At 49.8% G+C, this 142421-nt stretch overlaps 1 protein-coding gene across 2 annotated transcripts; it reads left to right on the top strand.

Moving 5' to 3' along the window:
• Positions 1-28509: 28509 nt before the first annotated feature.
• Positions 28510-119724, top strand: ZNF831 (zinc finger protein 831). Of its 2 annotated transcripts, XR_005529231.1 has the most exons (7): positions 28510-28850; positions 54020-57641; positions 58642-58781; positions 73352-73503; positions 113739-113887; positions 114627-115844; positions 119403-119724. XR_005529231.1 is itself a non-coding variant. In XM_039236882.1 (6 exons), the coding sequence occupies exons 2-6, from the start codon at positions 54057-54059 to the stop codon at positions 115437-115439; spliced, it is 4839 nt and encodes a 1612-aa protein (XP_039092813.1). In that variant the 5' UTR covers positions 28510-28850; positions 54020-54056; the 3' UTR covers positions 115440-119724. The 2 variants fall into 2 exon arrangements, 1 of the variants encoding a protein (XP_039092813.1); XM_039236882.1 differs by having other exon boundaries at positions 114627-119724.
• The last annotated feature ends 22697 nt before the right edge of the window (positions 119725-142421 follow it).

Genomic DNA, 142421 nt, shown 5'->3' with positions numbered 1-142421 from the left:
GGATGAGTGAAGGAGCACATCTTGGGGACCGGCGGCTGGACGAGACTTGACAGCTCATCTCTCTTTGCTCGTTCATCTAAAGCTTGGAAAATGGGGCGTGGAGGGGGAGGCAGCCCAGGGGCCAGGGCCGGCCGGACAGAGACCTCATTCCTCCCACTCCTCCGTTAGGTTCTGCTTGACTTCCACTGTGTTCGTTCTCAGGTTCCAGAATTTGGGCTGTTGCTACTGTTAAGTGTGGGCCACTGACCGGCATCAGGGAATATCAGAGCCCTGATATGGGGACAGGTCACAGCCCAGACTCTCCTCCTTGGTCCCAGGGGATGCCTTGGGTATGTCTCGTCTCTGCGTTAACTCTATGCCAGCTTCTCTATCCTGGGGCCACCCCGACTCTTCCAACATGTACAGTGATGCCCAGCATCTTATTGAACTGTGGATGAGGGTAGTGGCACCAGCGTTCAACAGAGGCCTGAAGGGCCCTCTCTGTCCACCACGATCAAATGTGCTCATTTGGTTATTTACTTGCTTCTTGTCTTAATCTCCGTGGAGGAAGTGTGCTCAGCTTGCTCAGTGATAAACCCAGCACTGAGAACAGTACTGGCGTGGCACCCAGAAGGAGCCCAATGATAGCTGAATCATGGAGGAAGCCCACTGGGCTTTTTGTCTACTTTCTCCCTTTTGGCCTTCTCTGCAGGCAGACTGCTCTTGGACGCAGAGCAGAAAGACCCCAGGCTTCCCTTCAAGCCAGGAAAGATGAGAGAAAACCGCTAGCTCCACTGCGGGCCAGGTCTGCAAGGCAGGGGGTCATCTGCGTTTCAACCCAAGGCCTACTGTTCTTGTGGAGGTTGGCTCCCTGCAGACGGGCTTTCAGCCTCTCTTTGCTCATCTGCACAAGGGGGCCAGGCTGGGAGCATCTGGCTCCCTCCTCTCAGAGCTCTAGAGCCCCAGGGCTTGGGGGGAATCTCAGCTGTGTTTATAGCTGTTTCACCTTGAGAAAATCACTAAATCTCTTCGTGCTTCAGTTTCATCTTCTGCAAATGGGGTCAATAAATGTAACTGCCTTGTAGGGTTGGGTAGGACTGTGCATGCAGAGTGCCCACTTCCATATGTGTGTCGATGGGATCTCCGAGGTGGGAATGACAACCATCGTGTTATAGCAGGAGCACGTGTTGACCATCTCTTGTATCCCAGCCATCTGAGTTGCCTTCTTCTAGCCTTGTACCAGCCGTCAGGGGTGACTGCTATTCTTGTTGGCCCAAGAGGAAAACGGGCTACAGAGAAGGGATTTACCTGAGGTCACTGGCCTTGTCTCCTTCTGCTGCTGTCGCAAATGATGACATGTTTATCAGCTTAAAGTGGCCTCCAGCTATTGCCTCATCGTCTCTTGGGCTCTGCTGATCTCAGGACGCTAAATTCCAGGCAAGGGTGAGCAGGGCTGCATTCTTGTCTGGGGAAGATCCCACTGTTAAGCTCGTTCAGGCTGTTGGCAGAATTCAGTTCCACGTAGGTGTAGGGCTGAGGTCCTGTTCTTACTCACTGGGGCTTGAGGAACATTCCGGCTTTGGGAGGCCACCCACACCCTCTGGTTCATGGCCCCCTTCATGCCAGCAGTCGTGGTGGGGCCCTTCTCCTGCTTCAAACCTCTTTTCCCTTCCTGCTGCCCTATCGCCGCCTGCCTTCTTCTCTCCCCTGCACCTCTGCCTTCCTCTTCTGCTTTGAAGGGCTCCTGCGGCTACATTGGTCTCACCTGGACAATCCACACTACTCTCCCTATCTTTAAAATCTCCGCTGACCTAGGTATCTTAATGCCATCTGCCAAGGCCATTTGCAGTTGTACCTAGTCTTGTGTTTGATTGAATAATCGGTGGCTGGGAATCTTGGGAGAGATCTTTAGAATTCTGCCTTGGCTGTCACCCAGAAAGTAAGTGGTGGGGCAGGGCTCAGGACTGTGGACCCCATGCTGTCTTCTACCACCCAGCCTGTCTCTGCAGCCAGCTTGAGTTCGTGTTAAGCCCATAACCATCCTTTGCGGTAGATACTGTAGCTCCCTCTTGAGTTTGGTCCCTAAACTACCCCCTCCTGTGAGTTTCCATCCTAATAGGTGTTTGGCCCATTCTAGGATGAAATGTTGGAATTGTGCCATATGCTTTTCTTCCCCCAGGGGACTCCAAACCCCCAGAGGGCAACATGCCAAGGCTTGCAAGTTGTCCACTACATCACTTTTCCTTTCTGTCTTACAGTGAACACCTGGTGACCCAGATAAAAATAAGACTTTCCCTCTTCTCTTGCAGCTAGAAGTGGCTTTTTGACTAACTTCTGGCCCAAGGGCTGTGAAGGAAAATGAGTTATACACTTTCCATGTCAAGCCCATGCAGGGGAGGGGGGTGCCCATGTCCCAGTCCTTTGCCCATTGTGAAAAGAGGTGGTGCACCATCTTGGATTGTGTGAGCAGGGCATCTGCAAGGGGGTGGACCGACCTGTTAGAAGAAGCGTGGGTCTGGGGCGCCCAGGTGGCTCAGTCGGTTGGGCATCTGACTTCAGCTCAGGTCATTATCTCACGGTTTGTGGGTTCGAGCTCCTCATCAGGCTCTGTGCTGACAGCTAGCTCAGAGCCTGAAGCCTGTTTCAGATTCTGTGTCTCCCTCTCTCTCTGACCCTCCCCTGTTCATGCTCTCTCTCTCTCAGAAATAAATAAAGCAAAAAAAAAAAAAAAAAAAAGAAGAAGAAGCATGGGTCTTTGACTCTGTGGGTCTGCCATCCATCCCTGGGCTGCTGGTGTCAGGTCTGTTGCATAGTGGAAAAATAAACCTTTATCTTGATTATGCCACCGTACTTTTTGGTTCCCTAGTACAAAAGTGAAAACTTTCACTCTCAAACAGCAATATCCAGATTGTTGACATGTTATACATGCTAATATGCCTTTCAGATGCTCCTGATAACGCCTCTTCTGGAGTGAAGCAATGAAGCACAGTATACAAGGTAAAAATATCCTGCATATTCTACTACATTTTTCTGTTGTTGGATGTGATAGTCCCCTCTTTATTTGTGTACGCTGGTGAAGCTAGGGTGAACAGCTGGGAGAGAAGGGATCTTCCTTGACGTCTCTGGTCCGTAAGGGGTGGTCAACTTCAAACTCAGGTTCTCTTGGTGGCTCAGACTTTATGGAGATATCAAAGCTGGTACCCCTCTCAGCTCTCGGTCCCCCTTGACATTTCCTTTAGCTCTCAGCAGTCAGGCGGGGGCTGGGCAGTGTTCTTGTGTTGAGTGGGGTTGTGAGGATACAGTCCACCTGGGGTTTTCAACCTTTGGTTTTTGACAGCATCACCAACATGGCCACATCCTGGCAAAGTCCCCAGGCGGATGGGAGCAGTGTCTACAGAGCATTTGCAGGCCCCCAGCGCTGCGTGGAGGGGCCAGGCCAGGCCCGTCAGTACCTCTGGGTGCCGCTTTGTTCATCTAAGATAAGCTGTGACACGCACCAAGCCCTAAGCCCTTCGTTTTATTTTATTTTATTTTTTAATTCATACTTTTTAAAAATATAGTTTATTGTCAAGTTGGTTTCCATATAACACCCAGTGCTTATCCTAACAAGTGCCCTCTGTCATGCCGATCACCTGCCTTCCGCTCCACCCCCCCCACCCCCGCCCACCATCAACCCTCAGTTTGTTCTCAGTATTTAAGAGTCTCTTATGGTTTGCCTCCCTCCCTCTCCTTAACTATTTTTTCTCCACTTCCCCTCCCCTATGGTCTTCTGTTAAGTTTCTCAAGATGCACATATGAGTGACAACATATGGTATCTGTCTTTCTCTGCCTGACTTACTTATTTCACTCAGCATAACACCCTCGAGTTTCATCCACGTTGCTACACATGGCCAGATTTCATTCTTTCTCATTGCCATGTAGTATTCCATTGCACAGATAAACCACATCTTCTTGAGCCATTCATCCGTTGATGGACATTTAGGCTCTTTCCATAATTTGGTTATTGTGGAGAGTGCTGCTGTGAACATTGGGGTCCATGTGCCCCTGGGCATCAGCACCCCTGTATCCCTTGGGTAAAGTCCTAGCAGTGCTATTGTTGGGTCCTAGGGGAGTTCTATTGTTCATTTTTTGAGGAACCTCCACACTGTTTTCCAGAGGGGCTGCACCCGTTTACATTCCCACCAACAGTGTAAGGGGGTGCCCATTTCTCCACATCCTTGCCAGAAAATATAGTCTCCTGATTTGCTCATTTTAGCCACTCTGACCAGCCTGAGGTGGCATGTAGTTTTGATTTGTATTTCCTTGATGATGAGTGATGTTGAGCATCATTTCCTGTGTCTGTTGCCAAGCCCCCTTTTTTTTATTGCTTGCCTCATCTCTGCACACACACCGCAGCTCTAAGAGCCAGGCCCCTCCATCCCTGGTCATCCCAAAGAAAATTGCTAAGGCCCCTTGGGCTTTCCGCATTGGCTACCTGCTTTCAGAAATGTGTTATTTTAAAAATTCCAAGTGCCAGGTGTTAAATATGTATCAATTACTCAACGTATTTAATTGCAGGATTAATACTGAGACACACTAAAGTATTTAAGGACACATTAAAGGTATTATTTTAAAACTGTGATTAACACCAATTTTGGAGCATTTTGGAAGACTAATTAAATGATTGAAAACCACATTCTGGTATTACAGTGTTTGTTCAACAAAAGCATTTGTGGAAATTAGGTGTAATTCAACCACCTCATTATACAATTGGTTGTTTAATCCTGTCTATGGGCATTTGAGGCCATAGGATGAAATAGTGATTTCTAGAACATGGTTGGGCTCCAGGACAGGCCTCTCCATTCTACAGCGTGCTGTCTTCTGTCACTTGTTCCCCCTTCTGTCCTTCTCCAGTCACAATGACCTTCTACCTCTCTCCCCCACTCCCCTAACCATGCTTCTTTGGACCTCAGTGCATTTGTGCTTGCTCTTCTCTCTGCCTGTGTGATCATCACTACCACTGGTCCCTAAATCTGATTCTTCTCACAGAACACGGTAGATTGCACTCCCCTGCCCATCCTCTCGAAGTTAGGCAGCCCTGGAAACTTGCTTTCACTAATGTAACGTGGGCAGACGGACATGTGTCGCTTGTGGGTAGATTTCACAACCTGTGTGGAATTTACCCCCTTTCTTTCTCTTTGCCATGGCAACTGGAGATTTCCAGCCAGTGGTTTCTCCATCCACTGTGGGTCTTGAAGTGAGAAACATACCTCAGTCTACTCGCTGATGCACAAGAAGTATAAATGAGAAACAAATTTTTATTGTTTTATGCCGCCGAGGCGTGAGGGTCTTGTTTTGCAGCATAATCTAATGTCTTGGGCAGATACTGTCAGGGACACTTCCTTCTGATTTTCCTTTGGCTGAAGACTTCTGACTTTTCAGACTCTTCTTGAGTATCCTGTCCTCAGAAAGGTTCTCTTTGCCCACCTCCCCCACAACCACTCTTGATCATATTTCCCTGATATTATTTTATCTACGTATTGCATTTCGTTATTTCTGAGATGAACATTTTTTCACACGAACATTATTTCTGAAATTAGAATGGATCTTATGGTCCACAGTGTGTCATGAGGGCCATGACGTGGTCAAATTGTCCGTGCATGCATGAGCCTCAAAATGGCTAGTATTGCTTTCTGTGGTGAACACCTGTAACTGATATGGAACTGACCAGGGTCAGCAGACTGGAAGATCCTGGATTGGACAGTGAGCCTTATTATAACCTCTCTGAATATCATGGTTGTAGGAGTGGAGCAAATCATTCCTGTTTAGTAACACTGCGGAAGTGGGGACTGAGGCAGAAAACCTGTATATACCTCTAAAGTCTGCTGAGAGCCCTCTGCTCATGACTTTTAATCCTCTTATGAGCTCTTTAAAGAAATGCTACATCATCAGCACTGTGGATGACTGCACAGAGGATGAGAGAGTGTGGAAAAAACCCAGACATTGATGAGTCTGAGTTGAAAAGTGATTCAGAAGAGTTGGACTCGGTATAAAGAAGTTTGAGGAATAACAACCAATTTATTTCCCTTGTGTTTTCATTTTTATGTATGCACAATAGTAATATGTGATAAAAATCTGTCTAATTAAGTCTCAAAGAACCCTTTCAATAAGTAAAATTAAAAATTCTAAGCGATAAGAAAGCATTGTGTCATGGTTTAATTGGCAGCTTATTTTTCTTTCATAGCGGAACAAAAAATAATGGTGCTTCTTGCAATTGTGTGCCTTAAAGTTGATGAAATGTGGTATTTCTGTCTGAGGCTGCTCTTATCACAAAGACATCTGCTGTGTCATTCAATTCAATTTCAGCTGAGTTTAAAGAAGGCCTCTGGCCACTTCGAAAGTTGGCTCATTTGGACTCAGAGGCCCCTGTGATTTTAAATTTGCCCAGCCCTGAGTGGGGAAGAGCGGGTCTTGCTTCTGACCTCCCCTGGGTGCCTGCCCCTGGGTGGGACCAGGCCTCTCACACCAGAGGAACGCCCACTCCCGAAACTTGGGATGTTTGTGTCACCAGACAATTTTTCTGCTGGATTCGTGAATTACCTGTACTTTTATTTAATTAATATTTTTCTTTTGAAACCTTTTTTTCCAATAATTATAGACTCAAAAGTAGAGGTGCTGTTGACCCTTTATCCAGTTTCAATGGCAACATCTTAATAACTCTGTATAATATTAGAAGTAGGAAACTGACATTTTACCATGCAATTAATTATGCTGCAGACCTCATTCAGATTCCACCAGCATTCGCATGCCCCCGTGTGTGTGTGTGTGTGTGTGTGTGTGTGTGTGTGTAGGTCTGTGTAATTTTATCCTCTGTGGACACTGCCTGTGCTGCCGTTTACAATCTCACTTCACTCTTTTCCCCTAACCTACCCCCTGCCCCCGGCAACCATGTTCTCCATCTCTATAATTTTGTCATTTTGAGAGTATTACATAAAAATGGAATCATATGGTACATAGTATTGGCTTTTTGTCCTCAGCACAATGCTGAGATTCATTCAAGTTGTGGGAATCAGGTTGTTTTTTTTTTCTTAATAGTATTGCATGGTGTAGATGCACCAGAGTTTATTGAATCACTCACCTGTTGAAGGACATTTGGGTTGTTGCCAGTTGTTGGCTGTTGCAGATAAGGCCCTTATAAACATGCATATACAGGGTTGTATGTGAAAATAAGTTTTCATTTCTCAGAAAGAAACTGCTAAATGTGCAATTGCCAAGTTGTCTAATAAATGTATGTTTAATTTCATAGAAAGCTGCCAGAATGTTTTTCAGAGTGTGCAGTTTCTCATATGGGTGATCGCGTGTGGGTGACCTAGTTTGTCTACATCTCTGCCAGGATTTGGTATTGTTGGTATTTTTAATTTTAGCTACTCTGATAGGTATGCAGTGATGGTTTTAGTCTGTATTCCTAACGGTGTTGAGCGTCTTCTCAATGTCTTTTCAACAGGTGGTGGAGCACCTGTTCATGTCTGTTGCCCATTTTCTAATTGGATTTTTTTGAACCATTCAATTTTGAGCGTTCTTTATATGTTCTAGTTACTATTTTATTCAACATATGATTTGCAAATATTTTTCCAATTTTTAAAAAATAGATAATTTGGAGTAGTTTAAGGTTCACATCAAAATCGAAAAGTACAAAGATTTTCCATATACTCCTGGCCCCCACATCTGCATGACCTTCCCCACTATCAATTCTCCCCACCAGAAGGGGACATTCGTTACAACTGATGAGCCCTCACTGATACATCATCATCACTTAAAGTCTATTGTTTAAAATAAGGTCACTCTTGGCATTGTCCATTCTATTGGTTTGGGCAAATGTCTAATAATATGTATCCATCAATATAGAATCATAAAGAGTATTTTCCCTAACTTAAAACTCCTCTGTGCTCCACCTGTTCTTCCCTCCCCTCTAACCCTTAGCAATCTCTACAGTTTTTTTTTTTTTTTACTGACTCTATAGTTCTAACATTTCCAGGGTGTCATATAGTTGGAATCATACAGGGGGTAGCCTTTTCAGATTGGCTTCTTTCACTTGGTAACATGTGTTTCAGTTTCCTCCATGTCTTTTCATGGCTTGAAGTTCATTTCTTATTAGCACTGAATAATATTCCATTGTCTGGGTGTACCATGGGTTATTTATTCATTCACTTACCGAAGGACATGTTGGTTTCTTCCAAGTTTTAGCAATTATGAATAAAGCTGCTACAAATATCTGTGTGCAGGTTTTTTTGTGGGCATAAGTTTTCAGCTCCTTTGGGTAAATACTAAGGAGCATGATTACTGGATTATTTGTAAGAGTATGTTTAATATCATAAGAAACTGGCAAAGTATCTTACACAGTAGCTGTACCTGTTTGAATTCCCACCAGCAATCAGAGTTCCTCTTGCTCCACATCCTTGCTGGCCTTTGGTGTTGGAAGCGTCCCACGTTTTGGCCATTCTAATACGTGTATAGTTGCCTCTTGTTACTTTAACTTGCAGTTACCTATTGGCATATGATGTTGAGCATCTTTCAATATGCCTATTTGCCACCTGTATATCTTCTTTGATGAGGTGTGTCTTAAGGTCTTTAGCTCACTTTTTAACTGGGTTGTTTGTTTTCTTATTGTTGAATTCTAAGAGCTCTTTGTATGTTTTGGATAATAGTCTTTATCAGATGTCTTTCACAAATATTTTCTCCCCATGTGTAGCTTGTTTCTTCATTCCCTTGACATTGTCTTTCACAGAGCAAAAGTTTTTTTTAATTAAAATGCTTTTAATTTTAACGAAGTCTAGATGATCGGTTATCTCTATCATGGATGGTGCTTTTGGTATTTTATCTACAAAGTCATTGCCAAACTTAAGGTCATCTAGGTGTTCTGCTATGTTATCTTTCTGGAGTTTTATAGTTTTGCATTTTGCATTTAGGTCAATGATTCATTTTTAGTTAATTTTTGTGAAGGGTGTAAGGTCCGTGTTTAGATTCATTAAAAATTTTTTTTCCATGTGGATGTCCCATTGTTCCAACACCATTTGTTCAATAAAGCTTCTTTTTCATTTTCTTAAGAGTCTTCTGCAGAGCAGAATAGTTAATTTTAATAAAGTCTAATTTATTCATTTTTTCTTTTATGAATTGTATTTTTGGTGTCATATCTAAGAACTTTTTGCCTTCACCTTTTGTCCCAAGGCTTTTCTCCCATATTCTAAAATTTTTTATTTTTTAAAGTTTATTTATTTTGAGAAAGAGAGTGATTGAGTGGGGGAAGGGCAGAGAGAGAGAGAGAGAGAGAGAGAGAGAGAGAGAGGGAGGGAGAGAATCCCAAGCAGGCTCTGTGTAGTCAGCACAGAACCTGACACAGGGCTCAAACCCCACGAACCATGAGATTATGTATGACCTGAGCCAAGATCAAGAGTTGGTTGCTTAACTGACTGAGCCATTCAGGTGCCCCTCTTCTAGAAGCTTTATGGTTTTACATTTGACATTTAAATCTATGATCCATTCCAAGTTACTTTTTGTATAAGGTGTGAGGTTTAGCATAGATTTTTTTTTTCTTTTTGCCTAAGACATCCAATTGCTCCAGCATCATTTGTTGAAAAGATTATCTTTCCTTCATTAAATTGCTTTTGCACCTTTGCCAGAATCAGTCAAGCATATTTATGTGGGTCTATTTCTGGGTTCTTTATTCGTTCTATTGATCTATGTGTTTATCTCCATCAATACCACACTGTCTTGATTACTGTAGCTATATAATAAGTCTCAAAATTAGATAGTATGATTCCTCTGACTTTATTCTTTTTCAAAGTCATTTTAGATATTCTGGTTCATTTAGATTTCCATAGATGACTTTGAATAAAATTAATATTTCTAAATTGGCTATTAAATCTGTTGAAAAGGGAAACATGAGTTTAATCTTTCAGCTATAGCTGTACTAAGTCACATTAGAATAAAAATATAACTACAACAATTTAAAATATTCATTTGTAAGTCATGTGAAATGATCTCTTGGACCACCAGATTGGTCCAGACCTTCACCTCCTAGCACTACTGCATTGGGAGGGAGGCTCTCCACGGAATGCTGGCTGTGCCCTTGTCTAGGGCTGGCTCAGCGGTGGCTAACTGGCTGCATAGCAGCCATCTGTAAGATGGTTTGCAGCTTCTGGGTTAACCCAAAGGTCAAGCTCAGACCAGCTGTGAGGCCCTGTATAGACTAACTGAACCAGTTCCTCCCTTGGCCTATTGAGTGCCAGGTGGAAAGAATCAGGAATTGGCAGTGGGATTAGGGTGAAAGCCATGAAAAAGCAGAGACACGGGGGAGCGAGGCACATAGAATCTTCACCGTGTGAAGATTACCCTGTTCCCCATGGTGGGGAGCACTGGTGTGCCTCCTCTGGCCTGGCAGTGCCCAGGGAAGGTGGGCAACTAGACAACCAGGCATTCCAGAGCTGTCCTAGGTTCTGAACAGTCCTCTTCCCTTGGCAAGACCTCAAGTCCACGGTTGGGATGGTCTGGGTCCTCTTCTTCTTCAACAATGGCTCCATGTTTAAGGAAGTGTTTCCAAAGCCTGGGGTTGATAGAAACTGTGGAGTGCAAGATGACTTTGGGTGGCTCAGAACCTGGAGTTGAATAACGATGCATCTCCAAAATGAGAAGCTATCCCAGCCTAGACTGGTAGGTCCTTAACACTTGGCCCCTTACCCCGTTTTATTTTTTTATTATTTTTTTTTAAATTTTTTTTAATGTTTTATTTATTTCTAGGAGAGAGAGAGACAGTGTGAGCAGGGGAGGGTCAGAGAGAGAGGGAGTCACAGACTGAAACAGGCTCCAGGCTCCGAGCTGGCAGTCAGCACAGAGCCCGACGTGGGGCTCGAACCCACGAACCGCGAGATCATGACCTGAGCGAAAGTCGGACGCTCAACCGACTAAGCCACCCAGGCGCCCCCCCTTACCCCGTTTTAACAAAGAGCGGCGGCCTTGGCTTTAGAGCTCCTGATACTCTCTTTTCAGGTAGTTTTTCATTACATTGTTGTCTTTATTGTACTTTTTGATAGTAATTTGCTCACCCATTTTTTTTCCTTGAACACTGCCTAGCGTAAAGTACAGGTTCAAATTCTTAGCCAATGACTGAATGAATTTGACGTGTTTTCTTCCCCATAATTCTTTTGATTTTTGGTGGTCTTTTTACCCCCTCTAACTCTGAGCCCCATGAAGGCAGGGACAGACTGTGCTCTTTATTCCCTCACCATTTTGTTCCTAGGGCCAAGCAAAGTGCTGGCGCAGGAAGTCCTTGAACGCGTGACTATCGCTTGTCTTGGTTAGTGAGCAGATAGGTGAATGAGGAAGGCATGGGGAAGTCAAAACTAACAGCCTGGCCCTGCTCTCTGTGTTGGCTCCTGTAGGAAGCTGATGTAACTGGCTAGTGTGGGCCCAGTGCACTGTCCACGTCAGAAACTTGGCTGGTCACTCCTTCCTCGAAAGCCTCTTTGCGAGGGCGCTGGCCTCTGTGCCGATAGCCTCGCACACACCCGGTCTTCTTCCTTCACTCCCATCACAGCCGGCCTGGCCCTACCTGCCTCTCCTGATTTCACACCCACCTGGGACTTCGCCGCTGGCCGGGAGAAAACCATTTCCAGGGTCTGGACCCTGAGTCTTGCCTCAGGATCTCACTGAATGGGGGCCCAGAGTGAGGCCTGGTCAGCTTTTCCTTCTGACTCTGGGACGTCAGCTGGAACAAGAGTCTGAGTCTGAACTTTAATTTCACTTTCTCATTTTGCTGGTCCTTAGTAATCTGCCATGTGTCGAGGACCGTACTGCAAGCCTGGTTGAAGATTTCATGAAAAGAAAACCCCCAACCAGGCCGGACACATTAGTGTTGTCAGCATGACTGTTACCCTCTTTCAGAAGAAAGGTCAACGAATAATTTCAGCTTTGTTTAAAGCCTCTTTAATGGATTCTATAAAACGCTCTAATTACCAATGATTATCCGTCGAAGTGCTTGCAAGCTTTTTAAAGCCTTTCTACACCCATTTCACTTTGTTCACACAGAGTTCAAGTTCTCTGGCATACTTAAGCAAGAGGAGGCATTTCTTTTCTTATTATTTTTTTTTCTTAAATCGTGTAATTTGGAGTGTTTATAAGGCAGGCAGGCTCTCTCTCATCTTGGTCTGAAGCAGAGAGCTTTTACTCTACTTTTTGTCTTTTTGCCCAATAAGAAATGAACTACCATCTACATGATACGGAAGTTCTTCTTATCAAACCATAATTGCCTTCTGGTTTAGTCCGCATACCATGCGGGGTCTCATTTGAGCCTCATCGCAGGGGACTGGATTCCCAGCTTCGGCTGCACTGCCGGTTTGGGCTGGATCACTCTCTTTTGATGCGTATTAGCAGTATCCCTGGATGCCACCCACTGGATGCCAGTAGCACCTTACTCCCTCCCCCCAGTTGTGACAACCAAAAATGTCCTCAGACATTGCCAAGTGTCCCCTGGGGGTCAAAATCATCCCTGGTTAAAAACTGATTTTTAGAAGAGGAGGCTGAGGCTCAAAGGCCTGGCCCAAGGCCCATCGACGGGGGGCATCTCCTGGCACGAGTGCGCCACCTTTTCCTCTCGTGTCCGCGGCTCCGCGTCCCCGCCTGCCCTGCTGGCCACTTCCAACACGAACGCCTCTACTCGGCAAAGCTGCCTCCGGAGATTAAGTGCTTCCTGCTCTGTCCTTCGGCCTGCGAAGCCTCAAGCTCTCCAGGACCACACAACGCACCGTCTGCTTTCTGCACCGCCCAGCAGAGGATGGCGGGCAGGGGGTACTCAAGCCGCTGGGGGGCATCGCCCCCTCCTACCCCCCCACGCCCCCGGCGGGCGCCCTGAGACCTCGCGGGGGTGTGGCCCTGGGCGGGAGGGGCCCCACCGGGCTGGGGGCGAAACCGCCGACGGCCCCCGTGGCCCCCGGGAGCGTTCTGCACGACTCGTGTGCTCCCTGTCTCGCTGGAACCGCGGCCTTACGCTCACAGCGTGGGGCGCGAGCCCACCTGGGCACCATGACGCGCCCCGCCCAACCCCCCGCGTCTCCCTCCGCCGGCCTCCTTGCGCGTGCGTGCGGGCGGCGGAATCGAATGACGGCTGCACGGGTAGGCGGGCGGGCAGGAGTGCGCATGCGCGGTGTGTGTGAGGTGCGCACGCGCGCGCATGCGTAGCGCATGACTTTGTGTGCGTGCGTGTAGGGGTGCGGGCGCATGCGCGTGTTGTGATGGCTGATGCAGGTGGTCAGGGCGGAGGTGTTTCGAGGCCGTGCACGCTCTGGGAATGCTGGATTGAACAAGGAGAACAGGTTCCTTAATTGCAGGCCTTCTCAGAACCTTTAGCTGCTAACGTGTTCTGTGACTCTCACAGAACAATACCAGATGCAACAGTTGCCAAAGCCATTTGACCACAGGACCGTTTTTCTTCTCATGAGGTATTTCATGTCGCCGCTCACACGATATTCCTTGGGGAAAGTGTCGTCCAGCTAGGAAGGCGCACCTGATTCTCCTTCGTTGGCCAGTTCTAAGGGAGCTTTGGGACTAGGAGGGTTAAGAAGGGACCCAATAGGGAGACCCCAACGTCCTTTGGGTTTGAGGGCTCCCAGGTGGCTGGATTCTGAGCAAGATCCTGGAGAAGAGAAAGTCTTGCCAAAGGTGTGGTAAGTTTGGACGGGCTGACGCGCCTGTCTGTGTCGGTGGCCGGGGCGGTGAGCGGTGTGGCCGCAAGAGACGGGGCCGGGGTGGGGGTGGGGTGGGGGGAAGCCCAGCGGGCGACGCGCCCTCCCCCACCCTCCTCCTCCGATACTCGGGAGGAGAGGTGAAAGTGGCCGGAGCGCAGGAAGAGAAGGGAAAACAGAAGTTTCCATTTGTACCGGATGGTTTTGTTTTTTTATCTGTTTGCAAATGTTCAGTGTAATGGCTTGAAACCCAGCCGTGTAGCTGCCGCCGCCCACACACACAGAGCTGCAGTGGCGCTGAGTGGAGCAGGCGAACCGTTATCACCGGCGTCGGCCATTAAACCCGAACCCACACCAGGGCAGGCTGCACACCTACCCCCCGGTGTCCCTCTGCCACCCCCTCCCCCCCACCGCCCCGGCACCCCCGACACCCACCGCCCTCCACACACACGATTTTTTTTTTCACATTTCCAGCACTCGGTTTTCTCTAGAGAAGGCATAGAGAGAAGCAAGGCAGAGATGGCACGAGCAGGGAGAATACTCCTGCCTCATCGGAGCCACCGGTTTTCGGGAGAGCGCGGCAGCCCCCACCTGCCTGTGGACTGAGCACGTGAAGGTGAGAGAGGTCTTTGTGATTTCTTTATGCACCTGGAGGTCTGGGATGCAAGTCCAGGTGAAGGGACCTTAATCATTGAGCCTTGTCTGTTGCCTTCCGAGTGATTATATCAGGCAAGCATGATGGATGCTTCCTTCCAAGCACACGTTGTTCTCTCCGACACAAGCCCCCACTCAGGTCCCTGTGAGAGCTTTTGAACCAGGGGGCTTCTGATCCCCCCTCCTCCACCTTCCAGCAAGCCTCCCAAGCCTGAGATGTGGAGTAAGGTCTGAACCTGCCTTTGGCTTGACCTGTTGATTTCCAACTGAGGCTGCTCAGCCTTCCTCCCTGAAGTGAGCACTGACCCCACTCTTCCGGGGCCGTACGGATTGGGGCTCCATCCGAGGGGCTTTGGGAAACCTGTTTCCCCGGTGGCCCCAAGCCCAGTCATCAGAAGCAATCAGACCCAGCTGTCCAGCTAATCTGTACGAAATAGGCTTCCTTCCCAATAGAAATCAACAAAAGTTTAAAATAGAAGGGACTGTAATCGGAAATGAAGCTATAGAGTTCTGTGTGTGATGCAACAGGGCAGAAACATCCGCATGGAAAATATTAAGTACAAATTACATAGCTCCCAGCCATGTGAGCCAGGAAAAGAAATGATTTCCTTGCTTATTAAGCATGTTTGTGGGCCGGAGGGTAGCCAAGCGGGGACATCTCTTCTGGAAGGTTTAAACCTCACGACGAGAAGGAGAGAAGTGCAAGAAGAACAACAAAGATGGAGGGAGAGAAGAGAGGCCATGATCTAACGTACATGTAGGAGAGAAACAGATAAAAAAAACCTCCGAATTCTGTGCAGTCAGGGGATGAATCAGTTGGAATAGATCTATTTTTAGTTTCCAAGATCTGCTGTTGCATTTTGCCTGGCATTAATTAGTGTCACAGGCATGTTTCACCCACTGGCTCAGAAGGGCCTTAGCGTGTCATTCAAACTGGGAGGCGCCGACCCTCATGTATGGGTGCTCTCTGGTCCCTACGAGTCTGTCTCTGGCACACACGTGTCCAGAATGTTCTGCTCTCTGACCCTGCCCTCTCTGGGCGTGCCCATTAATCTCCTGGCTCTAGCCCTTGGATGCCTGGCCACGGGCCAAGGGAGAGTTGTGATTTTGCCATGCTTTGTTTTTCCAAAAGGAAAGGCTATATGAGTTGAAATGGGGGAAAAAAAAAGATGTTGGATCATAGCTTAGATAAACAAACCTGGCTCTGGGAGCATCCCTACCACCACAGAGAAGAAGAGGGAGGCCCCGATCTCCAAACAAGGCTGAGTTTGATAAAGTAGATTTCATAACCGAGGAACATCTCCCTGTGTAGTTCGGACCCGGTGTAATGTTTTAGCGGGCACTGATAATGTTTAGCGGGCTAGGTTGGTCGCACGTTGGCATGATCGCATGTGTGTGAAGCTAATCGCCCTGAAAAAGCCTGTTTGTGTTTCCGAGCCGAGGCTGTAACCCCGAAGAGTGGTTTAAGTGTAGGACTTAGCGTGAGTGTGGCACTTCGCTTTCTGAGGCGACGACGGGACAGTGGGCAGCTTGAGTACGAAGCAGGAACGAGAGGTGGGGGCCAAATGGCAGTGGAGCGGTTGGGACCGCTGTTTCCGTACGCCGGCAACAATTCTTAGGTCAGGGAGAAAGTGAACACCTCGGGGGCCTGCCTTCCGCTCTCTTGCACGATTCACACCGTTTTTCCTGCTGTGTTAGAGTCAGACCAAGTCTCCAGCCACTGGTGGCTCAGTGCCGTTTGTCAAGGCCTACGAGGGTCTTCATTTAGTTTACAGGTCACTTCTGGTTGGCCCGTCCAAGACGGGAGCATGGACGACGTCTTCCGAGCGGGCTGGGAGAGTTCCTAGGGCACAGGGCTGCCTCTCTGTGGAGTGGAGGAACAGTGTCGATGAGCCTTGGCCAGGACCGTTGTAGTCCTGAAGACGCAGTACCAACTGAATTTCTGGAGTTGTTAAGAACGAGGGTCAGAGGGTGTGAAGAAGCAGGGCAGTGACCTTGGGTGTCATGCCATGAGGCCCCACCCCTTCCATCCCTCCACCCGGACTGCCGTTCAAGGGTCCTGGGCCCACCAGTGTCTGTTACGTGCCTCTGCCCTCCTGACCACCCCATGCCCCTTGAAGGCTGCTGACCACACACTTCACCAGGGTGCCGCTGGCCTGGTGTCCGCAGTGGGCCCCGCTGGATTATTCTGGGCTGGGAACCCCTGCGTTCAGCCACGGCAAGAGGTCACGAAGGGGGAGCCAAAGAATGGTCTCTCTACTGGCAATAAGGCTCTCTGGCCCCTTCCAGGCCAGCCATGGCCGTGGCCACGGATGGACGAGCCGAGGGCCATCTCAGCGTGTCAGATAGGTCAGGTGGCTTTCAGACTTTTGACACCTGATGTGAGGATGCCATTAGAAAATTAAAGGAAATCTTCCGCTGGTGTCCAAAGCCTATAGAGTGCTTTGATTGCCTTGTGGTGTCTTTACGCCCAGGGAGGACTGACACACTGGGTCAGGTGCAGAGGTCTTCGTCATTGAGCCCTGTCTCGGTGGTCGGCAGAGTCCCCGTCAGAGAAGGTCCCACTCCTGCCTGGTGCCGTGTCAGGGAAAGGCTGTACCTGCGTTTCTCCCTCCGTCTTCGCAGTGGCCCGTGGGGCTGCTGCGCTCTCTGTCGCTGCTCTAGGGAGGAGGAAACTGAAACGTTCCCATTGTATTTTTAGCACTTTATCTTAAAAATATGAAAAATTTGCATTGCGCTCCCTAGTATATCCATTGATCCTACTGTAAAATCACACTTGCCTCTTCAAAAAAACAATCTGGAAGGAAAATTCTCACTCTCAAGTATGGCGTGTGTTCACGTGTGTCAGTAGGTGGTGCTTCCGTGGCGCTCTGCCCCTTCTAGAACAGGTGCCCCGCTGGAGAAGCCTGAGCTGAGCCCACTGGGGAGTCAGCCTGCAAAGCCCACGGTAGAGCAGATGCTTCCTGCACATGCCGTGCTTGCGCCGTCTGTGTTTGGTGGTGACTCCCAGTTGGAGGTGGGGCTCCCCGAGCTGGGTCCCTTCCCTGCTAAGCGCCCCCTCCCCGCTCCCCCCCAGCGTGAATCAGGAATTGGACACATTATCACCTTTGTGCTCTGCAAACGGTCCCAGTCAACTGGTGTGTGATGGGGAAGCTGGGCCAAGGGATCAGGGGAGGAGGCTCTTATCCCATGTGTGGGGGCCTCTCCTGGGAGCCTCCCTCCCCTGCGCCCCTGCCCACAGGCCCTCCCTCTTCCTCTGCGACCTGCCGCGGGCCTCACATCCTGAGAGGAACCCTAGAAACGGGCCCTGTTGATGCAAACACACGTACCCTTCGCCACAGGAAACGTGGCCTCACGTTCTCAGCGACAACCACCCGGCTCCTCATAGAAACCAAAGAGGAACAGATTTTAGATTTTTAACTAAATTAGGAAACACATGTCCCTCCCTCCCATTCTCCCTCAGCAGTTTTCATTTCACCTCACGTGTAACCTCTGCTCTCCCTGTCCCGCCCTGGGAGGCTGGGCCTTTAGGAAATAAAGTCTGTGTTCTCTGGGCGTAGGTGGAAGTGGTGAGAAGACAGTGGAGGCCAGTGAGTGTCAAGTCCCGGGCGGGGTGGTTGGTCACATGAAACACCAGGACCCCTGGGTACAGTGTGAATTCCAGGTGTGTAACCGCATAATGTTGTTGTGTTTTTTTTTTTTTTTTTTCGGATATAAATGTGTCCCCAGGACTGCACAGGATGTGCTTATACTGACATCTTGTTCACCGTTGCTTTGAAATTCAGATTTAACTCGGTACCTGCGTTTGTATGTATTTGCTACAACTTGTAACCATAGCACAGGGGACCCGGCATTCGAGAGCCACACACTGTACCTGAGGAGGGCGTCGGGCCAGCTGCTCCATCCAGGCTCGCTCCCTGGCCCTCTGGCAGGTGCTTGGCGCCAGGCAGATGCCCACATTTTCTGTGCGGGAAGGTCCCGGGGGCCTGCCTGGTGGAGGGGTGCCACTTTATCAGCTGTTTGGGGGAGAGACTGAGGCCAAGGAGGCAGGTGCGGCTTGCTGGGCGCTCAGAGTCAGCTCTTGGCCCGCCTCGCCACATAGTGCTTTCTGGTGGTGGGTGGTAAGCAGCACGAATCGCTGAGAAAAACCAGGCTTCAGAGAAACAGTAATAACAGGTTAGCTTGGGAGCGCTCTGTGCGAGCCTGGAAGGCTGTGTCAACACATGCAAATTATATGCAAATACACTTTGCCCCCTCGCAGGCTCACCTTCCTGGTGGGACCCCCTCCCCTGCCACCAACAAGCGCAGCCCCTGGCGCCCTGGGTTTCCGGCAGGGCAGGTGTACCCGGCCGAGCCCTACTGGGCCCCTGGCGAGGTCCGTGTTCCCGGGTGCACGTGGGCTGGGACGGGAGGCGTGTGTGTGCGTGAGCGAGTGCACACACGTGCTCCCTCTGCGCGGATGGAGATGCGAGGGGGCTGGTGTGGAGGTGGATGCGTGAGGCTGCAGGAGCATGTTGACGTGTGCGTGACTTGCCACCTTGAGCTGTGCACGCAGGCTGCGTGGCTCCTGTCTCCTGGGGTGACCTCTCCTGGGGCGGGAGCCCGCCCCTTTCTCTGGGCACCCTTCTGCTGCGACGGCCGGCCCTGGATGGTCCTGAGGACGGTCATGCTAGCGTGGCACTCCCGTGACATGTGCCGGCGAGCGTCTCGTACCTGATTCTCCCGGGTGCCTGTGTGGTGGTTGTCCCTGCTCGACGGGCAGGTGGACGCACCGAGGCTTTGACAGATAAAGTGCCTTGCCCACAAGCGGTGAGATGCCCGGCCGAGCTCACCCCCAAATGCCTGCCCCCCTGCCAGCTGCATCAGAGACAGTATTCAGACCTTGACCCTGGGCACGGACTTTCTGAAGAGGGAGCGGGGCTTGAAAAGTTCTCTGTGGGAAGTTGCATCAGTTGAACTGAGACGGTGTGGGATTTGGGCTCTCAGAGTGAAGAGGGCTGGCCTCAGACATCGGGGGCGCAGGGAGGGGTTCCCCAGGACAGGCTTTGAGCACAGGGGCCACCAGTGGGGCGGGGGTTGCCCCCTCTCCTGTTAGCTGAAGGAGGAAGCTCCGTGTCATGGCTACACATGCTAGTGGGGCTGGTGGCCCAGGTCTGAATGGCCTCTCTGCTGGCGACAGGCTGAGCGGTTGGCTCCCAGGAGCCTCACCTGCATGAGCCTCCTTCTCCTCTTCTGTGAAGCGAGTGTATAGTGACCGCCTGCCTCCCATTGTGCCTCGGAGGTGTGGCTGGTCTGTCGCCCGACCAATTTTGGCTGTTTTCAGCCATTGCTGGGTGCGGGGGGCTGGAAGACGTCCGGCAGTAGAACACGTGTGGCTCTCGCCTTTGAAGGTCCCAGAATCCAGAGAACCAAGCTAAGTTCATTACAGTGTGAGGTGGGTAAGGACTCGCCCCAAAAGTCCTGCAGAGAATGTGCTGCTGAGGGGGTGGCTTCCCGTGGGGTGACCCCCAGAGGCCCTTGTCGGGGAGGCAACGTTTGGCTCTGTTGTGACGAACAGGAAGCTTTGGGAACGCCAGGCTGAGGGAGCACTGCGAACGAGAGCATGGGGTGGGAAGGGGGGGTGTCTGAGCTGTTCGGTTTAGGGGGAGGGTTCATCCACTCGCTCGTGCCGGGGGGGCAGCCTCAGAGCTGGTGACAAGGTAGAAGGGTCCCCGGCCTGTGGGGTTCGCGTCATTGGCGAGTCACGACACACGTAACGTTTCATTACAACCGTGGTGAGTACGGGGGTCCGCTGGCCATGGGCAGGCATCTCAGGAGGCCGCCCGGGGACTGGGGACTGGCTGACAGACGGCGGCGGGGACGGCGAGGCAAGGAGGAGAGGAAGGAGTTCTCCCGGCCGCGGGGGCGGCCCCGACGTGGGCTGGGGTGTGAGGCGCGGCGAGGCCAGTGCAACTGGGAAGCAGAAAGAGGATGAGGGGCTTGGGGAGGACTCCAGAGGTGATGGAGGCCGGTGACCCCCGGTTCGAAGAGCAGGCGGGGCAGGTCATGGGGTTCCGGGAGGAGTGGGACCACGAGGGTGTCACCATGGTGAGGCCGTGGGTGTGGCTGTGCGTTTGGGGACTGTCCTTCTGGCTGTGGAGTGGAGAGCAGGTCTGTGGGGGACAAGGGGCCAGGTGGGCAATGGCGTTCGCCAGCTGTGGCCCTAAGATGGGACCAGAATCCTGCTCGGCTACCTCGTCATCCCTGACCCGCTCAGCGCCCGGAGCGGCGTCTCTGCCACCCTGTTCTTGAGCTCACCCCTCCCCTGGCCTCCCCACCACATCCTTGGAGGACTCGTGTGTTGGCTGCCGGCCTACTTGCTCCGAGACCTTCTCCCACCAAGCCAGGTTCCGTGCAGCCACCCCAGGGAGAGCAGGAAGGAGTCAGCACGATATTGAGCGCGCTCAGGACTCCGGGATGACTCTGGAGGAGGTCAGGGCCCATTTCCACTTAGCTGTCCCCACAGAGCCAGGCGCCTCTGCGCTGCCGGGCTTCCGGGGGACAGGAGGCCTGGAGTGGGCGTGGATTGCTTCAGCGAGGGGGGCCCGCGAGGGACAGAGCGTAACTGCTGGGTGCTGCTGTCCACGCAGCTTGGGCCGCCCGGCTGCCAGGACCTGATTGGGAGGCTGGCGGAACCTGCCCGACTGTCCCCGTGAGGGGTAGGTCAGGGATGGGGTGTCCCCAAGCTGTCGAGGGACAGGGACACTATGGGCCAGACCAGCCTCGCGGGGGGAAGTACACCCTGTGTGCAGTGAGCTCCTTCTTTGAAAAAGCCACAGGCGACATTTCTCTTCCAAGACAGCTGAGGCCTTTTCTGTGGCTACTCACGGAGTCCCCACTTGGGGCTGGGCCGGGAAGCTAAGTTTTTGTCCATATTCCCAGGAGGGGGTAGTGTGGTGAGAGAAAGTAATACGTCAGGTGGCCATGGGGGTGCACTGTGCCACGTGCAGGGGAAGTAGGTGCGGGCACCATGGGGCCCCGGAAGGGGTGGGGATCCCCGCTGCCCGAGCAAGCCAGGTCATGCCTCATTGGGGACACAGTTTTTAAACAGCCTGGGCCCATCTTGCCGGCTTGGGGATGGGGAGGGGTGCACCCCAAGCTGGGGCTTCGCCAAGGACGGACCTCTGCATGTTCACACATGCATGTAAGTCCCGTGGAAGGCGTGTCTGACCCCTTTAGAATGGGCTCCCTTGGGCTCTAGTCTCCGAGCGACTTGACAAGCATCAGATTTAGGGCGGAAACCAGTAGGTGATTTGTTAGGATTTTCATTTCAGCCCTTGGGAGGTCGAGGCATGGGCCACAGCCGCGCTTGTAAAATTTATTCTTTCTTTTTCCATTCGCTGTCTCTCATGTGATGTTTCCCTTGTTCAGACTCTGGAAAGTTCCTTCCTCTGTCCTGACCTCCTTTTTCTCTCCGTGGCTCTCCCCACCTCCCCACCTTGGCTGATGCTTCTTGGAATACAATTTCTCCTGTGGCCTAAAAAGCTCTACATCGTCTGTTGTCTGCACGCCCACTGGCCTGTCATCCAGCTCTCTCTTCTTTGCTGTTCCTCTGCATGCCCTTAGCATTCTGCTCACCTTAACCTGCCAATGGAGTGCTTGCCCCAGGGCCTTTGCACATAGCGCTCCCTCTGTCTGGAACCCCTAGCCCTCATGTTTCCTCATAGCTGAATCTTTCTTATATTTCAGGTCTTCTCCCAAGGATGCTCCTCCTCCTCTTTCTCTCACCCCTCATCAGACCATTCCATTTTTCTGTCTTTATCACACTTATTTTTTCTCTGAAATTACCTCACTCATTTATGTATCTTCTTAGTTATGATTATCTCTCTCATTAGAATGTCAGCCTCACGAAGGCAAGGACCTTATCTGCCTTCTTCTCCTTTGATCCTTTGACCTAGAACAGACTTTAGAGCCGGGCCAGTACTCAAGAAATAGTTGGTGAACATGTACATGTTGAATGCAAATCCCCAGACACCTGGGAGGGACAGTGTCTTCTTTTCTCATTGCTCTTTTTGGGCTAACATCTGCCTGCTTGGAATTTACCCTTGTTTTCTCCCCAGTTATCTTGATTACACATCACAGGGCAGACGAAAGAGCCGTTTAGTGAAGCCCAGACCCTCTCAAGGCAGCGGGAAGTGGACAGACTGCACAAAGCCGGAAAAGCTTTTAGCGGTCAGGAAAACCGGTGAGGCTGGGCACACGCGTGCGTCACTTTACCTGAGTGTGTGTCTGTGTCTACACATATGTGCAGGTTACACCAGGACAAAAGTCGTGGCAGCCAGAGCGGCATCGCGGGTGGTGGCCTAGGCTCATGAGAGGGGGTTCTGCTCCCCCTTCTGTGATCTTTAAAATGAGGGGGTGGCAGATTGGTTTTAGCTCAAGTACAGAGTCTGCTTGGAGGTCCGGGTAAAGGGGCTCCTGGCGCCCAGGGCTCTGGGGAAGAGTGCCATGACCGAGTGGCCGTGGGTGTTGGTGGGGAAGGGACACGCACCTGTAATTGACGTTGCTGGGTTACGTGATCCCCAAAGTAGCTTTGATCTTTATCCTTTGGGGCTGGGAGGGGACGGGTTGGGGAACCTGAGTGAAGGGGCAAATTCCCCCACTTTGGAAGGCTTTATCCTCAGAGCCCGGCACTGAGGGATGTGCTACAGAAGCTCTCCTGGAGTGTGGGAAGTGATCGGCAGCCCCGGCGAGGTCTGGGTGAGTCGTGTGTTTCTCCTGGTGCTCAATCAAGTCCCCAAAAGTCCCAGCGCTTGAAGGCAGGCCCTGACGGGATCCGGAGGTGGACATCCCTGTGCCGCTGGACGTGTGACCTCGAGGCTTGCCAGCTCTTCCCTCTGGATGTGGATGGCTGTCTGAACTATGGCTTTGGAGGGACATTGGGTGGCTTACAACTTGAGCTCTACTTCCTTCCAGAAAGGCTTTGAGGGAACTTACAGCAAAAACACATCCAGGGGGTAGAACAGTGGGAGTAAAGCCAGAACGTGAGATCAGAGGCCACCGAGAGGAAGAGAAAACCGAATCTCCGGGAAGGTCCAGGGCCCCTCAGGCCAGGACTTGGATTCGAGGAATGATTGTCCTGCGGTTTCATGAGGACAGGAGGATGCTTGGCCTGGAGAAGTAGCTGCCAGAGGCCAGTGTACAAATCTGCGCTTTAATCTGTTCATTGAAATGTTTAAACCTATCATTTTTGTAAATATGTCCAAGAGACCCCGATCAGCCAGTGTCCCAAGTGGTGGGCAGGGTGGGGTCCTAACCCTGCCATTTTCTTCCCCATCTGGACCGGTGAACTCTTCTCCTTAAAGAAGGAAAAATAAGAACCAAAGTCCTTACATAAGAAACTTTTGGGAGTTGGCAGGAGGGGGGTTGAGGGGGGCGAAGAAACCAGTCTTTCTTGTTATCATTGAAACGTAAGGCTTTTTCTTTCTGCTCTAAAAACTCAATCTACAAAAACAGTGGGTGACGCCAACGAAATCACTTCAGGTGCTGGAAATGATTTCATTTTTACACCCTGTGATTAAAAGTCTGATAGCCAGGTGCTCAGGAGCCACATCACGTCTTCCTAAATAGGGATACAATTTGTAGGGAAACAAAACGCCCTGCCTTCCCCTCGCTTTGCGTCTGTCACTCAGGCAGCCAGGGGCAATGGTTTGGGGAAATGGGCCGCGGCAGGCAATTACCGCCGAGAACATCGGGTGTAATGGGCTCTGGGAGGCTTTGTACCTTTCCCCCGACGCTGCAATAACGGGGGCGGGCGGGAGCCACCTCCATCAGCGCGACGGGAGCTGTTCCGGAAAGGGTCAGGGGAGGGGGGCCCGTGTTCCCAAATAGCCTTGGCTGCACGGGCAGTGGGGAGCGCACGGTTTGGGCGAGAGCATCTTGTGACTCAGAAGGACGTCATCTCGGTGAAGAGTTGCCTGGTCTCTTTGGATGGAGCCTTTCAGAAACGGGTAACACCTCGGGAGTTATTTTAGCGGGCGTCACAACGTGTGAGGACCCATCAGTTAGTATCACCATAATGGCTAGAGTGCTGTTCAGGGGCCCATTACGTGGCGAAAGCAAGTGCATCTGAAGAAATGTGTTATAATGATGAATAAGGATGCCCCTCGGCTTGGTGATGAGGGATGTCGTGGGCCAGCCCCTTCCCGGCACAGTGGCCCTGGAGGGAAGGGCGTTGGCCCCTGTCCCCCAGAAAGGCAGTCACGAAGTCGGGGCTTCTTCCAGCCCAGCGCCCCTTCCACGGTCCCCCAGCGCCACTCTCCTGAGCGGAAGGAAGGAAGGAGGTGGGGGAGAAGGAAACTCTCAGTGGGAATAAAGTTTCCATTTCAATTATTTAGCTGATCCTTGACCCCCATTACCATGGATAATCAAAAGCTGGCTGGATGCATCATGTTTTAAATAAAAACATTGTTTAAGTGGCCCTGAGGACGTGCAGACAGATAATTGCATGGGGCACTGTGCAATTACCCTTCGTGGGGGGGGTGTACTCTTCTCTCTGCACAGAAACGGGAACAGCCGCCCTCGGCTCGGGGTCACACATCTGTGGAGTGCTCCTCTCCGAAGGGGCTCGGCAGGCACACCTCATTTCCCATCACATGGATGGTGATTACAAACCTCTTCTGATAGCAAGGAGAGTGTGCGGGGGACGCTAAGGGGGCCTGAACCCAAAGAGGAAGGGGCTTAAATGCCCACCTGAGTGTGCGTGTCCCCAAGGCAGCGTGCTGCAGAGTTCCCAAGAGCTGCCTCTGCTTAGAGGACGCTCCCCCAGCCCCCCACCCCCCGCCCCAGGCTTTCTGTGTCAGGCAGGGCCTGCCTGGGTTGTGAGCCTCTCGCTGCACCATCTGGGTTTGCCCCGGGGGAGCCAGGGATTTGATAGGACCTGTCGCTCCATGGTGTGGACAGAGGGCTGACCCTGTGCCCGCGGTGCAGAGATGAGGTGCTGGCAACACGCAGGACAGCTGGTGGGGAAGGGGTGCCCACGCAGGACAGGGCATGCGCTCGGAGTGCCCACCCCCCGAGCGTCTGCAGAGAGGAAGGGATGGCATCCGTCCTGCCTGGCCTTGCTCGGCCCGGGTTCTTCCCGCGCGTTGTTGAAATCAGCAAATCCACCTATTCTCACTCATTGGTTCAACACATGCTTTGGGGGCCATGACACTGCGCTACAGACGCTGTGCTAGGTCCACTCAGTGCTTTGAAGAGCGCCCTGGAGGCAGGGCCGAGAAAGGCAAGGTGGCGGGATGTGGGGACAGGGACGGCACCTGGGGACTAGCCTGGAAAGACAGTCTGGCAGCCACTGTGGACTCACAAGTTTGTGAGAATTGCTCCTTTGCAAGGAGGCTGGGCCAGTCCCCGGGCACTCTGGGGTGACAGGTGGCTATGCGCAGAGTTGTGAGAAGGGGACCGGCTGCAGCCTGTGCCTCTCCCTTCCTCTTTCTGCCACGGGACTGCACAGTCGGGAGGGGGTGGGGGAGGTCCTGGGACTGAACCCCAAAGGCAAGGGACCATTCTTTTCTCCTAGCTGCGCTTCTCAACAGGAACGTGTGCATGTGACTCTTTCCGTCTGGTGTTACCGGGACCCCCAGGATGTCTGAGGTCCTCTGGCTTTGCCACCGCTGCCGCTTCTAGCTGCACAAGGTAGCTTTGTTTTAGGGATCAGGCATCGAGGACTGTGGTGTTGCCTCGTGAAACTGACCCTTGGCAAGGGAACAATAGATCTTTGCTTTGTTTTCCTGGGATAAAAGAGGCTGGAGAAGGCAAGTTCAGCATTCTTTGGAAGTTATGTTTCTCTGCTTTGGGTGACTGTTGCCAGTGCTGAGCCCAGTGGTTCTCTGTTGCACCCGCTCTGAAAGGTTGATCTCATGGCGCTACGTTGGGGTTCAAGTCGCCTACCATGAAATCCATCCTCCGAAAGTGGATGATGGAGTGGTTCTGCGTATGTTCACAGGGCTGTGCAGTCACCGCTATGACCCAGTTCTAGCACACTTTTGGAACCCCCAGAATAAACTCTGTACCCATTAGCAGCCTCACCCCCACTCACCCCGCCCCGTGGAACCACAAATCCACTCCCTGTCTCCACGAGGTTGCCTCTTCTGGACATTTCCTGTAAATGGAAACCTGCAGCACGTGGCCTTCTGTGTCTGGCGTCTGTCCCTTAGCATCACATTTTCAAGGGCTGCTGTGTGCTGGCAGGTCTCAGGGCTTCAATTCCTTTCTGTTGCCTGATGTTCCATTGGATGCATGTACCATATTCTGTTTATCTGTTCCTCCTCGATGTGTTTATCGTCAATCAACTCCAAAGGTTTTTGTTGTTGTTTTTAAACACTGCTTGAGTTCTTGTATAGGAAACTTCTTCATTTATCTTAATGAAGTGTGTTCAGACTGTAACTTTGGAGGAAAAAAGCTCTATATATCCTTTCGGAGGATGTATAGATGGATTTGTTCTTGAGGACCTCCTTAGCCACACCTGGGGCCACATCTGGCCCCGGCCCCTCGGAGAATGGGGGTGGCAGTGGCCTGGGAGCCACCTCAGCCTTTTCTGTTTCGGTCCCTCCTTTCCCACAGCACCCCAGCTGCCGGCACCCTCCCCACCTGCAGGCAAGGCCCGTGTCTGCAGCGTGAGAGCTGGGGCGTGTCCTTGGCTCCAGCCAGCTTGGGTTCCTAGGGCCACCCACTCCCCGCTCGCCCGTGGCTGCCTGGGGCCCTGTCTCTGTTGGGGCAGAGGAGCATTCCTAGGTCTTCCGTCTCGCAGCCTGCCTCCTGCTGCGGCTTCTATCCATCAAACCCTTACACGTCTTGCGGTGCCCCCCTCATCTGTCATTTCCTCCAGGAAGCCTCCCGAAACCCTCTTCCTCTGGGCTCCAGCAAGACTCTCTTTATATGTCTGTTGTGGCCAGGGGGTTTCTTACAACATTTAATGACAGAAGAGGTGTAAGCACCGATAAAGCAGAACAGATGGTGTCAGTGCTAGGCAGGTGTTTACTCCTTGTTTGCTGGGTTCTTTCCTGGGGTCGGGCAGGGGATTCTGAGGTGTGGCCTCAGGCTGAGTTCCGTCTTGCTCGCGTGGGCCAGTTGCAGTAGAGCTGGCTCTGTGTCCGTCACTTTCCCATTTTCACCTGCATGTCCCCTGTAGCCTCTGCGCGTTGAGGTGCCTGCTCCTTGGTGCTGGGGGTACGGGGGGTCGTTTCCGCGTGAATCTGTGCGATTTGGTTCTTGCAAAGCCTAGCTCACTCAGCCAGATGAAACTACCCCCGAAAGGAACCCAGCTGGATGTGAGTCTTAGATACATGACCAGCTGGATATTACTGATGGCAAAGTGGGCAAAGAAGCATCCTCTGACCAGTGAAAAAATATGGCACCTACAAAGCAGTAAGAAACTCACCTGAAGGTGTTCACGTGCCCCAGCCTGTGTGGCCAGTGTTGCATCCAGGCTGCCCCCCTCTCCTCTCAATGCACTTCTTCCCAGTAGCGCTCCCCGTCTTGCCTCTCAGCTTCCCCTGCTTGGAGCAACTGTATTTTTCACTCTCTGTCACTCTCACGTTTGCTCCTTCCAGACTCTTGGGGGGACAGGGGTCTCACTGTGAGCACACAACATCAGGGGACCCCAAACGCGGCCGTCAGGATCACAGTTACTCCAATACGTTAAAAATAAAAAGGAACGCAGTTCCACGTTGAGCAAAATACCCAAGTTGTCAAGAGAGACAGCATCACCGAGATCCTTGTGAGGTCTCCTGCTGTCATCTCCCGCAGTGGAAATGCTCGTTCTGGGCCCTGGAAATCTCCAGACATGCACGGAGAGGCCTGGCCGATGCTCTCCCCAGTCCTGCACCCAGGAAAAGGGCCACGCCGGCCCAGATTCTTTCCAGCGTGCCCAGAACAGCCTCACCTGTGATGTGGTGGGCTGGGTACCTCCATTTCTGGCACAGTCTCTGTTTATGGGTTGTTAGATCAATAGTCACAATTTCTAGATGTGAGCTGAGGCTGTGTTTTCCCCTGTCTCTGTCTGTCTCTTCCTGTTTTCTAAGGGCTGCTACGGTGACATTAAGTAACGTATAGAAAATAATGTACTTCCTATTTTGGAGCCAGCCCAAGTTTCATCTCTGCTTGAGGCTCCTCCATGCTGCTCAGAATGGTGCTTTTTCTCAGTTAAACACAGAGTTGACTCAAAGGCCAAGCAATGGGGGAGCCATCCTCTCATGCTTTGTTTTCTAGGATGCAGGGAGCATCTCTCGGTCCTTGGAGATGCTGCCTGCAGAGTGGGGACTGGTGCAAGATGTCTCAGACACCTTCTCAGCAGAGAGTCGCCAACTCCCTACCCGCAGTGGGAGGAGTGTGCGTGAGCCTCTCTCTCCTCGGGGTGGCCGGCCCATGCGTCTTTTCTGGAGCCACGGATGTCTTCTCAGTTTCTGGCCAGGTCACTTGTGTTTGAGTCGGAGCCTCACTGTCTGAAGATCATCACTCTTTGTAAAGGTATGTGACCTGCCCCTGGGATGAGCATAGAGAAGATGGCAGCTAAAAAAAAAGCCTTTTTTTTTTTTTTTTTTTTTACCCTGTGTTCTTCATGATGTATTTATCTTCAAGCCCACGGTTAAGAAGAAATACTACATAAACCTGGGTCTGACCCGGTTCAGTAATTCTCTTGTGTGCCTAACAGCGCTGTTGCCATTTGTCAAAATATTTACTGCAGTTCATAGTGGCTGTCAGAAACCAGGGCCACAGTCCCTGTTCGACTAAACAAACAAACAAACAAACAAACCCAGACTAAATCTATAAGGAAATTTGTGGCTTTGTAAGCAGTTTTTTCCCATTGCTAGACCTAATTAAAATGAAGGTGTGAATGGGTTAGAAATATTAGTTGTTATGTGATCCCAAGAGTTTGAAAGACTGAGCATACAGGAGACTATAAATATTAAGGTATTTATTTGATACAGATCTTATTTATAGCAAGTCTGCCGATCACCCAAGGGCAGCATTTTTCAATGAGATTTACAAGGGCCCATGGACCCTGGACCACATATTTGGACACATACTTGGCTTCCCAGTGTCCAAAATAGCCGAGAGCGGGAGGGTCTGTCAGATAAGGCCTGGAACCATGTTCTGAGAGGTAGCGTGCTTCTCTGTTCCCGTAGCAAATCTTTCTGTAAGAATGAAACCAGAGATGTTATCAGCCGAAGTGCAGCAAGGGACAGGATGCAGGCTAGAAGAACGATAGCGTCGGCTGGCTGGGAAAAGCAGAGTAAACGTCAGGGCCGGTTTAAAATCATGTGCCTAATTCTTCTGCCCCAGAGATCTGAGCAGGCATTTAGGGTTGCAAGGCTGGGGTTAATTAGAGCGAGTGTGCGGTTCTACAGCGATTTTGGGGGCTGGGGGGCAGATGCTGAGGAGCCAAGGGGTGAAGACGTGTTTCCTCCATTGTACTTCTGCTGGGAGGTCCGGGGAGGGGTGCGGTCCTGGAGGGGGTTCCATGTGAGCAGGGTCACCCAGAAGAGCCCACATGATCACTGCCTGGTGGCCACCCCAGGAGCCCAACAGGCACCAGTCAGGGACCCTTCTCCTGGTATAGGTCATACACATGGGTACAGAGAACCAAGCTTGTGGAAGGGGATGCGACGTCTGTTTGATTAAGGGGGAAAACCTAACGTGCGGAGTACCTGCCACGCACACACCGATCACATCTACCGCGCTGTCCGATTTTCTCAAACAGCAGACATGAGCCCCACTTCTTAGATCAGGAACGCTCGGCTTGGAGAGGCTGGGTGGCTGATGCAAAGTCACGGGTTTGGTCGGTAGTGGCCGCCTCGAAGACACGCCTGGACTCTGGGTGTGCCGGCGTCCACGCCGCCTGCTGGATGTGGTGCTGTAGCCACGCGAGCTGTCCTTGCACGGCCGCACCTGGGGATTTCCGTTTGGGGCATCCGGAGGAAGCCTCTCCGCTCCGGCTTGCAGCCGAGTGAGGGGCTTTGCTTTAACCGCGGTGTCAGGAGGGCCACCTTGTGTCAGAGCCACCGCTGAGCTCTTCCATCTCTGGTAGCGAGGTGCCGTGTCCTTTGAACAGAAAGGCATGCGGGGAAGGAGGCCAGTATGGAGAAGGCCACGTCAAGCAAATGATGTGTGTGGCATCTGTTTCTCTCAGGGGAGCCCCGTGATGCTCCCAGCTAGGGGCGCAGTTTTAGGGAAACTACAGGTACCGCATGAAATACATCGACTCACACACCGCAGAGGTGGTTCCTGTTTCAGTTCTCTTTTTATTTATTTATGTACTCTTCATTATTTTAGTAAATTAGTCTTTTGAGATCATTGTAGACTCGCAGGTGGTTGTAAGGAATGATCCCACGTACCTTTCATCCACTTTTGCCCGGCAGTGACATCCTGTAAATGCCAGGTGCCCCTCATGGTCATGCTCCTTTTCTCCCGCCCTCCTCCCCTTAACTCCCAGTAACTACCAGCCTATACTCCAGTTGTACGATTTGTCAGTTCAAGGGTGTTACGTGAGGGTGTTGTATGTAAGCCAACTTGACAATAAATTGTATTTAAAAAAAGTGAATGGAATCGCACGGTGTGTCGCCCCCAGGGAATGCCTTTTTTCGCTCAGCGTGATTCTCTGAAGAGTCATTCCAATTGTTCTTTCTGTGTGTTCCTAGTTCGTCCCCTCTTACTGCTCATAGTAGTCTATGTTACGGATGCACCGCAACGGGTTTGAATAGTCATCTTTTGAAGGACATCTAGTCTGATTCCAGGTTTTTGCTCTTACAAAGAAAGCTGCTGTGAACACTCGTGTACGGGCTTTTGTGTGGACATAACTTTTTATTTCTCCAGGACAAATGCCCAGGAGTGGGGATTGAATGGTGGTTGCATGTTTAATTTTTGTTTTTGATTTTTGGTTTTGAAACTGCCAAGCTCTTTTCCAGGATGGCTGTGCTATCCTTGTTCACATGGCCAACGTATCCCCGAATTTCCACATCCTCGCCAGCGCTGGATGTTGTCACCCCTTCTGACCATTCTGAAACGTGAGCACTGGTCCCTCACTGTGGTTTTAATTTGCATTTCTCTGGTGGCTAAGGCTCATAATGTTGAGTGTTTTCTCATGAGCTTGTGGGTCTGTAGGAACTGTTTTCAGCATCTTATAAGGAGAGACTGTCACAGAGCAAATACTTTTCATTCTGATGAGGCCAGTTGATCAGTTTCCCTTCTACAGCCCACGCACTTGGTGCTGGGTCTGTAAACGCTTTCCTGTGCCCGTGATCCTGAAGATTTTCTCCCATGCTTTTTCCTAGAGCTTTATGGTTTTACATTTTCCATTCAAGTCTGTTTCCCGCTTTGAGTTAATATTTGTCTAAGTAAGGTACGAGGTTTAGGTTGACCTTTACTTTTTTGTGCCCTTTGGATGTCAGTTGCTGCAGTATCGTTTGTTGAAAAGGTTACACACTCCTCACTAAATTGCCTTTGAACCTTTGTTCAATATCAGTTGGGCATATTTCTGTGGGTCTATTTCTGTTTTCTTTTTTAAGGAAAATTCTGTGCTGTTGATCCGTGTGTCTGTTCTTCCGCTAACACAACACGGTCTTGATTACTGTGCCGTGTAATAGGGTTTCTGATCAGGTAGACTGATTTGATTCTTTCCATCTTACTATCTTTTTCCCAAATGGAGTTTTTCCAGTTCCTTTACCTTTTAGAGTAATCTCATCTACGCCCACAAGAAATCTTACCGGGATTTTGATAGGAACTGAGTTAAACCTGTGTAGTAGTCTGGAGAGAATGGACATCTTTACTAAGGTCATTTTTCCAGTCCATGGACACAGTGTCACTTTACATTTACACTTTCTTTGAGTTCTTCCATCTGTGTTTTGTGCTTTTCAGCATATAGGGCCTGTACAACCTTCACTAGATTAATACCTAATAAGCATTTTATTTTTCTTTGGGTGTTTATAAATGATTTGTAAGACTTTCACTGTTATTAGTTCTAGGAATTTCTTGGGGTTCTCTGTGTAGACAGTCATGTCATCTGCAGAAAGGACAGTTGTATTCTTCTTTTCCTATCCACGTGTCTTTTATTTCCTTTCTTGCATTATCACACTGTCTGGAACTTGCAGTACTGTGTTGAATAAGAGTGATAAGGGAGACATCTTTCTCTTATTCCCGATTTTAAGGAGGAAGTGTTTCATTTTTTTTTTTTACCATTAAGTGTAATATCAGCTGTAGATGTTTTGTAGATGCTCTTCATTGAGAAACTTTCGCTCTATTTCTGCTTTCTTAGAGATTTGATCACAAGTAGGTTTTGACTTTTGCGGAAAGCTTTTTCTGCAGCAGTCGATATAATCATGTGATTTTTCCCTTTTGTCCTGTGAATGTGGTAGGTGACATTGATCCATCCCTGGATGACCCTTGGCCATGGTATATGATTCTTTTCACGTCGTAAATCTGTTCGCTACTATTTTTGCAAAGGGTTCTACATCGGCATTTGTGAGGAATATTGCTCCATAGTTTTCTTTTTTGTACACACATCTTTGGTTTTGGTGTCAGGAGAATGCCTAGATTCATGAAATTAATTAGGAGGTGTTTCCCCCTTTTCTGTTTTCTCGAAGAAGTTGTACAGAATTGGTGTTAATTCTTTCTTAAAACATGTGGAATTCTTCAGTGAAACCATCAGGGCCTGGAGACTTCTTTTCTTGGAGTTTTAAAATTACAGTTTGCTTTATAGTAAGAGAGCACGCAAATGATCTATTTCATATTGGGTGAATTGTGGTAGTTCGTGCTTTTTGAGGAATTTGTCCCTTTTATCTAGGTTATCATATTCATATGAGTATCACATTTATTCACAGATTCCCCTTGTGTCCATCAGGTCTGTAGTAATAGCCCTGCTTCTCTCCTGATGCTGGCAATTTGTGTCTTCTCTTATTTTTCCTTTCTCAGTCTTTGTAGAGATTCTGAAGATCAGTCTTATTGATCTTATTGTTCTGAAAGAACAAGCTTTTCCATTCATTCCCTTTATTATTTTTCTGTTCCAGCTTTATTGATTTCTTCAATTTTCCTTATTATTTCCTTCCTTCTGCCTTCTTTGGGTTTATTATGCTTTTCTTTCGCTAGCATTTTGAAGTAGGAGTTTAGATTATTGCACTGTGGCTCTCTTTTTCTAACATAAGCCTTTAGCGTGCTGCATTTCCCCCTCAGCACTGCATTAGCTGCGTCCCACACATTCTGAGATGGCGTATTTTCATTGCCATTCATTTGGTGTTTGTTGTTGTCGATGTTACCCTTGACACTTCCTCTTTGACCATGTGGGTTACTTTGTGGTATGCTGATTTGCTCCAAGCGTTTGGAGATTTTCCTGTTGCCTTTCTGTTCTTGATTTTCAGTTTGATTTTATTCTGGGCAGAGAACACAGTCTGTATGATTTCAGTTCTTTAAATTTGCTAAGCTTTGTGTTATGACCTGGGAGATGACCTCTCCAGGAGGAGCATTCTGGGTCCCATCAGGGAGTGGAAATTACACCGTAGGTTAAACAAGAGAAGGTGAGGAGGAGCAATAATAACTGTAGAGGGTGGCTGTGAGATGTAAGGGAACTTTATGGGGTACTTTAGAATTGAGAGGAAGGACAAACTTGGAAGAGGTTCCTGCCTCACTGGAGAAGCTGTAGCTTGGCTCTCAAACAGCGGCGAAGCTGGCTGGCATAGCCGAGGTAGAGCTTGCCTGGAGCTGCTGGCTGAACAGTAGTCCACTTTCCAGAGTGCAGGCAGCATACGGGTGGTGGACAACAGTAGACATGAGTGTACGCTGGGAATCTGGGCACCAATGGGAGCAGAGGCCTTTGGAGCTAATGGTCCGCATGGGTGGGAGGTGGCATGGTCCTCCGTGGATGCCCCAGCCACAGGCGGGCTGGGCGCAGGACGCAGCAGGGGCTCTCCAGCCGTGTGGCCTTCTAGCCGTCGGCAGGCTGCAGGCAGGCTGAGAAGGAGCCTGGGTTTCTGTGTGTGGGGCCGCAGAGCCTACACCGGGCCCAGCCTGCAGGGTTGCAGAGGGAGTAGCATCTGGGGACTTTGGCAGGGGGTAGGCTCCAGCAATGTCCTCACACCCACACCACTGACCTTGTCCTTGGTCCTTGCTGAAAACCACCAGCAGCCTCTCCTTCCTGGAGTCTCCCTTAACATCGTGCCCACTTTAAACACTTAAAGGAATCGCGTTGTTTATCACACGGCGTACGTCGTGGTGCATTGAGAGCTGAGAGGCCATCAATTAATAACTGACATGGTCTGTCCCCGTGGCCATTCAGCTTCCAGATGCATATTGGGACTCCCTTAAAACAATGAAACGGCACTATATTTCTGCCTCACAAGATACATCTTTCCTCCTTACAAGTGAAGAAGTTTTAACTCTTTTTCCAAATGAGAACATCCAGTCATTGAGTCCGTCATGGGCTATAGTAATTACTCCTCAAATTTAGTCAAGGGCTTCCTGAATATTCTCTAAGCCTAAGTTGTAAAGTTAACCTTCAATAACTCATGTGTAAAATCTAAAAATACCAGGAGGGAGAAAGAAGTAGAGAGGGATTTGTATATGTAAACAAACTCACCCACGTAGCATGCAGAGAGATCACACTCAAAGCTATCCCAGTCCTCATTTCTGCATTTGGCCATGACCTTGTAGTCCCCGTCTGTGGCTTTCTTCAGCTGCCGGGTTCTGAGTTCCCTTGCCCTCAGGGCAGGACCTCAGCCAGCTCTGGGTCCTTCACCTTTGGTGAATCTAGTAGTCCCTGAAAAGTTCAAGTATTTACTTTTTCCTCAAACTACAGCCACTCTAGAGCGTGCAGGTGTCCCTCTGGGGAAGGCTAGGAGGAACATAGTGTGTCTGGGTGGCCATAGTGTGGGGTCCTCTTTCTGAGGACCCAGTGCCCTGTCGTTCAGGGGCCTCTGGTCTGTGAACTGAATTGGGTCTGAAAACTGGATGAAGGGCTGTGATTCTCCATTTGGTGATTCGAGTCCGGGTTGTTTGCACCACACCCAGTGTGTTCCTCGCTGTGTGGGTCACGCAGTGTCTTAGCAGGCTGATGGCCCTGTATACTCCCCAGGACACCATGATCACTCGGCTCCTGCTACGGTCTTTGCGATCCAGAGTATTCTGGTTGCCAGCAGGTCCCTGCTGCTGCGTGGTTGACACCCCCACTTTTCCTTTGACAGTTAAGCACTGCCGCTTAGCCTCTGCCATACCAGGATTCAAACATCATGGTGAAATCAGGGAGCCTATTTCAGGGGTGGCATCCCCTCCAGCCATACTTGGCCAGAAAAAAGAGCGCCCACAGAGGTTTTCAGGGATACAGGTGGCCCCTCACTAATGTATTTCTCAATGGCCTTGGAATCCACTCCCGCATATACATTCCCCACGTTTCTGCCAACATGTGTTAGCAAGGGCCTCCATCTCTTGTGGTGGAAAAGCTCTTTCTTCCGAGGTTATAGTGTATACCTGTCGCCCGAGTCATGCTGAGAGACTTGATCCTAGTTAGGGGGTCTACTCGCAACAGGGGGTAGTTGGGATGGGTTTGGAGAAGAAGGAGGAACCCCTTTAAGGTTTCTGCCCCAAGTGAGGGTATCACAGGGTTTTTAAGCCGATAGAGATGGGTCTTCTTGGTTGCTGGAGGGATATCTGTTGCTACTGGTAAGAGAGGCTCAGAATGACCTGGATGTCAACATTGACAGTTTCTTGAGGCTCAGAATGACCTGAATGTCAACATTGTCAGTTTCTTGATGTCCTTACTCTGTGTTTCAGGATCTCATTCTACCCCCACCCCCGCCATTAGTGCCCTGATTTTCATGGGAGAAACTTGGCAAGACTGATTTCAACTGCTGTTTTGATTCAGCAACTCACACCATCACCTTTTGTGATTGGTTTTCAGCAATGTCAGCCCCGGTGGCTACAAGAAATAAGAGATTTTCTCAGGGCTGTCATGGAAGCTGCCTGATTATCAGACCATGACTCGAGGTGGGAGTTAACAGACCCGAGTTTGTCATTTTCTCCCTGTAAGCACTCAAGGGCACTCGGAAACATTCATCCCACACCACAACCCTTGTAGTCATCATTACTGCCACACGGCAAGAGCGGAAGCCACTTGAGCTCCCAGGGCACGTGCTCCAGAGGCACTTCATCACAATCAACCACAGATGATAGCTTGATTAATTGTGCTGCTGCTGCATGTCATGGGTTACAAGCCGCACATTGCTCATTGGCAAGGAGCTCAGCATCACACTCAAGTCTAGCAGCACAACCAGATCCATCCCTAGATCCCATCTTTAGGGGTCTCTCTCCCGGGACCACTCCTAGAAGTCTGTAGTAGTCTGTATCTAATCAGGAGGTAGAAAACCTGGTAGGTTGCACTATGGAAGTTTAACATGAGAGTGATTAACTGTAGTAAACAGACAACTTGAAGGTATAAGGAAGTTCTGTGTGGCACCCTGCGGTTGAGAGAGCGTGCCCAAGAAAAGGCATACTTGGAGGGGCTTCTCATTGGAGAAGCTATGGTTTTGCCATCGAACGGCAGAGAAGTTGGTTGATTTCACCAGACTGCAGCTTGTCCAGGGTAGTCATACCCTGGAGTGCAGGCAGGAAGCAGGCGATGGGTAGCAGGAGATGTCGGTGTGCACTGGGAGCTCGGAACCAGTGTAGACAGAGGTCTCCAGAGCTCATGGGCTGCGTGGGAGGAAGTAGGGCTTACTGAGGGAGCAGCCACCATGAACCCCCAGCCTCAGATGGGCTGTGCTCTTACTGTCGGGGCCCCAGTTTCTGTCAAGAAGGCTGCCGACACATCGTTTCCCATCTGAGCCTGTACAGATTGCAGGGGGATCACAGGTGTGGCCCGTGGTTCAGGCAGACTCCGTTGGATAGCCCCAGATTGATTTTACGGGTGGTCTCTGTATTACGGAATAGGCCTGCAGTTCATCACAGTCTGCGAGTGTCACTGTGTAACCTTCCTCCCCTCCCCCACTTACGGTTATCATAAAGATTCTCCATCCATCTAGAACTGTATCAGACAATATTACTTTTGCTTCAACCATCAAACATCACTTAAAAGTTCTAAATGAACTACTGTATTTACCTGTATTTTTACTCTTTCCATTAATCTTTTTCCTTCTTGATGCTCCAGGTTTCCTTCTTTTATTACTTCCATTCTGTTTACGGAACGTCCTTTAGCCATATTCCTTCAGGATGCACCTGTGGTGACATTATCTTCATTTCCTTTAACTTGAGGATGTCTTGATTTTTCCTTCATTGGAGAAGGATTTTATTTTCTTTCTGGAGATAGAATCTGTGTTGACAATCTTTCATTTCAGCCCTTTCACAGTGTACCATTTCCTTCTGGCCTCCAAGTTTCTGATGAGAAATTTGCTGTCATTAGAATGGTTTTCCCCCTAAGGTGTCACTTTTTTCTCATCGCTTTCAAGATGTTTTTCTCTTTTGTCTTTAGAGTTCAGAAGTCGGACTCTGATATATTTTGGTTAGCATTTCTTTGGTTGTGTCCTGTTTGGGATTCACTGGTTTCCCAAATATGTAGGTGTTTAGGTTTTTTGCCAAATTGAAGTTTTCATCCATTATTTAAGTACTGTTTGAGCCCAGCCTCCTACCAGGACTCTGATGACATGAATATTATTTTTTTTTTGTTAGTCCCACAGGTTCCTGAGGCTCAGTTCATTTTTTTCAGCCCGTGTTTTCTCTGTAGTAGACTGGGAATTTCTATTATTTTATCTTCAAATTCGCAGATTCTTTTTGTGTCCCTTCCATTCTGCTGTTGAGACCATCCACAGAGTTTTATTTATTTTATTTAAAATAAAAAATGTATACTTTAATTAAAGTATATAAACAATTAGGTAAGCCTGTGGAGAAGGTGACCATATTGCATATATTAAGAGATACAAGTGTCCATCTAAAGTTTCTATTTCCTTTTTTTTTTTTTACAGAATATTTATTCAAGTTGTTTAATGTATAATTTCTCATGTGCCATTTTAGAAGTCCTTTGTTGCAAAGACTATTCTTTTGTCTGATGACAGACAGCAGCCCGTTGTCAGTGATTATTGCAGACCTCTGCATTAGTTAAGTTCAGTTTCTTCTTGAGACCTAGCTTCCTTCTGTACTTCTGAGGTAATGTTCGTATTATTTCTGCAGTGCCTGGTGGACCCTGATGTATCAGCAAATCAGGTGATTTACATCCCTCCGAATGCTATGAGATTGAAGAAGAGGGAGACAGAACTCCTGCTCATCCCAAAACCTCTGATACATTGGGTTTAGGATTGTCTCTTCTGTCAGGGAACCTTATTACTGGAGTATGTGGCTTGACTGCCTGAACGACCCTGCTGCCAGATATCATCTTGCTGCCCATCATGACCCCGAGATGGGGCTGCTTCTGGGGCACTTGCTAGCCGAGAGATCCTTTATTATTTATTTTAAATTCAAGTTAGTTAACATACAGCGTGGTCTTGGCTTCAGGAGTAGCACCCAGTGACTCATCGCTTACATGTGACACCCAGCGCCCATCCCCAGAAGTGCCCTCCTTGATGCCCGTCACCCAGTTAACCCATCCTCCCCCCCCCCACCTCTCCTCCAGCAACTCTGTTTGTTCTCTGTATTTAAGAGTCTCTTGGTTTGCCGGGCTCTCTGTTTTTGTCTTATTTTTCCTTGCCTTCCCCTGTGTTCATCTGTTGTATTTCACAGATTGCACATATGAGTGAAATCATATATCTGATTTATTTCGCTTAGCATAATACTCTCTAGTTTCATCTGCGTTGTCGGAAATGACAAGATTTCATTCCTTTTCATCTCCAGGCAGTATTCCATTGTGTGTGTGTGTGTGTGTCACACACACATCATCTTTATTGATTCATTAGATCGACATTTGGGCTCTTTCCATAATTTGGCTATTATTGATAGTGCTGCTGTAAACATTGGGGTGCATGTGCCCCTTTGAATCAGCATTTTTGTATCCTCTGGATAAATCTCTAGTAGTGCCATTACTGAGTTGTAGGGTAATTCTACTTAAAATTTTTGAGGAACCTCCATACTGTTTTCCAGAGTGGCTGCACCAGTTTGCATTCCCACTGACAGTGCAAAAGAGTTCCCCTTTCTCCACATCCTCACCAATATCTGTTCCTGAGTTGCTAAGTTTAGCCATTCTGACAGGTGTGAGGTGGAATCTTATTGTGGTTTTGATTTGTATTTCCCTGATGATGAGTGATGTTCAGCCTTTTTTCATGTGTCTGGTAGCCATCTGCATGTCTTCTTTGGAAAAGTGTCTATGTCTTCTGCCCATTTCTTCCCTGGTTTATTTAATTTCGGGTGTTCAGTTTGGTGGGTGCCAAAATTTATAAATTTTGGATGCTTATCCTTTATCTGATATATGCCATTTGCAGATTTCTTCTCCTATTCCATTGGTTGCCTTTTAGTTTTGTTGATTGTTTCCTTTTCTGTGCAGAAGCTTTTTATCTTGATGGGGTCCCAATAGTTCATTTTCACTTTTATTTCCCTTGCTTCTAGAGACATGTCAGGTAAGAAATTGCTGCGGCTAAGGTCAAAGAGCTTACTGCCTGTTGTCTCCTGTAGGATTTTGATGGTTTCCTGTCTCACACTTAGGTCTTTCATCCATTTTGAGTTTATTTTTGTGTAAGAAAGTGGTCCAGTTGCATTCTTCTGCATGTCGCTGTCCAGTTCTCCCAGCACCATTTGCTGAAGAGACTGTCTTTTTTCCATTGGATACTTTTAACTGCTTTGTTGAAGATTAGTTGGCCATGTATTTGTGGGTCCATTTCCGGGTTCTCTATTCTATTCTATTGAGCTATGTGTCTGTTTTTGTGCCAATACCATATTGATGATTATGGCTTTGTAATAACAATTTACAGTCTAGAATTGTGATGCCTCCAGCTTTGGTTTTCTTTTTCAACATTACTTTTGCTATTTGGGATCTTTTCTGGTTCCATACAAATTTTAGGGTTGCTTGTTCTAGCTCTGTGAAAAATGCTGGTGTTACTATTTTTTTAACATTAATTTTATTTTGAGAAAGAGCACAAGTAGGGGAGGGGTGGGGGGGAGAGAGGGAGAGGGAGAGAGAGAGAGAATCCCAAGCAAGCTCTGCACTGTCAGTGTGGAGCCCAGTGTGGGCCTTGAACCCATGAACAATGAGATTATGCCCTGAGCCAAAGTAGGACGCTTAGCAAGCTGAGGCAGGCAGGTGCCGTGCCCTTGGTGTTGTTTTGATAGGGATTGCATTGAATGTGGCCTTGCTTTGGGTAGTATTGAACTTTAACACCACCATCCACAGCGTTAAAACAAAATTGGTATAGCATTTTTCAGTCCTAAAATTTCCACTTGGTTGTTTTTTTTCCTGAAACTTTCTACTCCTTAAAATTTGTTTTAAGCATATTCCTAAGTGTTCATTCAAACATTTTTACGATGGCTGCTCTACGGTCTTTGTCAGATCATTCCAGCACTTCTTGCACCCTGGTGTTGGTGTCTATGGATTTTCTGATTTCCATTGGTTTGAAATCCTATTTCTTGATATGACAAATGAGTTAAGATTGAAACTTGGACATTTTGGGTGCTGTGTTATGAGAGCCTGGATTGGTTCGGCCTTCTGTTTTAGCTGGCTCTCTTTGGTACTGCTCAGCAGGGGGAGTGGGTGGGCCGAGGTCCCAGCTGCTTGCTCAGTCTCAACCCCCAGAGGAGAGCTTCTCGTCGCTCCTTGGGGAGGGGATAGATGGGCTCCCCACCAGCCCATCACTGATAACTCCCCGGGAGATAGGAATGCCCGGGAGGGCTAGGATGCCATGTTACTGCTCCCCACGTGCCTTCCACTGCTCCGGGGGCCAGGGTGGCCTTGTTGCTGTCAGGCAGTGGTGAGTGTCCTGACTGTCCCCTAGGCCTCCTCAGATACCACCTGGCAAGCAGGGGAAGAAACTAAATTACGCCCCGTCTGCATACTGGAGTACTACCCGGCAGTAACAAGGGTGAACTAACGCAACACGCAGCAACACGGATGGAGCTCGGGCATCATGGAAGATTAGAAAAGTTACATAGTCTGTAAGTCCATTTACGTGACATCTGTGAAAGGCAGTGCAGTAGGGGTGGAACTAGGTCTGGTTGCCGGCCTGGGGGAGGTGTAGGGGCTGATCAGAAGAGATGTGGGGCCCCCGGGAAGTTGAGGTGTTCTTCTGTACCCCAGTTCAGTGGATGGCTACACAGCTGTGTCTGCTTATCCAAAGTCACAGAGCCATTCGCTAAAAAGGTGAACAGTACTGTATGTAGGTTGTAGTTTAATTAAACATTTTTAAGTGTTTAATTTTGAGGCTGGGAGGGGCAGAGAGAAAGGGAGACACAGAATCTGAAGCACCTCCAGGCTCTAAGTTGTCAGCACAGAGCCCATGTGGGGCTCGAACTCACAAGCCATGGTCAGGTGCTTGACCGACTGAGCCACCCAAGAGCCCCTAAACTTTTTTTCTTAAGTTTATTTATTTATTTTGAGAGGGTGGGCAGGAGAGGGGCAGAGAGAGAGAGAGAGAGGGAGACAGAGAATCCCAAGCAGGCTCCATGCTGTCAGTGCAAAGCCCAGTGCAGGACTCGATCCCACGAACTGAGATCGTGACCTGAGCCGAGATGTGTAACTGACTGAGCCACCCAGGCACCCCTGAATTGTAGCTTAATTAGGAAGCATAACTCTGTGCAGGCTGGCGCTGTGGAAAGATGGAGAAGAGGTTTGCGGAGCACCGTCGCCTGTCAGCCAGAGGGTCATCTTTGCATGTCCTTATCTACATGCCTTTGATGAGTAGAGCCTGCAGGCCCCTGTAACACAGATCTGTGCGTTGCAGTCCAGCGCACACGGTGCACGTGTACCAAGATGCCCAGCCGCGTGCTGTATTCCCAGAGTGGGTGGTGGAATGGGGGTTAACTCCTGTAATCCTCTGAATCCCATCGATAGCCGGGACTCTCTGTCTTACCCTGCTTTGAATTCAGCACCGCATCTGTTTGCTGTTTTCCTGCCTAATTAATATAATTACATAAAACAATAACCATCACCAGAACCGTATTCCGAATTATGTTATTTCATGCTATAAACACAAATCTGTTTCAAGTCTGCAGGCAATCATGAATTGTGGTGTTCTGTGCCCTTTTATACTGTGCATTCTGAGCTGCAAGGGGTCACCATCAGCCTCTAGTGTGGCCAGACTGCGGTGGGGAGAGCTGGCGGTGGGGTGCGTGGGAGCAGGCGAAGGTGGTCTTCGCCCTCACATCTGTGGAAAAGGGGAGGTGGCCCGGGGGAGCGGTCCCTCCCTTTGGGGCCATCCCCTTCTCCCGGCAGGCAAGAGAGCGTCCAGCTGCCCCTCCTCCATCTGCTGGAGAGGAGAGTGATGGTGACAGCAGTAAGGACGGGACTCCTGTCATTTAACTTAAAACGGCGCCTCTGTAGCTACGATTTTATACCTACATATTTTTCCCTTTCACAGTTGAGGAAACAAAGGCCCAGGGAAATGGAGTTCCCCTGAAAGAATGACAAAATATAGTTGGGCAGGTTGGTGTCTGTGAATGTATTTCGTTTCACCCAGCATATCGTGCCTTCAGGCATGCCAGACACGTTCCCACGTCAGGACCTTGGCACTGGCCGTTCCTGCTGCCCAAAACTCCTCCCCCCACCTTCCAGTGTGGCTCACTCCATCGCTTCATCGCTCACTTCCTGTGTTTCCACATCCCTTCTTCCTAGGTGAGGCTCACCTGGCTCGTCCCATTTAAAAAGGCAGCCCTCCCTTCCTGCCTGGCTCCTCCCCTCATCCCACACTTCCCCTTCCTTACTATGCTCTGTTTTTTCCATAACACTCATCATTTTCTGATACATAATTTAAAAAATTTTTAATAGTTTTTATTTATTTTTGAGACACAGAGAAACAGAGCATGAGCAGGGGAGGGGCAGGGAGAGTGGGAGACAGAACCTGCAGCAGGCCCCAGGCTCTGAGCTGTCAGCACAGAGCCCGATGCGGGGCTCAAACCCATGAACCGTGAGATCATGACCTGAGCCAAAGTTGGACGCTTAACCGACTGAGCCCCCCAGGCACCCCTATATAATTTATTTCAAAGAACCCTCTTACCTGTCTGTAGAGGGGTGTATGGTAAGGGAGACCAACACACAAAATAGTACCTGACATGGAGTAGGCGCTCCATAAAACTGTGAATGGATGAAGAAATGAATTTTCAGTGGGTGGACACTAAATAGGAGTACTCTGGTGTCTTCCTGAACGGCACTGATTTTACCACTTTCTGTGTGAAATATTTTACTAAATAAACCTAGGGCGTTGTTAGTGCGAATGTCCTGATCATTTGGGCACAATGTCCAGCTGATGAGACCCAGTCAGGCAGAACAGAGAGTTTTCTCAGTGAGGGGGGGGGGGTGTGGTGGTGGTCCACGCTGCCAGCTCTCTTGGCCAGCGAGGGTCCTGTGTGTCTGCTGGCCTCTCTCCCGGCCGCCTCGTTTGCACTCCAACAAACAGTTTTGCTCTCAAATGGATGTCACAAAACACGTGAGTACTTGAGCTGGGTTGCCATAAGAAACAGTGGAAGATAATCTTGCTGTGGGTTAAAATGCTAATTTATGAGCTGTCTAGGCCCTTCAAAGAAATGAGTGAGAAAACAGAGGGCAGAGATCAGACACAGAGGCCATCGTCGATGCTAAGTCAGCCTGGGAGGATGACCAAAGGCTCACAAAGGAAAGCTGAAGAAACCGTGTGTCAAGACCTTTTGGTATTTGGAGAAAACAAAGTACAATGCCATTGCCAGAGGAGCTAATCAATTATGACCCCTTTCGATGGCTGATGGGGTCGTCTCTGCCAGCAGTGTGTCCCCGGAAAAGAGGGTCACAGCCTGTGAGGGATGTGGTAAGGCAAAAATCGCCACTGGTCAAAATTACCCTTCAAATTCTTTAAGGCACCAAGTTGATAGCATACTATTCAGTTAGCTCTTGCTATCGAACAGTCCAAAACATAGTGGCTTAAAATGACCATTTATTTATCTAACGATGCTACGGGTCAGTATTTTAGGCTGGGCTCAGCCGAGTGAGTCTCGTCTTGGCGGGATTTACTCATGTACCTGTGGGCAGCAGCCGGCTCTGTTACAGGGGACTGGCCGACTAAGGTGGCCTCCCAGGATGGCTTGTTCTCAGCTCCACATGGCCGCTCGTCCACCAGGCGGCTAGCGTGCGCTTGTTCCATGGCTAAGGCAGAGCCGAAGCATGAGTTCTTGAGTGCTGGGCTCGGAACCAGCTCACTGTCGCTGATGCCACCCTGTCGCTCAGGGTTGTGGGGTAGATAGAAAATCTCCAGAAGTTGATGGAAAGGGCAGCAAAGCTTTCAAAGGCTGTGGAGATAGCGGGGTGTGAAGGATTGTAGTATTTGCAGCCCGCTAACTATTTCTCAGTACCTCAACCTTGGTCAGTTTTTCCTTTGGTGTTGAAACGTGTCCTTTTTCCATGTTTAATCAACACGTGCAGTAGGGGACATGTATGTTCAGTGCACATGTAGGAAACGCACGGCCAGCCCTGGCGTCGTGCTCAGCAGCGAGCACAAGCCCAGTGGGCTTTGAGGCTGCTCATTGTGCACAGGCACTTGTTTATGGAGTTTACCTCTAGGGGCCATTGTCAAAAGATTGAAATCATTATTTTTATTTTGTTCAGCCTCACTGCGTGTTGTGGCTCCACTGTGGAAACACCTTTGGGAGGTTCTGAGAGATGAGAGGCTGGGGCAGCACAGCTTGGCCCTTGTTACAGGAGGCATCTCTTCAGACTGGAGTCGCGTGGACCTGAGTCTCCTCTGCTCTTCAGAGGGACCATGTGGGGAGACCAGAGCTGGGAGCGCCATCTGCTTTCACTGTGCGCTGCCCACTGTTGACTTCTTTTTTGGGGGGGCCCGGAGTGGGTAGTCATGGGATGGGTCCCTGAATCTCCGTGGGGCCGATACTACTCTTCATCCAAGTTAGGCCATTTCTTTAGTCTTTTCAACCCGCACTTCATTCATTGACCAGTCACTTATTGAACATCTAGTATGTGCGGGGCAGTGCTGGGGACACTGGGTTGATGATTGATAGTATGCAGCCACTACGTGTAATGACTCAGAGACACAACTCACTCTGACTTGGATACACAGAGAGCCGATGGCTCTTTCCCTCTGTCTGCACTTGTCTGGCTCCTCCCTAAAGCCCTGCTCCTGGCCGGCAGGAGGCGAGAAGAAACGTTAGTGTGTGCTTGTGGCCTCTGTGGAGCCGGTGCTTCAGGCCCGGCCTGCTTACAATCCACTTAACTTTCACGTGGCCCTACGGCGGAAGTATCGCTATTTCCCTGTGTTACAGTGGGGAAACTGAGTCCCAAGGAGGCAGTGCAGATCGTCTGGGGTCACGGCACTAAGAGGTGCAGGGTGAGATTTGAGCCCTGCTTCCCAAGCCCTCTTTCTAACCGCTCTGCAGAGCAAATGAAAATAAATGTCTGGTCCCCCTAGGGCCCCCTCAGCTGGTGTCCTCACCGCCCCCCCCCCACAGTGTCTCCAGGATGGCATCTGGTGGTCCTCTCGGCCTATTGTGGGGGGGGGGGCTCATTACAGAGCGATTCTTCTACCTGGTGCCCCCTTTCCAGCACTCTGCGAGCCCTAGACCAGACCGTGTCCAGCCTGCGGGAGGGCCTGTGGTGGCTCAGGACAGCTCCGCTCCCTCTGCCCAGCCTTGCTGCGCTCTGCCTGGCCCTGTGTCCTTCACGTGGCTGTCTCTGCGTCCTCCCCCCTCTTATGCAGACACTGGTCCTTGGATTTAGGGCCCACGCACCTCCAGGTGCAAGTCCTCTCACCTCGGGGCCCGAGACGTCCAATAAAGACAGAAGGTAATTGTGAAAAACTTTCACCCTCAGCAGCATCTGCTCTGGAAATTATGGTCTTTCCAGAAATCCTGATTTGCATTCGGGAAGCGGAAGCTTACCTTGTTTCGCCGTCTATCTTCCTAATTTAGGAGGGAGCACGTCTCCCAGCAGCTTGCCCTTGGGCGCAAGTCTCCCTCCCGGAGGGCCCCTCCCCCGGAATACCAGCATCGCCTTCCGGAGGGCCACCCGGTGTGCACCGGGGGACTCACCCCACGGAGAGCGCTTGACCGGCACGTGGCGGGCACTAAATGAGGCTCAGCTGTGCCTGATACAGATCTGTGACTTCTTAGCCCCTCAGGCAGATAGATGCCTCGGGCTGACGGAGGTGAAGTGGATTAACTTGGAAAAGGAAAAAAGAGAGAAATACGTCAGTAGCTGTCAGTGGACTGTTCCCCTTGGGCGCTTCCGCTGTGATACGAGCCCGTAGGTGGAATCTCCTTTATCCTTCTTGTTTCTCCTCATTTTACAAACGAGAACCTAAAGTTAGAGCAGCTTGCCGAAGCCACCCAGCGGGGGAGTGGCAGAGCTGGAAGTCGAGCCTGGGAGGGGGTCCTCCTTCAGCCCACGGACCCCAGGCCCCAGGGAGAGCCGAGCAGACGTGCTGCCTGGCACCCGGGACAGGGCACCCTTGGAACCCGTCCGGGCTCTGACCTGCGGTCCTCCGCCGAGGCTCCTCCACTGGGGGCACAGGGCCGAGGAGAGAAGATCCGATCTCTCTGGAGGGTCTGGCCGAAGGTGTCCCAGGTCAAGATCTTAAATGGGAGGTGCATTCCCCAGAGTAGGGGGCTGCACCACTCGAGAGTGCAAGGTCGTATGGGGGCCTCACAGGTAACAGTCTTTTAAAAAGATGCTATATATTTATTTTAATAATAGCTCTGAGAAAAAGATGATCTTTTTTTTCCCTCCTCCAGTTATGACAAGAACTTATTTACTCATTTATGGATTTTACTCTGACAGGCAAAGCACAGCGCCATGGTACCCGCCTTGCCTTTCTTGGCTGGTGAGGGTAAACGTCTTTTCACATGTCTTTTTAAAAAGTGTTTTGATTTTTTTTTTAATTTTAAAAATTAATAGACTTTACTTTTTTTAAAGTTTATTTTGAGAGACAGAGCGTGAATGGGGCAGAGGTGTGTGTGTATGTGTGTGTGTGTGTGTTGGGGGGGTGGAGAGAATCCTAAGCAGGCTCCACACTGTCAGCACAGAGCTCAGCATGGGGCTCAGTCTCATGAATCATGAAGTCATGACCTGAGTCGAAATTAAGATTCGGATGCTTAACCAACGAGCCCCCCAGGCGCCCCTGCACTTCTCTTCTTTAGAACAGTTTTAGGTTTATGGAAGAATGAGGGGAAAGTACAGAGGCCCCGGAAGAGCGCTTGCCCTTGGCCTCCCTTCCGCTTCCGCCTGTCTGCCGTCTTGCTGAGTGTGGGTGTTGTTAGAGCTGACGAGCCGGTATTAATCCGTTACTAGCTGCAGCTCACGGTTCCCATCGGGCTCACTCTTGCTGTTGCCCGTTCTAGGGGTTTGGACACCTGTATAATGATACGCATGCACCCACTGCAGCATCAAACAGAAGAGTTTCACTGTCCCAAACATCCTCTGTGCTCCACCAGCCCCTCCCTCCCTCCCTCCCTCGCAGTGACCCCTGCATGGTCTTGTTACTGTCCCAGAGTCTGGTCCCTTCCAGAAGGTCTCGTGGGAGCATACAGGTTGTAGCCTTCTCAGGCCAGCCTCTTCCACTTAGTGATAGTCATTCCGGTTCCTCCATGTCTCTTCGGGGCTTGATAGCTCCTTTCTTTTTAGCGGCGGATAATTGCATCCTCAGGATGGAGCGCAGTTTGCGTGTGCCTCTACGGAGTGGCTGCCTCCAGGCGTCAGCAGTTATAATTAAAGCCTCTGTAGACATTCATGGGCAGGATTTTGTACGAGTGTAAGGTTTTGGCTTACGGGGTAATGATCTAGTCCCCCCAACACCATTTTTTTTTTACTTTATAAAAGTTGTAAAATACACATAACATACTTATCCTTTTAACTGTCCTTAAGCTGCAGTTTAGTGGCACTGAGTACATTCACGTTGTTGTACACACGGCCACCCTTTTAAAGTAACCACATTCCAGGGGCGCCTGGCTGGCTCAGTCAGAAGAGTGTTTCGTGTAATTCTTGATCTTGGGGCTGAGTTGGGTGTAGAGATTATTTAAATAAATACATAAACTTTTAAAAAGGAGACAAACTTAAAAAAATAAAGTAACCGTATTCCCGCAAACCCCAGTTACTCAGGGTTGGGGAGGAGGTAAGGGTCTAAGGTCCCCGCACGGCACGGCCGCTGATGGACAGAGGCTTAGGAAACTTGCAGCTCCAACAGCGGACCCAGCCCTGGGCTCTTCCTCAAAAGTCAGCGTATTTAAAACATTTGGGTACATTTCTGTGTGGCCTTCTCTTTCAGGGTCCCAACATGAATTTTTAGAATCTCTTGGCATTTCCATGCTCTTTCTTTGCTCAGGTCCCTTTATGGGTTGTTTCTGAAAAGGGGGACTTTGGAAAATAGTCACTTCTTCCCTGCAAATTTCTCCCTGCTCTCTGTTCACTTCCCTGTAAAGCTGTGCATGCACACTGATATTACTAGCCTGGGAGGACCCTCGGAGGAGGTGGGGGTCCGTGCACATGGCAGAGTGGAGGAGGCCAGGGGTCGTTCCTGTGCTCCGCACGGTGGACCCTTAGGATGGCAAGGAGGCAAGCCCCTGGCCATGAATCTTGCCAACCAGGTGGTCTTCCCAATCTTGTGCCTCAATTTCCCCATTAGTCCAGTGGGAATAGTGTGACCTGCTACCACCTTGATTCCAAGGGAGAAAAATTAGTTCTGACCCTTGTTGGTTTCCCTGGGAAAAGGACCATCTCCCCAGAGGAGGGTGTTAGTTGGCTCATTATCTTGCCGGCAGGGATCAGCTGCTCCTAAAAGGCATCGATTTTGCTGTGATCACAGCACCGGCTGCAGAGAGAGCAGAGCGATCATCGTGGCAGGGGTGTCAGAAACGTCGCACTCTTTTCCTGGGGTTTCTGTTTTGAAGCCCCGCACCTCCCCACTGAGGCTGCTCCTCTCTTTCCCACAAGGGTGGGCTGATTTCAGGGGCGTGCTCAGGGTGCCCCTCAGCCCTCGGCTCCCCAGGCAGGACCCCCTGGATGCACCTCTCCAGGGCCTGTCTCAGGCTCCGGGTACTCACTCTGGGGCATGGGAATCCCATAGGCTTCCTCTGTCTTGCCTGTCTGGACAGTGGGTGCCTTTAGCTCCGACCTGGGCTCTCCCTGATTGGCTTAGGGAATGGGGTCCAGGTCACCCCTCCACCCAGCTCACCCTGAAGCCAACTTTGGTGGGCCTCCTCCTTCCTTGCCCATTTCTCCTCCTCCCCATCTCTTTCCAACTTGGGGACCATCATAACTGAGGATGGGGAAATGGATTTCCTCCTTTTTTTTTTTTTTTTAAATTTTTAAAATTTATTTCTGGGAGAGACAGAGACAGAGACAGCGTGAGCGTCAGATAGAGAGGGAGGGACAGAATCTGAAACAGGCTCCAGGCTCCTAGCCAGCTGTCAGCACAGAGTCCGACATGGGGCTCGAACCCACGAACTACGAGATCATGACCCGAGCCGAAGTTGGACGCCTAACCGACTGAGCCACCCAGGCGCCCCTGGATTTCCTTCTTAGGGCTTAGGCTCTGGAATCCTGACGTCTTTACTGTTTCTGCCACAGCAACTCCAGCAAGAGCCCTGACCACCCATCTCCCCCTGCACTTACCCTGTAGGAGCGCACCCATCTCCCCCTGCACTTACCAGTAGGAGCCAGCTCTCGTTCACAGTGGGCCTGTTGGCTCTCTGGGGCCCCCAGAGCCTCTCATGTGCTCGGGGCCAGCCGTGCAGCCAGCATCTCACTACTCCCAGGAGGACCTTCCATGTGTGACAGCTTCCTCACCCTGTAGGGTCACCAAGGCATGTGTTCTGCATGCTCTCTCATCGGTCCCCTCCGGAGTCACATTCTAGCGGCCCCGTGACACACACTGTATAGTTTCCTTCACCCGGCTTTTCTCTCTCCCCTGTGAGTGCTTCCTGGGATTACCTCCCAGCTAGCATCCTGGCAGCGACATCTTTTTGGGGGCACCCAGCATGAGACAGCATCTCTTCTCAGAAGCAGTGAATGGGGCCTGCTGACTGAATGGGAAGAGACGGGGTGGGAGGAGAGAGGGTGGCGGAGGACTTGCTAGTTAATAGTTCAAAATATGGAGGCGGATCTTTGGAAACCCGAGTAAGTGGAGCACTCCCCCCATGCCTGACGCCGCGCCCAGACTTCTCACAGCTAGTGTTTCAGAGGCTCCTCCCTAGGACTCTGCCAAAGTGGCCTGTTCCCCGCGCTCAGGGGTCGGGGTCTCAGGGATTTCATCAGCCAGCCAAGGAAGCAGGGACTGGCGCTCCGTCCTGTGGTTCCTAGGGGAAGAAGTATCTGGAAATTCCGCAGCTAGTAGAGAGTCTGTGGCACCTTGAGATAAGCCATTGCCTTCTATTGGCATCAGCACCGGGGGATTCCAGGACCCCCTTCTGATCTCCAAAGACTCTTGTCTTTAAATCTTTCCCGATAAAATTATATTTTGTCACATGCTTTGAGGCAGGTGACGTGGTGGCGTTAGATAGGTCTGTGAGGGGCAGAGAACCAGAATGCTGGTTTTGGGTTAAAAAAGGGTCTGGTGTACAGTGTGCTGATTGCTGTGGTGTGACACCCCCACCATGGCCAGTCCCAGGCTGTGACCGTGACAGGTGGGAAGACACGGTGCTGTGGAGTGCCACACCATCCATTAGCTGGCGTTTCCACAACGCTGCTGCGGTCACAGCATAAATGACCCCGAGAGCACCGGTAATGCTAAAATGTAGTAAAATAATTAGCAAGTGATGAGCTCTCGGTATTTAATACCTTTTCTATGGAGGTAAAATTCACATACCACTAAACTCACCATTTTCATTATTTCAAAGTGGACGTTTCGGCAGTATCAAGTACCTCCACCGCCAGAACATTTTCATCGCCGCCAAGGAAGCCCTGTACCCGACCAGGCGGCCACCCCTCGTTCTGTCTCTTCATCCCTGGGGACCCTTGTAGCCTGCTTTCGGCGTCTGTGAATGTGCCGCATCTGGGATTTTCGCACAGATGGAGTCATACGATATGTGGCCTCTCCGGTCTGGCTTCCTTCACTCGGCGTGCTGTTCTCCTGGCTCGTCCGTGTCGTGGTGCGTGTCAGCGCTGCATTCCGTGTCGTGGCTGAAAGGGGTCCCCTTGTCTGGGCGTGTTGCATTTTCTTCACCTGTTCACCCCTCAGTGATCTGGGCTGTTTCTGCCTCGGGGCTGTCTGGAATCACCCTGCTATACACAGTCACGTGCGAGTGTTTATTTGAGCTCCTCTCTTCAGTTCTTTGGGGGTGTTACCTGCCCAGAAGTGCACTTGCCGGCCCTACGACAGTCTATGTGTCACTCTGAGGAGCCTCCAAGTTGTTCGCCATCTTGCATTCCTGTAAGCGGGGCTCACATGTCCCGTTTCCCGGCATCCTCACCGACACTCGTCATTTCCACTTCTCTATGTGTAGCTGCTGTGAAGTCCTGTCTCATTCGGGTTTTTAAAAAAAAATTTTTTTTATAGTGTATTTTATTTTTGAGACAGAGAGAAACAGAGCATGAACAGGGGAGGGACAGAGAGAGAGACACACACACACAGGATCTGAAGCAGCTCCAGGCTCTGAGCTGCCAGCACAGAACCCAACATGGGGCTCGAACCCACGAACCACGAGATCATGACCTGAGCTGACCTGAGCTGACCCAAAATTCAGCTGACCTGAGTTGGTTGCTGAACCAACTGAGCCACCGAGGCGCCCCGCATTCGGGTTTTGATGTACATTTTTCCCCAGGGACCGGTGGTAGGTAGCATCTGTGCATGTGCTTCTGGCTGTTTGTAAACCTTTCTTGGAGAAATGTGTGTTCAAGTCCTTTGCTCATTTGTCAGCTGCCTTGGTGGTTCTTATGTTACTGAGTTGTGAGGGTTCCTTGTGTATTTTGCATGGATCACATGTATGACTTGCAAGTACGTTCTCCCGTTCTGTGAGCTGTCTTTTCATTTTCTTGATAGTGTCCTTTGGTGCCCAAAAGTTTAATTGTGGTAAAACAATTTTTTTAAGTTGGTATAAAATTACATTAAAAAAACTTAGGTTAAATTATATAAAAATTGATTTAAAAAGTTTTTTTTAAGTCACTTGTGCTTTTGGTGTCATATCTAAGACTCCACTTCAGATCAAAGGTCGTGAAAATTGACTCCTGTGTTTTCTTCCAAGAGTTGTAGTTTTTAGCTGTTGCATGTAGGTGTTCGATTGATTTTGAGTTAACTTTTGTATATGATGTGAGAGAGGGAATTCTACTTCATTCTTCCACGTGCGAACATCCAGTAGTGTATCTTTGTTTTTAATATAGGTTATTATAAGTTTATGTAATTTACCTCTTAATTATGACTATGTTTAACAACTGGCTTGCAAAATTCCTGAAAATCAGCTCTTGTGAGCAGCGTGAGCTGCTATGAGACGGTCCCAGCCACTATTTCCACCTTACCCTGCTTGCTGCACAAGGCTGGAGTTTGTATTTGTTTTTCTTAAGGAGCGAGCTGGGGGGTGACCGAAGTTTACAGAGCTCCTAGGGAGTGGGTGTCTGAGCAGGGAGCCTCTGGACACCCCACTCTGGTAGCCGTGGGTCCATCCACCCTCCTCCCGCTGTGTCTGGCTTGCCCTCTCCCGGTTCAAAGAACGTGACTGCTTCTCTCCTGCTGTCTTGCTTCACATTTGCCCAGCTCTTCCTTTGGCTGAGAGGAAGCTGATTATGTCCCAACTGGTGGCAGGAGGGGGGGAGGAGGTTTGGAAGTCCCACCTTTGAACAGAGACCCAAGCCTGATCCTGAGGGAGAAAGTGCCCCTCATCCTGGTGGGGTAACCGGACAAAATACCAGATGCTCAGCGACTTTTGGATTTCAGGTAGATAACGCATAATTTTTAGTGTAAGCACGACCCATGCGAGATTGGAATAGACTTCTACTAAAGAATTATGCATTGTTTCTCTGAATTCATTTAGCTGGGATCTCGTGTTTTCGTTTGCTGAATCCAGTAGGCTTCCCCTCGCTGCTGTAACTCACTGCCCTCATCCAACAGCAGGGACTCGAACTCCAGAGTGAGGAGGGTCCGAGGGCAGTGCAGCTTCCCCACCTGTCTTACAGGTCTGGAAACCGAGCCCCGACGTGGACTCGCTGTGGGCTCTGAGGGCCTTGCTGAGCCACACTACTTTTCTTTTCATGAAGTCAGCATCGTTTTCTGAGTGTCCCCTCTGCACAGGGCATTGCGCCAGATGCCGGGGGGGACAGTGACAAGGCTGCCATGGGCCTGGGTAGGGGGCGAGTCCAGAGTTCCCTTTGGGCACGTGAAATAGACAGGATTCGGACAGACCTGGGTCCGGATCCCGCTTTGGCCTGTGTCAGCGGCATGTGAGGTCGCTTCTGCTCTTGGAGCCTCTGTCTCCCCCTTCCTGGTGTGGGGATAGCAGTACTTCACTTGGGGGATCGTTCCCAGGCTTCAGTGGGGGTGACAACGTGCCTGTTGGGGGCGGGGAAGAGTTTACTGCATGTCGAGAGAAGAGAGGTACCCGTGGTAAAGTCTGGTTATTGCCCACAGGTCCGCCAGGCATCCTGGGCCACCCAGATGGTGTAGGATGGAGGTGCCAGAACTCGCTCGCCCTGCCTCGCCTGCCAGGGGCCAGCCAGCTCCTGCTCCTGGACGCCCGGGGGCCTCAGGTGGGCAGGCCTCGCCTCACCTGACCCTGGGCCCTGTCATTCTGCCACCGGAGCAGGGTCTGGCCCCTGCTGTGTTCCTGAAGGCTCTGCCTGTCCCGCTGTACCACACAGGGCCCCTTCAGCCACGTGCCCCCCTGGTGACAGGCAGCCTGGATGGGGGTGGCGTGCCCTTTATCCTCAGCCCTCTGCTGCAGCCTGAGGGCCCTGGCCCTACCCAGGTGGGGAAGCCGGTGGCCCCGACGCTCACCGTGAACATCGTGGGCACGCTGCCTGTCCTGTCGCCGGGCCTGGGGCCCACGCTGAGCAGCCCGGGGAAGGTACGGAACGCTGGCAAGTACCTCTGCCCACACTGTGGCCGTGACTGCCTGAAGCCCAGTGTCCTGGAGAAGCACCTCCGGTCCCACACGGGGGAGAGACCCTTTCCGTGTGCCACCTGCGGCATCGCCTTTAAGACCCAGAGCAACCTGTACAAGCACAGGCGCACCCAGACGCACCTCAGCCACTCTCGGCTGTCCTCGGAGTCGGAGGGAGGTGGGGGCGGCCTCCTGGAGGAGGGGGACAGGGCCGGAGAGAGCTCCAGGGCAGAGGGGGTGGGGGACAGCTGGAGCCAGAGCCGACTGGGGAGGCCCCTCTCCCCAGGCGCCCAGGGTGCCGGGCGCTGCCCAGTGTCCACCACGCACCTGCCTGCTGTCGCTAAGACCCTGGGTATGAAGTTGGAGGCTGTTCCCCGTCCAGGGTCCACACTGTCTGACAGAGAGACCCCCGTGGACTCTGCCCATGCGGCCTCCCCTGGACGCCCCCTGGCCGGCACCCAGCTGAGGCGGAAGTCACCAGAGCAGGCGTCCCCGACCCCCGGCCGGCCGTGCGCCCCGCAGCAGCAGCAGCAGCAGCAGGCAGTGACGTCCTCGGAGAAGTCCTGGGACGCCAGGGCCTCGGAGGGCCGGCTGAGGAAGTGTGAGAGCACCGACTCGGGCTACCTGTCCCGCTCGGACAGCGCGGAGCAACCGCCGGCGCCCTGCAGCCCCCTGCGCGGCCTGTGTGACAGGGAGGCGGCCCCGGGGCTGGAGCGGCAGCTGGAGCAGCGCATCGCCTGGCTCATCTCTCACAACCAGGCCGTGGTGGACGACTCCCAGCTGGACAGCGTGCGGCCCCGCAAGACAGTCCTGTGCAAGCAGGGCAGCATCGACCTGCCCGTGCCCTACACCTACAAGGACTCCTTCCACTTCGACATCCGGGCGCTGCCCTCGGGCCGGAGGAAGCCCGCCGCCCTGGGCTCGGCCCGCTCCACCGTCACGCCCCCGGACAAGGCGCGGCCGCTCTTCTTCCACTCCGTCCCCACGCAGCTCTCCTCGTCCGTGCCGTGCGTGCCCATCACCAGGAGCAGCTCGCTGCCCTTCGTCGAGGGCACAGGGACGTGGCCGGAGCTCCAGGATGCCGGCCCCCGGCGGCAGAAGCCTCTGAGCTGCAGGCCCGCCCCCGCCCGGCTGGCGGACGTCCCCGGCAGTCACCCGCGGGCCCTGGTCAGACAGGCAGCTGTGGAGGACCTGCAGTGTCCCCTCACGGGAGACGGCCCGGCCCCCGCAGAGGACCTGGAGGGCGGCAGAGCCGCTGCTGGCGAGGGGGCGGCCGGTAAGAAGTGTGGCCAGAGGCGGCTGAAGATGTTTTCTCAGGACAAGTGGCAGGTGTACGGGAAAGAGACATTCAAGAGAATCTACCAGAAAATGAAAACCAGCTACCATGGAGGCAAGAAGGCAAGGGAGGGGACGGTGGGGAGTGGGACAGAGCCAGGTGTTCCTCTCCAGGGAGAGGTGGCCGGGGACGAGGGCAGCACCCCTGCCCAGGACGGGAGGAGCCCTCTCCATGGGGACGTGTCCGTGGGGGCCACGCCAGGGCCTTGGGGATGTGCACTGGCCCGGGTGACAGAGCCACCCACGGAGACGATGGCCAGAGCAGGAGGCAGTGAGCCACCCCAGGTGAACAAGGCCACCTTCCCCCCCACCCTGAGCTGCAGAGAACCCACCTGTGCAAGCGGCAAGGGCCCTCTGCTTCCTCCAAACGGGAGGCTGGAGGTCGGGGCTCGGCTGTCCCCAGCGCCTGGTCCCCTCGAGGGAGGAGGCCTCAGGGCTCCTGTGCCGGGTCTGCCAGATCCTCACCTGGAAGGAGGCACCTGTGGTGAGGGCGGCAAGAAGGAGACCGGCCAGCAGCCCCCGACGGCACCGAGGCCACCCAGCGGTGGCCCTGGGGAGCCCCAGCCTTCAGAGGACAAGCTCCCATCAGAGAGGAAGAAGCCGAAGGTTGAGAAGCCCAGCTGCCAGGAGCAGTCGGGGCCTGTGGGAGCAGAAGCAGAGACCCCGGGTGGCCCCGGGCAGGCCACCTCCCTGCCATCTCAGCACCAGGATGGTGACCCTGGGGACACACCGGGGGAGCTGCGCGGGAGTGTGGATGACATGGGGGAGGGCAGGGCTGGGGAGCCAGGGAGGCTGTTGGAGCTTGGCGGCGGCTCCTCGACTGTTCCTTCCGTGGCCCTGAGGCAAGTCCTGTGGGACCCGTGCCCTGTGGCCACATCCCCCGCACGTCACCCCCAGCCGGCTGCACGGCCCCAGGCCCCCAGCATCCTCGCTGCCCCTGCAGACACTGCCTTTCCCCCCAAGTACCTGCTCAGGCTGCCTCAGGTTGAGGCCCGCACCCCACCCCCCACCCCCCAGGGGCCCAGACGGGGCCAGGACCCCCTCTGCAGGGAAAGGCGGCCAGAGGAACAGCCATCCTTTGTTGAGCCAGGGCTGGGGACCTGCCTGCCTCCCTGCCCAGCCACGGGCTTGACCTCCGGTGGAGCGGACACCTCTGAGGAGGATCCCGGCTGGTCCAGGCCATGGGGCAGGAGAAAGGGGGGGCAGAGAGAGCAGAAGCCAGACTTGGACGCTGCCACCCCCGCCACAGGGCAGGCCCCTGGCTCATCCGCCGGCAGCCCCAAGGAGACGACCTTCCTGCCCACCCCAATGTGTGCTCCCCAGAAGAGTGGGACCCCTGAGCCCCAACACCTCTGCATGGGCGGCCCTTCGGTGGGGGCCGGGCCCCCTGGGGGCGTCCTGAGTCCCTGTGCCCTCAGCAGGGAGTTGGGTGGACCTCCCGAGAACGCCCCTGAAAGCCCTCCCTCGGGGCCTCTGGCCCGGCTCAGTTCCTGCTGCTGCTTCCTCACGGCCCCCACGGCCCCGGGCTGCCCAGAGCTGGCCTGTACCCACTCAGAAACCCTGCGGAGCTCCGGGGCCCAGGGCCCTTTCCCGTCCTTGAGGGCTGAGCCCCGACTCACGTGGTGTTGCCTGAGCCGAAGCCTGCCTCTGCCCACAGAGCAGAAGGAAACGGCCGCTTCCGTCTACTTGGCCTTGCACTTCCTCGGTGGCAGCGCCCGGGACAAAGCTCCAGAGGCCCGGCCCCTGAGCAGGGCGGCGGTGGGAGGCCGGACAAGGACAGTCCTTGGAGAAGGCGGGCAGGTGCAGACAGCAAAGGTAACCCCTACCCCTTGCCCAGGGCCCCGGGGCTGGGGGAGTGTGCTGGGCAGGCAGGGCTTGTGGTGACGGAGAGGGAGCGTGAAGCCAGCCCCACCCCGCCTGCTCTCTGCTCCCAGGGGAGGCTGAGCTGGCACGTACGGGCAGGACAGGACGAAGGCCAAAAGTGCAACACAAAAGAAAACAAAATTGTGCAGATAGAAATTTCAAGGGAAAGAATTACACACCCAAGACCCTGGATGAGATACTTTTCATCACTAGACCTTAAATTTTGCTCTGAGCTTCCTGGTAACAGCAGCAAAAAGTAAAATGAAATGCTGCCCAGGAGAGCTCTCTGGGTAACCTAAGATTATACACCAGAAATTCTTACCGACAGAGATTCCAGGTGAAATCCCATCTCTTAAAAGGAGAGAGTTGTTGGGGCGCCTCGCTGGCTCAGATAGGGCAGCATGTGACTCTGGATCTTGGGGTTGTGAGCTAGAGCCCCCCATTGGGTGTAGAGATTACTTAAAAATAAAATTAAAAATTAACTATCCCAGGGACTCGGGAAACAATTACCATGATCAGATTCAACTTACACCCGGGTTTCCTGCGAGCAGGGGCTAAAAGGGAAGGGGGGCTGAGTGCTGGTATCTAAGTGGTAAGTGTGTGGTCAAGGGCGTGTCCACATGTCTGGGTTATGTCCTGCTCTGAGATGTCTTGAGTGAGGGCAGCTGGAGAGGATCCGGAAGCCTCAGCTCTGACGTGACCGTGTGGAACAGCGACAGGGCCGGGCCTCTGGAGCCCTGCACGCTGCTCTTTATCCCAAGAGCGGTGATTAACAGGGAATGTGCTGGGTCCAAGACCCAGTTTGGCCTGCCTTCCTCCTCAAGGCCCTTGGGTACTGGGTGCGGGGGTTCCTGGAGGGTTGGGGGCGGGGCTGGCCGTGGGGTCCCCTGGGCCTCCAGTTAACACCACAGGGCTTTGGGCAATATGATGCCAACATGCCTGGTATTTTCAGCTGCTCTGTCCAGTGGCCTCCGAAATGGCGTCCCAGGAGCCGGTGTCCGAGCCCGAATGCAAGAAGGGACCACCTTGGAGGAAGGCGAAGATGTTCCGGGGCAGTGGCAAACAGAAGAGGCTGAGCATCCGGTCCAGAAGGTAGGGCGTGTGTCCCGCCATCCATCCCACACGTGCCCCGAGTGCCCTGAACTTCGAGGGGGCGATTCTGCCCACTTCTAGGAAGACCTCCGTGGGGGTGTGGAGCTGTCCGTGTGCAGCGTGGGAGGACTGTGTGGCAGTGAGGGGCCACACTTCCGAGGTAGGGAATCGGTTGGCTCCCCATCAGCCCATCTGCACTGCCCCCCTGCCCCTGACTGTGGGCTTGTCGGGGGGCACCTCTCCAAGGCCAGGAATCCAATAAATATTTGAAATAACTGAGTTGAAAACACATCCACCGGTTTAAGTCCTGAGGAGAGAGCGCATTAATTATTTAGAGCTTTTATTGCTTTTTTATTTATGCAAGCGGTGCATGTCCTTTGCAGCAAAACGAGGAAATACAGATGAGCATAGAGGAGCCAATAACACATCCCAGTCCCGCTGCTGGGGTAACGCCGCTAGTGCCTAGGGCTCTCCCTTCCAGACTTTTCTCTGTGGTGTGTGTGCGTGCACGGCCTCTCCTGACAGCAAATGGGGCGCACAGGTTTTTACTAGTGCGCTCTTCCATCACACCCTTCTTGGATGCTTTCGCCCCTTTGCTCCAAACCCTCTAGCCGCTGTGGACAAGGGGGAGCGGCCCCTCCTTAGCCAGGCCCCAGCCCGTCTGCACCACCCGAGAAGCTGTCTGGTTTTCCCGTGGCCTCCTGTCCTGCTCGGGGTGACTTGGTGCTGCCTCCCCGGCTCGCATTCTCAAATTCGCACCCCAAACCCAGATCCCGCTGCTTTCCCAAATCCCCCCTCCACATCTCAGCCCCCTACTCTCCCCTTCCTGGGTGGCTCCCGCCTTCTCCCCGTATCGCCAGTATTTGACCCAAACCCAAGATATTCTTCAGGAGGCCATGCGGGCGCCTGGTTCCTCCCTGCCCCTGCTCAGAACCTCTGCGCCAGGCGGCGACAGGCCCTTCTGGGTGTGCTTGGAGGTGAGGCCCCGGCTGGCTCAGCTGCCTGCCAGGCCCGCGCGTCCCAAGCGGACATCGCTGAGGGCTTGCTGTGTGCCGGGCACCGTATAATGACCCCTCCCCCCCCCCCCCCCCGCATTTTTCTCACGAGGAGCCTGAGGCACAGACAGATCAGGTGACCGCCCCAAGGACCCAGGTGTGAATCAGCAAGTCTTCCTCGGAGCCTGAAGGCCAAATAGCAGCCTGGCCCAGGCCGCCCCGCCTGCAGTGGGCCGGAGAGTCCCCGGAGGTGTCTGGGTTCCCCGGTGAGGCCGAGGCACATTCCTCGGGTCTGGGACCTGAGCCTCTGCGTTTCCCACAGGCTCCCAGGGGTGCTAAGGGTGTGGCCGAGGGAGCACCCTTGGAGGAGCCTTTCTTGTGTTACCCCAGCCACGTTTCATCCTTTGCAACAGAGGCCCGGCTGCTGGAGGCCGAGCGGAAGAAGGGCCGCTCTGTGTCACAGGGACACCCAGCCCTACCCCGAGCCCCTGAACTGTGCAGAGTGGGGGAGGGATGGCTCCCTTGGGGAATGTTTGGGTGCCGTTCACAGACGGAATGAATGCTAGCCAGACCGGAGAGCACTGCCCATGGATCCCGGGAGCACGGGGTCCCCGGCACGAGGCCTTGTCCCCGTCAGTGTCTCCCACATTGGACGAGGGTGGAAGAAGCACTCGGTCGCGGGCCCGGGAGCTCTGGGGGAGGGCTGAGCGTGCCCCACTAACTGCTCCCGCCTCCCCGGGCCTCACCTTCCCTAAGGCGGCAGCTCCCGCTGCGCACCTGCTCGGTGCTGGGTGCCGCACGTCCAGGCCGTGCAGGAAGCCGTGCACACATGGCTGCTGGTGCCCAGCCGAGGCTCTGGGAGGCCTGGACAGGTGTCCCCGGCACCTCCTGGGCTGGACATGGCCCGTGTGGGAATCTTGTGAGGCCTGACTGTATTTAAAAGTCTTGACTCAGTAGCTAAATAAATATCAGGAGATCTCACGGGAAAGCCTGGATTTCCAGCTTATCTTGAAATAGCCAAAGCCCTGAAGATGCTGGGCCTGCCTTCCAGCTTGGCAGCAGCAGGTGGGAGCTGAGAGCGGCCGCCTGGTGGGCAGCGCCCGTGCCCCCTGCCGCCTCATGGGCGACCCCCGGGCTCCCGGGTTTGCGCAGGCCCCACCTCTCCCTGCCGTGTGACATTTGAGTTTGCAAACCTTGATCTTAATGTGCGGCCTGGTGGGGGCCAGAAGACCCCTCCCCAGCCAGCGAGCTTCTCAGCAAGAGAGCAGGTGGCAAGGTGAGGGGGCATCGGACCCAGTGTAGAACACGGAGGGGTCTGAGTTAAAATTGTCCTGGAGCCCCTGACTGGGTGAAGTGACAATGGGGCCGTTGAAATTTTTATGTCCATCCAGCATTATTGGGTGACCGCAATTCATTTGTCGTTTGTACCTTTATCGGCTTACAACTGTCCTGAGTTAATTCCAGCTTCAGGGCCATGGCACTTGCAGACCTCCCCCACCTCCTCCTGTACAGCTCACCTGTGGCTCCCTACGTGGCTGGCTCCCCCTCCTCTCAGGAAAGACCTCGCTATCACAGCAGGACCTCCGTGACCTCTATACTTCGGCGGTTCCCCCAGAGCAGTGAAACCAGCTTCAGAAGCAGGGGTCGGTGCTCAGGCTGAGTACCGGTGTGGGGGACATGCTGAAAGGTGGTGCCCAAGGGGGCTTCGGGTCACCGTTCTGGAGGCCGTGCACAGAGCTCGTGTTTCCTCTTCAACGTATTAAAATGTTCATTTCTCACATAGTAACTTAGGGCCAACGTGTAACAGAAGTTAATAGTAACATAGGATTTGCATATATTTACTTTGCAGATAACCCAGCAGAATAACTTATTGGATGAGGGGTTGGTTGGGCTGTCTGCCCACCTCCCTCCCTCCCTCGCTAGCCAGCTACCGTCTATCTAGTTTGCTGTTGCTGCTATAACAAATTACCAGTTTAATGTAGATACGGTTTTAAACAACATGAGTGTATTCTTTCAAAGTTCCGTAGTTGAGGGTTCATTAAGGGGGTCACCTGACAAGATCAAGGTGTCAGCAGGGCCGCATTCCTTCTGGAGGCTCCCGTGGAGAATGGGTTTCCTGCTCATCTGGGTTGTTGGCAGGATTTTGCTCCATGGCTGGTGGCCCCTCTTGGGTGTCCTGAATCACCACGGACAGCCCGGGTCCCTTTCACCCGTTAGGCGTCCGCTCCTTCCTGTTCAGCCTCATTTCTCTGCCCCAACCTTCTGCCTCTTCTTTCATTTTTAAGGACTCCTCTGGTTAGAGGGTTTTTACCTGGGTAATCCGGGACGCCCCCCTCCTCATCTCGGGCTCTGTGCCCTTAATCACATTCGCAAAGTCCCTTTTACCATGGAAGGTAATCTAGTCACAGGTCTGAGGATTAGGATGTGGGCATCTTTTAGGGTGAGGGGTGTTATTTCACACCAGCCACCTGTCCAGCCACCTGCACCTGTGTGTGATTGTGTATACGCACGTATGCCTCCTTGGATGTACATGTCTACCCTCTCATGAGTGTGTGTGTGTATGCGAGTGGCTCGCTCTCGTTCATTCGCTCGTGGGTTCTCATCTCAGGGAAGGAGCCTGTTTTCTTATTCACGCTCCCATGTCACTTCAGTTGTCTTACGTTCACCAGAAAATGAAATACCGCAGCAGGGATTCCCCATCGGCCCTAGGGCACAGCAAATGGTGGAATTCATGTCGTGGAGTATCTTTTCTCTTTTCCTCTTTTTTTTTTTTTCCTTTGGGAACATTTAGAAATGCAGAAAAGTTCTGAAAAACATATAACAGACTTCAGACTCATGAACTGCAAGATCATGACCCGAGCTGCAGTCAGATGCTTGACGGACTGAGTCCCCCAGGCGCCCCTTATTTTGTGTCTTTAAAACGTGTATATAAATGTCGCACTGAATTTATCATTCTTCAGTTGGATTTATAACTCAGTGTGGTGGTTTTGAAGTCCTAGCCACGTTGGTCAAATTGATGCAGCGTAAGTGCTGTGGAGTGCTCCCTGCCAGAGTATGACACATTTTATTGTCCATCACTCTAGTTGCGGGCATTTGTTTCCAAATTTTTTTTTTTTTTTTTTTTTTTTGCTAACTTTGCAGTGAATGAATGTGTATCCATGCCTCCTTAAGCAAAAGTTTTCCAAGAAACAGACCCAAAAGTGGGATTGTGGGGCCATGAGGTAATCACATCCTCAGCTTGACACATTATTACTGAATCACTCTCCAGAGTGGGTGTGTCAGTGTGCATCTCCGGCAGGTGTAAGTGAAAGTGCCCTGCTCCTGTTTTCCTACGAACACTGGTTACTAGCAGATTTTTATGCTTTGCACATCCAGAGTTTGCAGGATTCTGTAGGCATTCTAGGTCCGTACGTGTGCTTTGCCATTGCACGTACTGCAGATATTTTCGCACATTTATTCTCTATCTTTTTAAAGCCCATTTATGTATGTTTTACCCACATAATTGCAAATGTTTTGCCTCTTCATTCTTTCTCACGTATCCGATCTTACTTCTGGGACTATTTTCTTCTGCCCGAAACATAATTTTTAGAACTTCCTTTAGAGAAGAAAAATGTCAGTTCTCATTAGTACAAAAATACATTTATTTCATTCTTGTTGAAAACTATTTTTGCTGGGTATACAACCCCGGGTTGACAGTGATTTGCTCTTTGTACATCAAAGCTCTCTCTGCGCTATCATTTGCCTTCCATTTTGTGGTGGAGAAGTCAGCTATTAGTCTGCTCATCTGTCTTTTGAAGGTCTCTTTTCTCTGGCTGCTTTTAAGATCTTCTTTTAATCTTTGGTGTTCCATCGTTTTACTTTGATGTATCCAGGTGTATGCTACTATTATTTATTCCATTCGGAGTCTGTTGGGCTTTTATGAGTTGTGGCTTGATATCTACCTAGAAAATCCTCAGCCATCATTCTTCAAACATTGTCTCTACCCCATTCTCTGTCTTCTCTTTCTGGAACCCTGAAATAACGTATCTTAGATCTTCTCTTTTATGCGTCTTAACCTCTGTTTTCAATAACACTGTCTTTCTGTGTGGAAATCTGGATACTTTGTTCAGATCTGTCTTTAAAATTTTATGAGTTTTCTCAACGCCCTGAGTTATTTTTTTAAAGCTCGGGTAAGGTATATTGAATTTCAAGGTTATGCATATTTAAAGTATGAAATTTAATACATTTTGATGTATGTACACACCTGTGAGACCAACAACACAATCAAGATAGTGAATGTATCAGAAAGCCCTCAAATTTCCATGTGTCCTACCTCCTGCCACCCTCCCGTCCCCAGGCAGCCACTGATGTGCTTTCTGGAGCTATGAAGTAGTTCCCTACTAGAATTTTATAGGAATGGAATCACACAATATATGCTGTGTGTGTGTGTGTGTGTGTGTGTGTGTGTGTGTGTGTGTGCGCGTGTGTATGTATGGGGGTCTGACTTTTTTTCACTCAGCATGATGATTTTGAGGTTCGACTATGCTGTGTGTATTAATTCGTTCCTTCTTATTGCTAAGAACTAAGCCATTGGGTGGATATGTCACAGCTTATACATTTCCTTATTGGGAGATGTTAATGGTTTGTTTCAGTTGGAAGCTATGACAAATAAAAACCATAAAACAAATAAAACATATAAAAACAAATAAAAACTATACAAGGACCAAATGCAGGTCCTTGTATAGATATATACTTCATTTTTAAAAAATTTGAGTTGGTTATTTTTGTTGTTGTTCAAGTATAATTAACACCATGTTATATTAGTTTCAGGTGTACAATCTAGTGATTCACCACTTTTATACATTACTCTGTGCTCATCAGGGTAAGAGCGTGCTTCTTCCTCTGCACCTATTTCACCCCCACCCCGCCCTGAAATGAACACATAAAGAAGGAAAAAGCCAAACATAGGAACCGACTCTTACATGTATGGATGTACACCTGACATTCTCTTGAGTAATACCGAAGAGTGGATTGTCTAGCTCATAGGGGACATGTGTGACTCACATTAAGCTGCCAAAACATTTTCCGAAGCGGTTGTGTTATTTCACACTCTGGCCAGTGGTGTGCAACTTCCTGTCTTTCCACAAACCTTGCTGACACCTAGTGTGGCCCCGCTTTTCGGATCAGTCCTTTTACTAGATGCGCCACGGTGTCTCTGGGCTGGACTTTGCATTTCCCTCGTGACTGATGCCATGGAGCATCTTTTCATGGGCTTGTCTTCCATGTTTCTTCTTCGGTGAAGTATCTGTTTGAGTCTTTTGGCCGTTATAAAAATGCCCTGATTTCTTATTGTTGAGTTTTGAGAATTCTTTGTATATTCCGGTTGTAAGTCTTTCATCAGATATGTGGTTTGTAAATATTTTCTTCCAGTCTATGCCTTGTTTTTTTTTTTTTTTTAAACTCTCTTAACAGTGTCTCTCAAAGGACATAGATTTTTAATTTTGATGAAGCCCAATTACCATTCTCTCTGGATTGGGCTTGTGGTGTCATCAGTACAAAAATCTTTGCCTGACTCATGGCCACAAAGGTTTTTCTCCTAAGTTTTCTTCTAATGTTTTCTGCTTTTAGGTTTAACATTCAAGTCTGTGATCCATTTGCACCTAAGTTTTCTGTGTCATGTGATAGATAGATGAAAGATTTTATTTCTGCACGTGGGCATGTAGTTATTTCAGTATGTTTGTTGGTCTGTTTTGGGGCAAGCACCACACCGCCACAATTACACAGCCTGACTTGAAGACTCACCGTAAGGCTAAAACATCCAAGGCAGAATAGCATTTGCATCATAGTGGACAAATAGATCATGGAGCAGGTTAGAGGGTATAGAAATAGGCCACATGTATATCAGTCAGTTGATTTTCAGCAAAGGTTCAAAGGCAATTCAGGGAGGAAAAGTATAGTCTTTCCAGCAGATGGTGCTGAACCTGGTAAATTTCTTTGCCAGTAAGCTGAGCAGTTAGAGTTTGGCTCATTTGTTCCTCTGCTCTCAGGGGATCGCTGCCTTCATTACTTGACTCAGGTCTTGAAAACCATTGTTTTATTCATTTGCCTAGTTTTTTCTTTGGGAGGATAAATCTAATTACTGTTAAACCATCTTGGTCGGAAGGAAAAGCCCCTGGACTATTGCATCAGCCTCTTGATTGTTCCCCTGTCCCCCAACTTTACTGATCTGTCAAGTGTTAAATTTAATTGTTAGTATATATTATGCTTTATTTCCAAGAAGTTCCACTGAATTATTTTTTCAGATCTGCTTGATTGTTTTTATAGTCTCTTGCTCGTCAGCCTTTTCTTTACTGAGCTATGATTGACATCCGTAAAAGGTGTACATATTTAATGTATATGTCTTGATGAGTTTGAAGATAACAGTACACCCTGAAATCATCCCCACATTCAGTGTCTTAAACTTTTCTCTAATTTTGAGAAGCTTCTTTGCTTCTTTTTTTGGGGGGTGGGTAAGAACATTGACCTAAATCTACCTTCTTAAATTTTTAAGTACGCAATACAGCTTGTTGACTATATGCATTATGGTGTACAGTAGTTCTCTATGATTCATTTGTTCTGCACAATTGAAATCGTGTACCTTTTGATCAACACCTCCTCGATTCCCCCTTCCTCCAGTCCCTGGCAGCCACCATTCTCCTTTCCGTTTTTATGAATTTGACCATGTTAGATTTCTGAGATAGTTGGGGTCATGTACTATTTATTCCTCTATATCTGGCTTATTTTACTTTGCATAGCATCTCCCAAGTTCATCCATGTTGCAACAAATGGCAAGATTTCTTTGTTTCTTTAAAGCCAAGGAATATTCCATATCTTGGCTGTTGTAAATATGCTGCAGTGAACAGGGGCGTGCAGTTCTCTCTTTGAGGTCCTTGTTTCAGTTTGTTTGGGTGTATACCCAGGAGTGTGGTTGGTGGGTCATGTGGTAGTTCTGTTTTTATTTTTTTGAGGAACCTCCATACTGCTTTCCATGGTGGATGTACCAATTCCCAGCAACACAGTACAAGGATTCCTTTTTCTCCACACCCTTGTCAGCGCTTATTATCTTTTTTTTTTAATTGTTATTTTTTGATGATAGACAACAGGTATGAGGTGGTCTTCCTTTGTGGTTTTGATCTGCATTTCCCTGATGATCAGTGATATTTCCCACCTTTTCATGTGTCTTTGGCCATTTGTAGATCTTCTATGGAGAAAGGTCTACTCATTTTTTACCCATTTAAAAGAAAGTCTTTTTTTTTTTTTTTTAAACGCTTGTTTATTTTTGAGAGAGAGAGAGACAGAGCACGAGTAGGGGAGGTGCAGAGAAAGAGGGACACACAGAATTGGAAGCAGGCTCCAGGCTCTGAGCTGTCAGCACAGAGCCCAGTATGGGGCTTGAACCCACGAACTGTGAGATCATGACTTGAGCCAAAGTTGGACACTTAACCGACTGAGCCACCCAGGTGCCCCTTTTACATGTTTTTTTTTTTTTAAAGTTAGGCATTTGTTTATTTGCCATGGAGATGCAGAAGTTCCTTATATATTTTGGGTATTCACCTCTTCTCAAATATATGGTTTGCGAATGTTTTTTCCCATTCTGTACGTTGCCTTTTCATTTTGTTGTTGGTCTCCTTTGCTGTGCAGAAGAGAAGCTTTTTAGTTTGATGTGGTCCCAGCTGTTGACCTTTGTTTTTGTTGCCTTTGATATCATATCCAAGAAATCATTGCCAAGGCCAGCATCAAGAAGCTTTCCCCCTTTGTTTTTCTTTTAAGAGTGTTACAGTTTCAGTTTAAGCTTTCAACCATTTTGGTTAGATTTTTGTGTATGGTATAAAATAATGGTCCAATGTCACTCTTTTGCATGTGGATATCCAGTTTTCCCGGCGCCATTTTGTGAAGAGATGACCATTTTCCCGTTGTATATTCTTGCCCCTTTTGTTGAAAATCCATTTATAGTAGATGTGTGGGTTTATTTCTGGGCTCTCTATTGCTCTCTATTCTGTTCCAATAGTTGATATGTCTGTTTTTATGCCAGTGCCATCATATTTTTATTACTGTAGCTTGTAATATTAATATATTTTAAAGTCAGCAAGTGTGGTGCTGCCTGCTCTGTTCTTGCTCGAGATCGCTTTGGTTACTTGAAGGCTCTTATGGTTCCATATGAAAAATTTTTTTTAAATTTCTGTAATCTTTACTCTTATTTTCAACCTTTTCTAAAAACGCACTTAATTTTTTATATCTGATAATGCCAGCATAGAAAGTTTTGGCCTGTTGGACTCTGTTTTATGTGTTAGTTCTCACTTGTAGGAACTTATCTCCTTATTTGTTTTTGGATTTTTGATGGCGAGCTGAGAGTCTTGGAACTTTGAGACTTGGGTTGGAGGTAGGTGCCCGAGGGCATGCACTGGGCACTACTTTAAATAAAATTCTTAGTTGTAGGCCTTTTGGTGTCACGTGTAGTGTGAATTCAGATTGCAAATCCATGAGAAGACTATCTTATTGTTATAAAGTTAACAGAAGAGACTTCTGCCCCCTTCACTCCGTGATAAGATTGGAGTCTTTCAGCGTTCCCTGGGAGGGTGGTGAGGCCAGGGTGTATCATTTCTAATTCACCTGTGTCTCCAGGGTGCAGCCCTCTGAGGTCTCAGCTTTGCAGGAGTAGAGATGTCGGGTGCCCCTTGGCTCGCACCTAGGGTAGATTCTGAGTTTGGGTTTGAATCCTGCTCCGTGTACCATCCTGTCACCCCCACCTCCCCCAGTCCCAGCTCCCCCGGATCATAGAAACACAAGATCAAGCTCAACTGGTTTGTTTGGCAAATGCTCTCGAGATGAAAACTCTCTTACCTTTTCAGGGTTCAGTTTTCACTTGGGTTTTGATGAAGTTTTGAACACATGTATATATATATATATATATATATATATATATATATACACACACACACACATACATATATATACACACACACATATACATATATATACACATATATATATACACCACACACACATATACATATATATATACACATATATATATACACATGTGTATATATATATATGTATATGTGTGTGTGTATATATATGTATATGTGTGTGTGTGTGTGTATATATATATATATGTGTTTTCAGTATAAAGGTGCATATGATGGTGGTCAACCAGACTAACTAGTCAACTGTACTGTTGGAAATGGGCTTCTTTTTATCATCAGGAAGGTGTGTATTTAGAGATAGGCAGGAGGGGCTGCTTTGTCCTTCATGGGCATTACTTTCTGGTCTTGTCTAAGAGCTCTTTCTTTACGCTCACTCTCTCAGTGTCACAAACACAAAACTCTATTCTCCTATGTTCTCTTTACATAACAATGTAAGGAAGGATTTATTTTTACTTTTGCCCATATAGAGAACTATGGACCATGGGTCAAATTGGACTTTTGACCTGTTTTTATATGCCCTTGTGAGCTAGACTTGGTTTTTCCATTTTTAAAAAGCTAATGTATGTAAAGAATATGTGGTAGAGATGGTATGTGGCCTGCAAAATTGAAAATATTTAATATCTGGACCTTTATACAAAAAGCTTGCAGACCTCCAGATTAATTCACTTTTTTTTTCTCACCCATTTGCTATATTTTAACTCCCTGCTCCTACCTGGAGTTTATTTCTGGGTCCTCTGTTAGATTCCATTGTCTCTTCATTTGTTCCTGACTTCAAATACCACACTGTAATGGAAATGGTTGTTTTCATTAATGAAAGTCCATGAGCTAAAGGAGAGGGATTAGAAAATGCAGGGTCTGTTTTCAGAGTAAAATGGAAGAATGTAGAAAATTCATACTTGGATGCCTAATTGCCCTGCCACGAACCAGAGGCACAGAGATTCAGAGTGCCCACAGCCACTGCCTCCGCTGTGCCCGGAGCAGGTGCTGGACCATGGAATTGGATTTTATTGATGAATCTGTAACTGCGCTCAGTGCCGCATGGAGCATGGAACGCTTGTCCTGTGAAGCTTCTGACAAGTGGAATAACGAGCTCTGAAGTCCCTGGTGGGTCGGAGTGAGCGAGGAAGAGAGTGGGGGTCATCTGGGAGAAGCGTGCCCTGCAAACCCCAAGATATATGTCATTGAAGGTGCGGGATGGAGAGAAAACCAAGGCTCTGAGAATGAAAGTTTTCCTTCTAGAGCGGGTGTGTGTTTGTCTGAGACGCGTGCCTGCTCACTTGAGTCCTGATGCAGTTCACTTGTTGAACGAGGTGGTACTCTCAGGAGTGACGGCACGGTGTCTGAGCCGAGGGGGAGACACACACCAGATGTGGTGGCTACCACTGCACCTGGCTGAGACCCTTCGTCACATTCACCGAGGCACCAGAAGCTTGGACCACAGTCCTGTGTTCTGCTTAGCGGGACACTGAAGGTCTGTGTGCCTCCACTTCCCTTACCTTTGCTTTGCGATTCCCCGTGGGATCAAATGAAAGGGATAACGTGACAAGACATGTTCTCCCACCCCCAGGATAAACATGTGCCAAGTGGTCTGTGTAAACTCAGAAGACCCTCTCCTTGGATCCACATTCCTTCCCTCAGATGTGGTGGATACAAGGGGCCGCCAGTGTACGTGGGGTGGGGAGGGTGTGGTCAGAGCAGGCAGGTAGGCCGGTGATAAGCCTCAAGATACCTGACTGAAACTTCACCCTGCCTCCTTTGGAGAGCTTCTCACTGAACTCTAGTTAAAACTGGTGTTCCCTGAGCTCTTGACCTTGGCCAGCCAGCCACTAGTATCCCTGCCGGAGCTGATGTGGGGCAAGAAGCCTTTTTTCTGAGCAGTTTTCCATGAGGCCGATAAACAAAAAACATTGTGCTGATCTTATGTAAGTGTTAATGATGGTGGCTCTTAAAGGCAGACTTCTGGAGAGCCCAAGAGAGCAGAAGGTATACTGGATGTAGTAATTAAATTTAAAATCTGGACCTTAAATGGCAGCTTATTAGGATCTGCATAAACCACTCTACAGGTCAGCTAAAAGCAAATTAGACATAAATGTAGAAACCTAGATAGATTGTAAAAAGATGGCCTTGAGTAAAATCACAGAAAAAGAATGGCTTTGTGCAAGGGACAATGTCACGCACAAAAGTGACACTACATATTTATAAGGATCCTTGCGAATCTAAGGACTTTTGTGAAACGTATCTGAGTGAGCGGGCAGGGAATAGGCAAATAGGGGTTAGAGGCAAATCATGTGTCTGGGGTTGGGCTCCCGAGAAGCAGAGCCTGAGATGGGCATTCATGGACAGGTGATTTGTGGAGGGAGGTTTCTCAGTAGTGAGGGAAGCAGACCAGGGCAAGGGAGGGATGAAGCAGGAGGTGCCATTGAGTGCCCAGTCCTGCCTGATCCCACGGGAGACTCTGGGGTGTGGAATGCACCAGAGAGTGACTGTGTCACCGACAGAGGGGCTGAGCTGTCACTCCCTGCAACTGTCAGTGGCTAGGGCCCTTCCTGGGGTGTGTGCAAGCTCCCCCAGGTTTCTCTAGGCAAGATGGCGCCCATCAGCCAAGGGCAGCCTTTTTGAGAAGTGGGTAGATGTGAGTCACCAGCCGCCAGCACCCCAGCATCTGGAACACGATACGCAGTGAGGGAAAGGTGGTCGAGATGGGTGTTCATGGCATCTGCTGAACTGCAGGAGGCCTTGGGGGTGGTGACGGCCTTGCCTCCCCTGCCATACGGGTGTGTCTGTGCCCAGAGGATGGTGCCCATGAGGGGCTGCATGCAGAATGTTCTGAGAGAGCCTGGGGCCGGGAGAAGCAGACCCATGTGGGTGACCAAACCAGATACTGCTCCGAAGGCAGTCCGCTCCGAGGGCAAAGGAGCCCAGATCCCACCTTTAGGGGCTGGGATTCTACCGCAGTCTCCTAGTTATTTTCATCGACTGCAGTCCCTCACTAGTTTTCCAAAAGCAAAACCTCTCTGCAGTTCAAACTGTGCCTTTCTTAACACCCGCTGGCTTGGGGGAAAGGTGACCGGCAGCACACAGAGAAGAATTCTCCCCGCATTGCCCCACCCTCCTCCCTCCCTTTGTCTCTACACTTTGAAATCACTCTCTGTCTGGGCCCAGCAGGAGCCCTGACTGGTTCTGGGGCTTGTGATTAGCTCCCCACCCTGGCTCAGATAGCTCTTTCAGGAACCTGTGGTCTTGACAAGCGGGGGCGACTGCTTCAGAGAACAAGGCAGGGCCCCCTGGGGGGTGACAGCTCCTGCCCAAGGCCAGGGAGGTAGCGGAGCCTCTCCCCAACGCGCCCAGGCTGCAGAAAGATGAACAAAAAGTCACTTTCTCGTTGTCGATGCCATAAAAATCAGCGCCCGAGAGAATACAGCGTTCTGCAGACCTTATTTAAAATTCTGTGAGCAGCCTTGGTGATTAGGGGACTGCAGTTGGGAGCTGACAGTGGCTCAGATGGATGAGAAAGGAAAGTGGCCAAGGAGAGGCCGCCTCACCTTCGCCCCAGGCTGCAGAGCGTCTGGGAGTGGGAGTCTTGTAAACTGAGGCTTGTGAAAGAAATGGTGTCCTTGTGACTTACATGGGCAGAGAGAGGCAGTGCAAAGGTCTTTTCAAAGAGCTGACCGCTGCTGATGGTGGCCTGGGCAAGATGGTGCCGGCCACTGGATCGAGGGTCAGGCCCCACTTGGCGCCGCGATCTCGCGTGTCGTAGCAGAGCACAGCAGGTGCGCTTCGCCTGCAAAACGGTGGCATGGACCAGTTTGCTGGTCTGCTTTTGGTTGCCCCTTCGGTTGCATAGCCCAGTAAATGCACAACTGTTTACCTAGAGATTATGCGTGTTTTACTCCACTAATGTATTGTGTATATTACAAAGGGCGTACAGCCGTGGATCCAAGAAGGTCTAGATGCAAATAAATATAAGCTCTAGTATTTTCTTTCTCCACCCTTATCATGCCCTCCCACTGGGATGTGAGTACTGTTCTTGGAGATGAGACCCCTGGAAGGGCTTCTCCGGATGGAAAGTATATGAGGCCCCTGTTTTCAAAGTAGATCCTCTGAGCCTGCGGCGCCCAAGGCAGTAGCCACTAGCTGCACGTGGCAATTTAAACTCATTAAAATGGAATCACATGTAAAGGTCGGTTCCTCAGAAGCACTAACTACGTTTCAAATGCCCAGTAGCCGCCTGTGGTGAGTGGCCACTCTGTCAGTCAGTGCAGATTATAGACGTTGCCCTCATTGCAGGAAGTTGTACTGAGCAACGTGTTTATTAAGTAGTGTAGACCATGTGATTGGGTGTCTAATGACACGGCCGCTAACCTGTACTAAGCATTTGCTCTGTGCTAAGTGCATGGAAAGCCTTCTGTAAGCACCATCCCATTTGGTCCTTCCAGCCGTGTGGCCCTGTGTCACAGCGCGGGGAGATGGTGACGGGAAGGGTACAGAGTTTCTCAGTGGTGTCCTCCCAGGCACCCCTGAGGGCACCCGCATTATCGTCTGCGCATCGTCTTTTTAAGTGTTTGCGCGTGGGCTCCTGGTCACGTGTTCTCAAGGCTGGTCACCACATGTGTGCTTCTCTGCCCCACAGGTACAAGACGGGTTTTGTACAGAGCCGTGTTCAGCTGAGAGGCAGCAGACTGCGCAGGCCGCCCAGGGCGCCGAGGAAGGACCGCCACGTCCTCACACTCGAGGGACTGGGCCCACGCGGGACCCCCAGGAAGGCTTCTTCAGAAGTGGCAGGTAATGTTCTCCTTGGAGGTGAATCCCAGTGGGGCACACTGAGGTCCCGGGCCCTTCCTTAGATGCTGCCCGCTGCAGGGGGTTGGGGGGGGAGCAGCCGGCCATCCTAGCCCTGGGGTCCCTGCAGGTGTGAGGACAAACGTGTGACCCCAGGTAGTGGAGAGATGAGTGAGAATCCAGTGCTGAGGAGTCAGCACCCTGCCTTCGGTAGCGGCTGGGTGTGCCGGACCCCGCGCTGCGCACAGAGCCTTCCAGAACCTCAAAATCATGAGTCAGGCCATCTTTGAGACAGAAGTCCATTTGATTGCTTCCATAGGGCCACTGCAGCTGGGTCAGCGTGGGGCTCAAGAGTGGGTGTGCAATAGAAAGATGGGCAGTTACCGCGCGCGGGAGGCACAGGGCACGGTGCTGCCGTGCAGGCCGTCAGAGGCGCACGCTGTCATGCTCGGAAATAAATCAAGGATGAACTAATGGAGAGCGCTTCCTGGAACCAGGACTGTTTTAAGCCGTAATCACTGGGCAACCAGGACCAATCACTCAACTTCTCTAGACCTGCGTCCCCCTCCATGGCTCCCCCTCCCCAGCAGTAATGGGCCCTGCCTTAGCCTTGTTTGCAAGGTGTTGACTGGGAAAACTGAAGACCATCTGTGGAAAGGCTGCAGGGTCCCATCTGGCCCGCAGTGACTGAATTACCAGCCTTTTGTGGCTGATTATTGTCTCTTTGGCTCAAGGGCTGACCCTGGGCTGTGTCTGATGGCTGAGGTTTTGGTCCCTGGGGATAGTTGGCCCGGGGCGGGGGGCACCTTCCTCTCCACCTTTATGTAGCTCCAGTGCCCCCTGCAGGCGGGTGGCTCTCTTGTTCTCCCCTCCCCCCAGCCCCCAAAGCCCTCTCCCCTGGGCGAGGATTCCCTGTGGCTTGTTTCTCAGAATTTAAGTTGAGTATTTGCTTCACCGGTTGGCCAGGAAATATGTTGTCTTTGCTATGGAACACCAAGGGTTAAACTCGTGTGGGAGAGGCTGGGATGGGGTCCTGGCCGTAGGCGGGGTGCCTCAGGTTGCCCAGCTTTACCGTTGTCCACATCCTCAACTCCAGTACTTTTCTCCTTCTCCGTAAATGCAGCCTGGGGAGCTGCCCGGGGGTGTTTGGTTGTGTGGTTCTTCCCCCTCCCCCCAGGAGAACCACCTGGAACTCTGCCAGTTATCCCAATGGCAGAGCTTTCCCACCACCAGCTCTTCCCAGTGCCTTAAAGATGGCTAAACTGGGCCAAACCGGGCCGCCGCTGGAGACCATCTATGGCCGCATTTAGGCTCCTGAGCGGTGCGCCCTGCGCTGAAGAGGACAGTGGTCCCTGCTGTGGGGAAGGGTGACGACAGACAGACCAGCGGTCTAGCTGTTTGCCATTTGCCCAGATCACGCTGGGGTCAGTGTCCACACAGTGAGGCCGTCGACGGAGGTTCTGCCTTCCCAGCGGCTCCACGTGGGGGTCCGGAGAGCTGCTGCCCTGCAGCGGCTGATACCTGCGGCGGCTGATACCTGCGGCTTGTCATCGTCTGCCATGCATGCTAAGCCTCCTGCGTGCAACCTGGCATGTGCCGAGTGCCCAGTGAGCCTGGGGCACGTGGTCAGTGTTGGGGGAGTTTTCCTGAGAGACGTGGGGCTTTGTATCGAAGCGCAGATGTAGGCAGAAGAGAACAGAGGCTTTCTGAACCGGCAGGTGGCGAGGCTGGGCTCAGGGGCAAGAAGGCAGACTCCGGAGAGGACAGACGGCCCCGTGGGAGGCGGTCACAGGGCTGGTGCCTCATCTGGGCACCGCCTGAAACAATCGCCATGAACATGGTGGTTTAAAACAACAAAAATTAAATTTCTCACAGTTGTGGAGGCTGGTGGCCTCACGCTCTCTCCAAAGGCTACAGGGGAGGAGCCTTCCTGCCTCTTCCGGCTCCTGGTGGCCCCAGGGTCCCCTGGCTCATGGCTGCATCCCCCCAGCCCTGCACTCTGCCTGTGGGGCTGTCAGCCCAAAGCAAGGAGCCAGGCTCCTCTCTCCTTCCCCGCCACAGGCCGCCAGTAGAGACGGGTGCCTCTTCCTAATTTGCACACATAGCCGCCGTGCTCATGGTGACCCTGGGGGTCCCAGTGTGAGCAGGGACACCACTTGGGAAGCCTCTGGCCTTTCCTTGTCCCTTTCACTCCTTCTTCCCTGTAAAGGCTTCTCTCAGCCTCAGGGGAAAGGGTCCTGGTCCCACCCATGTGGGCTCATGGAGAGGATCTTGAGTCCCCTCCATGTTGGGAGAAATCCCACTTCTATATTCTTCTTACCTCAACATGAGCTTTTCACACCAAAGCCTCAGAGCAAACTCAGGCACAATGAATGATGGGTGAACTCACGGGGACACACACACACACAATCAGAAACAAAGTCGGAATGTGGAGCTAAGAAATGAGGGGCCATTCATATTTAAGATGTCCCCCTGGGACGTAGCCCCACACAGGGGTATTATAATGTCCCGGCAACAGCCCAGAGTGCTGACAAATGCTTTTGTGTTTATTATTTGAGAAGCGGATTGAGCCAGAGGCCTGGGTCACCAGTGCCCATTTTCAAAGGGCTCCCCCCCCCGGCAACTTGGGAGAATGGGGAGGATGTCCATTAAGAACAGCTGTGAGCCTGCACGGTGTGGGCTCAGTGTTGGCCCGGGGAGTATTAATCACCCCCTGTTCCTTACTGAAGTGTCAGAGTGGGAATAGGGATGGCCAGTTGGGTAAACCAGCAAGCCCGGGCTGGACAGGTCGTGATGGACACCGTTGAGTTGGAGAGTGGTAGAGCACATTAGAATAAATACCTCTTGGAAATCAAAGGGGCTTGGGGGTTTTATCGCCACCACTCGCTCATACCGATATTTCACAGCAGAGTGACAGGCACCGTGAGTGTTGGGTGTTTGAAGACAAAGTACTGTTAACTTCAAAGGAGCCCGACGATGGGCCTCGGTCACCCACCGTCTACAAACAGCTTTCTCCTATCCTTTGACCTGCCCGCTCCTGCCTGGAGAGATCAGGGCTGGCTTCTCAGGGAGGGAGGGGTCACGGCTGACCTTCCCATGTCTGTGTGTGTGAGTGTGTGTGTGCATGTGCACTCGTGAGTTCATGCAGCTGTGTGTATATTTTTTTTCTGGCAGGGGCCGCGGGGGGTGGGGGGAGGACCTGTTTTCCGTGGCAGAACAACGAGAGCGTCATCCAGTTCGGGTGACCTGAGGGGCCGTAACTTGGGGGTACCTGATGAAGCCCAACAAAGAAATTGAGAATGGTCTTTGAAGGGGCGGTGGGGAATTCCCAATTAAAAGGTAGGGAAAACCTTTGGCCCCGATCCTCACAGGTCAACTAGAATCAGTAAAACCTCTTAAGATAAGCAGAGGCAAGAATGCTTGTGTCCGGGGGCTGAAATCAGATGCTGTCACGGATTCTTTGTCCTGTTCTTTTTTGGCGAAATCTTCCTGTCAACAACTTATGAAGAGAAGAGGAAGAGGATGTTTTTGAAAAATATTTTTTAAAGGATGCTTAATTTCCCTCTTCTTTAAACTATTCCAATAGCGTGGTGCTAATCACTAGAGCTAACAGATGGCTTGGCAGTGAAGTCGTCTGCAAGCAGAGGCCAGAGGAGGTATGAAGGATAAAGACCTAATTTATAATTTTTTAGAGGGATTGGAGTCTTTGAGACCCTCCCGAGAACGGAATCTTTTATTTAAACCTGAATTCAGTGGTCTGTCCCATCCAAGGTTCCAGCAACGGGGTAGTGGGGGAAGCTGGAAGCGTTTTTTTTTTTTTTAAATATTAAGTAGCACCAGGTCTGGTAAGACCGCCCGGCTAAATGTGACCATCAACAGGCAGGAGTGTCGCTCTTGGCTCAGAGAACTTCTTCATTCATGTGTACTTCAGGGTCAAGGTGGAGCTGGGACGTTAGGTGGACCGAATCTCAGAAACTCAAGGCTCTTCATTGAAGGGATTTGTAAAAAGATGCTTCTTAAGGTATCAAGTCATTGAATATCCCAAGGAGAGCGCACGCCTACTCGAGGGACGGCCTGTAACCGAGACTTTCTTTGTGGGACACCTCAGTTCACAGGTTGCCTGGGGAGGCGGCCATTGTCACAGGATGAAGCCATTCTCCAATAAACTGCCGATAAATTTAGGCCCCTTTTAAATACCACTTTCGGTCTGTCTGTCTGTCTGTCTCACCACTAGCTTTCATCCCTGCCCTTCAGGTGCATTTTCACAACGTAATGTAAATTGATTGCCAAGGGAGGCCACACACGGTGCTGGGGACGTAGCATTTCATGACGTTTTGATGGAAGTGACCCCTGGGTTGGTTGAAACTCGTTGACAGAATCCGACTAGGTGGCAAGTGAGCAAGAGATAACCGAGGAGTGAGGTGCACACTGGGGAGTTGAGGGAAGGCCTCGGGAGGAATGAGGAAGCCATGTAACATTTGGGGGCGGGAGTCCCTCTTGATCTTCCTGTGAGAGGAAACGTAAACTCAAGAGTAGCCCGTTGGTCTGCTCTGCAATTCTGTGTAAAAATGTACTCTGGCCCCATTGGCGCTTGATCAACCTTACTCGATTTTAGCAGTTAGCTTGTAGCTTGCTGTTATAGCCCCTCACATTGAAGGCTTGTTTTTATTTTATCTTTGTATCAGTTTATTTTCACAGCATTTGGTTTCAAGATAAATTCTCAGAGTCCTTAACTCCCCACTATTTATGATGACGTTTTGGTCCTTTTGGCGGATGAATTGATTTTAGGTGGCCTTTCCCAGTGGCAGTGACCCGAGTTAATAGCGCCCATTTACCAAGCTGATGGGTCACCTCTGCCTTTGCCCAGGTGCCTCGCATGGTGTCGGGTTCTCAGTAGGTGTTTGTCGAATCAAGATTCGAACAAGTGGAAGGAGGTCTCCTCGAGGCTCAGCCCTGTTGAAAGGCTGGTCCAGAGATCAGCCCCCAGATCTTCTCTGAGAACGAAGGAAGGCGCGGGCAAGCTGTAGATTTCATTTCTGATTGTGTTCTGGAGAAGCATCAACAGGAGAAGAGGCCAGGGGGCGTCTAGTTTGGACGGCGGTGAGCTAAGCAGAATTGAAGAAACTTTTTATTTTCTTCTTAAAAGAAGCCTTTTCATCTAAAAAGAAACTTCCCGCTTCCCCTGCCCTTGCTGGACTCAGTCTTGTGGCACGGCTGTTTCCAGCCTTAAGGATTATGTGTCTGTCTGATGCCACGTCATCCATATAGATGAAAGCTCTGGAGAGGAAGAGATGGTGACTTTGAACCTGAAGATGTTTGCTTTGATGTCTTTTAACCTGGGATCCTCTCTTATACCACAGATAGGACCAAGCCTTACATGGGGGATTTGCTTCCAAAGCCAGCACTTGAGTCAAAACAGCCTGTGGTCAGCGTTATCTTTGAAAACGCTGTAAATCAATTACAAGAATGTGTTGTTGTCTAGAACCCTGAGCAGAAGTTCTCATGCACGAGATGTTTGTGCACCACTGAGGTCCAGGAAGGAAAGAAGAGAGGCAGGCTGTCTGCACTGGCCGTTTGAAGATAAACAACCAACCCTCCAAGGAGGGGAATGAGGATCTAGTGTCCCTGCTTTGCCATGCAGCGTTTGGTTTTCCCATTAAGCTTCTAAAACCGTTACGACATCTTAACGTGTTGGTTTGTCATGGTGGGGATTAGGGCACCGGGTTGTGTCCGGGCAGTGTGGGGAGCGGTGGTTTGCAATTCTGAATGTAGGTGAGATGCGGGATGGGGCTCTGCTGTGGTGGCAGCTTGGGACTGGGCGGGGGGGGCAGTCCTCTCTTTGGCAGTTCCTCCGTGCCCTCGGGAACCTGCTGGTGTAGAGCAGCAGAAGACCATCTCTTCTAGCGTGAGGGGACGTTCACTACCCACCCTTGTCACCAAAACGGCTTCTCCACCCTTCACCTCCCGCGTTGGGGGCCTCGCTTAAGAAGAGAAGCTTTGCAGGGTGCGTGCATGCACATGCTCGCACTCGAAGCCCGTTTCTCCATCAGAAAGAGCAATTGAAAAACCCACACGTCCCTACAGCGTGGACGACACCACCTGACGAAAGCAGCTCCTGATTCTCTTTCATTGTGGTCACACAGTTCCTGATACATTTCTCCTGATAAGGTCACTTCCCTGAAATGAATACTTTTCAGGGGGGGCGCACAGTGGAGATGAACACAACATCATTGAATTCTGTGTGCATCTCAAGTGGGACTTTGCAGTCTCTTGGAGCTTAAAACCCACGAGCTTGCCAGCCTATTACTGATCTCCTAGAATCACAGTTACTGACCCTGAGCTGCAAAAACGAATCATAATTAGGTTTGCCCTTTTTTTGTGTTTATATGCACATCCCTTTCTCTCTAGCCGCTGACGTATCAGCTTTTATCATGATTTCTTATTATTGGACTCCTTTGTGTTAAGGGGGCCTGCTCCATTAGTGGAGACCTGTTTCCGCTGATGCTGGGGCACATTAGAACATCCTGTCTTACAGATTTCCTTAGAAACGCACTTTGTGGAACAGAATGAAGAACACTGCTGTGGTTGAGGGTAATTATTCGGGTTTTGCTGGGCACGTTGGCAGTCGCGCTGCTCCTACTAAAAAAGATTGCTCCAGGCGCAGAGCGGAGCATGGACTCAGAGTGGGACACTGCAGAGGAGCTGAGCGTGGCCCTGTGCCCGGATGACACATCCGAAGTCATATTGATTGAGGGGGATGTTTTATTGAGTGCGAAGAACTACATAGTGTTGATGGTTTTGTGATTTCCTGCGGCCGGCACACTCGTAACCATAAACCCGGTGAAGTTCGGGGCCACATTTCACAGTGAGACTTCAGAAACTGTCCCAGTCACAAAACCCAGAAGGCACTTTCAGTGTTGGACACCCGTGTTGAGTCCCTGCAGCAAGCTAGTGGTCAGGGACTCCTCTTGCGGAAGGCTGCCCGGGTGATAAAGCTGGCGGCCAGCGGTGTCTCCTAAATTCACAGACCTCACGCGCCACCTTCAGAGATGTTGTCGTGTCTGTACGTCACTCATGTGAGTGTTTGCTCCTGCTGTCCTGTACCCTCTGGAGAAACACAAATACCTTTAGTTTAAAGAGAAACCATCTCTTCTCTCTGAAAATGGAAAGCCAACGTCATATGTCGTTGAGAGAGCACCGCAGAATAAAATCACCCTAAAGTGTTAACGGTAGATAGATTCTAGCTCCGGTCTGCTGTGGGCAGAAGGCTGCAGACTCTGGGAAGAGCCCCTCTGCCGGGAAGACACTGTGACGTGTTGAGGGGCATTAGAAATACATTAGCACCCAGTCGAGACTTTCTTCTTTCCTCGGTCGGAGAGATTACAAGGGCACCGCTCTCTCACCGTGTGATTCCGTTCCTTTTATCTCTAAGCTGTGAGCCGTCCCTCCCTGAGACTTTGTGGGCTGCAATGCCCTTTTCTTGACCAAAGGAAGGCCCCTCCCCCACCCCATCCCCTTGTGTTGTCCTCGCTTAGTGTTTCTTTAGTTTTTATAAGGCCTTGACCCGCATAGATTTAAACTGCATTCAACAGCACTGGCTGCAGAGGCCATGCGATGGCCCCTCCACACAGACCCTCCTTGAAGCCTTGACCTTCTCTGCCTCGTCGAGGGGGAGGGGGCGGCGGCTGCTGGGGGCTCCCTGGCACTCCACTCTCTGCATTTCTGAGATGCCCCGACAGCGACCCGGCAGCTGCCGAGGAAGGGTGATGGGAAAGACCCTGCGCCCAGGTGCAGGAAGAGGTGGGTGCTCTTGGGGGCTTTGCAGACATTGGCGAGGGGCTTGACCTTGCTTCTGAGGGAGATGGGGAGCCACTGAAGGGTTTGGGCCCAGGGAGGAGGGCAGCCGGGAGACCATCCATGGGGGGGTGCTGAGAAGGTCACTCTGGGCACAGAGGGGAGCAAGGGTTATGGCAGATAGGATGGCCGCTGGGACACTGACTGGAAGGACCTGGGGACAGGTGGGCATGTTTGTGTTTAAAAAGAGCTGGGAAAATCGATGCTCCACCTAGAGGTATGAAATAGTGAATTATTAGTTTTGATTACGTGTGTGGCCACGAGTGATGCTTTCTTTAACACATAAGAAGTGTTGCAGGTAAGGCTGGTGTTCACTGTGACAGCTGTGACCGCCGCCCCCGAGGCCGGTTCCCCCGAAGAGAAGATGGCACTTCTCTGTGCATCTACCAGGCTGTTCTGCGTGCATGTGCCTGCGTGCGTGTGGCTGCACGCATGGTTAACACAACACCACATGCGTATCTCATTGTGCAACTTGCTTCCTTTACTCAACCGCATTCCATAGCTTTCCACGCTGTTAATAAATGCAGAGAGGCCTAGCTCAACCTTGCAGATGGGGACAGAGCCTCTCCGGGTGGGGACGCCGGGAGCTATGGAGCCGTTCTAATCAGGGGGAGTCTGGCACGGTCAGCCTTTCGCTGTCGCATCGCTCTCCTGGGATGTGCTGTGTGTAGTTCCTTGGCCCGAGCGGAGGGTTTCTCTAGGGAGAGCTGAGAAGAGGAATCGCTGGGCCTCTGGGGGCTACGTTGCATGTTTTTGATCTTTCTAGATTGCTCAGCTTACATTCCCACCTGTAGCATTTTAGACTTTGTCTTCTTCTCTTGACCTTCTCCAGCTTTTAAAAAAGTCCCTCGGATGTGTAACAGATGCTACCCCCAGTGCCCGTGGACAGCATGGCTTCCCCACCCCACCTGGCAGCCCCCTGGGGGGAAGAGCACATTGCCCAGACAGACCACGTGGAAGGCTGGCCTCATCCAACAGGGGAAAAACACAGAGGGATGATAAGGCTGTTTTGTTTTTGTTTTTGTTTTAAATCACAGAGAAGTGAGTTTCTCTTGACTAAACTTCAAGCCTACCGGGTACAATTTGATGTTCTTTCCAAATATTAATAGATTTGTTCCTCAGTCAAGGCACGACGTCTCAGTCTGCTCCAAGAAAGCTCTGTCACTGCAAAGGACACAGAGCCGCGCAGGACTTCTTTGTGCCTAGCCAATTCATTAGACCCGGTTAGCAATTTGCAGAAGAGATTAATTGATTTGCAGGCCGTGGGGCCCTACGCGTTACTCAGCTACCTCCCAGAAAGCCCAGGCCGCCCGGGAGCTCAAGAGAGCAAACAGTAATAATGTGAGGCTTTGGTGAGAGGCCGAGCAGCGTCTCTGCTCTGCATTATAAGCAGGAGCCAGAGAGATGGATTTCTCGACCCTTTCTGGTTCAGTGTGGGATTTGGGGCCACAGTTCAGACTCCCGGGATAAAACGAGAAGTCTCACAGCACGGTGTCTGCCAATACCCCAGCAGTGCTTCTCTTTGCAAGCTTCTGTCACCCCTCCACAGCACCACGCTGTCTTCTTCTGAAAGGTGGCCTCTGGAGCTCCATGCCCTGCTTTCAGTGGGAGGATGGACTCTGGATGTAGAGAAAAGGGACCCAACCGAAATTGGCCTGAACAAAAACATTCACTGTCTCACGTAAGACAATGGCTGCAGGCTTGGTTGGTCCATAGGTACGGCTGTTGCCATCAGGACACAAGCTTCTCTTCATCCCTTGGCCCCTCTTGTCTGGGTCATGGGCATCGGCTCCTCTGGGGCCCTGCCCAGCCTGTCCACACTCTGCCAGACTCTGGGCCCCAGTGTCCAGACGGAATCTTGCTGGCCTGGTGGGGACCCTGTCTCTCCTGAACTCATCACTGGGGGTTTGAGTGGCCAGGTATGGATTGTTCAGCTGGCCCTGTACGGACGGATGGGCAGGGACCTCCTCTGCCATGTTGGTTAAGGGTAAAGGGAAGCTGGTTCCTCCAGGGAAGAGGGGGCAAGGCAGGTAAACTCTACAGATGTCCAGATTATCTCTTACTCATGCTCTAACGCAGTGCAGCATATGTCTGTGAGCAGGCGAGCCCCCGTGTTCCCCTGGGGAGGGGAGAGGCGGGCGATGCCGTGCGCCCTCTTGTCCAGGAGCTTTGGGACTGTTTGCTGAACAGAGACACCTTTGGGGCATAGATGCGAGTCACACAGCCTGAGGTTCACATGCGATTGCTGGGACCTGCTCTGTGCCAGGCAGTGTGTGGGAGCAGGAAGAGAGGCAAATAAGAACATGACGCGGCCCTTGTCCTTAGGGAGAGCCCAGTCTGGCAGAGGGAGCCGGCACAGACTGGTAAACAAGTCATTACAAATGCAATGCGGTAAGCTCGCTGATATGATTAAGCTTCCAAATGAGGGACTCTGACAAGGCCGGCTGGAGCGAGGAGGGAGAGGAGGCTAGCATAAACAGGAACATAATGAGGATGGGCCGCGGTGCTTCCGGACGCCCATCCCGAGGGCCCCTCCGTCCGGGCCCCCACTGCACAGGGGAGGGATGGCAGACCCGAGGGCTGGCGCGCTCTCTCATCCCTTGTTCCCTCCTTGCATCATAAAGGAATTTTGCCATATACACCAAACTGCTGGAAATGGAGACTCACAGCACTTAACTACTATTTACTTATTTATCTAAAATGCTAAGTGTTTCCCTTGGCAGTCACTAATAGATTCCTGTAGAAACGGAGCGACACGTTCTGAATTCTGATTTCCGTGCCAACAGAAGGTGGGAAGGCAAAAATGGCTGGTGCCCTCCTGGCTGGTTCAGTTGGGGAGATGGGAGGGCAGGATGAGAGAGTCATTCAAGAAGTTGAAATATGGGTCTTGAAAGGTAAATGTGTGTTTGTATTATGAGTTTAGGAGAGAGGGAGACAGACAGACATACCTTCAATCCCAAACTTGAAATGGAGACTGTTCTGCCTTTGAAGGACCTCCTGAAAACCATTCTCAACTTCGAGTTGGAAGAGCCCACAAAAGGAATCTGAGTCTTGTTCTAGAATTCTCTATGTGTAATGCTGAAGCCAGTAGCCAAATGGAGTCAGAGGCTGAGGCAGAGTGAGAAGTGATGGTGTATGGCATTGGCGTCCAGCAGACCTCCAGATGGGGTGCGCTGTTAGCAAGGACTCAGGGCTCTCCCTGGTGGCTCCTCCCCTCCCCACCTCCACACTGGGCCTGAAGGAAGGGCAACTTTTGGAGATAGGTTTTGGTTTTGGAGACAGGTGAGCTTGAGAACTAGTTCTAACCAAGGTGTTGGTGGCAAGTTGAGGCAGAATGGTGGCGCCAATGCCGAGCCTAGAGGAGAAATAATCTTAAGTGATCTATAGTCTAACGTTAAAGTGTATCAAATCATAGGAAGAAAGTAATTCTGTTCTTAATTCCCTCTTAAGCCTCTCGATTACATATGAAGAAAGTTTGGTTTTGATGCTCCTTTGTCTTTAACACCTGCCTGACCAACTCTTTCCTAATCTCCCTTTTAGACAGACAGAGGTTAGGTTTCAAATGTAGCTATAATTTGAGAACACAGTTCTGTTGTCATGGTGTTTATGTCTACTGGTACTCTCTTACATTAGACCTCTCCTCTCACCCAGCCGCCTTGGTCACTAGCCCTTAGAAAGCCAGGTAATCCCAGGACTGCCCCCTTCTTAGCCTTTTTCAGCCCAAGACTGGCGCTGGGGAAGAAATTTTGCTTTTAGATTGAGAAGAATTTGTCTGAGTCCTGACTTTTCCTCTCACTGCCTCCTTGGGCAGCTCATCCCTCCTCTTTGCTTCAGATCCTTATCTGTAAAATGGGGGTGTAGGCAGGCCTCCGAGGTATTCCCGTTACTGATTCATTTAACCCTGCCCTTGAAATTACCATGGAGCCAGTCTAGGAATCTTCCCATTGGGCTGTTGAAAGGCTCAATTGATGTGAAGACGATGAGTGGAAAGGTGCTTTGTCAACCGGAAAGGAGCTTTGTCAACCGGAAAGGACTCCGTGGGTGTGGGGGCCATCATGACTGACAGTGGGGGGCTGTGTGTGGGGGCAACTTTCCACCCCAGGTCTGCAGGGGACATCTACGAGTCAAAGACAGGAGTCAATGAATGGTGAATTTCACTAGTAATTGGGAGATATTTGGGGACACTTTAATTTACGCCTCATGGTTGCATAGCCTCCCCCCCCCTCCCCCCCCCGCCCCGTGAGACCCTTGAAGGTGGAGAAAATAAAAGGACTGGAATAATCCTTCATGCCCCAGCCCCGCCCCATCTCAGGCCTCCCTGCAGCCCCAGGCTCTGCTTAGGGCTGCTGCCTTTCTCTAAAGAAGTACGTCCACACTGGCCTTCACCCCAGCGTTGGATGCTGGCAGGGAGCATAGGAAATCTGTTCCAACACCGAGCACTGCTTTCTGCTTGAGCCTTTGGAGAGTTTCCTCCAAGCGTTTGTCCCCCATCTGATTTTCAGTAGAGCCCTGTGGGGTCGGGAGGGGGAGGTCGTGGCCATTCTCCATTCCCCTTAGGAGTCCTGCCCAAGTGCGCACATTGAGAAAAAGAAATGCAAGTTCAATTCCAATGTTTTTCCTTTGCTAAAACTCTGAAAATTTTGGCTTGTTTATTTCCTTAACTTCCAGAGACATGAAAAAGTAGTTTTTGTACCCCCTCCACATAGACATTAGTGATCATTTTCAGTCATTTCCAGCTCTCCCTTTTTTGCTACGAGGCACCTGGCGTGCCGGGAATGGACAAAAGCCATTTTTCTAAGTACCAGCGTTTGAAATTATTAAGTGTTCATTAAGCACCCCCGGGTGCAAAGCACTCTCGGAGATGTTTGTTTCTCAATTTTCTATAATTTCCTTATTTTTTTTCCCCCTAGCTAAAGGCAGATTGAAAAATGAACTCAGTGAATTTGAGTCTCTGAATCATAGTTAATGTGCGACGCCCCCTCCCTTAACAGCGCTGTTTCCCTTCTGCTGCCTCTTGTCTCCTTTGATTTCTTATGAATCCGATAAAGTTCTAATTCTTTTTAACCCCTACTCAGGGACTGGAACTTTTGCTCTGCTTCTGATTACCCACCAGGAAGAAGCGGGTGCAAAAGCCCTGGCCAGCCCTTGCCCCGGGCTGCGGGTGAGAGCGGTGGAAAAATCAGGAAGGTGGCCTCGGATGGGCAGTCAGGGCAGGAGGGGCTCTCGGCAGTCTCAGCCATCGTGCAGGATGAGCTCAGCTAATCTCCTGTCTCCCCCTCTTCCTCCCCCCCCCCCAATTGATTGGTGGTATTAGAGGGCGGGGGGCACCATGTCTCTGCGTGGACCCTTCTAGAAGGAGCAAGAAAGCCCAGAGCCCCCCCTCACATCCGCCCTCCCGGGCTCCGTGATTCGGGTTCTTACATGAGCGGAGAGAAAAGGCTCTGTTTTTTCTTTTCCTTTCTTTCTTTTTTTTTTTTCCTTTTGACAACAGCCTCACATAACCTCAAAAGTTACCCATGAATTTACCAAAAACTTTTTATGAAACTATTTTAACCTCTGGTGGGGGTGAAAAAACAAGCTCTGAGAATTTATTACCCGGAAAAAGCGAAGCACGACTTTTTATTTGATGTGAAATCCTCTTCCAAGCTTCAAGGGGGCCCCCTAGCGCCGGTCTGTGAGGAGCAGCCAGCCACTGCCAGCCGCCCAGCTCCGTCCGCAGCTGCCGGGGCGCCTGGCCCCCGTTCTGGGCGCGGGTCTGGACGTGGACCCGACCTTGCCTCGCCTGGGGGCCTGGGCACGGGGGGTTGGGGGACTGCTCTGAATACGAGGGGGACCCTCAGCACAAATTTGTCTCATGCTCTTCGTAGTTCAGGTGGCTGAACTGAAGTGCAAGGCTGCAGCCAAAAGGAAGGAAAGCAGGGGTGAGAGACAGAAGCCCTGCTGCTTCTGGAAACCAGGCTGGACCCCTGCTGGGGAAAGGAAGACCCCTGGTTGTGTTGCTCGTGCATAAGTGCTGTGCATGTGTGCAAACGATTGCACACGTGAAAAATGCATGCAAAAGAGCAGAGGCAGAAGCCCCGGCTGAGCACAGGAGGGACAGAGGGAAGGAGAGGAGGAACATGAGAAGACGGGGGTAAGAGATGGGAAGGACCACACGGGGCGCTCCAGGGCCTTGTCGGGGCTCAAGCACCGTCCCCGGGCATGTGATGGAGAATCCGGGCCTCTGCTGCCGGCTCAGGCTCCCTGTCTTTGCGGACCGAGCAGGACCTCCGGGCCTCTCCGTGCCAACAAGGAGCCATTTCTCCCGTCCCCAGCTAGGAAGCACACTGGCTCCCCTTCAGAATTGGCCACGTTTTTAAAAAGCACATGCAAAAATGTTACAGCAAACATCTAGACTAGAGAAGCAGGAGAGGAGAGAGGCTGCGGCGGCCTTGTGGGTCGGGCCCCTGGTGTCACAGCAATCAGGAGGGCGACCTGGGGGCGGGGGTGGGGGGGGCTTGCCCCGGCTCACATCTGGCAGCTGCTGCCACCCGGAGTGTGTGGTCTCAGGGATGGGTCTCAGCCCCTCCACACCTCAGTGTTCCCATCCGGAACATGAAGCTGATGATAGCAGTAGCTGTTTGCTAATTGTTGGCTTATCACTTACAGCATATTAAAATTTAGCAATTGTAATATACAGCTTAATTTAAAATGGAGCTTAGCATCATCTGGTACGGTCAGCATGCCAGCTCATTGTTATTCATCTATCTGTATAGAGCAGACAGAGACCCAGAACTTTCCATTAAATAAAGTCTCCCAGTTTTTACCTGATGGTAATGAATTCACATTCAAACCCATGCACACGCACACTGGTATGGACCCCAGATGTAGTCCGGCAGTTTGAGACCTTTGCCTCACAGGCTGCTAGGAGGAAGAGGGAGAGGAAGGGGGAAGAGGGGGTCCTGGCCGCCATCGGCCGCCCCCACATCCAGGGCAGTTGAGCCAGATGCTGAGCCCCCAGTGGTCATGTTTCCATTGGGGTGAGTAGATCCTGGGGAGGATGGAGGGCACCACGTGTGGGGACGAGAACATGAGAGAAGCCACATCAGAAGCCGCAGTGAAAATGCGATGGCGTGACCTTCTTGCCATTGTCCCTGGCGACTTCTGCGCCCTCCTTGCGACAGGTGTGTGCTTTTTGCCAGCCCTTCAGCCTCGGTGCCGCGAGGCTCACATTGGCTTCTGTGTGTGGTTTGGTGGCATCCGCTCCTAGGCTGGCTTCTCCTGTGTTCTGGGCCGGTGGGGGTGAGGGGCAGTGCCCTCCCCCCTGCACCAGGAGCATGGGAACTGGGGGCTGCCCTTCCACCTATAGCCCCGCCTGGGTCTCCTTTGTCCCTTCCTGATGCTGTGCCCCTCTGCCCTGCTGGAGTGGCTCATGGCCCATCCACCCTTGCTGCCCTGTGGCTGTGATCAGTGCGGCTGCGCTTTGTGCCCGGCCCAGCCCTGGCTAAGCCAGCTCCCTGCACTCGGGCATCCGTGCGCTGCTGGCTGTTTACTGAGCACCTATAGCATCTGCATCCGACACGGTTTCCCGAAGGGCAGATCAACACGCCACACCGCATTGCCACTGTCTCCTAAGTGGTCAGAGCGATGAGACTTTCAAGCTTTTCCGAGTTTAACAGAGAAAACAGCTACGGTGATTCCAAAAAGCATTTGGATCCTGAGAACCAGAGACCCCTCTTCCCATTTACCTTTGTTCACCTGGATTAAATACACTACGTTACTGATTTCTACACATCCACACATTAGTGGTTCAGAAGAACTTGGTTCTGTATGGTTCAATAGGAAGACAATTATTTCTCTTTTAAAACTGCTTCCTGCGTCCGAGGCAGGGCCCACGCCCTGCTTCCCACTCTGTGGGCCACTGTTGTCCGAGGAGGGAGGCACTTTATTTCCCCTTATTAATTGAATCTGCTTTACCTTTTACATTCTGCGTTGTCTTTCATTTCAACTAATTTGGATTCATTTAAGTAACATTTCATTCTAGATCAGCGCATAAATATTGTGGGTTTTTTTTTTTTTCTAATTAAGAAACCGGGAACATTTTTAGTGAGTTTTAAGTCATTCTGCATCAAAGCTGAGAAAGCCTGCTTAGCCCGGTTTGTTCTGGAAGTCTCCGGAGGAGGAGGGATGTTGTGTTGGCCGATCCCTGCCTTCCCTTGGCTGATCCTCAGCTGCTTCAGCAGTGCTTTGCGTTGGTCCTGACACCTTGAGGCTCTCGATGCTTCTGAGGACACAGGACATATTTCTTCTTTGCTTCCGGTTTTGCCACTCAATAAATTTGAGGAGTCACGAAGCAGTCATCTGTGTAGTTAGATAAGGAAGAAAATGATGATTTCTCTATTATTTTGCTTAGAAGAATGGGAAGCTAGATTAATCAATGTCTGTTGGAAATGTCTCTTTATGAAAAAGACTGGCTTCTTTCATCAAAGCCATGATTGCGTCTCTTATGCAAACACATTAGATGGTTTTCCAGGGGTGGGAGCAGACAATCAAGGTTTGAATTTTAAATTGGTCGTTAGGTAACGGTAAGGAAATCTGTAATCCCACCTTTAACATGGTTAAGGGGGAGTCCAGGGCAGGCAGGCATTCCCGGCAGCCACCCCTCTCTTTCTCTGGGGCACGAGGAAGGTGTGGAGGTCTGTGCGAGTCAGGAGAACATTTTGGTGTGGCTCACGGTTCCTGGTAACAAAGGACTGAACCCCAGTTCTCAAGATTTAGGCACAAAAAGAGTGTGCCTCCTCCTCATGGAGTGCAGAGCCCTCAGTGGCCTTGGTTGGGACTTAAGCAGTGTCACTAGGGCTCTACTCGTCCGTCTTCCTGTGTGACTTGGCTTGCTTCTGGATGCCTTCATCCCAGGGCGTTTGCTGCCGCCCCCCCCCCCCCCCCCGGGGCCCTGGCTTACATCCTCACTGAGCTCTTGTGCTCGAGAAAGAGTGCCCAGACTGCAGTGCCAGCACTCTGATTTAGTGAGGCTTAGTCATGTGCCGAGTCCTGAACCTTCTGTTGGGTCAGATGGGGAGAATGTGCCTATACCTGGAGCTGGGACAGGTGGTTATGAGCCCACCCCCTCCTGCTGACAAGGGGCGTTCCTGGGAAGAGGATCCGGGCGGATGAACCAGCTGCTGAGCTCAGAACAGCAGGTGTCGCCATGGCTTCTCTTGTTTCCTGGGTGTGGGAGCTCAGGACCAGCGGTCAGGTTTGTTGTCGCCGCGGACTGCAGCAGGTTGCCGGTGTGGTGGTTGAGGCGGGCGCCCTTGGTGCCCAGATCCCCTTTCGGGCCAGGCACCCACGCCTCCCCACATGCTGGCTGTGGTGGGTGTCGGCCACTTCTTGTGCCCACCCGCGCCCTTCTCCATAGGATCGCCCTTGGCCGATGAGGCCCCCTTGCCATCAGCATACATGTGGCACTGACCAATGGGGGCAGGACCCCCAGCCCTTCGCCCCTGCAGCGCACCCTGCAGAGCCTCTGTGGGATCAGGCAAGGGCTGGGCTTCTCCAGGGACCCCACTCTGTCTGACTCCTTCCCGCTCCTCTGGCTCCTCCAGAGCCCAAGAACAGTCACCTACGAACCTTGTAATGAGCTGCTCACCCCTTAGTCCCCACTGTCACCCCTCCTTTCTCCACACAGAGATCAGAAGGAGTTTGAGGGCCAACCTGAAACATGACAGAGATACAGATGAAGTAGACAGGTTCCTACTTACCATATTCAGTTTACCTTTAAAATTACCCGTTATAGACACTATGAATTTAGCAATCCTGCCCCATTTCCCGAAGCCATTCTAGCCAGACCTGCAGCCTGTTCATCTGCGTGGCCTTGGTCACCACGGGAGCTGCCCACCTGAGGCATCCCGAGTTCTCAGAGCACAGCACCTTCACTCCATCTCGGCTCTTGGAGACTTAGTATTTCTGGAATCATGGCAATTCACCCACGGCTGGTTTCGGACTGTCCCTTTCGTTCCTCCAGGTGGATGACCACTCGTAATTTCCACCAAAGAGTCGTGGCCTCTTTGCTTTTTGACACAGTCCTCAAGAGACTTACTTACAACAATAGCCAGTGCTTAGAACTGTGTCCCAAGTGCCCAAGAATAATGACTAAATTAAAGCCCCCCCCCATCACCTCTTTAAACACCAATTTTATCAGGTGATGTCTGTCAGGGACCCAGACTGCCATCAACTGGCGTTTAGGGCCAGCGTACCTTCCTAACAGTGTTTTGTAATTCAGAATGAAGTAATTGGGAGAACTCGTAAAATGGGACACTTGGTAAGGATGCGATTATAAGGCAGCTCTGTCTTCTCAGAAGGATGTATTTGGGGAGACCCTCTTACACCCAGATGTCTTTGGTCCTCAGATAACGAACCCTCTGAGTATTCAGCCAAAGAACTCAAGTGTGACTCCCTGGTCTTGCCTGACCTGGATGTGCCATCTTGAAAGTACAGGCAACGTAGGAGGGTGCAGAGGGGGAGTGCTTTCCACCCTTTACGGCAGACAGACAGAGAAGACCCAGCATCTGAGTGGTGACCCAGGCAGACCGGGCTGTTGCAGCAGTGACGTTTTCCTGTGCGTTGTTTTAAATAGTCATCTGTTTTAGCCTTCCTTTGTGTGGACACCTTTGCTCTCAAACTCCGGTTCTATTAAGTGCTCAGCCACGTTATAATTTGCTCGTAAAGTCACATATTATCTAATAAGAATCCTAGGAGTCATCTTAGCTTATATAATTGGGACACTTACCAAGGACTAGTCATTATTCTGAGACATTTTATCACCCCCTTTAAACTTTTTGACAGAAACGCAAGTGCTATAATTATTGTCATTTTTAAAGAGGAAACAGCATAGAGATGTTAACTGGAGGTCATACAGCAAACAAGGGTCAGGAATGTGTGACCTCAGAGCCAGGTCAGAAAGTACCATGCTTCTTCTTCCCCACCTCACTAGTTATCACTGGAAGTCCCAGCATGTACAGTGTGTTTACTTTTGTGATTTATAATCAAATATTTGGAAAGAATCTTAATTATCAAAAAAATAGACGTATCAAAAGATATATATATTTTGTATATATAATATTAATATATAATATGTAATGTATCATAAGATATATATTTATTATTAAGATATATATCTTAATGATAGATATATTAAAAAAGATATATATCTTAAATAAAAGAATCTATCTTAAGAGCCACAGAGTTGGAGAAGATACATATATGCCTTATAGCAAAGGTAGTAACCATACGTCTATCTTCTATATAGCAGTAGCTAACTTACATTAAATACATGTTTACTTATGATTGAAGTTAGCTGCTGCTGTGTACAAAGCAAACTCATTGGTTCATAACACTAAGCACTTACTGTTGCCTGTGAGTCTCTGGGCTCGCTGGGCATTGTGCTCGCTGGAGCCTGGCAGGGCTGACCTTGCTGGGTTTGCTCACACACCTGTGGGGGCTGTGCGGGGAGCAGCTGGGAAATTGGAGGGGGGCTGGCTGGTCGAGGATGGCCCCACTCACATGTGTGGAGGTTGGTTGGGTGTCTGCATGGGGAATGGGGATGGAGGGAAGACTGTTTCCCAACCTGCCGTGATTTCAGAGAGAGAGAGAGAGATCGAAAGACAGAGAGAGAGAAGGCAGAGTCATACCAACCTCTGGGGACCTAAGGGTGTGGAACTGGCATATCACTTCCATGGCTTCCTACTGGCCAAGGAGAATCACAGGACCAGCCTCGATTCAGTCCCATAAGAGACCTTACAGATCACATGGCAGAGGCTGTGGATGTAGGGAATGGTGAGGAATTGGGGCTGCCTGTTTTGTCATCGGTCAGCCATTCCTACTGCTAATGGCCCATGTAGCAATTTGGAACACGTTTGTCGGGACCTCTTAGGAAAAAAAAGTGGTTCATCTTTTCCCATAACAAGTAGGCTGAGGAGAGGTGGTCTGGGCTAGTACGGCCGGCCAGGGAGCCCAGCAGTGACCCCGCAGTGACCAGGACCCTTCTGTTTTTCTGTCCTGAGGTCCTCCACCCCATGCTCCTTTTCTGTAGGCAGCTCGACCTCGAGATTGCCCGGCCAGCAGGGAAAGGGCCCGAGACCCCAAGGCGTGTGGCTTTGAAAGCTTTCCAGGGCAGCCAGCGCCCCCTACTTCCGTCTTGTCTGGGCTGGGTCACAGGGCCACCCCCGGCTGCACTAAACGTCTCTGGGGTTCTGTTACGGGGAGGAATGGGGAACAGTAGTGGATAGGCGACTCGGCGTGCCTGCCCCCCAAGTGAGGCCAGCGTCCCATCAGAGGCAGGAACGTTGAGCTGGTTTTAAAACACAACCTTCTTTTAAAAAAGAGTCTGGTTTAAGTGAGAAAGGGAGTTAATTAAAAAATGTTCTTGTAATTAATAGTGCCAACTGGGAGTCTGCAAACTCTTCCTATAAAAGGCCAGATACATCCTTTTGGTAATTTTTTTGTTTTGAAGTTTGGCAGCCATACAGACTCTGTTGCAACTGCACAACTCTGACATTATGGGGCAGAGACAGCCATACATATACATCAGGTAAATAGGCGGGCATAGCCATGTTCTGATAAAACTTTATTTATAAAAAATGTGGAGGGCCAAATTGGCCTGCAGGCTGTAGTTTGCTGGTTCCTGGTCCAGATAATTTTCACATATGGCAAAATGATCAAGGCTTAATCCTCTTGGCAGTCAGCAGACATGGCAGATTGATCAAGGTTGTATGTGGATAATCAAAGTTTTAAGAAACGGGCTAAAGTTTAGACTTTTGCAATATAGTATTTTTGATTACCATGGGATTAGGCACAATGAAGCTTTGGCTTCTCTCGTGAATGTGGAAAGTAACAATCACTTTAAGAGGGACATAGTTTATTTCTGTCACACACAACCATCGGGGTAGGTACTCTGGTCTAGTATGGTGGCTCTGTGGCGTGGTGGGGACCCAGGTTCCTTCTGTCTCGTTGCTCTCTCTCCTTGCCATCTGTTTTCCTGTTGCTGTAGTACTAGATGGCTGTGCCAATCCCCACCATTCAGTCTGCATCCCAACCAGTAGAAAAGGGGAGAGAGGAAGGAGAGAGTACCTGCTCTCCCTTTAAGGGCATGTCTTGCGAATTCCATAGATGATGTCCTCTCACATCTTTTTGGCCAGAACTTAATTACCTGGTCCTACCTGTCTGCAAGGAAAACTGAAAAAGGTAGATTTTAAACAGAGTGGTGACACGCCTCAGCTAGAAAGTGGGTTCTTATTCCTAAGAAAAAGGAGCCAAAATATGGAGATGATGCACATGCTCTGCCACATGAGCTCAAGATACAGACAGGCCAGAAGTCCAGAAATCTCTTCCTTGGAAAGAAACATTTCAGTTAACATTTGTGCCATTTTCCAGGGACTGTTGACGTGGTTAGATTTCTCTCTGGGCCCTGACCAGGTACCTCTCGAGGCAGTAGTAAACTCTTGTTCGTGATTGTATTCTCTGTCGCAAAAACAAGTCAAGTTAAAAACAAAATTAGAGCAGGAACTGTGAAGTCCCCGTTGGAGAAGTGCACGGTTTCATCTGTTTATCTGCACAAGGTGGGTGAACCCACCTCAAGGGTCTTGTTACTAAACATCCCTGTTCATGTTAACAAGCTTGGGGATGTCTTTTTTCCTGAGCCCATCTACTTTCAGATGCTTCTGTTTTGAACCTCTTTTGCATGTACCCCCCACCCCCAGATGGTAAAACCAGGTACACATTTTCCTCCTTTGTCCCCAAGATTTGAGGCACCACGCCTGATGGCAGTTGGTTTTATGCGTGTCATTTCCATTCAGACCTCGCTGCTTCCCACCGTCGCCCACTGAAGAAATCTCAAATTATATGGTGCGCTTCTGCAGTAGCTAACGGTGGTGAAAACACCTTGCTGTTATTTACACAGAACAAGGCATGCGGCTGTCATAACTGCATGAACGTGTCCCATTGTTTGTACATATTCTTCTTTTCGTTCCTAGGGCTCCCACTGATCGCCCAGGGACAGCCCATGGGGGTACCTGTATGTCCCCTGAAAAGAGAATTGACATCACATGTCACTGGGAGGGGAGACATGCAGTGGGACATGCAGATGTGTGCTGGCTTGTAACCTGGAACGCGGTACGTCCCTGTCGCTGCCCAGTGAGGCTCCTTGCGGAAACATGGCGACAATGCGGATGCCTTTAACCTTCTTCCTCAAACCCTCTTCAGGCACAGGCCCCGGTACCTTCCAAATCCAGTTTTAGCCGTTAAAGAGAACTACCCCTTTAAAGAAAAACCCTTGATGAATGCAAATTGACACTAAATGGAGTTTAAGAAAATGATCAGGGTTTTTAAATATGATTATAATCAGTGAGAATAGCAGAGCAGAGTCAAATCATTATTGATCTCACTCATGGGGGTGGGAGGCAAGAACTGCGCATTAATCAGAAGAGATTCTTCTGGAAAGCCTGTCCAACTGTGAGTTCTCCCTGGGGTCCGCCTCCGCGGCAGGAACCCTTCCCACTCCCACCCCCCAGGATGTTGGACACTTAGTTAACCCTTGATGAGCCTCCCCCAGGATCTGCAGTCCCATTAAAGGGCAGAGTCTCTGTGCAAAGATTATATTTGTGATCTTGAGGAATGAAGCGGAAAAGCAGCATCTGGTTGGAGTTTGGGGTCAGACTAGTTTTCACTCCATGAGTTCATTCAGTAGGTTGTTTCATGAGCACCTATTACGTGCCCCTCCCGGTGTTTTAGCCTCTGGAAAAACCTACGATCAGGTCCGAGCCGGTCCTGTCCCTCACGGAGCTGACTGTACTGGAAGGGGGATGGGCCCCCGCCCCAGAGCAGGGCCTCGGACGACACCCAGACGTCACAGCAGTGGCGGAACGGGCAGCCCCACATGTTGGCAGTCTTGAGCGTGGCGCTCGTGTTCGCAGCTCACTGAAGTCTCTCCGCCACCCTCACAGGACAGGCTGGGATGGTCCCGTTGCACAGGCGAGAACACCGGGGTGCAGAGCATGGAGGGAGAGTGCACAGCCGTCCTTGCAGCCACACCCGCTGTGCTGGGCTCATGGTGGCCGCCTGCCCCGCCCCCTGGGCACAGGCCCTGGTGGTCTCTGTGAGCTGCTGTCGCGGTCGAGGGCCTCCTTCGTTTGCCTTTGAGCCCGTCTGATGCTGTGGGGGGGACGTGATAGCAGGGACACGGGCGGCCGCCCCAGAATTAGGGGGACTCAAGTGGCATCTGTCCCCACGCTGGACAGCAGGGGAGCCAAACAACAGGTCCCCCCCCCCCCCACCAAATCTGATCAGGAAACAGACAGGAATTTAAATTCTGCCAAAGCCAGGGCCTCGAAAACAGTGCTTTCAGAGGAAGAAGAGGGGTCGGCTCCTGCGTCTCGCCTGCCACCCACCTCCAGGTCAGTAACCAGCCAAGTGGGGAGTCGGGTTGCATTAACGGTTTATTTGTCAGACCTGAGCCGCCACTCTGCTCTATCCCAGAGACACGGCAGGAATTGGGGAGACACCTGACGGATTCTCTGAAGCCCCTTTCCGGTTTTCCCGAGGGTCACAAGTGACAAGTGTGCCCTTGCGTGCCCTGCTGTTGATGAGTTCATCTCTCTGGAAGTGTGTGCGCACGTGTGTGTCTGTGTGCGTGTGCACCCCACCCACCCCCCAACTCCCACCCGCTTCCAGAAAAGAGTAAAAGAGGAAAGAACCCTGATTGCTCCCGCACCCCCCCACCACCTCTGGTCATGAGCAGCTTTTCCGACCTGACTGGGGGCTCTTGCGTTTCTTCCTGAGAGAAGAGCTTGCCGGCGGGTCTGGACTGAATACCTTCTACCACAGGCTGCAGTGTGTGACCCACGCCACAGCCCAGGCTCTGCTGTGAGGCTTGAAGGTCTCCATTGTTTCAAACAAGAGCCCACGTTTTCATTTGCATGAGGCCTGCCATACCCCGAATTCTGTCGAGGAAAGCGGTTGGGGAGAACTGGGGGCAGGGAAGGCCTAGGTTTGCCTCAGGGCCCATCTGGGAGCCCCTGTGGTCACCTCTCAGAAGAGCTGCATTGTGTCGTACAGGTCCTGGAGAGTAAGGGCGACGGCGCAGTCTTCTAGAAGGTTCTTAGATTTTGTCTAGGTCTTGAGGCATCCAGAGCAAGGGAAGGGAAAGACCCCCCACTTCCACAAAGGGCTTCTGCAGAGCCACAAAGCTCTGCCCCCAGGAGACACGTGCGCAGTCCTTCGAAGAGCCCCTGGCACTTTGCCCTTTCCCCCCAATAAATCTTTTATTTTAGGATAGTTTTGGATTTATAGAAAAGCTGTAAAGATAGCCTGGAGAGTTCCATGTCGCCCACACCCAGTGTCCCCTGTTTTTAACTTCTTATGTTAATATGGCATATTTATTACAGTTAATGATACAGTAACTCTGGGTAAAGAATTGTTAACTGAATTTTACAGTTTATTCAGATTTCCCTATTTTTTCCCCTCACGTTCTTTTTGAGGCCCAGAATCCAACCCGGGACACCAAATGGCATTTGCCATCCTGTCTCCTTAGGCTCCCCTTGGCTCTGACAGTCTCCCAGACTCTCCTTGTTTTTGATGACCTTGACAGTTTGGAGGAGAACTGGCCAGCTATATTAATAGTGGGATGTGCCTGTATTGGGGTTCATGTGATGTTTTCCCCATGATTAGTTTGGGGTGATGGTTTGGGGAACAAGGCTCCAGAGGTGAAGTGCCCCCCCTAGACCCATCGTACCAAGAGTGCACGCTCTCAGCCTGACTTACTGCAGCTGATGTTGACCTTGACCCTCTGGCTGAGGTCTGCCAGGCCGTCCACGGCAAGGTCACCGGGCCCGTATGCCCACCCTTTGACTTTTTCCCTGCAGGAACTTGGCTTCTCTCTCCAATAAGTGCTCAGCCTCTGTTTCCCTGCTCTTCCACGGCTTTCCTTCAGTTACAGACTCTGCCCTCTGCCTTCCAGAGTGTTCCCATGCACCTGATTCTGTCTCCCGTGATGCATGGCGCAGTCAGGATTTCTGGAACAAAGATAACCCAGAGCTGCTCTGTGAGACCAAGTTCACCTAGTCTTTACCTGAGCCCAGACATTATTGGAAAAGGAAATTACTTTTATTTTTCTTGGAAAATACTTGGTGTGAACTGCATGAGAGTCCTCACTGAGAAAATCCATGCAAGACCTGTAATCAAAGGAGAGGTACTAAGCATAAGAAAAGAACCGTAGGGTATGTTCCCGCACTGAAACCTGCGTTAACTTATATTATTTACCCTGTGCCTTTTCATCGACTCCCGTCTCTGCTCCCTGAATTTATGAGCAGGTGGGCAGAGCCTTCTCTGCCTCAGCAACCTTCACAATTGTGGCACACACGTCCGATTGTCTCCCAGGGAATGCAAGGCGGGCCGGGTGGGTGACGTTCAATGAGAAAAATGGATAGCCTTGGGTCCTCACATATGGGGGAGAGAGATTCTGAGGTAAATAGACTAATAATTTTCTAAAATAGAATTTTTGAAGGCTGTTTTTGCATAGGGAGGTTAGAAATGTCTTGGACTGACAGGAAGAATCTAGGATACCGCCTTTTCAGCCTGGCCATCTGTCAGTCCGGTGCTGTCTGTCTCTGTGTCGTGACCTTCTGGGTCCATTTGAAGTCTTTGTAAATTCGTTTCTCCTTCTGGGCCTGTCCCTGAGCCCTGCAGCCCCCAGATGTGTTCATGACGTGGCCGCACATAACTGGCGATGAACCCAAAAGCGAGGGCTTGGATCAGACATTTCATTCTGTCTTTTTGCTTGAAGGGAAATGAATACACACACATCTTCCCAGGCTGTTGATTTGTCCCTTCAGGGAGCCCCCCTTGAGGGCAGAGTCCCCTCCTCTGGCCGGGGGATCATTTTCTTAGGAACCCTCTGCCCTCTGGGGGAAAGAGATGTTTTTGGCAGAAATAAAGCCACCTCTTGTCCTTTCCTGAAGTAGAGGCCATTGGCGAGTCTACCGATAATGGCTGAAGTCTCCCCTGGTTTTTTCCTTCTGGCTTCAAAAGAGAAGAAAAAGGGGTTTATTCTTTCTCTCTCTCTTTCCCCTCCCCATGTGTCAAAATTCTTGAGGGAGAAGTTACGAGCATGACAAAACTCCCATCTAGAAAATGTCCCCAAACCTGCAGTTACTGGAGGGCGGCTGCCTCGTACGGAACTCCAGAATGCATTTCCAGCTAATGTTCCTTTCCAGGGTTATTATCTGCACCATGCCATTTCCACTGTGTGCGTCCTTGCCGCTCGCATTTGTCAGAGGCTAGCTGAGGTTTCTCACCTGGCAAAGAACCTTCCTGATAACAAACTATACCTGATGGCCTTTTCTAGTGGGTATGGGCTAAGGGACCTTTTAGGGAGAAAAACAAATAACCTTGGGTCCTTGTATACACAGGAGCGGGAGAATTAGTGACATCAGAGAGTCTGATAATTTTCCAAAATAGACTGAAGGTTGTTTTTTTCATGGTGGCATTAACAATTTCTTAAAAATGAGGGATGGACTGCAGGATGCTGGCTCTCTGTCCATGCTGGTCCCCCGTCTGCCCTTTGCCTGTGGGCTGGCTCCTGAGTGGGTTGGAGTGCCTGTGAGCAAGGGTCTCCATCCAGACCAGTCAGGGTCTGTCAGGGTGTTTGTGAGGTGCCCTGTCATGAGATGTCTTGCTTGGTAATAATTGCTCCGTCCCGACCCCATAGCCTTCCCAGGCGGTGCCTGGAGCTGGTCAGGGGATGACATGACTGCCCATCCCAGTACCTTCATTCAGATGGTGGACTTGCCTGAGCACAGCCGGCCCCCAGCCAGCTCCCTCTTTCCCGCACCCTAAGGGGCCAGAGTGAACAAAGCTGGATTTCAGATAATGAGTGGTTTTTTCTCAGCATGAGTGTGCCCCAACATCGTGTAAGACATGCTAAAGATGATTCGTTGCTGACCTGAGATTTAAACTTAACCGAGCATCCACATTTTGTCTGGTAACCATCCCTAAGACCTCACCCCCCACCCCCCTGAGCACCCTTTCTGGCTTAGACCTCCCTGGGAGGCTCTAGGTGTTTCAAAATTGACCCTGACCTTCCTTTCAAATCTGATTGCACTTCGGAACCCTGATCAGTTCAGGGGCTCCTGCTTCTTCCTGCCCAGTTTTCCCCAGGGCCCTTCTTGTGGCTGGGTTGGTTTCGGGCTGTCGCACTCTCCTGGATTATCTCTTCAGAGGGACAGGAGGCTGATTCCAGCCACCTAGGCATCTGGACCCTCCAATGTCCCCCCGTAATCAGTCCATTTTGGTCCCTCTCTGTCTCTTTGCTTCTCTGAGTGTCTCTGCCAGTCTTGCCTCTGGGTCTTTGGCTCACATATAAGGGGTTTCCTTCTCCCTCTCAGGGCCTGGGCCTCCCACCAAAGGACAGGCAGGTGGAGGGGCCTTCCAGAGCCTTCGCCCGTTACCTCACCGGTGGTGAAAGGCCACCTTCATTCCTTTTCTCTTCAAAGCCAACTGATGGAAAGAAAGGGGTTAATTTTCTCTTCTCTTTGAAATTCGTGAGGAAGAGAGCATCAAAGCTGCTCCATTCGGGCTGAGAAAATATACTCTGAGAAGCTGAGATCTGTAATCGAGAAGCTGTAATCGGCGGCGGCGAGCTGCGATCTTATGTACGCGGTACATTTCTACACTACAGCCTATTTTGAGTTTTATTATCCACCTCATGCTATTTCCCCTCCTCTTGTCCTCTCTCCCTCATGTTCATTAGAGGCTTGGGATGGATTCCTCTCCCTGGGAGAGCTTCCCGGGTAATGAAGTGTACTTCATTCACGGGCGCTCCCCCCGAATCAGGATTGGAGGATAGTCTGCAAGGGAGATGGATACATTGCCTTCCTTTCTTCTGTCGGAGAGAAATAGTTGAGGTAAAATCGACTAATAACTTCTCAGAAGTGCTGAAGGTTGCCTTTGCATGGAAAGTTCCACACTCTCCAGAGTGAGAGAGAGAGAGAGCGTGTGGGGCACCGTGATCACGAGTATTTCTTCTGTGGCGGGCTGCCATGGCTTGCTCTCTCTGCAGACCAGCATCCTTTGGGGTTGTAGCCCACTTGCGATTTTTCTTCTGCTTTCTCCTCCCTTTTCTTCAACTTTTCGTGAGGGGCCCGAGCGAGCGAGTTTCTCAGAACCCGCTCTTGGCGCTTCCAGCCCTCAGTCTTTGATGGATGTTCATGCAATTTTCTCATTATTTTCCTGTCAGCATTTCGCAGAAACAGTGTAAACTACTTTATTTCAGAGCCATTATGTTAGTTTACTCCATGATAATTTGAGCTGTGTTATTCTTTCTCTGATTTGAATTTAGTAATAACATATTTTTGAAGACAAGTCAAGAGGAGTTCCTGAATGATTTTCCAATGACAGTGGCTTCAGTTGCAGTTTGCTCCCCACCCCCCACCCCCCAACCTTGAGGTTCCTTTCATGGGACCTTCACTTTCCGTATTTAAGTGAGTTTTCATTTCTTTCTGTGTGCACGTTGAACAGACCCTGGGCCTTCAATTGGGAGAAAATTTCGGAGAGCTGCTCTTACCAGCCTAGCTGACTTTCCTCCAAGAAAATGAGCCAGCAGGCAGCTGTGTGATAAGGGGTGCCAGTGCCCCCACCCCACGCCTGCCTAGGACTGCCACCAGGGAGCATTCCGGGAGCTGCTCCAAGGAGGGTTCCCAAAGATTGTCTTCTGTCCCTCTGGCATGTTTGCATGGCTTACATTCTGTTCTTGCCCCATGCCCCCTCGGCCCCTGTAGGTCGTTTGTGCAGAATTGTGTATCTGCCTCAAGATTCATCTCCCACTCCGTCCTCCAGCCTTCCTCCGGGTGGAATTTCTGGGCAAGTGGTGTGGCTCACACTCTTCCAGACGAGAGTCGAAGGCCACTTCCCGTTTCCTGTCAGACCATGGATTTCCTTTCGTGTGTTGCTTCAGGATTACAGAAGAAATGTCTTTTTGGGGGGTATGGTAGAAGTCTTCAGGAAAGGTGTGAAGATTTTCTTAAATGTCTCAAAGCATGGACTTTCTAGATGGTCCCAACATGTCAACTGCTATTCTTGGGGAAAAAAATCTAGAAATTTGATATCTTGATGAGTTGGGATTCAAAAAGATGTCTGAGGCAGTATTCTCTCGTTTGTAGTCTGTGCCTTTCCTTACTGTCACCTCACTGGCCTTCCCTGTATTTTCAGGTAAGCCCTTGCTTGCATGTGTGCTTGAGCTTTTGAATTTGCAGACTGGTTAAGTTTTAGAGAGGATAAAGGTGCTGCTCCGAGTCTGGGAGATAGTTTCTGAAGTAGAAAGACAAAGTTCCTCAAGTTCCATATCATAAAAGGCAGGATCTCTAACACTGGCGTGAGGACCATGGAGTGATTTCATAGACTTTGTCAGAATTTGCCCCATGTCTTCCTGTTGTTCCTCCTCCTCTCTTCGGTGCCCGCGTCTGGGCTTCCGCAGTGGCACAGGGAGCCGTGAAGTGCAAGTGTCCGTGGCCTTCCGAAGCAGGGCAGAGCCCACTGCATATTTCATTCCCTGCTTTGGTCTGAAAGAGCTCGCCACCGTCTCGGACCGCGAGATCATGACCTGAGCCGAAGGACGCTTAACCGACTGAGCCACCCAGGTGCACCCCGGCCCCTTTTATTTATTTATTTTTTTTATCATGATCCATAGAAATCCCGCGGAGGCTTTGGCTCAGAAAACACTACTGGAGCCACGTGGTAAAGGATCACAGTTCCAGAGGTCCTCTTTTTCGGAGGTGGAGATCTTGAGAAAACAGAAGCCAAGTTGAAAGTCTTTCAATGAGAGCATAGTCCATCCTGTCGGGGTTCTTCCATTATTAAGAAAACCACACATTCTTGAGTACATTTTGGTATGAAAGTCCTTCAAGAGTGTTTTGGGACCATTTTTTTCTTTCCCTTGATCCCAGTCCTCTTGCTTTTAAATAGTATGTAAGAAATGCTGTTGACTTCTGTCCATGTGCAAGATTTCACATTATTGGACTATTTTAAACAGACTCTTCCATTAATGTTATTTCAAAAAAAGTATCTGAGTGGAAGAGGGTTTCCAGCTTTCCAAATGAACACCCGCCCTTCCTCAAGAAAGCAGAGAGAATGCACTGACAGATGTTCCAAAGTAAGAAATTACCTAAGCACCACACAAGGGAGAAAGCATCTAAGTGTGCGAGGAAAACAGAAAAGTGTTCCCTCCTTCTCTTTTCCTGGTTTTCTGGTCCAATTGAGTTTTACTCCTCTACAATTTAGGATTGAAGGAAGAGCTGGATTCTCCCTGAACTTTTATCTTTTCAGAGACTGGGCTGAGAATGTTCTCTTTCCTAAGGTGATTGGAAAACCAAACCAGTGAGGCCAACTCCAGTATTTTCTTTCTTGTCTTTGTTTCCAGTTTGAAATTAGTCTGTATTTTCCCCTTCTCAGAATTAATGAAATAGAAAAGGGAAGATCTTTCTTCCCAGTTATTATCATCGAAATGGATCAGTTTCTTCTTTTTAAGGATGCAAATCTTGAGGAAAAATGAGCTCTCTCAAATACCTCAATTATATTTTGAGAAATGAACTGTCTTTTATAGTCTCATTTAGTAATGAGAAGTGTTGAAAATAATAATTCAAAGAGTAGATACTTTTGACTTCGATCTTGGCATTATAGATTTCAAATGGCATTTCCAATAATTGTAATCCCCCCCTCCCCCCCCACTTCACTTCATTGCCCACATTTGCTCTCTAAATTTTAGGGACAGGATTATGGTCTAGGCATAAACTTTTAACTTAAGGACTGATTTTCAACATGACTTTCCACTAAACATCTTCCAGGGAAAGAAAAATTCTCTGAGAGGAACATCTTAAATTGATTGCCTTTCATCAGAGAAACAGAAACGAGGGCCACTAAGAAAAGTTGTTTCTGAAGTAAAATGTATGATTACTTGGAAGAGACAGACTTTCAGAAAATTGCATTAGGAAGAGGGAGATACTCGGGCATGTAGTAAGATCTTCAAGAAATGTATCTTCCTGTCCCTCCAACTTCCTGTCTCTCAGCTGCATTCTCTCTGAAGAACCGGGCTGAGGCTTCTTTGTCACTTTGGCTCCTTAGATGGTTTTTGCAGTGACATTTTAGTGGGTCCTGTGGCTGGTCACTCATGAGTCTCAAGCAGATTAGATGCCCTGGGGTTCTGATCCATAACTCCTCTCCTTTCTGGCGCTCACCACAATGCCAACCATTGTGCAATTATGTCCCAATTTTCTTCTCTGCAGCTATGTATACACCGCATCAGCTAGATACAAGTGAGCTTCTAAATCATTGACAACAAATCCACATTTAATTGCAGGGCAAGGGAGCCCCTCTAGTCTTTCTCTTTGTCTTCTCTACTTCCTTTCTCACCACAATCTCTTCTTTTGAATTCTGCACATAACCAAGCTTTTAAGCAACTGAAATACTTTAACTAGATTTTTTTTCCACTAACATAGTTTAGGGAAAATGCCTCTGAGGCCAACGGTTATCAAAGCAACTGTCTTTCATTGAAAAAATTAAAAAATGGAAAAGGGAAAGAGAACTTCTCTGACAGGTACTTTCTGAGATAAAAGGTTTACCTAGTCATGTTGAAGAGGTAGAATTGCTAAGTATTATGTGAGGATGGTGATGTAATCCTCTGAAATTAAGTAGATTAGGATCACTCCCCTCCCCACCTTTTAGCCTTTAAACTTTTGTTAGTCGGCCATGAGTGGAGTGGGAGGGTGAGGCTCCGGTGGTGGCACTCATGCTGTGTTCTTTCTGTCACAAATCACCTCAGAGCATTTTCCTAAGAGAAACAAAATGGCAACCTGAACGCCAGGGTTCCCTCATCCACGAACTCCCTCTCTGCCTCTCTGACGGGAGCTAATGGCTCTGTACCATTATTTTTCCTGTCAGAATTAATGGGGAGATATTCTTTTCCTAAAGCCATTAGTTAAGTAATACTGCTTACAGAATTGCTGAAACAGGGTAACACCTCCTTCTCCAGGGTATAAATCTGAAGAAATGAAGAGACAATTGCTTAAACACATCAATTATATTCCCAAGTCTGAACTTCTTTCTTTACAGTTTCATTTTGAGTTAAGAAACTTTGAAAGTAATGGTCCATAAAGTGAATTCTCTTGACTCAATTTTGGCACTAAATAATTCAAATAATATTAGCAGTTTTTTGTTCTCCACTTAGTTTGCCTTCTTCCCTATAATTTGTCCTTTCTTCATTGTAGAGCATTCTCTTATTATCTGAGCATGATTAAAGTTTCAACCTACCAAAAGATTTTAAGCATACTTTCCCACTAAATATGTGTTGTTGTTTTTTCTGGAGAAATGGTAAGCGAAGTGTTCTCAAACTGATTGCCTTTCATCAGAGAAAGAGAAGAGAAATTTGAACCACAGAGAAAAGTGGTTTTTGAAAAAAAAGAACTTGAAAAATGATTACTCGGAAGAGGCAAAATTTCAGGAAAAAAATCAGGATGGTACAGAAAGTCTCCCGATTTGGTTAGAGATGGAAAAATGTCATTTTCTCTCCTTTGGCAAGTCTCGTCTGGTCTCTGGCTGAGAAGCAGAGCTTTCATTACACACCAGAGCGCGAGGCTTTAGATCCCTCTCTGAGCAGTGTGTTCTCACTGAGCCAACCTGACCCTTAGCTCTGCCTGGACATGTCGGGCACACTTGGGGCCTTTTCCTGACTACTTCCAGCCCGAATTTTGGGGCCAATGTCATTATTTGTTACTTACTGTTCTTTCAAATGAAATCAGCAATCCCATGCTTGCTGTAGCAAAGAAAGCAACATCGACATATCGGAGGAGAGCCGGATAGTCCCCAGCCTCGTGAGCAGAGGCCAGCCGATGTTTTCGCATGCCCACCTGCACGTACATACAGATGTGAACACACACGTTAGTCTCTTGTTTTTCTTACACACTTAGAATCATCCTGGATGTAGAAACCTGCAGCTCTTCGTCTTATATCTAGATGAGAGATGGATTATAGATTGATAAGATAGATCATTTTAATAACGGCATGAAACCCCACGGTTTAGTCGCACCGTAAGTTTTCTGTCCAGCCCTTCCCATGTCCGTGGGTGTTCCTGTCGTTTGCTTTTGTTTTTCTACCACAGCTTTTGCTACAGGAAGCATTGTGGCTCTGTTTCCCAAAACATAGATCGACCTGTGTTTCATGGTTACATATTTCACCGTGAAAGATACTGCCACAGTACTTCGCAAAAACATCTTTACTCTTCCATAGTTTTCAATGCCATTTTTTAACAGAAACTTTGCTTCTGTAAGAGTGAGGCCCGGGTGAAGCCTCACGTCTTAACCATCACTGCTGGCACACTGTTGAGTTTCGTGACTAACAGGGTCACAAACGGACCCCTCCGTGGCCAAGTTCAGGCTATGGGCACATTGCTTAGCAGTGTTGTTTGAAAATGGATTCATGGAATCATGTTTAAGAACACATGGAATCAGTGTTTCTGGTTTCTCTTAGAAAGTGGACAGATGTGGCCTCTACTGGATGCTTGGTTCTTCATGGTCTCAGTTGGTGGAGCTGAGGGTCAGTTGTGTCCCAGAGCCCGGGCATGCCCTCCATTCCCCACAGTCCCCAGCCCCATGCCACTTGCCTCAGGTACGTTATTTGCCTGGCCCCCATAGCATTTGAGATTGCGACCTTGGTTTGAAGCAGTTGTGTTTGTACCACGAACCTGCTGACCTGTGGGCCAGGTCCCTCCCCGTGGAGCCGTCCTGCGCACTGGCTGGTATTGCGTTTTGACGTCAACTTTTCAGAGTGGTCCTGAGCCATTTTCATTATGTTCCTGTATTCCGTAGGCCTGCATCTCGCTTTATGAAGGCACATTGTTGAAATCTGTACATGCCAAGCTTTAGAGTCCCTGAAATGTTTCAAGCCAGTTCGGTGCACCGAGTTTGGAGAAAATGTCTGAGAAGAGAAAGTGATCAAAACACATTGCTTTCATCTCAGGAACAGAAATGTAGCGACACCGTGATTACAGGTGGTTTCTGAAGTAAAAGCTTTACCTAATTACACACACATAAAAGGTACAGTTTCCAACTAGCATGTGGAGATGCTGAACAAACCCCCAGAATAAAGGTAGATGCTGCCTGTGTTCAGTCGAGCTCTTGGCTGTATTTCCTTTCATGAGTTCGTCACGGGGCCTCAGGAGCTAACCTCTCCCTCACCTGTCCTCACCCGGGTCCCTCTCGGAATGTGTCAGGAAGACACGGGAGGGCTGGGGAGGAGTCTCTCCAGAGCCCTCGAACCCCGGTGCCTTCGCTTTCCTTCTCTGACAGGAGCTAATGACTTCTCTACATCTTTTCTCATTAGGATTAATTGAGAAGTATTAATTCTTTCCTGAAAGCTATTAGTTAAGTCTTAGCGCTCTGAAATCACTGAAACTGAAGAACATCTTTATTCTGGGGTGTAAATCTTGAGAAGAGAGGACGCTGAGGGTCTGTCATTCGTGTCCCAGGGAAGAGACCTGCAGATCATTCTCATTTAGCAACAGGAAGGTTCTGGAATAATGACACATGAAGTAGATTGGTGAGGTGGAGCCTTGGCATTTATAACATTTCCAGTGGCATTTCTTTTATAGTCTTCTTTTCTCCTTATGTGATTTCATAATCCTGTTTTTGCTGTGTATCTGAAAGTCACGCTCTTGCCTGGACACGGTGAAACTTTTCACTGAAAGCAAGATTTTGAACCTCACTCTGCACTAAACACAGTTTAGGTGAAGAATTTCTGCGTGGGAAGGGCTGTCGCCCTGATTGCCTTTCATCAAAGAAATAGAAAAGAGATGAAAACCAGGAAGAAATAAAAGATGTGTTTGTGATTACTTAGAGGCAGACTTTGAAAAGATTACATTAGGGTAGCAGAGGTACCAAGGCTCTACTTGATGAAGATGTTTCTCTGGTTCTCCCCCACATCCCCCTCTGCCTGTGGAACTGAGGTCTCGGGCTGCCGCCTGCCGCCCACAGGCTCATGATCATTTTCTGATTGGAATCAACATCCTCCAGGCTCTGCCTGAGAGGAAGAAGTCCTGTCTTCCATCATCTTCAGCCAAATCTTTTCTCTTCTACAGAGACCTTAGAAATGAAAATTGTAGTAGGATGGAGGGAAGTGGCTGAATTTACTTGCAAAAAAATTTTTTAGTGCAGTGTGTGGCATGAAATAGAGACTTAGAAGATATCGCTGAAAAATGACATGATTGAATGATTGGGGCTTTGTAGAGAGACAACCAGCCTAAGCAGGTGCAGCCTTGGAACAGTCTTTTGGTGCACCTGGTTTTAGCCTTCTCCATAGGTCTGGGTGGGGTCAGGCTGCATTTTCCCCACCTCATGGCTCCTTCCACGTTTCCTTTCATAGCGTTTACCACATTTTCTTGGTGAATTTTCCGCGTCATTATTTGCTGGCCGAACTGCTCCCCCATTAGATTGTGATTTCCATGAGGCGTCTGCCTCGTTTGCCACTGAATTAATTGCCTGTGTTCGGCACAGTCCTTGGCACAGAGTATTGGCGGTCCTCAGTACTCCGTGAACACAGGCTCACTGAATACTTAGGCTTAAAAATACGGGCTCATAAGTGGGCTTGACAAATACAGACTCCAGAGAAGTGGGCTCAACAAATAGTTGAATAAATGAACAACTACCAGTCCATTTAGTGATTGCTTTTAGAGTCCTGCTCAGCTTTTCTCCAGTAACTGCAAATTTTAATTGCTAACATGTCACGTGTCCTTCAATGGCAGGCCTGCTTCTAGACAGTTCAACCTCAGATCAGTTAACAGTGTAGGAGATCACTCCTGTGTTCTTGTTTATGCTTCTAGCTTGCCTAGAAGACCAACATGGTAGACTTGTTTTCAGCCCTTCCTTCTATATAATTCAGAGCCTTTGGACTCCAAATTAATGGAGTTTTTGGTGTATTGGGGCAACTGAAGGAAATGCATCTAATTACTTACATTTTCATATAATGATATTTGAGTAATACATCTATTAGCATTTTAATAAAACCCGGGAACTGAGACAGTGGGAGGAGGCTTGGCACGAGAGAGGGCTATGCTTCTGTTGTGAGTTTCATCAGGCTGCTTCACTCCATTTTCTTCCTAATTATCTCACAGTTTCTGGTAGCCTTTTCAAGATGGCTAAATTTAAATTTGCTACAATGTTTTTCAGCAGTCTCTTCCTCTCGACGTGGCTGGGCAATTATTTCTGAGGGAAATTATTAAAAGCACAGCCTTTAATCAAGGGGGAGAACAGAACGTGCACAGAGCTGGGATGAGAGGTGGTTTCTTAAGGAGATGCCCGCGATGGGATGAGAGCATCCGAGTCTGTGAAGATTGCATTAAAGATGGCGGAGTCGGCCATTTCTGAAGATGGAGGAAGTGATAAACAGAGTGATGTGGTGCCCTCAACAGGATCACATTCTGTGCTTTAACATTTGGCTAGGGCGCTACTTACTTTTTGAAAAGGGCCATTCATTTAAAAGCAAGTTAGCATCCTTCTTCAATAATCCAAATTAGTTTAACACACTTCAGTGACATTATTTGGGCATTTTTCACAATTATTAAAGATAACTCCCTTTTCTCTGTAGACTGTAGGTCAAAAGCAAATTAAATCAATGGATTTTCTTCCTTCGCTTTCTCAGATGCGTCAGAAAGCATTGGTCAAATGCGCACATGGCCTTTCTGCTAAGCTTCAGAATCCAAACAACCTGCTGAGAAGACATTTGGCCAATCTGATTATTTTCTCTATACTAATTGGTTTTCCTTCTTCATTGAATTGAATGAATCGCCTGGTTGTTTTGTCACTGTGGGGACACAGCTTAATCCACTTATGGTGGGGTGCTTATGCTGTGGTAAACTACGGGGCTTGAGAAACATTTATCATCGTTATTATCTTTCGGTGATTCTTCTTGGGGGAGAATGAAAATCTAGCTTGAATCCATCCATTTTCTCCATTTCAGTTTCCACTGCCTTTGCTAGTCATCTCCCCTGGTGACTGGGTCACCCTGGTGCGCTCTACTGTCCGGGCAGTAGCCACGTTGGTTTCTCCATGGTGAATGTGGAAGAACATCCAACCCCTTCCCGCGGCTGTACCTGTACCCCACGACCTGAGCCCCTGGTGGCTTCCCCACCTTCGTTTTGCCTCCTGCCCCCTGCTCACCGCCCTTCTTCCCACTGGTTCCTTAATCCCCTGGGCTCCTTCCCACCTCAGGGTCTCTGCGTCTGCTCCTTCCTCACCCCAAGTGGCTTCGTGGGCTGGGCCTTTCTTGTCCCCAAGGTTTCATTTCAGATGCTGCTTATTCAGAGAGGCCTTCCTCAATTATTTGAAATAGTCACCTATCCACCACTGTCTGTAATATGCTGCCATTGTCTGTGACTCTCTGTGAGACCCCCATTTGCTGTGACTCTCCAGAACATGCTTCCCTCCCCTGTTTACTGCCGGCTCTGCCACAGCCTCCTTCCTGGTCGTGTTTGGTGTATGTGATATCCCCACCGTCGGTTCATCTCTCTCACGACCCCTGGCACACCTGGAAATCACCAGCTGACTTGTCCTTATTTCTCTTCCCCATTGGAGCAGAGGCTCTTGGGCGCCTTTGTCTTGCTCTCCAGTGCTTCGGGGTTGAGCAGTGTGGTGCCTGTGTCATCGAATGGGTGTAAGACACACTTGTTGAGCAAAGGAATGGAATACCACAAGCCTGTTTCTGTGTCAATCTGCAGGTGCTCAAGTGAAAATTGTATTAAAGGAAAAATTATTACTTCCTTTCCCAACCCGCTGCACTTTTCTATAGATTTTCCAAGTTGATTTGCTCAGGATTAATGCACTTGATAATCTAGTAACCTATCCCTCGAGATAGAAGAAGTAGGTCTGTACTTTCTAGGCAGGAGCTTGGAGGACTCCTTGCGTAGAGGCCAACCTGAGAAATTGGAAGACCCAGAGAACCCCTATAGGGCTTCCCACTCAAACACGGCAACCAGATGACCTCACATGGCAGCCCCGGTTGACAAATTGCAGGGAGCTCCCGATCAGTTATTGAGCGGCTATTTTCTGAATGTGGGCAGATTTTAAGCTTGCTGGATACCTCAGGAAGGTCTTTCATCGAAAGAGAAAAAGACAAATGAGAACAAAAGGAACTTGGAAGAGAGAGAGACTGGGTTAGAGAGAGGCAGACTTCAGCATTAACAGCAGGGACAACAAGTCATTATTAATATTGCCAGCGATACAGTGGAAGATCCTGGAGCCTGAAGTGATGACAGGGTGGCCCACAGAAGGGAGCAGTAGTTGGCTCTTAGAAATTAAAAACATGATAGAAATAAAAAATTATGAGTTGGAATAGAAAGTTGAAGGAATTCTCCCAAAAGTGAAAAAAACAAAACAAAACAAAACAAAACTAGGGAATAGAGAAAAGAGAAGAGGACGAAGGATTAGACAAGGGAGCCCAGTGACTCACCAAGAGCAGTTCTAGAAAGAGAGAAAAGATGAAACAGAAGGAGAATAAATATCAAAGAAATAACAACATATTTCTCCCCAAACCGAAGGACAAGATTGCGAACGAAAGGGCACACTGAGTGCCCAGACAATGAATGAAAATAGACCAGGACCATGGAGACACTGAACAAAGAAGAGTCTAGGAGTTTCCAGAGAGATGAGAAACAAAAAGCTTTTGCCCAGAGGATCATGAATCATAAATCAGGTTGGCTCCAGACTTCTTAACAACTAGAACTCAGTGGAGCTGTGTCTTCGGTGCTGAAAGATAATGAATTCTGATTCAAAATGCTCTACCCAAACCAGTGGCAGATTAAAGTCTAAAGAGTTTTATTTCACGCACCCTTTCTCCTGAAGCTGCAGGAAAGGTTGCATAGGAAAGCAAGGAGAAGGAGGTGGGGGCCCCAGGAACCAAGGAGGTGAGGAGAATCGCCACAGTGGCATGAAAGGGGATCCAGGGACATGGCTGCACATGGGGCCTAGGGAGCAGCGGTCCCCTGGGGGCAGGCCGGAGAATTTCCAGAGAAATCTTTCTAAGGGAAGGAAATGAAAACGTTAGACAATTGAGAAGGAGGTAGGAGGAATGCTTTAGTACTAGGGCTGTAGAAACCTAGGCAGATTTAAAGAAAACAAGGTAATTATTAACTCCAGGGAAACTCGTGTTGGCCAGAAAGACAGTGTCATCCCAGTACATGACGTGGCTCAGCAGTGACAGACGTGGTCCTGAACATGTGAACACTGAATATTCTCCTAAACAAAACCATGACATCACAGTTATATAACTGTTGAGATGGGGTGGGAAGTGCGCATATGTGGGGGGGGGGCATGAAGGTTTTGGATCCAGGGGGCTGGGGAAGAGATGAATGCCCCTGTCTCCCTGTGAGGAGTCACAGACTATCCTCCAAACTGGAAAAAAAAAAAATTTAAGAAGTAGTGCTACAAAGCATGTTATTAAAAGCAAGGCAGATAAATATCAAAAGAATCCAAAGTGGGAAAAGGTGAGTGGGTGGGCAAGCATTGCTATTTTTCTTAGTAAGTTGAAAGATTCAACTTTCGGAAACTCTATGCATATGTAACTTTAATAAAAATGAAAGTGAATCGAACACTTTCCTCTGGTGGCCCAGCCATTCTAGAATTTTTTCTGATCTCATCTCATGGTGTAAAAGCCGTCCTCCCTGCGATCCTGTGGCCTTTTCGACCCGTATCCCAGGCCAACATGACAGGCGGAAGAGAGAATAAGGGTGAAGCCCTTGCAAGGGAGCTGCTGTTTTGCAGATGTTTTCAAGGTCCCATCTTAGCGCCCCTTTCCCTGCCTAGATCACAGCCATGACCATCTCAAAACAACAGCAGCACCAAAACCGACCCAGTGCTCTGATGGATGGAAAACTTCACATACCATATAGACGGAGATTTCTACCCTTGACCCCGGTTGCATGGCCAGAGACTTCAAGCCAGTCTGAAATGAGCCCAGACAAATGTGGCCAGGAAGATGGCTCTGATCAAAAAAAAAAAAAAAAAAAGCCACATGGAATACTTTAAAATAAATAAATAAATATATATATATATATATATATATATATATATATATATATATATATATATATATATATATATATATAATTTAGGGATTTTTTTTCTGCCTTAGGAATGGGTTTTGCTGTTGCTTCAACCTTTTTTGTGTGCAGTGGCTCAAGGGTAAACGATCCCATACATGCTCTGGGAGATGAGGGTGAACGAGCCTTTCAGAGCCTGTGATGAAGGCAGAGTCCTGGGTGATCGCCATTTGCTGATATTATACTGTCCGGTGCATATAAATGTACCTCCCCATTTTAGGTCCAAATCTGCGAGGGGAGCCATCTTGCGTCACCTCAGAATCGCCTGTGTGTCTTGGGCATGGACAGGAGGAGGAGGAGGGCTCCAGACCAGCCCTGAGAAGCTTCTCTTCCAGCACCAGTTCAGGGCCCGGCAGTGAAATGGACCAGGTAACCGTGAGGGTGGGAACCACGGGTCAGAGCTGCCTGTGCCCACTGGGCGTGTTGATGAGTGGCTCTCCTTTCCTGGTTGCGGGCGTCCCGGGTGGTGGTAGAGCTCGCTCCGCTGCGAGGCACGCCAACACCTCCAGACGCCGTGTACTGCAAGGACGGGGCGATCACCGCAAGTCCTAAAGAGGCTTTCGAAGAGGGTAGAGAGGCTGTCACGTTGCGGGCATCACCGTGACGTGACTTCCCCGCCAGGCAAGGTGGGGAGGGCCGTGGGTTGCAAAGCACAAAAATGCTAAACCAGACCACCCTTCAAAAAGTGCTCCTCTGGAGACAGCTAAGTGCAAGGTGCTGTGAAATGGCACGCCTACGCCGTGAGCTGCGGTAGTGTAAAATGGGATGCTCAGAACCGAGGGTTGGGGGGGTGGCGGTCATTGAGTGGTGCTGTTTTTCACAAAGTCAGATAAAAACACAGCAATCTCAGTGACCTGTTTTGTGTCAACAAGTTTTACTTGAGTTACTGCACCAATTCCTTATCGATGGGACCTGATAGAAGCCACCTATTGAGGTTGATGCTCCATAAAGAATCATTAAGAACTCAAGACCTAGTTTCACTAAGGACCACGTTTCTGACCACAAGTTTTTTTGTTTGTGTGTGTGTGTGTGTGTGTGTGTGTGTGTGTGTTTTTGGTACCAATTAACCTTTTCCTCCCCATTTGTTTTCCTTTGCGTTTTTCTGCAGGAGACTCCTGCAGCTCCCAGCGGGCCCGGTGACCGCTACTCGCAGGACAGCACCTCTGGGTTGGGACAGTCTCTGTGCTCCGACTCGTGCGTGGCCGTGGCTACCGACGGCCTTCTGTCTCGAGGCAGAGGCCCCGGCGTGGGATTGCCGGAGATGCGCCCTCCGCCCTCCCAGGAGCAAGTAGCTCTGAAACTATACGTTTTCTCAGATGCTCAAGAGCCTTCTTCCCTCGAGTCCAGAGGAACCTCTCCCCGCCAGGATGGTGCTACCTCGGTGGCTGCCATGTGTGCTCTGGGGGAGAGAGCAGGTCACACAGCCATGGCACGCCACATTGCGGAGCCACGGGGCCACAGAGCAGCAGGGGAGGCTCTGACGCCAGGCTCCCCGGATCAGAAGGTGAGAGCCGAGAGCATGTCACCATCAGTCCTGCCAGGGAAGCCTTCATGTGGGCAGAGAATTTCAGGTTTGCTCCTGTTGGGGTCAACTGGAAAGACTCATCCTGAAATACCGGCCTCGGGACCAGCTCCGGCCAGTCCATACCAAGAGGAGGGGGAACACAAGACACTTTTGCCTACTGGGGGACAGTACGGGCCTTTTCCTTTAGGAACTGACAGTGGGAAATGTCAAGTCTCTGGGTTAACTTCCCTAAAGGATTGTGTGGTTCCTTCTAAGCCAGGGCAGTCCGGACCATGCCCTGAAGCCCCTTCGAAGACCGTCAAGAGGAGGGGTCTGGAGGGCCTCAGGAAGCAGACTCGGGTGGAGGTCAGCGACACAAGCAGTGACGATGAAGACCGGCTAGTGATAGAGATGTGAGGCTTCTGACGTCTGTGGTCAGAGGCAGACGCTGTCAGGCTGGCGGGACAGCTGAACTCTATTTCGCCAGGCACCTCCACATTAGGAGAGCCATTTGGGGGATCTTTCCACGACATCCCCAACCAACTTGCGCCCCCCTTCCCCAGCTCCCCTGGCGGCGCACCAGGCAGGGCCAGGGTGGCATCAGAGCAGAGTCCAAGAACGCCTGGTGTCTGAGAACGCCTGGTACACAGTGTCTGTGCTGGACTCCCAGCTGCACCCTCCGCATCGGCCCCCCACTGCCGCATCCGGCCAGAGGGCGCTACCCAGGAGAGCCACAGTCGCCACATTTATGTAAAAGCGAACCCGTAGAGTCAAGTCGGCCAGCTTCCTCCATTGGTCAGCTGAGGGTTTGCTTCAAAGGTGGTAAGCACGCTCGGGTCTCTGGGGTGGCTTGCAGAGGAGCTGGGGTATGACATGGGCATCAGGATGTTTTTATTCCTTCTAGAAACAAAATCCAGATGCATTAAAAAACTGAAGTTTGGTTAGAACAACTTACGTCCTTAGTGGAAGTTGTAAATATCCCTCAAAATGCCTATGAGCTGGTGAAATGTTGATTGTCTTTAAATGTCACCCAAATGGTCAGTGCTTACCTACGATCCTACAGCACAAGCATGTATTGCTCTTGGGCCTGGTGCCTTTTGTGCTGAGGCCTCTGAAACCCTTGGTGTTTTTAGCTCTTGCAAAGGAACACTGTGTTAAAAGTTAATAGAACAGGCTCTGGGATGAGTCATTTTTTGAGGGGGAAAAATTCACTTATTTTTCTCTGATTCTTTCTGTCATATTGTGCTCTGAGCAATTTCAATTAGAGGGGTACATTTTAGTAATCTGTACAGCTTAAATTGATGCCTGCTCATCGTGACGGGAGCCTTTTAGATTTCCTCCAGAAGCTTCAAGGATACAAAACTAATTGGAGTTTTGACGCTGTTTTACATCTCAGTAATTTTATTTTGGGGGCTTGGTGTTACTTTGCTGTCAAATTAAATCAGCCTCTGTATTGTGCAAGTCAGAACAGAACAGATAAAATTCCCCAGTATTCCAAGCCAGTGCACCCCTGTGCAGAGCTGAATAGCTGATCTACGGCAGCAGACTCACTGAGCGAGGCCTCAGATGTACTGTGTTCCTCTCCTTCTCCTGAAATGGGAGAGGAAAAACTTAACGAGATTTATACTGCTGCATTTCGATAAAATTTTATACTTCCTTTTGGTGTGATTTTGTACAATTTGAAATTTACAGCAGAGCTCTCTTGGCTTCGCTGCGACGTGACGATGTTCGCGTGACGTCCTGTATCCAGAGCAGCAGCACTGAGCTCAGTTCACACACGCGGACACGCTTTAACGCGTCCTTTCCTGGGGCCGAGGGTGGTCGTTTCAAGTATCGTCATGTGACTTTTCCAATTTTAGGATTATTCATAGGAAACTTCAATGTAAGACCAGCTTCCCCTGGTGGCTTAGCATATGTCTGTGGTCATTTCCAATGCGCTCATAAAAATCCAAGTGATTTCAAGCCCAGCCAAGAAAAACATAAGAAGAGAGGTGAAAGGATGCCAGGCATTCATTTCGTATACTATCCCCACCCCCCCGCCCCGTCGTGTACTTTTTAAACCAAACTAAAGTGCTGTGGTGATGACCTACCTTTTGAATTACCTGTGCCCCCGTAATGAGAGAGGAGGTCTAGGAGAGAGGTCTGAGTCTTGGAGGAAGAGAAAAAAGAAGGCCTGACTTTGTCCTCAATGGGCTGGGAAACCTTGGGTAAGACATGTGCCCTCTCTGTGCCTCAGTTTCTCCAGCTGAGAATGAGAGTTACACCAGATGAGCTTGAAGCATCTCCAGGCTCTAATCCTTGTGAGACAAGCTCCCTCTCCTTTACCTCCGGGGACCTGGGGGGCTCAGAGGTGGCCCCCATGGGGAGGGGTCCCCCACACAAGACTTCTGGGTGGGGACTGGGGATTGGGAAGAACTGAAGAATGAATACCTTCTGCCAAGTGTCACCCTGAAGAACATGAGCTTGGAGAAGCTCCGTATGATTTTTTTCCCCCAGAGTTCCAGATTTGGGGGGTGCATCATCCAGTGTACAAATCAGGCTCATAATTCAAAGATTAAAAGCAAAACCAGAACACTGCCGTGTGAGGGGAAGACAGCATGTGTATGGGCTGAATGGAGTACTTTGTCTGGGGAGGCACTGGTCAGGGGAAGAGGACTGTCTTCCAGATCTTTCTTCCCTGGCGGCTCCTAAGTTATCCACAGGATTGCTGTTCTGAGTCAGTAAAGTCACAGCTTCAAAACAGCACTCACCTCCAGTTGGTGACAGAAGCCCTGTCCTTCTAAGAGCCACCATTGCTGGGGGCCACATCCCAACCTAGATCAAATATGGCAGCACATTGATTCCATCTGTCTGCCTCTGACCAAGGTGAGCAGGTTGCCAGACCATCCTGTCAGCTGGTCATTTAGCTGGCAGGTAGCAGTGTTTACAGGTGCACCTTACTTTGTATCAGCGTGACTTTGCGAAAAGCTACATTCCAGTGGATTTAAAAAACAACAACAAAGTATTTTGAATGACTGTAGGGGAGTTGGATATTGGAAATCATCCTAAAGTATTTTTTACATGAAGAGTCCTTTTATAAAGCCCCAATAATCTCTGATTTTATAAGTCTTAACTTTCCTATGGGGTTTTCTTAATGAGAAATGCAATTCCAGGGCTACGCTTTGAGGATAACATCCGTGATCTCTAGCCCAGTTCTGGTTATTGAAGATAAATTTCAATATTATCAATCGATAATTGCTGCAGTTTTTACTCTTCAAATGCATACTGTGTAATGGTTAAGGGGAAACAAATTTATTTTAAAAACAAGGCAAGCTAGAGTTTACAGATCAGGGATTCCTCTCTCCCCCCAGGGCTGTTAATTTTATTGTACTTTTGGGTAAGGGTCTTAGCCAATTGGTGCTCAACTTCTTCCACAGTGAATAACTCCAGAGATGCTGGCATAGACTAAAGTCAAGTGCACTTTGAATTCTTTGCTGTTCTCTCAGGGCAAGGTATCCAAGTGCCATGCCCCGTGATACTCAACACTCACCACCAAGGTTACCTCTCCAGCTGCACTACAAGTGGCCAGACATCCCTTGTTAAAGACGCATGGGGGAAAAAGGCTTCACCTCCCCCCTTGGCAGCCTGTACTGTTAAGTGACTCTTAAAGTCACCTGGTGTTTAACAGGCTCCCTGAGTCCTCCTTGTTGTAAGGCGTGATGGGGGACAGCTCATGCCCTCCTCTTACTCATCACCTTCGAGATTCTGGATAAAGCTAATATCCTTTTGACTCACAACCCAAGAGAATCTATGGTTCATTGCCAAGAGATTAAAAAAAAAAAAAAGGATGGGGGAGGGGTGCCTTTAGATTCTGATCAAACCCTGCCAATAGCATGATGGGTCACTAAGGGCAGCTTACACTCCCCTTCCTAAAATCCTTCCTTTCAGGCTCGGTTGAGAAGAGTAGCTTTGCCAGAAGGCATTGTGACCACAGTTCTTGGCATGAAAGATGAACGACTTGCAGCCTTATGCCAAAAAGTATTTCCTTGCATTTACATTCATTACTTAGAATGATCACATTATTCATCTTTTCCCCAGCATAGAAATTTGCATCTTGCACAAAATCTGCCTGGTGCAGCAGATTTTCATAGTTATGGAAACTGTCATCATTATTGGAATGTGCTGCTGCTCAACTCTCCAGACATAATTGAATATGGTGAGGAGAAAACGGTCTGCCTGGCTCTGAGGCAGCCACATTTTTACAACTGCAGCAAACAGAAGTGGTGTATCTGTCCTCACTTCAGTTGGGATTCCCATAGTTCTTGTGACGGAGACTTCTTTGGCTTTTGAAACACTACATTTCTTGATATTTAAGCACAACTTCATGTCTTTGTCTTTCAGAACTCATTAAATATAGGTGTCAGGACCCCGAAAATCTTGTGTGCTAGATTTGCACCTGTACAGTTCTCTTCACCCATGCTTTGTACTTATGTGGGCATATGTACAATTTGATCTCAAAAAGTCTAGGAACATGTGAGCATATTGCTTCATCACTGGAAGAAAAGGAGCCAGGAAAAATAGTCTCTGTCACTGGGAGCCCTAGAGGATGACTCCAAATCTTCTACATGCAGTCAGCTGTTCAGAACTTGCTACTCTTTTGATTGTTCATAATCAGGAAAGCTATTGGCTTCTTGGTTGTTTGTTGAAATTTATCTTCTTCTTTATATGGTTAAATTATTTTGTTTTGATAAAAATAAAATTGAAACTAAAAATGTCTTGTGTGATTTGTTAACATTTTAACTGAAACGATCACAGGCAGTATCCTGTATGAATTCGATATCTGATTATTTCCGAGTAGTTAACCAGACATCTTGCCCGCCATGTTGGTATCCCATTCCGCTCAACAAAAGGATTAAGTGATGGCAAATTACCATATTTTCTTGGGCTGTTTCCTTTTCCCACGTGTCTCATTTGTCATGGTCTGCCATATTTTAGACTTCTTAACTTAACAGTGTGTTTTTAAATCCTTAAATGTAGCTAAGTTTTGAAGCCACATGAGGGCACTATCCACAGTGCAATAATCCACAACTTTTCCCCTCAGAATGGATGTCTCTTGGATATTTAATGTGATTCATTCACCGAGGAAATATTCTTAAGTCAAAACAGTACCTCTTATGAAGATAGTTGATGTATTCTTCACAGGAGTAAGTAGACTTATTTTACATACCAACACTGTTCTAGTCTTCTACATATATACCTCTTAAAAGGCACTTGAAGTCCATGAAGACCCAGGGATTGGGAGAAAAAGTAGGAATGGAAGTATGGAAGGCACAGATATACTTATTGATGGATCTGAGTAGATTTTATGCTAACTCCTCCAACTCCAACAGTAATAAATTAACCCATCATTTCCAAACTTCAGTCATTTGAGAACCATCTTCATGCTTTTTGCCATATGTGTCCATACATGGGTATATCATTTACTTAATACTTTTGTTTAAATCATCGATCTTTTTTGTCACATGCTTTTATTATTAAACTTTTTTTTTATTATTGAAATGTAGTTGACCTGCAATGTTGTATTCGTTTTAGGTGTACAACATAGCGATTCAACAATTTTAAACAGCTCTCAGTGTTAAGTTAGTCACCATCTGTCACCATACAACATTATTATAATGTTGACTATATTCCCGATGCCGTACTTTTTGTGAGTCTGTGACTCACTATGTTAGAACTGAAAGTTTGTACCTCTTCATTCCCTTATTTCTTCCATTCCTTTACCTACTTCTTCTCTGGTGACTACCAGCTTGTTTTCTGTATTTAAGAGTGTCTGTTTATTTTTGTTTTTTAGATTCCATATGTAAGCGAAATCATACGGTATTTGTCTTTCTGTGTCTGACTTACTTCACTTAGCCTAATGCCCTCTAGGATCATTCATGTTATCATAAATGACAAGATCTCATTCTTTTTTATGGCTGAGTAATATTCTCTTGTGTATATGAACACCATCTTCTTTGTCACCTCTGTCTCTAAGAAGTGATTATTGGCCTAAATAATAATATCAGTGAAATCTCAGCCTGAATTTGATAGTATTGTATATTTTCTGATATGTGTTAAATGAAACTATTAAAAACTTTTGTCCCATGTGCCAGTTACATAGCATCTTCATATTACCAGGGGCACACCCCTCACACCGGGGGAAGGACTGAGCGAATCTGAAAGGTACATGCACTGTGAGTTACTTTTGTTATTCTAGTTCCTATTAAGCACAGCTCTTTCCCCATTTTTTTCCCTCCAAGCCTGTAGAACTGGGGCCACAAGTGGAATTATAGGTTTATCATATAAGTTTCTTCAGTCGAACTTTATAGGTGAGTAATTCCCATTCCAAGTCAAGGGATTATCCCATTTTCCAGTCTCAAAGGGATAGTCACATAATGTCTTGTGGCATAAACACATTTTTTTTTTTTTTGTCATGGTGGTTGGTGGTTGGTTGGTGGGGCGATTGGTTGGTTGGTGAGTACCAAATGATATACGGGAAAGCACGGTTAGGGATTCATGCTGAACCGCAAGGACGAATCAGTTCTGCTCGAGGACCTGCTTCCATGCTTTCGGATTTGAAGCAGATGGCTTTGGCTGCGCCAACAATCAAGGAGAGCAGCTTTCCAGTCTCCTGCGTGGTGGCAGCCTGTTGATATTTGGGCCAGGAACACAGAAGGACTGGCTCTGTGGCGTCTTGGACCTCGGTCTCCAGCTGTGACAGACATCTGCTTTCAGTCTCCCTCCCAGAGGCCAATCCAACACCCTTTATGGTCGAGTGTCTGGTGATTTCTGCCCAGAAGTAAGTGAATTGTTTTTCTGCATGAGTGAATGGATTCCTATAAAAAATTGTAGGTTTGTACATGTGGCCTCTGGGACAGAGTGACCCAATTCTGTCTCTGGCGGCAGTGGAGATCTAGTTGTCCTGTGTGTACGTAGTGTGAAATAGGGTACAGTTCAGCAGAAATGAGGCCTCTCGGTGCCATTATAAATGAAAGGCTGGCTCTTCAGGCTTGGGTTTTCTATATGCTGGTGCTCCAGCCAGACACGTTTGCTCTGAGGATTCTTTCCCCGTGTCCCCCGTGCCTCCCACACATGCAGAGGTCATACATCGAGGACCTACTCAAAAAATCGTCTTCTTGTCCAAGAACTCAGTGAGCTAAGAAACGAGATAGCCACATATACAGCCCAGGAGGGATCTCCTTGGAGCAGGGCCCATGGTGACTTCATCGTGGTGTTCTCTGTAGCTAGAACAGTGCATGGCCCCTAGCAGATATCAACGCACATTTGTTAAGTAAGCAGATGAAGTGTCTCACTGCTCGTCAGGGAGAGGAAAAGAAAGATTCTAAGATGAGTGATTTGGCCCAGCCCCTTGCCTCATTATCAGATAGAGAACTTTCTGTCCCCTGATTTCAGAATTTAGCAGTACTTTGCCATTACCTACTCCATCTTCTTTGTTCACCCAACATTTATTGAGTGCTTAAGTATGTAGTAGGCATGGGAGGATACAGGACTGTGGTCCATGGAGCTTTTAGTTGGGCAGACAGGATGTCAATTGATGAACCGATCAGACAGATAAATAGGTAAACAATATAACGTCAGATGGTGCTGAGGGCTAAGAAAACGAAGGAGCACGAGAAGCTATTGTGCCCTGATTCAAAACACTTAATGCAAATACATATTTTTCTTTTACCGTCTCAGTAAAACGAGAGAAATCCTATGCAGTCAGTAAGATCTGTCCTGCTTCCCCCCAACAACCTCAGTTCTTACGTGAAGCAGGGAGCACTGTGGAGTGACCTCATGAGTCTCGTGCTCATACATTTCCTTACCTTCTCGGTAGCTTTAGTTAGTGTCAGTTGGTCAGACCCTCCAGCGGAGCCTGGGGACTTGGGTCTGTTGCGTGGACCCGCCGATTTGCAGGTACCCCAGCACTTCTGGGTGGATGCTTCTCGGATCCCACAGGAGCAGGTGGGCACTGTTTTGGACCTAATTTACTTGACACGAGCCATCAAACATTTGAGGCCTTGAGGATCTCAGTCCTGGGTTCTTTTTCTCAGAAAAGGTTAAGAGGTCACCCTTAAAGGCAGTGGTTCTCAAAAGAGGGTGGTTGGACAAAGGAGGGGGAGCATCGGACCGTGTCTGAAGACAGTTTTGACTTCACAGCTCAGGGTGAAGGGTGCTCCCGGCCTCTGTAGGCGGAGGCCAGGAATGCTCTTCAACACCCTGCCGTGCACAAGGTGGCCCCACAAAAAGGCAGCCGGTCCTCCAAACCACTAGTACAGAGGGTGAGAGCTGGGGCTCAGGAGGTGAGTCTGTGGTCCACAGGAGGCCCGAGGACAGCTTGGTCCTCATACCGGTGGTGAAACCTGACCTGAAGCAGAGTCCGGGCTCTGCGGCCCAGGCCCAGGCCAGCGCCCCTTCCTCATCTGCACTCCAGGGATCCGTCCGCACACGGTAGTCCAGCTGCCGGCTGCAGCCCGGTTTACTGCAAATCTCACTGGCTTTTTTTACCTTTCCTTCCACCTTGAGGAGAAAGAACCAGGACATGGGGAGGTAGATCCACGTGAACAGATGTTTGAGTTTCGAATAGACATTTGAGAAGTATTTCTAGATTGAACGCTCGGATTTTGCTGGGAGGACAGATGCCACCCAGGCTCTAGACAGGCTCCTTGGACCCCCAGGGCCAGAAGGAAGGTGAGAGGATGAATGCTGGTCTGGACACCAGGAAGCTTTCAGATTTGACCAAGATGAGCCGGTTTGTGCTTTCTTCTTTTTAGGGGCAACTGAGAACCGGAGGATTTTGAGCTGTGACTAACACCTGGGCTTCTGCCCTAAACGCCAATGCTCTTGCCATGACACGATCACATTCTGCCCCTGAAAGTTTTCCATCATGTTCTACCGGCCTTACTAAAAGTGCAAAGAAAGAACAATAACTTTTATAAAGATTCTCTGCATCCAGGGTTGAAAATATTGATGAATTTCTGATTAACCGGAAATTACCCAGAAAATGAAATTATCCAGACTTATCCCATTCCCCACACGTTCCAGTTAGTCAAGGTTTGATTGTATTTGCTTTGCAAAAAGCAAACTTGTCTCCGAAGATGTTTCGACTCAAAGAGATGTGAGCAGTGCCTATGTGGTCTCATAATTTATGCACTTGAGTTGCTGTTCTGTGGGCAATTTGGCAGGGATCACAGGCGCAGACAAAGGAGATGTTAACAGTGAAAAAGACATCACCAGCAAGCCTTTGGAAGACAAACACTTCACATCTTCAATTACAAGACAACCTGATGCAGAGAGAGAGAATAAATTAATTTAAAAACCTCCTGCACAAAGAAAATAATGGAAAAATACATCATAAGTGGTTATCCCTTTTGTGCTAAAAACAAGTGATTTGGAGAAGATAACTGCATGGGGCTGAATGTGTTAGTCTTATCTTTTTCTGGTTTTTACATTTTTAGGGGAGAAACGGAGAACAAGGGGAAAAAAAGCAGCTTTCATTGTTTCAACAAACGTTTCTTGGGTATTTGGTATGTCGCCGGGCACCAGGCTGCGCTTTCTGGGACCTTCTCTGCTTGCGAAAGAACTTTCAATCATGGCAAAGAAACTTCTAGATGCCTCATTGCTGATTCCGGCGGTGGTTCCAGAAAGGCCGTTTCTTCTAGGGTTTTTTTTTTGTTTTTTTGTTTTTGCCAAAACCGTTATGGTTCGGCTTAGAGGCACGGCTGGGGGAAGCACTCATGATTTCCTGCCCGAACCTGCGCTGTAGGGTTGGAGAGCTTCCATGTGCAAGGAGACGTGTGTGGGAGGCTCAGGTTGGCTTTGCGCGGAGGCAGACCCTGAAACGGGGTTTAGCGTTGGGGGTCCGTTTGCAGGGCCCCCGGGCCGAGCAGCACCTGTGCAGAGCGGTGCAGCGCAGCCAGAAGGGCAGACGGAGGGGCTGAGCTCTGATACAGGGACCGCCTCGGCTGAGCGGTGGGGTGCCCCGGCGGGGGCAGGGGTGCCCCTGGGAGAGGCGGCTCTCGGTAGCCAAGGCAGGCCTTGGAGGGGCCACCGCTGAAGTCGCTGTCGGCAGACGGCTCTCCCAGCAGCAGGGCCGTATCCTTCGTGAGGGGGACTAAGAGGCGCCTCACAGTACCCACTCCAGTGAGCCCCCACTGCTGTCCCCCCTCCCTCCCTCCCTTCCCATCCAGCAAATATGTACTGAGCAAGTGCCATCTGGCCAGCGCAGCCTGGTGGAGAAGATGTCATTAAACAAAACATTACACATTATTTACTTACAACGTGACAAACACTGACGGGACTGTGCCAGGTGAGAAAGAGGAAGGGATCTGGGGGAGCCAGCAGGGCCAGGGAGGCTTTGGGCCCTGAGCCCGGAAGGCTGATGTGGGGGTGAGGGGTGCTGCCCCCGTGGGAGGAGGCTGGGAGCTGGAGAGGTGGGGCCCGTAGGCCACAGGGAAGCAGGACTGAAGCTGTGGGGGGAGGGCTGGATCTGGAGGGTTCCATGGGTCGAGTGAAGCAGCGTGATTTACCCTAAACAGTGTGGTGCTTGGGGAGGTAGGAAGGCTCCTCAGGGACTGGAAAACTAGAGGTTGGTTTAATGTTTGTTTATTTTGAGTGAGAGAGAGTCAAAAGTGCGGGCGGGGGAGGGTCACAGAGAGGGAGACACAGGATCCCAAGCAGCTCCAGGCTCCGAGCTGTCAGCACAGAGCCCGACGCGGGGCTTGAACTCACCAACTGTAAGATCATGACCTGAGCCGAAGATGGATGCTTAACCGACTGAGCCCCCCAGGCGCCCCAAGTTTGTATTGTTTTTGAGAATGGGAGGCACCTAAGATTAATTTGGCTTCTTTCAGCATAGCCCAAGGGAGAGCCAGACAGAAATGCACAAAATTCCAGACGGACTGATTTAGGTGTTTGTCATCTTACTGAACCTGCCCATTGTAATTTTCACAACAGCCCAAGTACGTGGGATAATCTAGGCTGTAAAACGAAGTGTTTAAAGGGCCAGTCAACCACAGTAGTTGAGAACCACAGTCCATAAATCTTCTAATGAAGGAGTAGATGCCCCGACTCGCCTTGCAAGTTTCACATTCATCTGGTTGAAAAGGTGAAAGAAAAAGGTGGCGCTGACATCCAGAAGATTCCAGATATCTGCTGTCCATTGTTGTATCTTATGGAGTCTGACCTATGTAGGAACAGAATCTAGATCAATTGGAAGCTGATAAAATTCCAGAAGGGACTTACATTTGGAGTCTCTCTCTCCCTCTCTCTCTCCCTCTCCCCTTTCTCTCTCTCTCTCCCTCCCTCCCTCATTCTGTCTTTACTAAGAATAGTGGAGAAGCATTTGAAAAACGAGCCTACTTGGGGCTTGAGGAAGAACAGGCCGTGAAGATTTGTGGTCTTTCTCGGGGTTCTTCCCCCCCCCCCCAGTTGCTTTATTCCTTCTGCAGCCTGAGTCCTTATTTAACACAGGTTTTAAGTTTGAAAAGCTTAACCTTTTCAATTAGTGACGGAGCTCTCTCCCCAGAGATCATCCAATTAAAAAACCAATTCCTGGGTCAGTGTAGATGAGTCGTTGGCACTCAACAAAAATGCTCCCCATCTGCCAAGGGGCGCATCGGGGGTGGGGGTGGGGGATCACTTCCGAGTGTCAGAAGATAACACGCCAGGGATGGGAGCCTGGAAACAGAAGGTGCGTGTTGGTCTTAAATTAAGGAAACTGTGGAGAACGAAGAACATTGAAGTTCTTAAAGCACCGGTGGCTTCCAGGCATTCCGGGCCGCTGTGTCCCACGACCCAAGCCGAAACCCTTTCCAGCGCGGGCAGCAGGTGGGGGGTGTCACAGGTGATCACGGGCTCCTCACGCTGTGACAGGTCAATCTACACCAGGGGCAGAGACGGTAGAGCTGGAGTCTCCTCGTGGGGGACACGTCTGCCACAGGACATGAACAGGGCTGGGGAAGTCCCAGCCCTCTGCCGGGAGGAGCCCGCAGACACGGGGACATGCAGAGGACAGGGCACGACCAAGGATCAGAGCCTCATTGTGTAGATTTCATCACTATTTCATCTGGGGGAGAAAGAATCTATAGGAGGAAGGATGGAGGGGGGAACAAGCCCCACAAATTTTACTTTGATTTTATAACGAGATTGTTGGAAATTACTGACAGATTGAATGAAATAATACGCTTCGGAGCAGCAGAGAACTTAAAGGTGGAAATCTAATTGGCTTCCACCCTAAACCTAGGGGCTGGGGGTGGTGGGGCTATATTATTAATCACCGCTGTGGCCACTGCTTGGTGGTTTCCTGCGCTGCAGAAGGGAATGTAGCTTTCAATTACATACATATGAATTTCAAATGACTACCTGGTGCACCAGGGAGAGGAATTCATGTGGACGGGGAGCTGCAAGCCAGGTGCGTGCGCACTTGAGCAGAACAGCCCCACCCCACGAAACGAGGCAATTAGGGTGCTGGGGGTGTAAAGTCCCGATCTGCGAGGGCCCCACCTCGTCGGCTCTCTGTTGAAGCGCGTCTTCTTTTCCTTCCTGCAAAGCCCTTGCAGTGGCCCTGGCCTGCATAGATTTCAGATCTGCCTTGAATATGAAGTACCTCTGGATGCATTCAGCCATTTTCTACCCTGAAAGTCAGCAAGACAAAAGGCAGATTGTGTTTGACTCTAAGTGAGTATTTCAAGAGTTCACTAATGTCGAGATGAAATGAGGGACACGCAGGAAGGCTTTTCAGAATGACTATGAATTCTTTAGCGAGTACCAGTTTTCCTCTGGTGTTCAAACAAAAGACAAGGTTTTTGTGGCGGGGTTGATTATTAGTATGGATGCTAGTTTCTGGTAACAAGAAAGTCTTTTCCTTCCATGGAGAATAGACCCCCCCCCCCCAACATTCACCTGCGCTTGTGTGGGACATTGGAGACTCAGATCAAGACAGGCTTGTCCCTGCCCTGGGGAAGCGTGTGTTAGCCCTACGACACGGCTGGCATGCGGTGGACTCCAAGCAAGATGTGTTTCATTATACTGTGTAAGCTGGGAGTCTGGCTCATGGATTCGTTCGTCCGCTGCGCCCTTCCAGGGTGCCTACTATGTGCAGAGTCCCTGTCAACTACTCACTAGGTAACACTGAAAACTGCATGAGAATACACTCAACGTCTGGCTTTGGACTCAGACAAACCTGGGCTAGAGTCTGCCTTTGATCTGACCCTGTCTGGCTTGGAGGCTCCCCCGTGCCTCAGTTTCCCCTTCTGTCAAGGGGAGACAGTAAGAAGAACCACTCAGACTGGTTACACTAGATGAGCACCTCACGGGTATTAGCAGCTCTGGCTCGGGACTCCTCGACAGCCTTAACAATGATGGAGAATCTTCAGAGCTTTTGTTCCAAGATCGCTATTACACAGCACCAGTCAGTATTTGTTCTGTGATAAATTAACAGTGGACACATGAAGAATTATTTATTAACTCATTTTAAAATAACAATAATAAAACCCATTATGTAGTTTTTAATGGAAACCAGCGACACTTTTCAGAGTATTTAGGGGAAAGGGGGGCATTGTTTTTGCATTTTTGCTCATCTCTCTCTTTTTTTAATGTGTATTTATTTATTTTGAGAGAGAGAGCACAAGCAGAGGAGGGGCAGAGAGGGAAGGGGAGAGAGAGAGAGAGAGAGAGAGAGAATCTCAAGCAGGCTCCACGCTCAGTGCAGAGCCCAACATGGGGCTCGATCCCACGACCGTGAGATCGTGACCTGAGCTGAAATCAAGAGTCAGATGCTCAACTGACTGAGCCCCCCAGGCGCCCCTTGCACATCCCTTTTAATGCCTGTTACAAGATCACGCCACACATAGTCTCCAGAGAACTGCCCTGTGTGGTCCTAACAGAATGTGAGTTGCATTGTCAAACTAGGGTCCAATCCCCTGGAAGGGTCTGGGGGCCCCCAGACCATACCATGAGCACCACTGTGGAAACTCCTTTCATTTTCACTGCAGCCCTCCAGGGCAAGTACGATTTTCATTCCCATTTTGCAGGTGAGGCAGCTGAGGCACAGAAAGGTTAAGGGACTTGGTCAAGGCCACACAATTAAAGCAGCACAACTGGTATCTACACCCAGCTGTCTGCCCCCAGGGACCCTGCACTGCAGACAGCAGTGCCTGACACAGCGCCCTCCAGGTCAACGGGAACGCTAGGACAGCCCCCAAGCCGCGTGATGGCCTCTGTCGTGCAGATGACCCCCCCCCCAAGCCCCAAGGGCCAGTTTACCTCACCGCTCAGAGGGATGGACAGAGGGAGGCTGCTGGAATCCAAATGTGAGGCTTTGGGGAGCAGTAAGATTCTGACCATCCCTGAAACACCCAAATCCTTTCTAGAACATCTCTAGGGACCGGAAGTTGCTCCCAAAGGAAGAGTCTGTCTGATCATGGGCAAAGCTTTTCGCTTCCGCCGTGGTTTACCTGGTGGTGGGGCTGAGCCACCACACACATTTGCGCTGGACTAACGAGGCAGATACATTTAAGGGCAGGGGCAAAAAAAATGTCACATCAGCTCAGGTCTCTCACGCTTGGACCAAAAAGCATGAGTCGTTGATCCCAGCTGAAGAGCCGGGGATGCTCTGAGGCTCAGCACACACAGAGGAATGTTTCTCATCCCCTCCATTTTTGCTTTTTCTTTAAATCCACAGACCGTTTATTCTTTTTGGCTCCAAATACCCCAAAGATTTTGCAACTCACCTGTTTCCATTTGCCAGTTAAACAAAAAGATGAGGTGAAAAAACCAGCCACATTAGAATTCATGGAAAGAAATATGATTGTTTTTGAGACACTGGCAACTAGATTTCTTTGTTTTATTAGCATAAGTGAATTATTAATTCAGCACAGAAAAAGCATAGATCTTTGTCATATAAAAAATCATCGATACCACAAGGGACCCTCACAACCCAGGATAATAATAATATCTTACTTACATTTGCATAATGCTTTACAATTTACGAGGCCCTGTCATATACCGCACGGATTTAACTTTGATAGCTGCGCGGAATGGGGATTTTTGCCCTGGGTGGAACTGGCAGGATAGCACAGGGATTTTACTTCATTACTGTCAGGCCCCGAGTCATGGATAAACACCCTAGATCCTATCAAAGTGCCTGTGTGTGTGGCAGGGGGGGGGGAGTCAGTAACAGTCAACATTTTTTTTTATTGTATTCTGAAACTTTTCAGAACTTGCTTTCCAGAACCAAGAGGTGCAGGCCCCGCCTTGGGGACTGGTCCAGCCTGAGCCTTCTCTGAGCCCTGGTCTCCCAGGCCCAACTGGATGGAGCCATTTGCCGTGGGGACCAATGTGTCCAGGGGCTTTCCCCGTGGAGAGCCGAAAGCCCAGAGTCCAGATTCCCCCTCCGTCCTGCGCACAGCAGCTCAGTTGGTCATCCTACATTTGACACTCTCGGATGGCGGCGCACACTCGGAACCGCCCTCTGCCCTTGTCATCCCTTGGTTTTGCTCCTGGCTGCCGCTTGCTCAGACCTTAATATCCCACGAGAGCCCTTGGTCTTGCCGGTCAGAACTGGCTTCATGGCCTGAACCCAGAGAACTGCTCTTCTCCCCTCCCCGCCCCTCCACTGTCAGAGCAGTGAGACAGGAGTGGGTGCCTCGAACGGGAACAGCCATTCCCTGTGCGGGAATCCCCATCACGTCAGGAGCCAAATGGCAATGGAGATGCTAGCTCCTTTCCCCCACCCCATGTGACTCTGGCTCCGGCACGTGCGCTCACTTGACCAACCATATGTTCTCAGCCGGGGACTCTCAGTCTTGACGGAAACACACCAAGTCTTCAGGACCGTTAGAGACTGCCTGCTTCAGACCCTGCATCCAGGCTGTCTCTGTGGCACGCTCTCTGCAGCTTCTTAGCTCCCTTTGGGCTGGCTTGCATCCTGAGCCCGATCCCCCAGGTCCGTGAGCTAACCCACGTCCTTCTGACCAATCTCTTCAATGCTTAAGCTAGCTGGAGCCAGCTTCTCATGTCTGCTGCTTGTGTCTACTGTGCTGGGTTAAGAAAGGTAACATTACACCTTCCCACCAGCTAGCTTTATCTGTCAGTTCATCCATCCACCCATCCATCCATCCATCCGTCCATCCACCCACCCATCCATCCACTCATCCATCCATCCATCCATCCATCCATCTGTCCACCCGTCCATCCACCCATCTGTCCACCCACCATCCATTCATCCCTTTATCTCTCTATCAATCCTACTTTCCATATATCCATCCATCCATCCATCCATGCATCCATCCGTGTATCTTTCCCTTAATCCACCCACCCATCCCTCCATCCTTCTAGCCATTCATTCCCTTTTACCACCTACTCCATTCCCCTTCCCTTCGACTCCATTGACCAACATACAAATGTATTAATCATTTTGTTTGTATTATTTGCAAAATATGTATTATTGCTTTGTGTGATACACACATATAAATCTTAAATGTTTTGCTCAACGGACCTTACATATGTCTATACTTATAGCCACCATGTAGATAAAGGTACAGAAGACTTCCAGCACCCAGAAGCCTCTCCCATTCTCCTCCCAATTACTGCCCCACCTTGCACCCCAAGGGAACCACTACTCTAACTTCTATTACCATAAATAAATTTTATGCATGTATTTTCAATTTATACAAATGATCTTACTATATTTCTTGTTCTGTTTATTGATTTTTTAAAATTAAGTCTCATGTTGTTAAGATCCATCCATGTTGTTAGGTGTTCACTTTACCCATCACTTTTTTAAAAAAAATATGATTTATTGTCAAATTGGTTAACATACAGTGTGTAAAGTGTACTCTTGGATCTTGGATTTTGGGGGTAGATTCCAGTGGTTCATCACTTACAAAGTGCTCATCCCAACAAGTACCCATTACTTTTAATTTGTGTATTTACTTAATGGGATGGACCCACCTGCCTGAACTCACCTGCTCTCCAGATTGCCTCATCTCCCAGTGCTGGCATCTTAAATGTGTCCGCGTGTGTTTGTGCCTGGGAATATGCTGGGTTTCTTAGCTAATACTTTAGAAGGTCAAGTTTTTTTTAATTTAATTTTTTTTAATGTTTTGTTTATTTTTGAGAGAGAGAGAGAGAGAGAGAGACAGTGTGAGCAGGGAAAGGTCAGAGAGAAGGAGACAGTGAGACACAGAATCTGAATCAGGCTGCAAGCTCTGAGCTGTCAGCACAGAGTCTGATGCGGGGCTCGAACCCACGAACTGTGAGATCATGACATGAGCCAAAGTCAGACACTTAATCAACTGAGCCACCCAGGCGCCCCGAGAAGGTCAAGTTTTAAACCCCGGGGTGGGAGGAAGAGGGTTTACCAGCTGAACCTTTTCTATGTGTTAGGTCCTTGACGCTTTGCTAATCTTGTCAGTACCTTCCTCCCGGCAGACAAGATTTGTTGGGAGATGTGGCCATCCTTCTAGATGTAGAACCTTCCTCTCCTCACCCCCCTGACTCACCTCCTCCTCTGAGTGACAGTAATGAGACACCGGTGATTGTGGTGATCTCACAGTCATTCTGTGTGACCCAGCCATCTTGCCTGCCCCTCAGCAGCACAGAAATTCTAAGCCAGGTCTTTGGAAGAAGCCAGGGGGAGGGAAGGAACAGTGAGAGTAGAGTAGAGCTAGGTTCGTCCACGAATGAATGGCACGTTCCTCTGCCATTTCACACGGTGTGTTAGTGTCAGACCAGCGGGAGAGAAACACGGTGGCCACAGCCCTGGAAGACACAGCTTGCTTTTATTTGGCTGCAGATGCTTTCCATTTGTGAAAGAGTCCATGTAGGCTTGTGGATGGGGGCATCGGAGAAACGTGTTTTCCCTGGGGACACCAAAAGTTTATGGACAAAATAGCCCCAAAGACAAAGACCTTGGAAGCACCCTTCTGCCTGTGGGGCCGCCTGACCCACCCTACTGGGCAGACTCGCTTAGGACACAGTAAAGCCTTCTCATCCTGTGCAATTCTGGGAAGATCCGGAAGGTTATGCTGAGGGGGATTTAGTTGCTGAAGCTGATAGACACAGAAAATAAATGAATAAAAGAAAATAATCACTCTCCTCCGGGATGTAGCATGAAAAATATCAACATAACCCTGATTTCATAATAATTCAAACCAGATGAAGAGAGCTTCATATCCAACCCCACCCCAACTGCTCTGAGTTCTAATCGGTTCTTGTAGAAATGGCATTAGCAGGGTTCAGGAAGCAGAGCAGACTGGGGACCTGTGCCCAGTTCCAAGTCACCCGCCCCTGGGTGGGAGCAGGTAGGGTGACAGGCACAGGCTCCAGAGTTAGGCAGGATTGCAGCCAAATCCGGTGTGTGCGTGTGTGTGCGTGTATGCGTGTGCGTGTGTGCGTGCATGTGTCCATGTGTATCAGTTATGCAATTTTGGGCACATTCCTTACTTTCCCCAAGATTCCGTTTTCTTACCTGTGAACTGGGGGTGGTAACCGTTTCCACTTCTTTTTCCTTCCGTGAAATGCCCAGAAGGTTCTGAATGTTAAGAGGTGCACTGGAGACCCCCACCTGGAAGGTGTTCGCTAAATATGAGCCCCCCGCTCAAGCGGTGGCCCCAGAGAGCAGGGCCACGGTGAGCAACAGCAGAGTCGCTGCGGTAGATCTGCGGTGTGGACATCGCATGCTTTCCATGCAAGTCGCATGTTCACCGCTAGACATTTGTCCTATAAAACCATGTTTATGAGGGCACCGGGACATTTTTATGAGAAGGCAGCCCTGTTTGCGGCAGTGACACAGTGGGAACAATGTACATGCCTGTCACCAGGTCAATGCGGAATAAATCAGAGTACAGCTGCTCAACGGATTTCTGCGGCATTGAAAAGAATGAGTAGATGGATAAGTATGGTAGGGAAGGGCGGCCGCGTCCTACAAGGAAAGGGTGTACGGGTGGTTACGGATGCCTGCGTTCCTGTAAAAATAAGAAGCGGCAGCGTGGTCATAGAGTTGAGTGTAGAAGAAAATGGGGGCGCAATGTGTGTTGAATAGCTGGTGGTGGCTCCCTCGGGGGAAGGGGGCACCATGAGCGATGTAGTCATATGATTAGTTGGCCAGCGTGGGCACTGGGAGAGGGAATGGGGTGCTGGCCTGAAGCCGTGCAAGCCACCTGGAGCGCCACCTAGGAGCTGCCCTCTGCGGTGAAGAGCACTTAGGGTCTCCGTTGCCGGAAACAGCATCTGAGTCAGGCTCACCGAGTTTGCATTCTCTTCCCTGAGCGGCCCCCTCTCCCCCCACGTTCACTGGGACCGTGATCAAGCCACGCCTAGATGAGGGAGGTGGGACCTCTTCTATCCGAAACTTGGGGACAAGAGCCAGCATTTGGGGACATAGCAGTGCCCAGCTCTTAGGAGAGGGAGGGAGAGTGGATGCCGGGAGGGTGGAACGAGCAGGCGTCCTTGCGGCAGGTGATGATGGGCCGCAGTGGAATGGGGGGCATTCAGTGGAAGCACCAGAACAAAGGACACCTTCCTGGAAATCCCCGTGGGGGGTGTGGAGGCCACCAGGACTCAGAAAAGCGGCGGTGTTTGCTAGGAGAGCAGGAGGCAGGGAACACTGGGCCTGGATCTTGAAAGGGTGCGTGTTTCCTCCCTTGCATGGGGCGAGGGGGCCAGGCTTGGAGGAGCCGGCGGTGGGGATGTGCAGAGCGTGGTGCTCCCAGACGGAAAGTTTGCTTTTCCTGATTGGAAGCAGCTGTGGGCCTTTGACTCTGGAGGCAGACAGAAAGCTTGGTGCCTTGATGGTGTCGGAGGTTACTCCAGATGGTTTCCTGCCGCCCAGGCCCCGCTGAATTGGAGCCATTTTTCAACCTCTGCAGGCATCCAAGACTTGCAGCGGTTCCGAGGAGGCCTCAGAACATCCCTCTAAGTTAGTCTTGTGGTGTTTCCCCTGGGAATGCTCAAACGATTCAATTACTGTGCGAGCCCCCAGCACCCAGACCTGGTGGCTCATTCGCCACCTTCCCCTCGGAGCAATTGGGTCCTGCCTGTGCTTCCAAGCAGAGAAATTATCCCTTCGAGATCCTCTCCCATGATCTATTCTCAGTTGCCCTGGGAGGGTCTCTGCGATGTAAACGGGAACCCAGAGGAGGGTCTGAGGAGTCACAATGAATCATGTTAGGAGACTCTGATTTGGGTTATGTTTTTAAGCAAGTTTTCAAACATACGTGATTAAAAAAAATTTTTTTTTAATGTTTTATTATTTATTTTTAGGAGAGAGAGAGAGAGAGAGAGTGTGTGGGCGGGGGAGGGGCAGACAGAGGGAGACACAGAATCTGAAGCAGCTCCAGGCTCCGAGCTGTCAGCACAGAGCCCGACGCGGGGCTGGAGCTCACAAACCGTGAGATCATGACCTGAGCCCGAACTTGGATGCTTAACTGACTGAGCCCCCCAGGCGCCCCCTAAGTGATTTTTTTTTTAAATTTAAAACATGTTGTAGATTTACAGAAAAGCTGCAAAGAAGAGTCCAGAAATTCCCGTATCTTTTACCCAGTTTCCCTGATTCTTAACGTCTTCCATTTCCATGGCGCCCGTGACAACAGCAGTGGCGGCACCACTATGTTGCTAGTAACTCAACACCACGGTTCATTCAGGTTTCACTGCTTTTCCCCGAATGTCCCTTTTCAGGCCCAGGATCCCCCCCGGAAGATCACATGACATTTTGTCATCATGTCTCCTTAGCCTCTTCTAGGGCTGTGCCAGTTTCTCAGACTCTCCTTGGTTTTGGTGACCTTGACGGTTTGGAGGACCAGTTCAGTGTTCTGTGAAGGTTCCTCTACTTGGGTTCATCTGGTGTTTTCCCCGAGACTAGGCTGCGGTTGTGGGTTTGGAGGAGAAGATGATGGAGGTGCAGTGCCCTTCTCATCACATCTTTTCGAGAGCGTGCACCATCACTTACCTTGACCACAGAGGGTCATTCGGAAGATTCAATGATACACTTGTGGGAGGGACCATGACTCACAGCAGGTGCACGACAATTAGACAAAGAGATTAACTGGGCAAGTGGTTATTCGAGGATTTTCACTCTCGGGTTGCATGTCTGTTTCAGATAAAGATGAACCAGCCCCGATTCCTTCCCTCCGGGGCCTCCAGTCCAGAGTGTGGACAGTGGCCTCTACCCTCAATCCATAGCGCTTTGTTCACTTTGCTTTGTTCGGCTGTTTCTGAATTAGGACTGTGGCTGCTGGTGCCTGGGCTCTGTGGGAAGCCAGAGGATGAACCGGCATAGCCGTTTCTGGCTGGGGATGAAGAGCCCAACAGACAAAGGGCCAGAGGCTCACAGAACCACGTCTCAGCATGCAGTGGGGACAGCGAGCCCTGAGAAGAGGGAGATTCTTTCTGAACAGCTCCCAGGAGAGCTTCGTGTCCAAAAGGAACACTTGAGGTAGCTCTTCCACGAACTTCCCATGTAGTCTCAGAAATCCCTCCCAAATGGCCCCTTGGCCTCCTCGTACGTAAAATGGGGACCGCAATAGTTGGCTGGTCTTTCTCACCAGCTGTCCTCGATTGCAGTCCATTGGCCTTGGGCACACGTAGATACGAAGATGAAAAAACTCTCAGTCCTCGAAAAGCTCAGTCTTAAGAATATTGTGAGACTTGAAGGTACAAAAGCTGTTCGAGAGGAAGCGTAACACGAAGTGAGGGGCTTGAATTAAAGGCTAAAGGGTCCTCATCGGTCTTTCTGTTGTTTTTCCCCGCCCGCCCGGGGACGCCGTGGCCAGCGTCATCTTTGGGAAGGAAAAAATCACCACTGTGGAAGTTCTGTGCCTCCCAGTGGCTGGCCACACAGAATCAGGGAAAATCTCCATCTTTTACCTGAAACAGGCAATTTTTTTAAAAAATATTTTTATTTATTTCTAGGAGAGAGAGAGAGAGAGACAGACAGTGTGAGCAGGGGAGGGTCAGAGAGAGAGGGAGACACAGACTCTGAAATAGGCTCCAGGCTCTGAGCTGTCAGTCAGCTCAGAGCCCGACACGGGGCTCGAACCCACGAGCCGCGAGATCATGACCTAAGCGAAAGTCGGACGCTTAACCGACTAAGCCACCCAGGCGCCTCTGAAACAGGCAATTTTTTTTTTTTTTTTTTTTTTTTTTTTACAAATAGTTTATTGTCAAATTAGTTTCCACAAAACAGGCAATTTTTTAAGTGTTTATTTTATTTTTGAGAGAGGGGGTGGGGGAGGGAGGGGCAGACGGGGCACAGAGGATCCAAAGCGGGCTCTGTGCTGACAGGAGAGAGCCCAGTGTAGGGTTCGAACTCATGAACTGTGAGATCATGACCTGAGCTGAAGTCAGATGCTTAACCGACTGAGCCCCCCAGGCACCCCAGAAGCAGGCAGTTTTTAAAAGACCAACGTTCATCCAAGACACGACCTGGTGAGTGTGACGGCCCCAAATGAAGTCAGTCTTCTCTTCTCTGTTGCAAATCTTGCAGGAGGCAATTCAGAAATTTTCTTTCAAGTCTAAGAGCTTGGTGGCACTGGGGAGAAACACCTAAAACCTCCTTGGCACTGGATTTCTTGGCTTCTTTAGTGACAGCGAATGTCCCACTGAACCCAAATGAGTTTGTAAGTTTTGGGCTGAGGAAGAAGAAGTGATGGGTTTGTGTGTGGTCTGCTTTTTGCCTTTTGCAACTATCAGAATGTTTTCATCGTATTGTCCTGACTGTTAAAGAGCTCAGGCACGTTTGGGATCACGGGTGAAAAATGGACACTAGGGAAAACGAGTTATTGCTTTCATTTCTGAGGGCGAGGAGAAGATGCTAGCTTGGCACTAGGCTCGGCCCCATCCCTCAGGATTTGCACACACTCCAGAACTTACCAAACACCCTCTCAGCACAGCACTGATGGGCAAGGCCACACACACCATCTCAAGGTGGCATTATATTGCACAAGGCACGTGCTTAGGCTCCAGCTGTGTGTACGTGGCATTTGTCTTCGTCACTCTTTTTCAGGGAAGAGTCCCAACCCTGGAGAGATGTCAACCAGTCCTATAGGAAGTCTGGAAGACAACAGAAAAATCAAAGGCCTTCCCTGTCCTCCACCCCCAGTGACAAGAAACAAGTCCTACCTGGGGCAGGCAGGTGGCCCCCGAAGGACAAAGCACATGCAGTGAACACACACCCGATGTTCTGTTCGCAGACAGCTCGGTCCGTCTGACCAGAGTCTGTGCAAAAGTACCAACTGTACTCGATTCATTAAAAGTTCCAGCTGGGGATGTGAGTTCCCAGAGCCTCTTCGGCCTGAGCTTCTCTAAGTTGGGTTTTGTCTCTTATAATCTGAAGAGTTCTCTGATTTTAAACACAGAGGCTGGTGTGCAAAGGAACGCGCCGACCAACTGAATGCTTTCAAATGTATAGTCTGGCGGTTCAAGGTTTCCCAGCGTTGACACGTTGACATCGGGGCCGGGCGCATCTTTGTAAGGGCTGCCGTGTGCCCCGTGAGCCGTCAGCAGCATGCCTGGACTCCACCCTCTCAGGGCCGGCACCCAACGTCCCTCTCCCAGGTGTGGCCATCAAAAGTCTCCAGACACTGCTAAGACTCCCTTGGCGGGGAGCAAATCGCCCCCGACTGAGCACCACCAACATCGACAAACCTCTCATTCTGGAGCATTTATGGGACATCTCCTATAAAAGTAGCATCCGGATTGGGCAAGAACACCAAAAACTCAAATAAGATAAGGTGAAAGGAAAGGAACTGTGTTACTCATGGTCTAGACGAGGCTCGCTGTCTCCAAACGCAGGTGCTGCAGCCGATCTGAGCCACTTGCATCCCAGGAGATCCTGGGAGATAAATCGGTGTCATTCGCCGGAGGCATCCTGTCACCGCCGCTCACCCGCTGGTCTGTTGGGGACTCATTTAATTTCTTGCCACACACTCTCCGTCTTGCTCAAATTTACACCCTGTCTCTGTCTTTCTCTCTCTTCATAATGAAGGGGTTTCAAGTAGGTAGAAGTTTGCTTATCATCCTAATCACACTTATTTATTTACGATGTCAGATTCCTCTCGAGATGACAAATTTGCTTTCTGTCAAAGTTATGCAGCTGAGTGTTTATAACAGATCCTGTAATTAATTGGGTTCTGTCACTAGAATGCATGTTTTCCTTCCCTTTGCTTTGCAGGTGTGAAAAAAAACCTCTGAAACGGTCTTGTAAGGCTAAGCGTCGGCGTGCGTGAGCCGGAGGGGACCCGGCCTTGGATGGGCTCCTGACTTCAGGCTGGCCCCCAGACGACGCAATCTTCCTCTCTGTTGAATCTGGACAGCTTTGAACATTCATTACACCACATTACACCACTGGTTTCACCTTATTTCAGAATTGTTCTTTCCCTAAGCTTGTTTAGACACAATCTGGCTTCCCCTTCATTTTGTTTAAGTATTTTGTCCCAAGATCCAACCATGCCTCGCGCCCCTGGGTGTCTGAGGCTACTTCTAACCATGAAATCTCATTCACAAGTCCATTGTGATGGAGAACAAAGACCCCATCAGAGGTAAGGGGCAACACTACCCTCAGACAACCTTTCTCCACAACGCTCTTCTGTGTCCCAGAAAAAGTGTCTAAGTTCCCAACCCTGGTGTGGAGATGCACCCACGGCCAACACCAGACCGGAAGATCTTAGAGCGGATGGCGCGCTGCCTCGGTTTCACCTTTAATTTCGTTACCCCTGCTTTGCCAGTTTGTTTTTAATCCCTCCCCCCACAAGTTTCCAGGGGTTTCCCCTACCTCTTTCCCGGCCCAAACACACGGGCTTTGGGGAAGGTGGAGGGCGGTGGTCAAGAGGGTATGTCAGGCAAAAAGAGGAGATGATCGTATGTTCCTCAGTGACACAGGGAAAAGGTTGCGTTCAACTCACTGTGATTAGCCAGTGCAGGAAAACAAAAACCCAGCAAGGCCAGTGACCCCCTGCACTCGGTTTTTAAACTGATTTGATCAAATCAATGGATGATCCATAGGTCCTGCCTAGATGAACCTGTGTAAACACAGATCTCAAAACTGATTTTTCAAGAAAAATCTAAGAGGCTGATACCGGATAAATATTTAAGGCAAACAAACAAACAAACAAATACCCACTGTGCAAATAGCAAATAATCTTGTCCCCTGTCACTGACAACTCTGTAGGGGCAATTTACAAGGATCCTTTAACTTGAGATATTTTCCAAAATGTCATTAAATAACCTGTCTCTTTCCAAACAAAGCCCTGGCTGGAATGGCAGCCTCTGTTTCTCTGCCTTTTGGGACCTGATATTAAAATTCCCCTCAACAGGGAAGCTGGTCGAAAAGAGCGTGGCTGGGGGCGCCTGGGTGGCTCAGTCGGTTAAGCATCCGACTTTGGCTCAGGTCATGATCTCACGGTTCGTGGATTTGAGCCCCGCATCAGTCTCTATGCTGACAGCTCAGAGCCTGGAGCCTGCTTCTGATTCTGTGTCTCCCTCTCTCTCTGACCCTCCCCTGCTCACGCTGCCTGTCTCTCTCTCTCTCTCTTTCAGAAATAAATAAAACATTAAAAAACATTAAAAAAAAAAAAAAGGAGTGTGGCTGTCATCAAAGGCTGGGCAAGTTTGAAAATTTTAACTCGGGTGACCCAAGAGGCACCTGCCTGAGAATGTCGGTCACACACCAGCACAGGTGATGATCCTCCTGAGATGATGGGAGGTCATGGGAGTCCTCCCTCACCTCTGAGTAGGGACCAGGCCTCCAGGGAGCCAGCCTCCCAGAAGCCGCTGACACAACAGGACCCAGGCTTGTAATGTTCTGCCTGGAGAAAGGAAGAGTTGATTCTATAGAAAAATTGTGTGGTCTGGACCGTCGAGGCTGCAGCCGCATCTGGATTGTCTCCGCCCCTTGCTGACGGAGCGCCGGCGCTGGCTGTCCCGTCCTGGCTCTGAACGTAACCTGTAGCCACATCGGGGTTCGTGTCTTCCATGTCATCGTCACGTGACTTCTCTGCCCTGTCCCCTCTCCTGTTATTTTTCATGAGGGATTCAGAGCATCTCTTTCACTTGAAACTTTTATTATCTTTAACCCCCGCCCCCTGCCCTCCCTGCAGGTGCCTTTGGAGAATCCGCAGCTGACCGGCCACATGGCTCAAAGGTGGTTATTGTCAACAGTTCAAGTGCCCCGCGCTGTGCCGGGCACCTGGCGGCCACATTACAGCGGCAGCGGGCCTCAGATCGTGTTTCAGGCCCCTCCCCGGGTCGCACACTCAGCTTCTCCTCCCTTTCAAGAGCAGGTGGGAGAAAGACTCTGAGCAGGTCACTGCAGACCAGCCATGCGTCATAGACCAGCGGAGAGAAGGAAGAACCCGTGTGCCCTAATTACTTTCTGCACAGACTCAGGATTTCCGTCTATGCCCTTCTGGTCTACACTAAAGGGTTCTGACTCTCTCACTTGGTCACCACTGACAATAGGAACACTTTTTTTGTGGGGAGCCAGAGCTTTTTTCCCCTCCTTAAAAGAACAAACAAACAAACAAACAAACAAACAAATGTATTCCTTTAAACTGCGGTAAGAACCACATAACATGTTACCATTGTAGCCATTTTTCAGTGTACATTTCCATGGCATGAAGTACCTTCCCATTGCGGGACCATCCCCACCACCCATCTCTGGAACTGCTTTATCTTCCCAAACTGAAACTCTGTCCCCTTTAAACACTGACCCTCTCATCCCCACCCCTGGCGCCCACCATTCCCCTCTTTGTCTCCAGGAATCTGAGGACTCCAGGTAAATCATGAGAATAGAATCGTAGGGTATCTGTCCTTATGTGACTAGCTCATTTCACTCAGCACCATGTCCCCAGAGTTCACCCGCATGGCAGCAGGCATCAGGACGCCCCGACCCACCCTGTCAGGCTGAGTAATAAATATTCCTTTGTACGTGTAGACCACGTTTTGTTTATCCATTCAGCCATCAGTGGATAGTTGGGTTGTTTCCACTCCATGACTGAACGGTGCTGCTATGAACGTGGGTGTGCAAGTATCTGTTTGTATCCCTGCGTTTGATGCTTTTTTTCTGGTATTTCTGATAGTTTCCATCCTAATGGGCACGGATGGACATGTCGTAATTTTGATTTGCATTTCCCTAGTGATTAGTGACGTTGAGCATCTTTTCATGTGCCTGTTGATCATTTGTATGTTTTCTTCAGAGAAATGTCTATTCAAATCCTTTGCCTATCTGTTTGCTTTTTTATTGTTGAGTTGAGGATTCTCCACATATTTTGGGTATTAATCTCTTACCAGAGATGTGACTTGCAAATATTTTCTCCCTTTCTTCTGTGCTGTGTTCTGTGCGTTGCCTTTTCACTCAGTTGGTGGTGTCCTTTGATGCCCAAA

The sequence above is a fragment of the Hyaena hyaena genome, unplaced genomic scaffold, assembly GCF_003009895.1.
Source record: "Hyaena hyaena isolate Hyena2069 unplaced genomic scaffold, ASM300989v1 scaffold_119, whole genome shotgun sequence".
In the NCBI taxonomy this organism is placed as follows: domain Eukaryota; kingdom Metazoa; phylum Chordata; class Mammalia; order Carnivora; family Hyaenidae; genus Hyaena; species Hyaena hyaena.
This window is presented reverse-complemented; position numbering and strand designations above follow the sequence as displayed.

What these genes read in the sequence shown, in the direction of transcription:
- ZNF831 (XM_039236882.1), top strand. Translation starts at nt 54,057, where the DNA reads ATGGAGGTGCCAGAACTCGCTCGCCCTGCCTCGCCTGCCAGGGGCCAG. An exon ending in GGCAGGTGCAGACAGCAAAG is followed by an intron (nt 57,642 to 58,641) that starts GTAACCCCTACC and finishes TGGTATTTTCAG; the next exon opens with CTGCTCTGTCCAGTGGCCTC. An exon ending in CCGGCAGTGAAATGGACCAG is followed by an intron (nt 113,888 to 114,626) that starts GTAACCGTGAGG and finishes GTTTTTCTGCAG; the next exon opens with GAGACTCCTGCAGCTCCCAG.